The sequence below is a fragment of the Lolium perenne genome, chromosome 6 (genome assembly GCF_019359855.2).
Source record: "Lolium perenne isolate Kyuss_39 chromosome 6, Kyuss_2.0, whole genome shotgun sequence".
In the NCBI taxonomy this organism is placed as follows: domain Eukaryota; kingdom Viridiplantae; phylum Streptophyta; class Magnoliopsida; order Poales; family Poaceae; genus Lolium; species Lolium perenne.
In genome coordinates this window covers 162,195,254-162,339,432 of record NC_067249.2, presented here as the reverse complement: position 1 = coordinate 162,339,432, position 144,179 = coordinate 162,195,254, and the positions used below count along the sequence as shown (strand labels likewise).

The 144,179-nt window shown below is 45.0% G+C and overlaps 4 protein-coding genes, 2 long non-coding RNA genes and 2 pseudogenes across 19 annotated transcripts; 3 read left to right on the top strand and 5 right to left on the bottom strand.

Annotated features, from left to right (window-relative positions):
- Positions 1-17,553: 17,553 nt before the first annotated feature.
- LOC139832547 (uncharacterized) lies at positions 17,554-18,576 on the bottom strand. The gene has a single exon (XM_071822330.1). It carries the CDS (start codon positions 18,574-18,576, stop codon positions 17,554-17,556), a length of 1,023 nt encoding a protein of 340 aa, XP_071678431.1.
- A 25,293-nt stretch (positions 18,577-43,869) lies between these two features.
- LOC127307032 (adenosine kinase 2) lies at positions 43,870-48,528 on the top strand. Its single transcript, XM_051337726.2, has 13 exons — positions 43,870-44,045; positions 44,548-44,601; positions 44,696-44,742; positions 44,843-44,874; positions 44,962-45,063; positions 45,160-45,227; positions 45,736-45,812; positions 46,303-46,400; positions 46,470-46,540; positions 46,762-46,828; positions 46,907-47,029; positions 47,572-47,632; positions 48,195-48,528. The coding sequence occupies exons 1-13, from the start codon at positions 43,963-43,965 to the stop codon at positions 48,335-48,337; spliced, it is 1,026 nt and encodes a 341-aa protein (XP_051193686.1). The 5' UTR covers positions 43,870-43,962; the 3' UTR covers positions 48,338-48,528.
- A 3,149-nt stretch (positions 48,529-51,677) lies between these two features.
- LOC127307033 (multiple organellar RNA editing factor 2, chloroplastic) lies at positions 51,678-55,006 on the top strand. The gene is made up of 4 exons (XM_051337727.2): positions 51,678-52,171; positions 52,299-52,396; positions 52,485-52,550; positions 54,550-55,006. The coding sequence occupies exons 1-4, from the start codon at positions 51,771-51,773 to the stop codon at positions 54,693-54,695; spliced, it is 711 nt and encodes a 236-aa protein (XP_051193687.1). The 5' UTR covers positions 51,678-51,770; the 3' UTR covers positions 54,696-55,006.
- Positions 55,007-62,189: 7,183 nt separating this feature from the next.
- Positions 62,190-63,765, bottom strand: LOC127310256 (protein ENHANCED DISEASE RESISTANCE 2-like; annotated as a pseudogene).
- A 1,172-nt stretch (positions 63,766-64,937) lies between these two features.
- Positions 64,938-69,691, bottom strand: LOC127307034 (putative disease resistance protein At3g14460; annotated as a pseudogene).
- A 21,415-nt stretch (positions 69,692-91,106) lies between these two features.
- Positions 91,107-93,598, bottom strand: LOC127307035 (small nuclear ribonucleoprotein SmD3b). Its single transcript, XM_051337728.2, has 4 exons — positions 93,304-93,598; positions 93,105-93,224; positions 92,927-92,983; positions 91,107-91,370 (listed from the first exon to the last, which is right to left on the bottom strand). The coding sequence occupies exons 1-4, from the start codon at positions 93,460-93,462 to the stop codon at positions 91,299-91,301; spliced, it is 408 nt and encodes a 135-aa protein (XP_051193688.1). The 5' UTR covers positions 93,463-93,598; the 3' UTR covers positions 91,107-91,298.
- A 3,413-nt stretch (positions 93,599-97,011) lies between these two features.
- LOC127307037 (uncharacterized) lies at positions 97,012-107,149 on the top strand. Its single transcript, XR_007855095.2, has 6 exons — positions 97,012-97,444; positions 97,517-97,701; positions 97,921-98,025; positions 106,504-106,634; positions 106,737-106,855; positions 106,953-107,149. It is a non-coding gene; the product is annotated as an uncharacterized lncRNA (long non-coding RNA).
- Positions 101,568-106,263, bottom strand: LOC127307036 (uncharacterized). 14 transcript variants are annotated; one of them, XR_011747412.1, is made up of 9 exons: positions 105,868-106,263; positions 105,694-105,778; positions 104,908-105,005; positions 104,567-104,755; positions 104,010-104,101; positions 103,865-103,931; positions 103,406-103,558; positions 102,639-103,331; positions 101,568-101,944 (listed from the first exon to the last, which is right to left on the bottom strand). It is a non-coding gene; the product is annotated as an uncharacterized lncRNA (long non-coding RNA). The 14 variants fall into 14 exon arrangements; XR_007855090.2 differs by having other exon boundaries at positions 103,406-103,535; XR_011747404.1 differs by having other exon boundaries at positions 102,639-102,902; positions 103,222-103,331; positions 103,406-104,101.
- Positions 107,150-144,179: the final 37,030 nt, after the last annotated feature.

The window sequence follows — 144,179 nt, the reverse complement described above, 5'->3', positions numbered from 1 at the left end:
AGTACTGGATGGCATAAAACCACTTCCAACAGGCACCAAATGTTCAGGCAACAAGACATCTGAGGACGAGGAATATGAAAATTTCTTCCTTGAAAGCTTTTTCGCCCTCTCAATCTTTTTTATTTCTTCCCAAGCTGAAGGTTCATCCAACGGGTCACATGGAACCCTATAACTTGTTTGGTCTGCTTCACTTGCCACCTTTGAGCTACTTTCCTCCAGCACAGACATCTTTTTTTTCTTCGCAGACGAGTCATGCTAGAAGCCAAGGGTCTGAGAAGAATTTCTCTTCGAGGAAGGGAGTGGAAGAGAATCTTCAGGACCAGTAACTGGATTATTAGAAGTGGAAACCTTAGCATGCTCATCAGCAAAAGCAGTGGGATTGATTGGAGGTTCTGCACCTGTGGTGCAATAAGATTGAGTTTCGACTCCCAGTTTCTTGCCAGTTTCTTTAACTTCAACTGTTGGATCGTTAGAATTACCAGATGAGCCATCTTTGCATTCTACTCCATCAGCAGTAACACAAGCCAAAGAGTCTACCTTGCAGGTTTTCGTAGTAGCACCTGAACAACACGCAGTTGAGCCACTGCCTTTGCTAGTGGAATCAGGAAAAGCAACCTCAATCTTACCAAGGACAGCTTCATCAGCTTGTCTAACATTGTCATTCACCTTCATGGGGGTCCCAGATGGCATGTTTAACCTCTCACCAGGTGCGCTCTTATCAGTATCTCCGGCAACTGAGCAGTTACAAGTTTCACAAGCAAGAGGACTATTCAAAAGTCCACAACAGCTGCAAACAACTCCCTTCTGGACAAGCAAGTCCAATGCTCCTTCGGATGGGAGTATTGGTGGAACATCCTCCACGACGCGATCAAGATACGCTTCGACATTCAACAGATACTCCTTATACAATGCATTTGGTGTGTATTTGCAATTAATAGGTATAAGCTGTTGAAGCAACCTAATCTGTTTATAAACATTCTAACTAATCGGCATAATTTGCTCACGCCACATGTTATCGCACATCTCAGCATTAGTAGCAATACCCTGATTCCTGTTCTGGCTTTCTGGCAAGCTGTACGTTTGGTCCTTCAATACGGAGCCTTCTTGATTTGATTCAGACCTAACAACAGATGGGCTATCACCCATTCCGTTCGAGCGGTATATATGGTCAAAATCATTGAGTATACCTAGACAATTGGCCATATTACTGAACCATGGCCTTGAACAAGAACCACCTTGTTTATCTTCAGATGCGCAAAATCTCCGTTCATTATAGTGGCTTGCAAGCTGAAAAACATTAGCAATCTTATTGTTGATGATTGGCTGGATTGCAGAAAATATTTCATTGTACAAGCCCTGCTGAATTTCTTTCAGGTCATCAACAGCCTGTTGCAAAATCAAAAACAAAACCAAAAAAAATTATATAACAAGAAGATAGTAATTGCAGACAGCTGGTTCAAACTATAAAACATTGCACTACAGTGCACATAAATGTCAATTAAAACAAAACATCACAATAAACGTACCAACGGATGCATTGCAGGCTTCACAAAGGAGCAAAGAAACGTCTCAAGACCGGGATGTAGATCTCCAATACAGAAAGCTGAAGACACACTCTGATGAAACAGAGTTCGTCTCACATCCTTCAACTAATTATAACACACACAAAGAAAAATGAAAAACACAGTTTAGAGACAACACATAAACATAAAATTTTAAATCAGGTATTGCTCATCATCATATAAAGAAACACACTAACCGGTATATTGCCATAGGTTCCATCCTCCGCACAAACCAAGTCAAGCTTTTCAAATTGACTAACCGTTTCTGAATCCCACACACTAATTCTTGGAACAACACTAGCAAGCTCTTTGACTTTTATATCAAGATATTCTAAGTAAGTCATCTACAGAGAACAGAAGAAAAAAATTCAGGCACTCAAATAAAATTAATCAATAATATAACAACAGCAGCTGATAAGAAACTAAAGGCGTTACTAACCAAAGGAACTACCAAGCAACCACAAAGGGCACCCTGTAGACCACAATCAACGAATGTTTTCATTGAAACTAAAAGTTTATGAAACACTGCTGAAGACCAATCGTACGAGCGGATTTCCTCAGAAGGACCCTCAAGTGCTGAAAGATAGTCAGGACTGGCACACTCATATGTCGTTGGACAGAGGAATGCACTAACACTGAACATCATCCAATATGTTTTGAACTCATCCTCTTCCAAGTCAGAAGACAACAAATTCATCAGCTCATTTATAGTTGGGGTACTGCCTTTACAACATGACCGATTCCTGACAACATTCCTGAATTCATCACTACACTTGATAGGGATGCGCCGTCCTCCAATAGGTATTCCTAATACTTTATGGACACACAATGCATTGAAAGCAAACTCAAACCCACTTTTGAAGACAAACATCCTCTTTGAAGCATTGTAGTTGCTGACAATCCAGGCAACAAAGGACCTTGGTACCTCTTCAAGACGAAGGTCAAGGAGAGATCCTTGACCTATATCAGCAACATAACCCCTTAGTTTGGGGCTAAGGGACTTGCAAACAGCATTGAATTTTGGAAGGCTAAGTTTTGTACTAAATTCTGATGAACCAACAGGCATAGATCGAGAACTAGAAAACAGAAAACAATAACATATAAACACATGATCATGACATCAAAATAAACCAGAAGCAAGAACAAACAAATAGGAATAACAAACAATCTAAACTAACCAAGATTTCCTCAATCTGTGCTCTTCAATTCTTTCATTAGCTGCAAATACTTTATTCTCCGTCCTTATCCTCTCCTGCTCAAGCTGTTCACGCACCATGAATTCCTGGGTCACCAATTCAGTACCATCAACTGAAAAGGACTGCGTCTCAGACAATTCAGGGGTGACCCCATCTTCACCATCACGAGGAACAGCAACTTCGTCATTCATTGAACAACGCAGGCTAGGAGAAAACAACGAGAACACAAAGAACAAGCCTAAAAATCCACGGGGCACTTTATTGAGAACCCGCCGCCCACACTCAACACTTGAAGGAAAAAATCATACGATAAGTAGGGTTAGGAAGCATTCCAGACGAGAGGTTTCAGAAAACAGATCTGGAGATGTTGGCGCAAGCGTACGGGTAGGGCAAGAGAGAGAAAGAAGATAACTCACGCATCAGTGAATGCCGGATCGTAGCAAGAATTACGGGGACGACACAGAAGAAAAATTGGGAAAGTGAAATAGAATCAGTCCTCCCATCCACAGTCCCACATGTCATCCACGCAAAAAAGGAATCACCAGACAGAAGGAGGACCCACGTGTCATACTGAAACATCAACTCCCATTTAATGACATAAGCTAGCCCACACATACAGGTGAAGAAAATATATCGGAGGTAGATATCTTAACTAATCCTCCACTTTTGGTGGACCCATCAGGATCACGCTTTCCATCCCTTTCTCTCTCTCCAACAGATTCAAAATTCAAATCAAGATCCAGACGAGAGGAACGACGGAGCCACCAAGGAAGACGAAGGAAGACGAACGATCACAAGCTCAAGGTAAACATCTAGATTCCAGATTCGAAGATTTCAAACGTAGTATTCCCTACCCCGATTTTTCTCGTTCGACATCTGGAACCCCATCAACGACTAACATGTACTTCAGTCAATCGCAATTTTCCATCTATTTTTTTCCAATGATTCAAAATTCGAACATGCAGGACGAACAACATCAACGCAAGGGAACAAACAAGGGGTGAGAGAATTAGGCAACGTGCACAGTACATCCGATAGGAATATCCACATAGGTAAATTCACCAGGTTTCTTTTTCATTGGTTCTGGAATCTAAAGAGTCACAAACTAACCACTCAAACAGGTGGCACTAAATAAGTTCAAATACTGGGTACTCATCAAAAGTAGTCGTAAATTCAAACTTGCACATTTGCTTCTGAATACTTTTTCAAAAGTAGCAGTCAAACTTCTCAACCTTCCACGCTTGCTCTTCATAGTTATGGACTTCAACACTTCATACTCGTGCAGAGCTGGAGAAGAAAAAAAAGAGAGACATCAGAGAAGATGGATGAAGCATGGGCACAATAGAACAAGGATGAAGAACAACCAATAATGTGGTTGAACAAGCTGCCACCTGGAGTCAAGATACCACTAACTGCAGAACAGATGGCAAAAGTTGCAAAAATGGTAAAACTTACCGAAATCTACTCTACTTACAAGCACCTCCCCGTTACGCTATAGTGCTAAACTTTGTGGTATCGGGAAGTACTAAATCACCATACTAACAAGTACTAGTAACAATGCATGGTGAAAACAGACTAACGAGTCTAGCAAGTACAGAACTACCAGTCTTGTGCCTATAATGATCAGGAAACACTAACTATTCATATCAAAGAAGTACTAGTAACAATTGCGAGGAAAAACAATTTCCATGATGTCAAACAAAAGCAACAGTATTAGCATGCCTATGTTGTTCAAGAAGTACTAACCCATAGTACTAAGAAGCATTAGAAACAGTTCCAGGCAATAACAGGTTCCTCATGTCAACAGGTACATAACTACTAGTACTGTGCCTATAATATGACTTTATTGTGGTTTATTTTGTAATGTTATCATACATCTTTATTTAAAATGTACACAACATAAACTATTTTTCTTTGTTTTTGACATGCATGTACAAAAAAAATTATATTCATTGTTTTTTTAGGCAAGAATACACACGTGGAGGAATAAAAGGGAGAAAATGCAACAAAATAAACTTAAACAAGCTGAGTCACAGTACAGAGTGCAGTGTGCTCACCTTAAACGATCTCTAATGGAAGTAAAGAAGGAAGAAGCTTCCAGCAACAGCTCAACAATGGAATTGGATAGAGAGACGAAGGAAAAAAAATCTGCTAACCTCTGAGAAAATCAATCAGTATGCGCCCTCCTACGCTTGTCCAAGAGAGCATCCTTCCCTGCTTGCAAGCAGCATCAAATCAAATCAATCGCAAAAGTTCACAACGAAGGTTGGTAAAATTAATTACTAGACATGGCACTGAAAATTCACTATTAGATTTTATTGAATCAATTTAACAAATATAATTAAAATTGATTATTTTCTGAGATAGTAATATTATTGACTGTCAATCTTCTTACAGGATGCCGATGGCAACAATGTGAGACAAAAGCATCACGAAGAATCAGGAAAGCATAATTATGTGTCAGCAACAAGCAGCCAGAGCAGCTCAGCTGCACCAGCGGAAAAATACATGCAAAGAAACTCATCAAGTTATGAGGTAAGTAACAAAGCTTATAGAAGCAAAGTACAAAATCAAAAACACTTTTAGGATAAATCCTGGTAATTATTTATCCATTTCTCAGGGTTTATTCAAAGAAATCGAGGACGATGATATGTCTGACGACAACAACCACACACAGATCAAGCTAGTAGACAAGCACAACGCCTCCCGACAACAATCTCAACAAAACAAAGAAGACATCAAGAAGGCATGTAGATTACAGTTAATCAACAATTCTCGCAATGACCAGAAAAGTATGTGTGATTAAAAAATAGCCTGACAAAATTAAATTTATATCCAATTTACAGGAGGTATACAGCGACCAGGCAAGAATGAAACAACATACATGACCAAGCAGCAGCTATGGTATACCAGACAAACAGAATGACAGGAAAACACACATGCAACCAATACCAGAAAAAATTATCAAGGTACAATTCAAGAATTATATACAAGATAAATGATGATTATGCATTTTGGAGAAACATCAGTAAACCAGGAATCTAACACAAAGTTTACTTGATTTACTAATTTGCAGGAAATGAAGTTTGCTACAGCCAACAACAACTCCAGTGATAGCACAACAAGCAATACAAAGGTAGTAACTACATGTATGTATTATAATTACCAATTACATTTAAAATAATGCATTAAAAAAATTAATTGTATGCCTTTAATTTACAGGAAACATATGAAGCATACACATGTACAGAAACATCGGGAAATAAAATCATCGATCATCAGGTAATTACTTTCGATTTCAAAAACAGTGCACACTTTGTTATATGTGGAAATAAACATTAAAATATCTAAACATCTGGAACACCATCTTACAAATCTGATGCACAATATGAATCTTATGAATTCAGGAATCGAGAGGAATGGGAAGTACCGACGAAGAAACAAGTGCCTCAAAGGAAACAAATCAAAAGGAAGCTTATTCATCATCGCAGAAACACAACACAGGAGAATCAAACTCGCCCTCGGAGGAACAAGCTTCTAAGCAAGAAACAAAAGAAGAACTGAAGGATGATGATCCAGAAATAAATCCAGATCCTCCAACAAAGATGGAAGAGGAAATGGACAAGATGTTCAACACAGATGACTACCCAGCAGTTGAAGACATTATGAGTGCAGCTATACCAAAGGAAGGTGCCCGTTTCAAAACAAGAGACGATGCATTCTATAGATACGCTCTGTATGCAAGAAAGGAAGGATTTGCAGTGAAGAAGTTCAGCAGCAAGAGATCAGGAAAAAACAGAGAAATCTACATGCAAACGTTCGCATGTAACAAGGAAGGATGCACAAACACAGATGCCAAACCATCGTCGCAGAGGAGAACAAATATACTACTGAAGACTGGCTGTAACGCACACATAATTGTAAGAGAATTTGATGGATACTGGTACATCAAGAAGGTTCACTTAGAACACAACCACCCGCTGGAACCATCAGACTATCTAATTAGGTTTGCACACTGTCACAAAAGGATGACTGATCTCGACAGGAGATTAATTCGTCTACTACAGATGGGACGTCTGCCACCAAGGAAGATGATGTTAATCTTTCGGTCGATCAGAGGGAAATTCCGTGGAATACCCTTCGATGCTGTTGATCTAAGCAACATAAAGAGTCAACAACAACAAATAGAGAAGGACCATGACATCCAGAAGTGCCTGGAACGCTTCAAGACACTCCAGAAAACAGTACCTGGCTTCTATCATGCCATGGAAATAGACAGCGAAAAAAGAGTTCGCAGCCTGTTTTGGATGGACGCAATGTGCGTAATGAACTACAAGCTGTTCGGTGACTATATATCTTTTGACACAACTTTCAGCACAAATAAGTATGGCTTACCATTTGTTCCTATAGTTGGGGTGAACAATCACGGCTCCACAGTACTGTTTGCCGTTGCTCTGCTCAAGGATCAAACAACAGATACATTTATATGGGTACTGGAAACATTTGTTCAGGCCATGGGTGGAAAAGAACCAAAGACAATAATAACAGACCAGGACAAAGCAATAAAGAAAGCAATACAAACAGTTGTAAAGTCTACAACCCACATGAACTGCTACTACCACATCGTGACCAAGATGAGTCAGAAAGAGAGCGCCTTCTTTGCAAAAAACTCAGGACTGTCAGAACTGCTAATGTACATTGCAAAGAACGCATTCACACCTGCTGAGTTCTAAATGGGATGGAATAAAGTGATAAAGGATTACAATGCTGGCGGAGAAAAACATCTAAGCAAGTTATTCAGGATAAGACACAAGTGGGTACCAGCGTACTTCATGGATAAATTTTACCCATTCTCATCAAGCACAGGAAGGAGCGAGAGCACAAATAACATGTGGAAATGCTATAGCCAGCACACAGACACAATAACAATGTTCCTTGAGCAATATGAGGTCATACAAGATAAGTGCTTATCTGCCCTGGACAAGAAGAAGCTCACATCAACACTGAAAACAACAAAACTAGTAGCAAGACATCCGTTTGAGAAGCAAGCTCTTGAACAATTCACAAATGACATATTCGAGAAGTTCCAGATCGAGATCACAAACAACACGACATTCAAGGTAGACGGATCACTTGAACTTGGTCACCACCTGCGGCTGAAAAGAATAGTGAAATTCTACAACCACATGGAATTCAAAAGGGAGTAGTTTGACGTCACATTTGACGATGAAAAAATGAACTTCATGTGTTCCTGCAAAAAGATGCAGAGGGATGGTATACATTGCTGCCATGTAATAAAAGCAATGGTTCACATGGAGATCAATGATTTGCCAGAGAGTTTTGTGATCAAAAGATGGAGAAAAGACATAGACATGGAACTCGCAACATTAGGAAATGTCGCAGATGCTTCTTGCGGAGACGAAACACTAAAGTTTGCCGGTGTGATGAGCCATATGGCAGAACTTTGCAACAAAGCGTGCCCAAATGACAAAGCATATAATGTCATGATTCAGTGTATGCGTGATATGGAAACAAAAGTGCTGGCAACAATAAGAGAAGATGAAGGAGCTAAAAAACTACACGATGAAGAAACATGTAGCAACGAAACATTACGTGACCCACCAATGTCCGACAGAAGAGGAACAAAAAGAGGGGACATAATGATGCCAGGTTCAGAAAAAAGACAAAAAGCTAGACAAATAAAATGCGGACACTGCAAAACATCAGGACACAACAAAACAGGATGTGAAACACTGAAAGCACAAATTGCAGCAGAGGCAGCACAGGCAGCAGCACAAGCAGCAGAAGCAGCAGCATCACACCAGAGATATACAAGCAATATAGCACATGATCAATCAAGCAACACACACAGAAATAACGATAGTAACACAACAGAAAGAACAACACAACCAGGAAACACGTACGGTATGTACTACCACAATAGAAGAATAAGATGCAACATGGAATATATAGTATTTGGTACAAGAAACATATTAACAAGGTAAATGTGCCCATGAAGTTACTTTGTTAGTGATGAAAACCTACTGATGCAAATAATCTTCTTTTTCCGACAGGTTAAACATAAATTTAAAATCTATTTATTTTGCAGAGGTCGACAATGAACAAAGGATATCAAAAGGAGAGAAACAAAAGTAGAAATCAATCAAGGAGGAGGCCACAGGAATATTTAGAATATATGATACAGACAATGGAATGGATATGTAATGTTCTTATCTACTTATTTTGTACAATCAAGTTCACTTCATTGACTTCACTGGTGAAGAAAGGTTAACCATTAAAAAACAGTACTTACTTTGAATTCTTCGATCTGTTCGCGTACGAAACTTACCAAATAATCAGGAGAATCATAAGTGAGCATCATTCCGGTGAAGAACTGTCGAAAACTTTCGATGTCAGCCTGAAAAACACGAAACAACACAATGATTAATTATCTTAAACGAAAAATGCACAAAAATTCAGAATGCACAAGCGCCGAACGAAAAAGTTCACAACTACTGAACAAAAAGATGCACAAGTACTAAAAAGAACCATTGACATGTACTATTATACAGTGAACAAGAACTAAAAACCTGCCTTATATACTATTGAATAAAAGTATGAACACAACACATTACCTACCTTGAATACATTTGGGTAAAAATTAGCCTTGAATATCCAAATAAACCTCATTGCATAGATACCACCGTCACGCCTCGCGCTTGTCCTAATGGTCAAAAAGAAAGAAACAACTAAATCCAAACACAGTAAACAATATAAAATCATAGTTCACATTAAGAAAAGATGATTACTCTGAACAAGAAGGGGTGCCGCAAACTTTTATCTTGAACGATGAGATATTTAATCCCTCGACACCATGAAGATGACTGTAAAGTTTCTTGAATGATTTGCACTGAAAGAATAAAAAATAAAAGTTATTGTTGTCATGTGTAAATAATTATTTAATTAGCTAGATTGCAACGAAAACCATACAATTCTTTCAGTAGAAGCCATCTGAGATTCAGTCAACTTCAGTGAGCTAGACACTCTAAATTTCCTGAAATGGATGTCGACAAAGATAACCCACCAATGGCTGTAATCGCAACAAGCAATGTAGACCTGTTTGAAAATAAACAATCCCACGAGAAATAAGAAAGCATCCACAATACTTGTAATAGAAAAAATATAAGCGCCAAACAAAACATGACAAATATGCCTCTTCCCTATCCAAAATATAGTACTTTAGATCATGTTCAGCAAAACTTGCAGCAAGATGAATAGGGTCCACCTCATCCACATAAAGAATATGCTGGAAGAAACAACAAGAAAATGTTTAAAAAACTAAATGCTAAAAACATTTAGTTAAAAAATAAATAAATCTAAAACATATACACATGATGTACCGCCAAAGAGCTTGGAATAAATAAGAAATCAAGACCATCGTCAACGCACTTAAGAAAAACATCCATAACAGAAGGATCCATGAACCCACCACCCTTCATAGCAACGTAGAAACTATGCCAGCTGACAGACTTTCCACCAACTTCAAGTATTTTCTCGTTACTGCAATTGTTAAAAACAACAGGAATAAACATCCGTCTATACAAAAATAGATGAAAAATAGATGGAAAATTGAATTCCAACGGTTACCCTTCAATGTAATTCCTAGGAGCCTGAAGTACATCAGCAAATAACATTCTATGCAAAGCAGTTACAGGAACATCCTCTTCCCCAGTTAGCTCCTTAAGCTCAAGACAATCATCAGAATCGGTGTCTGCATAGGCATCATCCTTCCGTGCCATAGAACTACTTTCAACAACATTTTCAGTTCCAGGCTCCTTTCGCTTGCGAGTACATGGCCACCAACGCTCAAGACAACATTCCTCAATACAATAATCATCAGGTTCAGGATCTTCGTCTATGAAAGGCTCATCAGTACCATCCACGGGTGCATCAGGGCTGGGTGGTCTTGAGACTACCCGGACACCCCTAATGATCTCTGGGCGTGCATCCACTCCAACAACATTTTTAGTTTCAGGCTCCTTTCCCTTGCAAGTACATGGCTGCTTCTTCAACTCAATTGACAAAAGAGAAACCATATCACGCATCTGATCAACAAGACCATGTCCCGTTCTTATCATCGAGGAAGTGAAGAAAGTCTTCCACATTTCTCTTAGCTTACAACGTAACTATAAATAAAAAACACAATTAAGAATGCAATTTACAATAACACAATAATTAAAAATCAAAAGACATAATAAAAAACCTTACATCATTATGCATTTCACCAGAAAACATATCTGAGATGTGACGATCGACTGCTGCACGAAGATGGTCAGGAATATCCGCACGAGAGTGAAAACCTGGATCTGCCATCTTTTACAACCTGAACAAGCACTGGAGAACACTAAAATTAATTCAGGTACGATGTGTGCAGCTTATCACTTTCGAAACTAGAAAAAACAGGACAACAAAAAAAGATTACAAGAGAAACCACACAAACCACCTACGTCGTAGCAATTGCATATCCTCACAACACATCTAAAACGATACGCGCCTCTAGCGCAGGTACATCGACAACCAAACAAACCAAAAGAGACCAACATAATTTACACGCATGCACTGGCAAAGACGTGTAACCGAGCAGCAACTTTGGTGCCGCTAAACTATACAACAAATAGACAAAGGTAAACTAGACAAAAAAAACAACCAGGTAAACACTAGCACAACCGAAAACTCTAGAAAAGAAACAAATTGTACAAGTCTATACTGCACGGCGCCGACCATATACCTTCCAAAACAGACCAATATGAATTTACCAGTGCACAATTACAATACAAGTCGGTGCACAAGTACAAGTACAAGTTATATAGGTGCACAAGTACAAGAGATATAGGTGCACAAGTACAAGAGATATAGGTGCACAAGTACAAGAGATATAGGTGCACAAGTACAGAATAAATTGTCACACGAGTACCAAGGACAAACACGAACAAGTACCATACACAAAGGACAGCAAGTACCCGACAGAAATGGCTGGACACACAGAAGTACAAAACCATCTTATGAACAAGCACTGGACAAACCCTAGAACTAGTTCAGGTACGATGTGTGATAAAACTAGACCAAACAATACAACAGAATACACAGATAGAAACCACAAGAACCACCAGAGTCGTCGCATCTGCATGTCAACACGACACGGGAAACTCAGCGGCTCCTCCAGGGCGGGTAAATCGACAAGAAAAAAAACCAAGAAACCCTAAATAATAACATGCATGTCATCACGAATTGTGGAATTATGCGGCTACTACGACAAAGGGAAACCCTAACTAATGTTCCTCGGAAGGTGTGTAACCAAGAAGCAGCGGAAGAAATCGATGAAAAAAGCACGACTTTACTGAGGGAAAACGCATATGCATCCGCCTTCCGCATATTTTCCATTTGAAAGTGCTACCTCCCTCCCATTAATTCCCCAGAAAACTCACTGCCCGGAAATACAAAGGGAAAAAACTGATTCGATCTAATCGAATCAAAGGGAAAAACCAATATCTTAGAAACCCTAAGCAGCCAGAAAAACGCGACGGCGCTTACCTCTGGAGCAGGAAAAACGTCCGCCGACGATGAGTTGCGAGAGGTTCTCGACAGCAACGGAGGAGAAGGGAAAATAGCAGCGCCGCCGACGAGACGACGAGCCGAAAGAACCAGAACCCACGAACTTCCCAGACGACAGAAGAAGAATAAGGGAAAAAACGGAGATAAAACCACACGCGAAACGGGTCTCCGTAAACCCGATAAGTGCGAAGCGGACCCATTACGAGAAGTGGACGGTTCGCAAAATCACCAGAAAGCAACACGTGTCGAATGCGGAGGCAGTCCACCGGCAAATTCCGCGCTCCACGTTCAACCACGTGTCGCGCGCGGAGAGAGTTTCTTCCCTTCCCAGAGGTCGGTCTTTTTCTAGAATTTTTGTAGAAAATAGTCCGTAGAAGAAAAAAAAGGAATAAAAATAAAAAAGAAAAACCGTGGCCCAGATCCTTTTTTCCTATACATCTCGAAGTTCTGCGTGGACGAGCATGGGCTACCGAACAATTATCCTAACTCCTTGCTTTTTTGCTTTTGTCATGTACTCCCTCCGTTCTCTTTTAATTGACTCAAATTTAGTACAAGTTGTACTAAATCTGAGTCAATTAAAAGCGAACGGGGGAGTATCATCGAATGGCCAAATAAGGCAACTTAAGTTGAGGGGTAATGTATATCGACCTGGTCGGAGGCGCTGCACACCTCCAGGCATGTTGTTGGGCCGGCCCAACATTCCCCCACCTTTTTGTTTTTGTTTTGTTTTTTATGTTCTATTTTAGTTTTTACGTTCTCCAAAATATGATTCTTTTTAGACCGATTTTTTAAAATCTGGAATCTAAAATTTTAGTTTCTCTAAAATCTAAATATTTTCAAAGTTTGAACATTTTTTGAACTTAAACTTTTATTAAGATTGAACTTTTCAGATTTTTTAATTTTTTCGAAATTTGAACATTTTTTAATATAAAATATTTATGCATACAAACAATTTTTAAATCTCAACAATTTTCAAATTTGAACACTTTTACAATTTGAACATATTTTTAGATTTAAACATATTTTAATTTAAATTATTTTCAAATCTAAAAATTTTCGAATTCAACAAAACAGAAAAAAAACAGGAAAAAAGGAAACAGAAAAACAAATAAGAAGGAAAGGAAAAACAGAAAAACGAAAAGGATGAAAAACATAAATGGGCAGGGCCAATATCCGAACAAAGTGTGCTGTGCCTCTGGTCGGTTTATAGGGCAAACCCTATACACCGATCATGTTGGCGCCTACCGCGCGCCGCACACCCCGCGCGCGGTACTGGCTGGCCCAGTTAGGTGTGGGGCTGCTTCCTTTTTCGATTTTTATTTTCTTTTTTGTTTCTTTTTTTCCTGTTTTCTTTTTTCTGTTTTCTGTTTTCATTTTTGTTTTTCTGTTTCCTTTTTTAATTTTATTTTCGGATTGGAAAAATAGAAATATTTTTAAAAAAAATTTAAAAATGTTCAAATATAAAAAACATTCAAATTTTAAAACCGTTCAAATGAAAAATCGTTCAAACATGAAAATTGTTCAAATTTTAAAACCATTCAAATTTAAAAAGCGTTCAAACTTGAAAATCGTTCAAATATGAAAATTGTTCAAATTTAAAAACCGTTCAAATTTAAAAACCGTACAAACGTGGAAACTTTTCAAATTTTGAAAAATATAATTTTTGAAAATATTCAAAATATAAATCATTCAAATTTTAAGACTGTTGAATTTAAAAATGTTCATATTTTGGAAAAGATCTTGAAAAATAATTTCATAAAAAATGTTAGATTTTGAAAAAGAAAAATATTAATAACAGAAAAAAACAGAAAAAAGAGAAGAAGAAAAAAAAGAAAAAAAATCGTATCTTAGCTAATGGGCCGCGGCCCAAACTACCCGACCTGGTCGCTGGGGTGTGCGGCACCCCGCACGCGCCGACCAGGTCGGCGTATAGCAGTTCCCGATTTGTAGGATTGGCCTTTTTTTTGAGGTAACACATAGCTCTTTATTCATTCATAAAGGGAAGTATTGATACAAAGACCATCCAGGGGGCTCTAGCAACCACACCTGACGTCCAACATTGCTCGCCGTAACAGAACGAGCTAGCCTATGCGCTTCAGAGTTTGAAGCTCTATTCTCGTGTCTAAACGACACCCTCTCAAAGAGTGTCGAGGTCTCCTTTATTTCATGGAGCACAGCGATGTATTCTCCTGCAAAAAGCCGTGATAGATTTTGCACCACCGCCAAGCAGTCAGATGCCACCGTGATCCTCCGCAGATTCAGGTCCTGGGCCAGAGCCAGGGCTTCTTGGCACGCCATGGCTTCCAGCACCGATGGATTGGTGATTCCTTCTACGGTCAAGCTCGAGGCCCCCAGGTAGATGCCATCTGCACTCCTACAGACCGCTCCCACCGCCCCTCCAGGCCGTGTCTTTGCTAGGGCGGTATCAACGTTAATCTTGGCGCACCCCTCTACCGGTGGTATCCACTTCGGATGACGCGCTTCAGAAACTGCTGCATTCTTCGGTGTTGATCTGGCTAGAACTGAGAGGTCTTGGAGGTACCTCTGAATGAAAAGGTGAGTGGACAGAGGGCTTTGACACTCGCCTTCGTGGATCAGCTTACGGCGCGCATACCATATAGCCCACAAGGTAACTGCAACTCTAGCAAAATCATCTCGCGAGAGAGTTTCCATCATCACGAAAAGCCATTGCTTTGCAGACGGGTCCTCGTTCATACTAACGTGTTCAGTAATGTCCTCGTTAGACAGAGCCCAAACAGACCTCGCCATGGCGCAATTGATTAGGGAGTGTATCCAGGAATCCTCCTCGCCACAGACCAACCATATGCTTGTAGGCGACATGTGTCGGTGGCAGCGAACATCTGTCGTCGGTACCGACTGCTTTGCTAGGCGCCATAGGAAGACCCGCAGCTTCGACGGAACTTGGGTTTTCCACAGGCGCTGCCAGTTCTTCCCTTCCTGTACTGTGTTGGAGCCACCCGGCCTTCCTTGCAGCCAGTCCTCGCGGCGCTTCTTGGTAAGTACCAGCATACGGTATGCTGATCGTACAGAGAGAAGCCCGTTCTTTTCATAATGCCACGCCCAGAAATCGTCCAGTCTGCGTGTACTTAACGGTATTGAGCGGATCACCTCGGCGTCCATGGGGAGGAAGAGCTCCTCGATCATATTCTCCTTCAACGAAACGTTCGATGCATCAATGAGAGAGGACACCAACATGGGTGGGTCATTTGTCCTACACACCAGGGGACGTAGCGAGAAATCCCTCGGTAGCCAGTTGTGGTTCCAGATATTAGTACTCTGACCAGTCCCAATTCGCTTGATCAGCCCCTGCTTCATCACATCACGCCCCTCGATCAACGCTCGCCAAACATGAGACGACGAGGACCCAAGCTATGCCTCGAGAAATTCCCCATCCGGTAAATAGACCGCTTTTAGAAGCCTTGAGCTCAAGGCATCACGGTTTTGCAGCACCCGCCACGCTTGGCGAGCAAGCATCGCCAGATTGAACAACTCGATATCCCGAAAACCCATACCACCGCTGAACTTTGGCGAACACATCGTCTCCCAGGATACCCAACTGGGTTTCCTTTTCCCATCTTTGCTCCCCCACCAGAATTGTCGGATCATCGAGTTAATAGTCAAGCAAAGACCCCTCGGTAATTTGAAACAGGACATGGAGAAGGTCGGAATCGCCTGAGCCACTGACTTTATTAGCACCTCCTTGCCCCCAGATAGAGATGGCACCCGCAGGGTATGGGTACGGGTAGAGCCATCCCATACCCGTACCCATCACCTTAAATCTTACCCGTCACCCATACCCATACCCGTAAATGGGTACAAGTTTTTCCCATACCCGTCACCCGGCAGGGAAATGGATACCCACGGGTAAAAATACCCACACTTACAACACATCAAATTGATCAAAAAAATAACAGGAGGTGAAGCGATCCTAAATAGTGATCTAATCCTTACTAACCTACAAATGATTCTGAGACCACAAAGCGTGAGATTCAGCCTAGCAATATGAAAGCATGATTAGAGAAAAATTAAGTAGTTTAGAATATTACAAGACCCACTTGTTAAATTTAGATGGATACATGGGTACGTGGGTATGGGTTCTATGATCCCATACCCGTACCCACTCTACCGATGGGTATGATTTTTTCCCATTTACAAACTCATGGGTAATATTTTGTCCCATACCCGTAATCCTATTGGGGTTTTATCCGACGGGTACGCGGGTCATGGGTACCCATTGCCATCCCTACCCCCAGATGCCATGGTCTTCTCCAACCAGCCCTGAACACTCTTCCAAATGCGGTCCTTAAGATACTTGAAGGCCCCATTTGTCGATCTCCCAATATCAGAAGGCATCACAAGGTACTTCTCGTTAAGAGTTTCATTTGGTACAGACATAATATTCTTCACACTAGCTCGACACTCCTGAGGGCACCCCTTGCTGAAGAAAACAGAAGATTTCTCCAAATTGATGCGTTGACCAGAGGCATCACAATATTTAGTCCGCAACTCCATTACTTCTGACGCTCCCTCATTAGTAGCTTTAACGAACAGCAAGCTATCATCCACAAACAGGAGATGGTTCACAGCTGGAGCGCTGGGAGCCACCTTGATCCCTTGGAGATGCGGTGATTGTCGACTTTGTTTCAAGAGGCCGGATAGGCCCTCTGCTGCAAGTAAAAATAGATACGGGGATATAGGGTCGCCTTGGCGGAGCCCCTTGACGGCCGGAACTCCTCCATGGGTGTTCCATTGAACAACACTGAGAAGGATACCGATGAAACCAGGCTCATGATGAGATCCATCCATCCCCGGGAGAAGCCCATGCGTAACATGATTGCCCGTATATAAGACCACTCAACTCGATCATAGGCCTTCCGCATATCAAGCTTCAAAGCACAGTGCTGATGTATCTTGGCTCCATTTCTCTTCATAAAATGAAGACACTCGTATGCAGTAATAATGTTGTCCGTGATCTGTCGTCCGGGTACAAAGGCAGATTGTTCCTCGGAGATAATCTCGGGTAAGAACTCCTTCAGTCTATTGGCAAGGACCTTGGATGCTATCTTGTAGATGACGTTGCAAAGACTGATAGGGCGGAATTGTCCTAGCTCCTCTGGTGTCGCCACTTTCGGAATGAGAATAATAAAGGTTTTGTTGATACATTATGGACTTTCCTCACCTTGCAGAATTCGGAGGACAGCCCTTGTCACCTCTCCTCCACAAACGTCCCAGTGCTTCTGGAAAAACTGGGCAGGGAAGCCATCGGGTCCCGGCGCCTTAAGCGGAAACATCTGGAAAAGCGCTTGTTTAATCTCCTCATCCCCATAAGCGGCGAGGAGCTGCTCATTCATCGCTGCTGTGACAGTTACTGGGACAACATTGAGAACCTCTTCCATTCCCGATGTACCCTCCGATGTATACAAAGATTTGTAGAAATCCTTTGCCATATGGCCAAGTTCAAGCTGGTCTTCCGTGAACGAGCCATCTGTACGTTTCAGGCGCGCAATTTTGTTTCTCTTCTTCCTCTTGCTCGCTCTCAGGTGGAAGAACCTCGTGTTACGGTCTCCCTCTGCTAGCCACTGGATACGCGAGCGTTGGCGCCACATCACTTCCTCCCTATGTTGGAGTTCGACGATCCGTTCGACCACCTTAAGCTCCTGGTAGCTTGGACTAGCCCTATCCGGTGCCAACCGTAGATGAGTCAGTTGCCGACGTAGGTCCCTTAGCTCGCGGCAAACAGAGCCAAACGTATCACGGCCCCAGTCCGACAGCGATTGCGATAACCCTTTCAGCTTCCTTTCCAAACCATGCATAGAGGTGCATGTATCTAGTCGCCATTCCCTGTCCATCAGTGGCTTGAAGTCCTGATGGGTCTCCCACATGGCCTCATATCTGAACAATTTCGCCTGGAGAGGGGGTTCCAGGATAGGCTCAAAACGAAGCAAGATAGCCGAATGGTCTGACGCCACCGCCGTCAAGTGTTGAAGAGCAGCCAGTGGGTAGCGCTCACACCTGCTGGAGGTGGCAAGAGCCCGATCCAAATGCACACGGCAGTAAGATCCTCCTGCTACCTTCTTCTCAAATGTCCAAGGCGTACCAGTGTAGCCAAGGTCCATAAGCTGGCACACATCCACAGTTTCTCTGAAAGCCTGTATCTGGGTGTTGCTTCTTTCGTTGACACCCATATGTTCCTCCCGTAGAAGTACCTCGTTGAAATCTCCTATGCACAACCACGGTAGATGAGACGATGCCTTAATGAATTTAAGCATGTCCCATGTCTTATGCCGTTCTCTCACTTGGGCCTCGCCGTACACATGTAAGACGCCACGGCTCCTCCGACGAGGGAGAGACAATCGCGTCAATATGGTACTAAGAGTAAGGTAAAATTTCAATCTTTATTTCATTGTTCCAAAAGATCGCCAGACCGCCACTACGGCCCGTACTACTTAAAGCAAAAGAATTGTCATAACCCAATGTGTTTGCTAGACTTTCCACCCTAGACTTCTGAAGCTGCATCTCCACAACACAGAGCATGGATGGGGCAAATTCTCGCACAAAATCGCGAAGCTCGCGAACTGTCGCAGCGTTGCCAAGTCCGCGACAGTTCCAAAGATAAGTACTCATTGGTCCCGACGGTGCTCCGTTGCGGAGCCCGCCGATCCTGTGGTTTGCTTGTCCTTCTTTGCTGTAGCATGCTTCTTGGGTTGTTTCTGTTCCCTCGCCGATGGAGGTGGCGGTGGAGTGCCCGCCCTTGTCTCGTACCCCGTCTTCCCATCCTCAGCCTCAAAAGGCAGATGTCTCTGTGCCCCCTTATTCTCAGCTGGCTCGATCACTCCGTCGCTCTTCCATTCCAACATCAACGGCGCGCCTGGAGGAGCTTGCTTAACCGGACTCACCTCTGTCAGTTTTGCCTCCGTTGAGTTCCTCTTACGAGTATCCTGGATCAGTGGTATTTCGCCTTGTCCACGTTGATACGTCTCCGACATATCGATAATTTCTTATGTTCCATGCCACATTATTGATGTTATCTACATGTTTTATGCACACTTTATGTCATATTCGTGCATTTTCTGGAACTAACCTATTAACAAGATGCCGAAGTGCCGATTCTTTGTTTTCTGCTGTTTTTGGTTTCAGAAATCCTAGTAAGGAAATATTCTCGGAATTGGACGAAATCAACGCCCAGGGGCCTATTTTTCCACGAAGCTTCCAGAAGTCCGAAGACGAAACGAAGTGGGGCCACAGGGAGCCCAAACCCTAGGGCGGCGCGGCCCCCCCTGGCCGCGCCGGCCTATGGTGTGGGGCCCCTGTGCCCCCTCCTGACTTGCCCTTCCGCCTACTTAAAGCCTCCGTGACGAAACCCCCAGTACCGAGAGCCACGATACGGAAAACCTCCAGAGACGCCGCCAACGCCGATCCCATCTCGGGGGATCCAGGAGATCGCCTCCGGCACCCTGCCGGAGAGGGGAATCATCTCCCGGAGGACTCTACGCCGCCATGGTCGCCTCCGGTGTGATGTGTGAGTAGTCTACCCCTGGACTATGGGTCCATAGCAGTAGCTAGATGGTTGTCTTCTCCCCATTGTGCTATCATTGTCGGATCTTGTGAGCTGCCTAACATGATCAAGATCATCTATCTGTAATTCTATATGTTGCGTTTGTTGGGATCCGATGAATAGAGAATACTTGTTATGTTGATTATCAAAGTTATATCTATGTGTTGTTTATGATCTTGCATGCTCTCCGTTATTAGTAGATGCTCTGGACAAGTTGATGATAGTAACTACAAGATGGAGTATTTATGCTCGTTAGTGGGTTCATGTCTCCGTGAATGCGGAGGAGTGACAAGAACCACTAAGATTACGGATGTCTTTGTTGCCACTAGGGATAAAACATTGGTGCTATGTTCAAGGATGTAGTCACTAGTTACATTACGCGCAATACTTAATGCAATTGTCTGTTGTTAGCAACTTAATACCGGAGGGGGTTCGGATGATAACTTTGAAGGTGGACTTTTTAGGCATAGATGCATCTTTGGATGGCGGTCTATGTACTTTGTCGTAATGCCCAATTAAATCTCACTATACTCATCATGATATGTATGTGCATGGTCATGCCCTCTTTATTTGTCAATTGCCCAACTGTAATTTGTTCACCCAACATGCTGTTTGTCTTATGGGAGAGACACCTCTAGTGAACTGTGGACCCCGGTCCAATTCTCTTTACTGAAATACAATCTCTTGCAATCTTGTTCTCATTTTTTACGCAAACAATCATCTTCCACACAATACGGTTAATCCTTTGTTACAGCAAGCCGGTGAGATTGATAACCTCACTGTTTCGTTGGGGCAAAGTACTTTGGTTGTGTTGTGCAGGTTCCACGTTGGCGCCGGAATCCCTGGTGTTGCGCCGCACTACATCCCACCGCCATCAACCTTCAACGTGCTTCTTGGCTCCTCCTGGTTCGATAAACCTTGGTTTCTTTACGAGGAAAACTTGCTGCTGTGCGCATCATACCTTCCTCTTGGGGTTCCCAACGAACGTGTGAGTTACACGCCATCAAGCTCTTTTTCTGGCGCCGTTGCCGGGGAGATCAAAACACGCTGCAAGGGGAGTCTCCACTTCTCAATCTCTTTACTTTGTTTTTGTCTTGCTTAGTTTTATTTACTACTTTGTTTGCTGCACTAAATCAAAATACAAAAAAATTAGTTGCTAGTTTTACTTTATTTGCTATCTTGTTTGCTATATCAAAAACACAAAAAAATTAGTTACTTGCATTTACTTTACTTATTTCATCATGTTTCCTTTTAATTTTACCACGAAAGATATACCGGTAGGACGTGGGTCTATAGTTGGGAGAAATAATATAGAAGAATTTTTTAATCATGTTAGTACCATTGAAAATTTTGAAGATAGACACTTGGTAGACCTTGCGCCTACTTATGAAATTGCTGCTGCGCATTTAGTTCGCCTGTTGGAAACTAAATTTGTTAATCTTAATCCTATAATCCAACACATGTTTCTCACACTTGGTGATATGGAAGAAGGGGAAAAGAAAGATTTTGTTTTAGAAACCCTTCTTAGAGAATTTGGTGGTCTAGCAAGAGAAGCTAGAAAGGTCTTTGCTAAATTTAATATGCTTGGTTCTCATACTAATTTTGTTAGTCTCCTTGAAAAGATGGATATGGATAGAATAAAGTACACTAATAATATTGATGATGGAGGGGAGATCAAGGCACCAATACCATGTAAACTCTTAGCTATGAATGATGCACTAGAAAATAACTATGCTTGGCTTGTTCCTGAAAATTTGTTTGATGAGAGTAGCACGCCTAAGACTAATGAAAAAGGAGATGCTAAAACTTATGTATCTAATATACTATGCCTGGTTGAGGAAACTCCACACCCCGCTGAGAATGCACCACTCTCCGATAATACTTGATACACACTTTCTGCGCCTAGCTGAAAGGCGTTAAAGAAAAGCGCTTATGGGAGACAACCCATGTTTTTACCTACAGTACTTTGTTTTTATTTTGTGTCTTGGAAGTTGTTTACTACTGTAGCAACCTCTCCTTATCTTAGTTTAGTGTTTTATTGTGCCAAGTAAAGCCGTTGATAGAAAAGTAAGTACTAGATTTGGATTACTGCGCAGTTCCAGATTTCTTTGCTGTCACGAATCTGGGTCTACCTCCCTGTAGGTAGCTCAGAAAATTAAGCCAATTTACGAGCATGATCCTCAGATATGTACGCAACTTTCATTCAATTTGAGAATTTTCATTTGAGCAAGTCTGGTGCCATTTTAAAATTCGTCAATACGAACTGTTCTGTTTTGACAGATTCTGCCTTTTATTTCGCATTGCCTCTTTTGCTATGTTGGATGAATTTCTTTGATCCACTAATGTCCAGTAGCATTATGCAATGTCCAGAAGTGTTAAGAATGATTGTGTCACCTCTGAATATGTTAATTTTTATTGTGCACTAACCCTCTAATGAGTTGTTTCGAGTTTGGTGTGGAGGAAGTTTTCAAGGATCAAGAGAGGAGTATGATGCAACATGATCAAGGAGAGTGAAAGCTCTAAGCTTGGGGATGCCCCGGTGGTTCACCCCTGCATATTCTAAGAAGACTCAAGCGTCTAAGCTTGGGGATGCCCAAGGCATCCCCTTCTTCATCGACAACATTATCAGGTTCCTCCCCTGAAACTATATTTTTATTCCATCACATCTTATGTGCTTTTCTTGGAGCGTCGGTTTGTTTTTGTTTTTTTTTGTTTTGTTTGAATAAAATGGATCCTAGCATTCACTTTATGGGAGAGAGACACGCTCCGCTGTAGCATATGGACAAGTATGTCCTTGGTTTCTACTCATAGTATTCATGGCGAAGTTTCTCCTTCGTTAAATTGTTATATGGTTGGAATTGGAAAATGATACATGTAGTAATTGCTATAAATGTCTTGGGTAATGTGATACTTAGCAATTGTTGTGCTCATGATTAAGCTCTTGCATCATATGCTTTGCACCTATTAATGAAGAAATACATAGAGCATGCTAAAATTTGATTTGCATATTTGGTTTCTCTAAGGTCTAGATAATTTCTAGTATTGAGTTTGAACAACAAGGAAGACGGTGTAGAGTCTTATAATGTTTTCAATATGTCTTTTATGTGAGTTTTGCTGCACCGGTTCATCCTTGTGTTTGTTTCAAATAAGCCTTGCTAGCCTAAACCTTGTATCGAGAGGGAATACTTCTCATGCATCCAAAATACTTGAGCCAACCACTATGCCATTTGTGTCCACTATACCTACCTACTACATGGTATTTTCCGCCATTCTAAAGTAAATTGCTTGAGTGCTACCTTTAAAATTCCATCATTCACCTTTGCAATATATAGCTCATGGGACAAATAGCTTAAAAACTATTGTGGTATTGAATATGTAATTATGCACTTTATCTCTTATTAAGTTGCTTGTTGTGCGATAACCATGTTCACTGGGGACGCCATCAACTATTCATTGTTGAATTTCATGTGAGTTGCTATGCATGTCCGTCTTGTCTGAAGTAAGAGAGATCTACCACCTTATGGTTAAGCAAGCATATTGTTAGAGAAGAGCATTGGGCCGCTAACTAAAGCCATGATCCATGGTGGAAGTTTCAGTTTTGGACATATATCCTCAATCTCAAATGAGAAAATTATTAATTGTTGTTACATGCTTATGCATAAAAGAGGAGTCCATTATCTGTTGTCTATGTTGTCCCGGTATGGATGTCTAAGTTGAGAATAATCAATAGCGAGAAATCCAAATGCGAGCTTTCTCCTTAGACCTTTGTACAGGCGGCATAGAGGTACCCCTTTGTGACACTTGGTCAAAACATGTGCATTGTGATGATCCGGTAGTCCAAGCTAATTAGGACAAGGTGCGGGCACTATTAGTACACTATGCATGAGGCTTGCAACTTGTAAGATATAATTTACATGATACATATGCTTTATTACTACCGTTGACAAAATTGTTTCATGTTTTCAAAATCAAAGCTCTAGCACAAATATAGCAATCGATGCTTTTCCTCTATGGAGGACCATTCTTTTACTTTCAATGTTGAGTCAGTTCACCTATTTCTCTCCACCTCAAGAAGCAAACACTTGTGTGAACTGTGCATTGATTCCTACATACTTGCTTATTGCACTTATTATATTACTCTATGTTGACAATATCCATGAGATATACATGTTACAAGTTGAAAGCAACCGCTGAAACTTAATCTTCTTTTGTGTTGCTTCAATGCCTTTACTTTGAATTATTGCTTTATGAGTTAACTCTTATGCAAGACTTATTGACGCTTGTCTTGAAGTGCTACTCATGAAAAGTCTTTGCTTTATGATTCACTTGTTTACTCATGTCATATACATTGTTTTGATCGCTGCATTCACTACATATGCTTTACAAATAGTATGATCAAGATTATGATGGCATGTCACTCCGAAATTATACGTGTTTATCGTTTTACCTGCTCGGGACGAGCGAGAACTAAGCTTGGGGATGCTGATACGTCTCAGACGTATCGATAATTTCTTATGTTCCATGCCACATTATTGATGTTATCTACATGTTTTATGCACACTTTATGTCATATTCGTGCATTTTACGGAACTAACCTATTAACAAGATGCCGAAGTGCCGATTCTTTGTTTCTGCTGTTTTTGGTTTCAGAAATCCTAGTAAGGAAATATTCTCGGAATTGGACGAAATCAACGCCCAGGGGCCTATTTTTCCACGAAGCTTCCAGAAGTCCGAAGACGAAACGAAGTGGGGCCACAGGGAGCCCAAACCCTAGGGCGGCGCGGCCCCCCCTGGCCGCGCCGGCCTATGGTGTGGGGCCCCTGTGCCCCCTCCTGACTTGCCCTTCCGCCTACTTAAAGCCTCCGTGACGAAACCCCCAGTACCGAGAGCCACGATACGGAAAACCTTCCCGGAGACGCCGCCAATGCCGATCCCATCTCGGGGGATCCAGGAGATCGCCTCCGGCACCCTGCCGGAGAGGGGAATCATCTCCCGGAGGACTCTACGCCGCCATGGTCGCCTCCGGTGTGATGTGTGAGTAGTCTACCCCTGGACTATGGGTCCATAGCAGTAGCTAGATGGTTGTCTTCTCCCCATTGTGCTATCATTGTCGGATCTTGTGAGCTGCCTAACATGATCAAGATTATCTATCTGTAATTCTATATGTTGCGTTTGTTGGGATCCGATGAATAGAGAATACTTGTTATGTTGATTATCAAAGTTATATCTATGTGTTGTTTATGATCTTGCATGCTCTCCGTTATTAGTAGATGCTCTGGCCAAGTTGATGCTAGTAACTCCAAGAGGGAGTATTTATGCTCGATAGTGGGTTCATGTCTCCGTGAATCTGGAGGAGTGACAAGAACCACTAAGATTACGGATGTGCTGTTGCCACTAGGGATAAAACATTGGTGCTATGTTCAAGGATGTAGTCACTAGTTACATTACGCGCAATACTTAATGCAATTGTCTGTTGTTAGCAACTTAATACTGGAGGGGGTTCGGATGATAACCTGAAGGTGGACTTTTTAGGCATAGATGCATGCTGGATGGCGGTCTATGTACTTTGTCGTAATGCCCAATTAAATCTCACTATACTCATCATGATATGTATGTGCATGGTCATGCCCTCTTTATTTGTCAATTGCCCAACTGTAATTTGTTCACCCAACATGCTGTTTGTCTTATGGGAGAGACACCTCTAGTGAACTGTGGACCCCGGTCCAATTCTCTTTCTTGAAATACAATCTCGCAATCTTTGTTCTACTGTTTTCTGCAAACAATCATCTTCCACACAATACGGTTAATCCTTTGTTACAGCAAGCCGGTGAGATTGACAACCTCACTGTTTCGTTGGGGCAAAGTACTTTGGTAGTGTTGTGCAGGTTCCACGTTGGCGCCGGAATCCCTGGTGTTGCGCCGCACTACATCCCGCCGCCATCAACCTTCAACGTAAATCTTGGCTCCTCCTGGTTCGATAAACCTTGGTTTCTTTCTGAGGGAAAACTTGCTGCTGTGCGCATCATACCTTCCTCTTGGGGTTCCCAACGAACGTGTGAGTTACACGCCATCACACGTCCAGTGCCGCGGCCACCACGGGTCCCATCACGGCCCCCGCCATGACTATGCATGCCAGCTCCACGGCCCGCCCCTGGGGGAGGAGCATTATCCCGCCCCTGGGTCCTTGCTTGATCACCTGCACTCTGGAGCTGCGCACGGTTCCAAGCTGTATCGGCGAGCAGCCATTTGCCAAAAACCCTCCTGAACACTAGTATGCTCTCCTGTCCCACATTCCTCCTTGACGTGACCCAGATGGCCACAAATAGCACAGAAGCGGGGGATTTTCTCGTATTTCACCCGCATCACCACTACCTCCGCCCCTTCTGGCTTGATTGTTACGAAGCGGGTGAGCTCCCGACGAACGTCCAACCATACACGGGCGCGTACAAAACACTCCACCACTCATGTCCACGGAGATAACCTCGCCAATATTGGCAGCCAATTCCTCCATAATCTGTCTCTTGCGAAACAGCTCCGGGATGTCATGGATTTGAACCCAGGCTTGGATTCTATTCAGAGGCACCGACGAGGCCTTACAGCACCCATCGTATTTCTCAATCAGTAGGCCATGATATCGGAAAATCCAAGGCCCCTACTCCGTGATCTGCTGCCAATCGCCCAGGCAACGGGCTTGCACTAAGAACATGTTATCCTCCTCAAGATCGCGGAAAGTCACTTCCTGCGCAGGAGCCCACGCAAATTCCATCGTCTTCTTCAACGAAGCCGCACTGAAGTTTTTGGACGACAGAAGGCGCATCACCGCCATCCACTTCGTGCCTTCCTTGAGGGCTTCCACCTCCTCCTTTGCAACAGAGATCCCACCAATGTCTACTCGAAACAACTTCAGACTTCACAGCAGTTCTTCTAGCGAGGCAGATGCCCCCAGCCCCCCAGTTGCACCACTACCCTCACCCGATTCCCGAGTCGCCGCCATGTTCCAGATCGCTCCAACCCTAGATCGGGAAACACCAAGGCCGGGTAGTTGGACCAGCCAACCCATTGATCAGCCCGAGCGATCCACCGAACGGAAGAGGGAGAGGAGATCGGAGCACGCGGGAGAGATGTCTTCTCGCCGGAGATCACCGTGAGAGTAGGAAACCCTAGGATTGGCCATTTAAGTTGGTCGACAGTCTTTCAGGATCAGTTTGATCAATCGCGGGCCAAAAGTTATAAGGGCATCTCCAACCGGCCGACCCAAACGGGCGCGCTGGGCTGTCCGTTTTAGGCCGTTTGCATGGCCGCCCGGATACGCGGACAGCGCCCCGCGTCCGCGTGTCCGTTTGGGTCGCACGCGGCGCCCAACGCGGCGACCCAAAGAGACGCCACGTGGTTCGTCTTCGTTGCGCGGCGTTGTGCCATGGCAGGCCTCGACGGGACAGCCATGGTGGGCGGTGGAACGTGATACGCGTACAACACGCGTCCGTTGGGAACCCCAAGAGGAAGGTGTGATGCGTACAGCGGCAAGTTTTCCCTCAGTAAGAAACCAAGGTTTATCGAACCAGTAGGAGCCAAGAAGCACGTTGAAGGTTGATGGCGACGAGATGTAGTGCGGCGCAACACCAGGGATTCCGGCGCTGATGGCGTGTAACTCACACGTTCGTTGGGAACCCCAAGAGGAAGGTATGATGCGCACAGCAGCAAGTTTTCCCTCAGAAAGAAACCAAGGTTTATCGAACCAGGAGGAGCCAAGAAGCACGTTGAAGGTTGATGGCGGCGGGATGTAGTGCGGCGCAACACCAGGGATTCCGGCGCCAACGTGGAACCTGCACAACACAACCAAAGTACTTTGCCCCAACGAAACAGTGAGGTTGTCAATCTCACCGGCTTGCTGTAACAAAGGATTAACCGTATTGTGTGGAAGATGATTGTTTGCAGAAAACAGTAGAACAAGTATTGCAGTAGATTGTATTTCAGTAAAGAGAATTGGACCGGGGTCCACAGTTCACTAGAGGTGTCTCTCCCATAAGACGAACATCATGTTGGGTGAACAAATTACAGTTGGGCAATTGACAAATAAAGAGAGCATGACCATGCACATACATATCATGATGAGTATAGTGAGATTTAATTGGGCAATACGACAAAGTACATAGACCGCCATCCAACTGCATCTATGCCTAAAAAGTCCACCTTCAGGTTATCATCCGACCCCCCTCCAGTATTAAGTTGCAAAGCAACAGACAATTGCATTAAGTATGGTGCGTAATGTAATCAACAACTACATCCTTAGACATAGCATCAATGTTTTATCCCTAGTGGCAACAACACAACACAACCTTAGAACTTTCTGTCACTGTCCCAGGTGTCAATGCAGACATGAACCCACTATCGAGCATAAGTACTCCCTCTTGGAGTTACAAGCATCTACTTGGCCAGAGCATCTACTAGTAACGGAAAGCATGCAAGATCATAAACAACACGTAGATATAACTTTGATAATCAACATAACAAGTATTCTCTATTCATCGGATCCCAACAAATGCAACATATAGAATTACAGATAGATGATCTTGATCATGTTAGGCAGCTCACAAGATCCGACAATGATAGCACAATGGGGAGAAGACAACCATCTAGCTACTGCTATGGACCCATAGTCCAGGGGTAGACTACTCACACATCACACCGGAGGCGACCATGGCGGCGTAGAGTCCTCCGGGAGATGATTCCCCTCTCCCGGCAGGTGCCGGAGGCGATCTCCTGGATCCCCCGAGATGGGATCGGCGTTGGCGGCGTCTCTGGAAGGTTTTCCGTATCGTGGCTCTCGGTACTGGGGGTTTCGTCACGGAGGCTTTAAGTAGGCGGAAGGGTAGGTCAAGAGGCGGCGCGAGGTGCCCAGACCATAGGGCCGCGCGGCCAGGGCAGGGGCCGCGCCGCCCTATGCTCTGGCTGCCTCGTGGCCCCTCTTCGATTCGTCTTCGGACTTCTGGAAGCTTCGTGGAAAAATAGGCCCCTGGGCTTTGATTTCGTCCAATTCCGAGAATATTTCCTTACTAGGATTTCTGAAACCAAAAACAGCAGAAAACAACAACTGGCACTTCGGCATCTTGTTAATAGGTTAGTTTCAGAAAATGCACGAATATGACATAAAGTGTGCATAAAACATGTAGATAACATCAATAATGTGGCATGGAACATAAGAAATTATCAATACGTCGGAGACGTATCAGCATCCCCAAGCTTAGTTCTGCTCGTCCCGAGCAGGTAAAACGATAACACAGATAATTTACGGAGTGACATGCCATCATAACCTTGATCATACTATTTGTAAAGCATATGTAGTGAATGCAGCGATCAAAACAATGTATATGACATGAGTAAACAAGTGAATCATAAAGCAAAGACTTTTCATGAGTAGCACTTCAAGACAAGCATTAATAAGTCTTGCATAAGAGTTAACTCATAAAGCAATAATTCAAAGTAAAAGCATTGAAGCAACACAAAAGAAGATTAAGTTTCAGCGGTTGCTTTCAACTTGTAACATGTATATCTCATGGATATTGTCAACATAGAGTAATATAATAAGTGCAATAAGCAAGTATGTAGGAATCAATGCATAGTTCACACAAGTGTTTGCTTCTTGAGGTGGAGAGAAATAGGTGAACTGACTCAACATTGAAAGTAAAAGAATGGTCCTCCATAGAGGAAAAGCATCGATTGCTATATTTGTGCTAGAGCTTTGATTTTGAAAACATGAAACAATTTTGTCAACGGTAGTAATAAAGCATATGCATCATGTAAATTATATCTTATAAGTTGCAAGCCTCATGCATAGTGTACTAATAGTGCCCGCACCTTGTCCTAATTAGCTTGGACTACCGGATCATCACAATGCACATGTTTTGACCAAGTGTCACAAAGGGGTACCTCTATGCCGCCTGTACAAAGGTCTAAGGAGAAAGCTCGCATTTGGATTTCTCGCTATTGATTATTCTTCAACTTAGACATCCATACCGGGACAACATAGACAACAGATAATAGACTCCTCTTTTATGCATAAGCATGTAACAACAATTAATAATTTTCTCATTTGAGATTGAGGATATATGTCCAAAACTGAAACTTCCACCATGGATCATGGCTTTAGTTAGCGGCCCAATGTTCTTCTCTAACATATGCATGCTTAACCATAAGGTGGCAGATCTCTCTTACTTCAGACAAGACGGACATGCATAGCAACTCACATGAAATTCAACAATGAATAGTTGATGGCGTCCCCAGTGAGCATGGTTATCGCACAACAAGCAACTTAATAAGAGATAAAGTGCATAATTACATATTCAATACCACAATAGTTTTTAAGCTATTTGTCCCATGAGCTATATATTGCAAAGGTGAATGATGGAATTTTAAAGGTAGCACTCAAGCAATTTACTTTGGAATGGCGGAAAATACCATGTAGTAGGTAGGTATGGTGGACACAAATGGCATAGTGGTTGGCTCAAGTATTTTGGACGCATGAGAAGTATTCCCTCTCGATACAAGGTTTAGGCTAGCAAGGCTTATTTGAAACAAACACAAGGATGAACCGGTGCAGCAAAACTCACATAAAAGACATATTGAAAACATTATAAGACTCCACACCGTCTTCCTTGTTGTTCAAACTCAATACTAGAAATTATCTAGACCTTAGAGAAACCAAATATGCAAACCAAATTTTAGCATGCTCTATGTATTTCTTCATTAATGAGTGCAAAGCATATGATGCAAGAGCTTAATCATGAGCACAACAATTGCCAAGTATCACATTACCCAAGACATTTATAGCAATTACTACATGTATCATTTTCAAATTCCAACCATATAACAATTTAACGAAGGAGAAACTTCGCCATGAATACTATGAGTAGAAACTAAGGACATACTTGTCCATATGCTACAGCGGAGCGTGTCTCTCTCCCATAAAGTGAATGCTAGGATCCATTTTATTCAAACAAAACAAAAACAAAAACAAACCGACGCTCCAAGCAAAGCACATAAGATGTGATGGAATAAAAATATAGTTTCAGGGGAGGAACCTGATAATGTTGTCGATGAAGAAGGGGATGCCTTGGGCATCCCCAAGCTTAGACGCTTGAGTCTTCTTAATATATGCAGGGGTGAACCACCGGGGCATCCCCAAGCTTAGAGCTTTCACTCTTCTTGATCATGTTGCATCATACTCCTCTCTTGATCCTTGAAAACTTCCTCCACACCAAACTCGAAACAACTCATTAGAGGGTTAGTGCACAATATAAATTGACATATTCAGAGGTGACACAATCATTCTTAACACTTCTGGACATTGCATAATGCTACTGGACATTAGTGGATCAAAGAAATTCATCCAACATAGCAAAAGAGGCAATGCGAAATAAAAGGCAGAATCTGTCAAAACAGAACAGTTCGTATTGACGAATTTTAAAATGGCACCATACTTGCTCAAATGAAAATGCTCAAATTGAATGAAAGTTGCGTACATATCGGAGGATCATGCACGTAAATTGGCTTAATTTTCTGAGCTACCTACAGGGAGGTAGACCCAGATTCGTGACAGCAAAGAAATCTGGAACTGCGCAGTAATCCAAATCTAGTACTTACTTTTCTATCAACGGCTTAACTTGGCACAACAAAACACAAAACTAAGATAAGGAGAGGTTGCTACAGTAGTAAACAACTTCCAAGACACAAAATAAAAACAAAGTACTGTAGGTAAAAACATGGGTTGTCTCCCATAAACGCTTTTCTTTAACGCCTTTCAGCTAGGCGCAGAAAGTGTGTATCAAGTATTATCGGAGGGTGGTGTATCATTATTATGAGCTCCCCCATCCGCAGTGGTACTAAGGGTTTTGTTAATTTTAGGCCTATAATAATACTTTTTTGGTTTAGGCACTTTAGAGACATACATAAACTTTTGCTCCTTACCCACATAAGCTTTCTCCTTATATTTAAGAGATGAAAATGTTGAACCCAAGGTTCCCATAGCTTTTTCAAGTTCATCAATCCTATTGATTTGATCATCATGGACAACACAAGTTCCTAGGACACTAATTCTTTCATCAATTCCTACTAAGGATTTATCAAGTTCATCAGTTTTATCAAGTAACACTTCCAATTTAGCTTCAATACTTGGAAAATTTTTCTCTATGGTTTCCAATTTTTTCATAACATTTTCAAGAGAGATTTCAGTTTTAACTTTATCAACAGGGGGTATTCCAAATAGACTCTCAATAATGCAGCTAGCTTCTAATGCAGGGGTACTTAAGAAGTTACCTCCTGCGAGACAATCAAGAACATGCCTATTCCAGCTAGAGATACCAACATAAAAATTCCTGAGTAAAATAGTGGTGGAGTGTTTCTTAGTGCACCTATTATGGGCATTACTAATTCTATACCAAGCATCTCTTAAACATTCTCCCCCTTGTTGCTTAAACGTACAAACTTCAACTTCAGGATTACTCATTTTAGCAGTAGTAAATAAAGCAAAATAGATAAAGTAAATGCAAGTAAACTAATTTTTTTTGTGTTTTTGATATAGCAAACAAGATAGCAAGTAAAGTAAAACTAGCAACTAATTTTTTGTATTTTGATTTAGTGCAGCAAACAAAATAGTAAATAAAACTAAGCAAGACAAAAACAAAGTAAAGAGATTGAGAAGTGGAGACTCCCCTTGCAGCGTGTCTTCATCTCCCCGGCAACGGCGCCAGAAAATATGCTTGATGGCGTGTAACTCACACGTTCGTTGGGAACCCCAAGAGGAAGGTATGATGCGCACAGCAGCAAGTTTTCCCTCAGAAAGAAACCAAGGTTTATCGAACCAGGAGGAGCCAAGAAACACGTTGAAGGTTGATGGCGGCGGGATGTAGTGCGGCGCAACACCAGGGATTCCGGCGCCAACGTGGAACCTGCACAACACAACCAAAGAACTTTCCCCCAACGACACAGTGAGCATGTCAAGCTCACCGGCTAGCTGTAACAAAGGATTAACCGTATTGTGTGGAAGATGATTGTTTGCAGAAAACAGTAGAACAAGTATTGCAGTAGATTGTATTTCAGTAAAGAGAATTGGACCGGGGTCCATAGTTCACTAGAGGTGTCTCTCCCATAAGACGAACATCATGTTGGGTGAACAAATTACAGTTGGGCAATTGACAAATAAAGAGAGCATGACCATGCACATACATATCATGATGAGTATAGTGAGATTTAATTGGGCATTACGACAAAGTACATAGACCGCCATCCAACTGCATCTATGCCTAAAAAGTCCACCTTCAGGTTATCATCCGAACCCCCTCCAGTATTAAGTTGCAAAGCAACAGACAATTGCATTAAGTATGGTGCGTAATGTAATCAACAACTACATCCTTAGACATAGCATCAATGTTTTATCCCTAGTGGCAACAGCACAACACAACCTTAGAACTTTCTGTCACTGTCCCAGGTGTCAATGCAGGCATGAACCCACTATCGAGCATAAGTACTCCCTCTTGGAGTTACAAGCATCTACTTGGCCAGAGCATCTACTAGTAACGGAAAGTATGCAAGATCATAAACAACACGTAGATATAACTTTGATAATCAACATAACAAGTATTCTCTATTCATCGGATCCCAACAAACGCAACATATAGAATTACAGATAGATGATCTTGATCATGTTAGGCAGCTCACAAGATCCGACAATGATAGCACAATGGGGAGAAGACAACCATCTAGCTACTGCTATGGACCCATAGTCCAGGGGTAGACTACCCACACATCACACCGGAGGCGACCATGGCGGCGTAGAGTCCTCCGGGAGATGATTCCCCTCTCCGGCAGGGTGCCGGAGGCGATCTCCTGGATCCCCCGAGATGGGATCGGCGTTGGCGGCGTCTCTGGAAGGTTTTCCGTATCGTGGCTCTCGGTACTGGGGGTTTCGTCACGGAGGCTTTAAGTAGGCGGAAGGGTAGGTCAAGAGGCGGCGCGAGGTGCCCAGACCATAGGGCCGCGCGGCCAGGGCAGGGGCCGCGCCGCCCTATGCTCTGGCTGCCTCGTGGCCCCTCTTCGTTTCGTCTTCGGACTTCTGGAAGCTTCGTGGAAAAATAGGCCCCTGGGCTTTGATTTCGTCCAATTCCGAGAATATTTCCTTACTAGGATTTCTGAAACCAAAAACAGCAGAAAACAAAGAATCGGCACTTCGGCATCTTGTTAATAGGTTAGTTTCAGAAAATGCACGAATATGACATAAAGTGTGCATAAAACATGTAGATAACATCAATAATGTGGCATGGAACATAAGAAATTATCGATACGTCGGAGACGTATCAGGCGCCAACGTGGAACCTGCACAACACAACCAAAGTACTTTGCCCCAACGAAACATTGAGGTTGTCAATCTCACCGACTTGCTGTAACAAAGGATTAGATGTATAGTGTGGATGATGATTGTTTGCAGAAAACAGTAGAACAAGTATTGCAGTAGATTGTATTCGATTAAAAGAATGGACCGGGGTCCACAGTTCACTAGAGGTGTCTCTCCCATAATATAAATAGCATGTTGGGTGAACAAATTACAGTTGGGCAATTGACAAATAGAGAGGGCATGACAATGCACATACATGATATGATGAGTATTGTGAGATTTAATTGGGCATTACGACAAAGTACATAGACCGCTATCCAGCATGCATCTATGCCTACAAAGTCCACCTTCAGGTTATCATCCGAACCCCTTCCAGTATTAAGTTGCAAACAACAGACAATTGCATTAAGTATGGTGCGTAATGTAATCAATAACTACATCCTCGGACATAGCATCGATGTTTTATCCCTAGTGGCAATAGCACATCCACAACCTTAGAACTTTCTGTCACTGTCCCAGATTCAATGGAGGCATGAACCCACTATCGAGCATAAATACTCCCTCTTGGAGTTAAGAGTAAAAACTTGGCCAGAGCCTCTACTAATAACGGAGAGCATGCAAGATCATAAACAACACATAGGTAATAGATTGATAATCAACATAGCATAGTATTCCATATTCATCGGATCCCAACAAACACAACATGTAGCATTACAGATAGATGATCTTGATCATGTTAGGCAGCTCACAAGATCCGACAATGAAGCACAATTAGGAGAAGACGACCATCTAGCTACTGCTATGGACCCATAGTCCAGGGGTGAACTACTCACTCATCACTCCGGAGGCGACCATGGCGGTGAAGAGTCCTCTGGGAGATGATTCCCCTCTCCGGCAGGGTACCGGAGGCGATCTCCTGAATCCCCCAAGATGGGATTGGCGGCGGCGGCATCTCTGGAAGGTTTTCCGTATCGTGGCTCTCGGTACTGGGGGTTTCACGACGAAGGCTATAAGTAGGCGGAGGAGATAGGTCAGGGGGCCACACGAGGGCCCCACACGCTAGGCCGGCGCGGCCAGGGCTTGGGCCGCGCCGCTCTGCTGTGTGGCCACCTCGTGGCCCCACTTCGTATCATCTTCGGTCTTCTGGAAGCTTCGTGTGAAAATAGGCCCCTGGGCGTTGATTTCGTCCAATTCTGAGAATATTTCCTTACTCGGATTTCTGAAACCAAAAACAACAGAAAACAACAACTGGCTCTTCGGCATCTCGTTAATAGGTTAGTGCCGGAAAATGCATAAATATGACATAAAGTATGCATAAAACATGTAGATATCATCAATAATGTGGCATGGAACATAAGAAATTATCGATACGTCAGAGACGTATCAGCATCCCCAAGCTTAGTTTCTGCTCATCCCGAGCAGGTAAACGATAACAAAGATAATTTCTGGAGTGACATACCATCATAACCTTGATCATACTATTGTAAGCATATGTAATGAATGCAGCGATCAAAACAATGGTAATGCAATGAATAAACAATTGAATCATATAGCAAAGACTTTTCATGAATAGTACTTCAAGACAAGCATCAATAAGTCTTGCATAAGAGTTAACTCATAAAGCAATAATTCAAAGTAAAGGTATTGAAGTAACTCAAAGGAAGATTAAGTTTCAGCGGTTGCTTTCAACTTGTAACATGTATATCTCATGGATAGTTGTCAATGTAAAGTAATATAACAAGTGCAATATGCAAGTATGTAGGAATCAATGCACAGTTCACACAAGTGTTTGCTTCTTGAGGTGGAGAGAAATAGGTGAACTGACTCAACATAAAAGTAAAAGAAAGGGCCCTTCGCAGAGGGAAGCATTGATTGCTATATTTGTGCTAGAGCTTTGGTTTTGAAAACAAGAAACAATTTTGTCAACGGTAGTAATAAAGCATATGTGTTACGTAAATTATATCTTACAAGTTGCAAGCCTCATGCATAGTATACTAATAGTGTCCGCACCTTGTCCTAATTAGCTCGGATTACCTGGATTATCATCGCAATACATATGTTTTAACCAAGTGTCACAAAGGAGTACCTCTATGCCGCCTGTACAAAGGTCTAAGGAGAAAGCTCGCATTGGATTTCTCGCTATTGATTATTCTCAACTTAGACATCCATACCGGGACAACATAGACAACAGATAATGGACTCCTCTTTTATGCATAAGCATTCAACAATTATTAATTTTCTCATATGAGATTGAGGATATTTGTCCAAAACTGAAACTTCCACCATGGATCATGGCTTTAGTTAGCGGCCCAATGTTCTTCTCTAACATTATGCATGCTCTAACCATTCTAGTGGTAAATCTCCCTTACTTCAGACAAGACGGACATGCATAGCAACTCACATGATATTCAACAAAGAGTAGTTGATGGCGTCCCCAGGAACATGGTTATCGCACAACAAGCAAATTAATAAGAGATAAAGTGCATAAGTACATATTCAATACCACAATAGTTTTTAAGCTATTTGTCCCATGAGCTATATATTGCAAAGGTAAAGGATTAGAAATTTAAAGGTAGCACTCAAGCAATTTACTTTGGAATGGCGGAGAAATACCATGTAGTAGGTAGGTATGGTGGACACAAATGGCATAGTGGTTGGCTCAAGGATTTTGGATGCATGAGAAGTAATCCCTCTCGATACAAGGCTTAGGCTAGCAAGGCTATTTGAAACAAACACAAGGATGAACCGGTGCAGCAAAACTCACATAAAAGACATATTGTAAACATTATAAGACTCTACACCGTCTTCCTTGTTGTTCAAACTCTTTACTAGAAAATATCTAGACCTTAGAGAGACCAATTATGCAAACCAAATTTTAGCAAGCTCTATGTATTTCTTCATTAATAGGTGCAAAGTATATGATGCAAGAGCTTAAACATGCAACAATTGCCAAGTATCACATTATTCAAGACATTTTACCAATTACTACATGTATCATTTTCCGTTTCCAACCATATAACCATTTAACGAAGAAGAAACTTTCGCCATGAATTATGAGTAAAGCCTAAGGACATATTTGTCCATATGAAACAGCGGAGCGTGTCTCTCTCCCACACAAAGAATGCTAGGATCCATTTTATTCAAACAAAACAAAAACAAAAACAAACAGACGCTCCAAGCAAAGTGCATAAGATGTGACGGAATAAAAATATAGTTTCACTAGAGGAACCTGATAATGTTGTCGATGAAGAAGGGGATGCCTTGGGCATCCCCAAGCTTAGACGCTTGAGTCTTCTTGAAATATCCAGTGGTGAACCACCGGGGTATCCCCAAGCTTAGAGCTTTCACTCTCCTTGATCATATTGTATCATCTCCCTCTCTTGATCCTTGAAAACTTCCTCCACACCAAACTCAAAACAACTCATTAGAGGGTTAGTGCATAATTAAAATTTACATGTTCAGAGGTGACATAATCATTCTTAACACTTCTGGACATTGCACAAAGCTACTGAAAGTTAATGGAATCGAAAAATCCATCAAGCATAGCAAAACAGGCAATGCGAAATAAAAGGCAGAATCTGTCAAAATAGAACAATTCGTAAAGACGAATTTTATTGAGGCACCATACTTGCTCAAATGAAAATACTCAAATTGAATGAAAGTTGCGTACATATCTGAGGATCACTCACGTAAATTGGCATAATTTTCTGAGTTACCTACAGAGAATTAGGCCCAGATTCGTGACAGCAAAGAAATCTGTTTCCGCGCAGTAATCCAAATCTAGTATGAACCTTACTATCAACGACTTTACTTGGCATAACAATGCACAAAACTAAGATAAGGAGAGGTTGCTACAGTAGTAACAACTTCCAAGACTCAAATATAAAATAAAAGTGCTGTAGTAAAAACATGGGTTGTCTCCCATAAGCGCTTTTCTTTAACGCCTTTCAGCTAGGCGCAGAAAGTGTATATCAAGTATTATCAAGAGACGAAGCATCAACATCATAATTTGTTCTAATAATAGAATCAAAAGGTAACTTAATTCTCTTTCTAGGGAAGTGTTCCATACCTTTCTTGAGAGGAAATTGATATTTAATATTACCTTCCTTCATATCAATGATACCACCAACAGTTCGAAGAAAAGATCTTCCCAATATAATGGGACAAGATGCATTGCATTCAATATCCAAGACAACAAAATCAACGGGGACAAGGTTATTGTTAACGGTAATGCGAACATTACCAACTCTCCCCAAAGGTTTCTTTGTAGAATTATCAGCAAGATTAACATCCAAATAACAATTTTTCAATGGTGGCAAGTCAAGCATGTTAAAGATTTTCTTAGGCATAACGGAAATACTTGCACCAAGATCACATAAAACATTACAATCAAAGTCATTGACCTTCATCTTAATGATGGGCTCCCAACCATCCTCTAGCTTCCTAGGAATAGAAGTTTCGCGATTTAGTTTCTCTTCTCTAGCTTTTATGAGAGCATTTGTAATATGTTTCGTGAAAGCCAAATTTATAGCACTAGCATTAGGACTCTTAGCAAGTTTTTGTAAGAACTTTATAATTTCAGAGATGTGGAAATCATCAAAATCCAAACCATTATAATCTAAAGCAATGAGATCATTATCCCCAATGTTGGAAAAAAATTCAGCAGCTTTATCACAGGCAATTTCAGCAGTTTTAGCAGCTTCAGGCAGTTTTTCGCGCTTTGCATTAGAAGTGGAAACATTGCTAACACCAATTATTTTACCATTAATAGTAGGAGGTGCAGCAACATGTGAAGCATTAGCATTACTAGTGGTGGTAATAGTCCAAACTTTAGCTATATTATCTTCTTTAGCATTTTCTTCTTTCTCCCACCTAGCACGCAATTCGACCATCAATCTTATATTCTCATTAATTCTAACTTGTATGGCATTTGCTGTAGTAACAATTTTATTATTATGATTTTCATTAGGTATAACTTTCGATTTCAAAAGATCAACATCAGCAGCAAGACTATTGACTTTAGAAGCAAGTATATCAATTTTCCCAAGCTTTTCTTCAACAGATTTGTTAAAAATAGTTTGTGTACTAATAAATTCTTTAAGCATAGCTTCAAGTCCAGGGGGTGTGTTCCTATTATTGTTGTAAGATTTCCCATAGGAATTACCATAGCCGTTGCCATTATTATAAGGATATGGCCTATAGTTGTTACTAGAATTGTTCCGGTAAGCATTGTTGTTGAAATTATTATTTTTAATGTAGTTTACATCAACATGTTCTTCTTGAGCAACCAATGAAGCTAACGGAACATTATTAGGATCAATATTTGTCCTATCATTCACAAGCATAGACACAATCTTATCACTCAAGGAAGAGATTTCTTCGACAGAATTTACCTTCTTACCTTGTGGAGCTCTTTCCGTGTGCCATTCAGAGTAATTAATCATCATATTATCAAGAAGCTTTGTTTCTTCGCCAAGAGTGATGGACATAAAGGTACCTCCAGCAGCTGAATCTAATAGGTTACGCGAAGAAAAATTCAGTCCTGCATAAAAGGTTTGGATGATCATCCAAGTAGTCGGTCCATGGGTTGGGCAATTTTTAACCAAAGATTTCATTCTTTCCCATGCTTGTGCAACATGCTCATTATCCAATTGTTTAAAATTCATTATGCTACTCCTCAAAGATATAATTTTAGCAGGGGGATAATATCTACCAATAAAAGCATCCTTGCATTTAGTCCATGAATCAATACTATTCTTAGGCAGAGATAGCAACCAATCTTTAGCTCTTCCTCTTAATGAGAAAGGAAACAATTTTAATTTTATAATGTCACCATCTATATCTTTATACTTTTGCATTTCACATAATTCAACAAAATTATTGAGATGGGCAGCAGTATCATCAGAACTAACACCAGAAAATTGCTCTCGCATAACAAGATTTAGTAAGGCAGGTTTAATTTCAAAGAATTCCGCTGTAGTAGCAGGTGGAGCAATAGGTGTGCATAAGAAATCATTATTATTTGTGGTTGTGAAGTCACACAACTTAGTATTTTCAGGAGTACCCATTTTAGCAATAGTAAATAAAGCAAACCAGATAAAGTAAATGCAAGTAACTAATTTTTTGTGTTTTTGATATAGCAAACAAGATAGCAAGTAAAGTAAAACTAGCAACTAATTTTTTGTATTTTGTTTTAGTGCAGCAAACAAAGTAGTAAATAAAAGTAAAGCAAGACAAAAACAAAGTAAAGAGATTGGATGTGGAGACTCCCCTTGCAGCGTGTTTTGATCTCCCCGGCAACGGCGCCAGAAAAAGAGCTTGATACGCGTACAACACGCGTCCGTTGGGAACCCCAAGAGGAAGGTGTGATGCGTACAACGGCAAGTTTTCCCTCAGTAAGAAACCAAGGTTTATCGAACCAGTAGGAGCCAAGAAGCACGTTGAAGGTTGATGGCGACGAGATGTAGTGCGGCGCAACACCGAGGATGCAGCGCCAACGTGGAACCTGCACAACACAACCAAAGTACTTTGCCCCAACGAAGCAAAGTGAGGTTGTCAATCTCACCGGCTTGCTGTAACAAAGGATTAGATGTATAGTGTGGATGATGATTGTTTGCGAGAAAACAGTAGAACAAGTATTGCGATGGGTGTATTCGATTAAAAGAATGGACCGGGGTCCACAGTTCACTAGAGGTGTCTCTCCCATAAGATAAATAGCATGTTGGGTGAACAAATTACAGTTGGGCAATTGACAAATAGAGAGGGCATGGCAATGCACATACATGATATGATGAGTATTGTGAGATTTAATTGGGCATTACGACAAAGTACATAGACCGCTATCCAGCATGCATCTATGCCTAAAAAGTCCACCTTCAGGTTATCATCCGAACCCCTTCCAGTATTAAGTTGCAAACAACAGACAATTGCATTAAGTATGGTGCATAATGTAATCAATAACTACATCCTCGAACATAGCATCGATGTTTTATCCCTAGTGGCAACAAAGACATCCACAACCTTAGAACTTTCTGTCACTTGTCCTGCATTTAATGGAGAATGAACCCACTATCGAGCATATATACGCAGTCTTGGTGTAAAGAGTAAAAACTTGGCCAGAGCCTCTACTAATAACGGAGAGCATGCAAGATCATAAACAACACATAGGTAATAGATTGATAATCAACATAGCATAGTATTCCATATTCATCGGATCCCAACAAACACAACATGTAGCATTACAGATAGATGATCTTGATCATGTTAGGCAGCTCACAAGATCCGACAATGAAGCACAATTAGGAGAAGACGACCATCTAGCTACTGCTATGGACCCATAGTCCAGGGGTGAACTACTCACTCATCACTCCGGAGGCGACCATGGCGGTGAAGAGTCCTCCGGGAGATGATTCCCCTCTCGGCAGGGTGCGGAGGCGATCTCCTGAATCCTGAGATGGGATTGGCGGCGGCGGCGTCTCGGAAGGTTTTCCGTATCGTGGCTCTCGGTACTGGGGGTTTCGCGACGAAGGCTATAAGTAGGCGGAGGAGATAGGTCAGGGGGCCACACGAGGGCCCCACACGCTAGGCCGGCGCGGCCAGGGCTTGGGCCGCGCCGCCCTGCTGTGTGGCCACATCGTGGCCCCACTTCGTATCATCTTCGGTCTTCTGGAAGCTTCGTGTGAAAATAGGCCCCTGGGCGTTGATTTCGTCCAATTCCGAGAATATTTCCTTACTAGGATTTCTGAAACCAAAAACAATGAAACAAAGAATCGGCTCTTCGGCATCTCGTTAATAGGTTAGTGCCGGAAAATGCATAAATATGACATAAAGTATGCATAAAACATGTAGATATCATCAATAATGTGGCATGGAACATAAGAAATTATCGATACGTCAGAGACGTATCAGAACGCGCGGGAAAGATCCCGCGCGCACCAAGGTTCCCGCGCACGCGAAAACGCCATTGGCGCGCGCTCGCGCCCAAGTTTCCCGCCAGACCGCCAACTATAAAAGACGGCGGCGGTCTCACACAGACCGCATCACCGTTCTCTCCCCCTCCACCTTCTCCGGCGCCATGCCGCGCACCCTGCAGGCCACATGGGCCAAGCTCTCCCTCGCCGCCCGGGCCAGGTTCCCGCGGACGGAGGAGGAGGAGCGCGCGGACTCGCGGTGGGTCGCCGACGACGAGGCGCTCCGCGTCGCGGCGGAGGCGGCGGCGACGAAGGAAGGGGATGCGGAGATGGTGGAGGCGGCCGCGGACGGATGGCACGAGACCGCGGACGGGCGGTACGAGGCCGCGGAGGAGAGGCGGCCGCCGCGGAGGAGTCCGTCGACGAGGAGGACCTCGCGGCGGCGAACATCAACGCCGCCATTGAGGAACGTCTCGCCGACCTCACGCGCGTGACGAAGGAGCACGAGGCCACCTACGGGCGGCCGCCGCCGGTGGCGACCTCCTCGAGCGGAAGAACCGGTGCTCGCTATGCGAGCAGCCGTCACCTCATCCGGATGCCCTCGCTCGAGCGGCGCGCCGGAGGCTGCTGCGTCGGCGGAGCGCGGCCCGGCAAGCGCATGCGCCGGCGCACAGGGAACCACGAAGCCTGTGCCGGCCGTCGCGTCCGCTCGGAGGCGCGCACCGCCGTGGAACGCGCGGCCCTGCAGGAGCTGGAGCTATGCGGGAAGCGGATGGTGCCGCAGCAGGAGGCGGAGCGCGAGCGCGCCCGAGGCGCGCGAACGGAAAGGAGGAGGATGAAAGCCTCCGCCGCCGCTGCAGCCGCCGCCGCCGCACCACCCAGCTCGTAAGCTGGAGTGGAATCCTCACGCGTACAGGCCGCCCGCGTCGAGTGAAATCGACGGCCCCGACGGCGAGCCGGCGAGGAGCCGCCGGCCCCGTACGTAGTAGGATAGAAGTAGTAGTTTAAAAAAATTTGTAATGGGTTCTTTTAAATGAAAACAAATGTTTATGTCTATGACACGCGGGCCAGGGGCGGACAAGGGGCGGACGCGAGCGACCAGCCTTTCGCGTCCGCGGCCACGCAAACCCGGCCAAAATTTAGGGATGGGTCCGCGCGCTGGGCCGGGTTTTTATCCGTCTGGACCCATCCGAACGCGCGGGCGCGGGATGAGTCGGGCCGTTGGAGATGCCCTAAGCGGGCTAGATATCACAGCCCAACAAACCGGGGTGGGCAATATCTAAGCACTCCCAAAAAGAAATAAAAACCTAACGGCCTTAATTTAAGCCCAGGGGACCTCCCTGCGGCGCACCACTAATGATCACCGACCAATTTCCTCGGGGTTGGTGGGCGAAAAGGACCCCAAAATTTCTCCACCGACCCGTAGAGCTCGGCAGCCCACCGTTCGATTTCGCCGCATGCGGAGACGGCCCCACATGTCAGCTAGCGTATGTAGAAACAGCGCCGGTAGCATTAGCACGTGGTGGGTAGGATTAGCCTGCAATGCAACGCCCACCAACCACGCCGGACCCACGGTCACTGACAGGCGGGCCCCGCGAGGTTTGGTCGAGCCCGACTAAAACCTCCTCCTCACCTCACGAACTCGCCATTCGCCAGCACAGGCCTCAGATCTCGCGCTCGCCTTGCCCCCCGCGCGCCGTCGTCGAGAGCAGCTGAGAGAATGGCGGCCAACGGCGTGCTCCTCGGGATGGGCAACCCCCTCCTCGACATCTCCGCCGTCGTCGACGAGGACTTCCTCACCAAGTACGCGGCCCGATCTCACTCGCCCTCCCCAGCTCTCAGCGTTCCGATCTGTGGCTGTTTGATTTCTTAGTTTCGTGTTAGTCTTTGGATCCGTACGGTTTACTAGTTTTGTTAGGTTCGATGGACATGTCGTGTCCGCTCATCAGATCCGAGACCACAAAGGGCTCCGCCAACTGCTGCACATGCAGCGCAGGACCAAAAGCTCGAAAAATATAATGGCACCGATCCAAAATTATCAAACATTAGATCAATCACTTTATTGTATCTCGTCGATCCGCGGCCATGTCTCTGTAGACTTCCCTATTGTTCCACTCTTTTGCTGAATTTGTAGCATAGATCTCCCAATTAGGGGGGCTTGTGTAAGCTGGTGCGATTGACGCTGGGATGGTGGATCGTAAAACCACATAATGCTTGGATTTAATGCTAAGCTGCTGCTCGAGTATTGTGTAGCTTGTGTTCTCATCATGAGTGTGCTGACATGTTTTTCTCTCCTATATTTTAGGTATGACGTCAAGCTGAACAATGCCATTCTCGCTGAGGAGAAGCACCTGCCCATGTAAGCATTTCATACCGGCCCTGGATATTCCAAAAAAAAATTATTGTGTACAATTGAACTAGTTTCTTACTCCTTCATAATGCGATTCTTGCAGGTACGACGAGTTGTCCAGCAAGGGCAATGTTGAATATATTGCTGGAGGTAATGCTTTCTAAACACCGAATGTGCTAGTATTTCTTTTTCTCATCCTGTTGAATAATTTTCTGACTGTTTCTGTCTGAAAATGCTTTTGATGTTCCAGGAGCCACCCAGAACTCTATCAGGGTTGCCCAAGTAAGCTCAGAACCCATGAAAACCATGACCAGCCAAAATATTTTGCCGCACCTGTTTGTTTACTCTATTTAAACCATGTCCTTGCAGTGGATGCTTCAAACCCCTGGTGCAACTAGTTACATGGGCTGCATTGGAAAGGACAAGTATGGTGAGGAGATGAAGAAGAATGCGCAGGCTGCAGGAGTTACCGTTAGTTCTTTCATCCTGCATTTTTTATCACAGTAAATGTTCTGCTTTGTTCGTTAACTCACTAATGTGGCCTTGGTCTTGTTACCTATCTTCCAGGCTCATTACTACGAGGATGAGACTGCTCCTACAGGCACATGTGCTGTCTGTGTTGTTGGTGGCGAAAGGTCTGCAACCTTTGATCATATTTGTAATGTTTAGTTGGTTACTATGTTTGATTAAAACCACATCAGTATGCTGCGATCCTGAGTGATGATAGATTATATCCATCCACATTCTCTATAATTGTTAATAATTATCTGTGCATCTCACTTTAATTAGGAAGAAATGTTTAACACTTGTGGAATATGTATGCTTCTTGCTGAATTATCCTGTGATGCATGTCATTAGTTCAATGAAGTTAAGTTCCTCTAGACATCTTGTCAGTTTTTGGGCCACCAGTGATGTGTTATAATAAGCGAAATGAACAGAGTTATTTATTTTGAGTAAAACACTTACTGACAAAAAGAAAAGAAATGCCATATAATTATTGAAACTAAGTCAGGCTTAAACACACATTCCTTTGTGTCTATTATTTCTTAGTTATGTGCAAGCATGTATCCTATCCTTCTACAGCATTTTGATCCTAAGCACCTATCTAAGAATATCTGATTTTTTTTTTCTGTCTGTGGCCAGGTCATTGATTGCAAACTTATCTGCAGCGAACTGCTACAAATCTGAGCATCTAAAGAAACCGGAGAACTGGGCACTAGGTATTATATTTGTTTTGAGCTCTTGTAAACCCTTAGCTAGGATTATGTTCATCATTGTTTTATCGGGGTTTGCTTGTGTACTGTATACATACTCTGAAGCTCAAATTCTAAAGATGTTCGTTATGCTATGTATATTGAGCAACTTTAGGGTGTGTGTTCAGATGATGCTTAGAAATAGGTATGTCAAGCATGATCCAAATGAAGACCTGATTCAAACAGGCCTGGTTACAGCTGTATCACTAATTCAGAACAACACCAGTGCTTTCATGTTTGGGTTTACCTTAGCAACGCTAATCTTCTGTCATTGATAGTGAAGAAGACCTTTTCCAACTATCACCATATAGTTTTTTTTTTGTTTCTGAAATGAATGACTAATAGAGATAGCAAGTTGGAAATTGTAGTTTAATGGTACATGACGTTTGCTTAGCTATATTATCTTAGTTTATTTGATAACTTATTTCCTAACAATTGTCACATTTGTTACTCACAGTTGAGAAGGCAAAATACATCTACATTGCTGGCTTTTTCCTCACTGTGTCCCCTGATTCTATTCAGCTTGTCGCTGAGCATGCTGCTGCAAACAACAAGGTAAAGTCTAGAGCAAAAGTTCTCCCTGTGAAGTGGTAGCTAGTGTTTAATTGGCTGTGCTGTTTCCAGGTTTTCTTGATGAACCTCTCTGCTCCCTTTATCTGTGAGTTTTTCCGTGATGCCCAAGAGAAGGTTCTTCCGTAAGTATTACCTGCTCTTCCGTGATGCTTGATGTTTTGGACATTAGTTGAGATAAATGTATAGCAGCTTAACTCAAAATGCATCACCAGTGTCCACTCATGTCAAGATATTTTCCAACTTTTACGAAATTCTAATCCTTCAGTCTATTAAAGTTTGGGGTAGTTCATGGAGATTTTGTGTCCTTTGTTTAACACATGTTTTGTGTGTATTACCTTTTTAGGTATGTGGACTACATCTTCGGAAATGAAACTGAAGCAAGGATCTTCTCTAAAGTCCGTGGGTGGGAGGTAATTTCTCATTCTTCGCACAATATTTTCATATGGTTATTATTGTTTTGTTGACAAATTACATGTGTAAATTTGTAGACTGAGAATGTTGAGGAGATCGCTTTGAAGATCTCACAACTGCCTCTGGCTGAGGGAAAACAAAAGAGGATTGCTGTGATTACTCAAGGTGCTGACCCAGTAGTTGTGGCTGAGGATGGGAAGGTACATGTTATCTTCAGTATTATGCATGAACAGTTGGATTATAGGCAAACCTTTTTAATCATACATATTAGTCATGGAAACCTGCTGGTACACAACTTCTTGTTTGAAAGTATATATGCTTGTTTTGTCCCATTTTGTCCAATCATAAGCTGGTAGGACTCATAGGAAGGACGGCTAATTCTTTCTTTTGAGCAGACTAGTTGTTTCCCTAACAATATGTTTACTTATTCAAACATGTCACATCAGTAAGCAAGTCTGCTTTGTAAGCAGGTAAAGCAATCTGTTTCCGTAACAATTTGTTTGCTCACTCAAACACGTCGTATCAGTAAGCAAATCTGCTTTGTAAGCAGAATGGTAAAGCAATCTGTTTTAGTAACAGTTTGTTTGCTTATGCAAATGTCGCCTCGGTAATTGTAATTGAACGATTAATGAACACTTGGAGCTTCATACAGAATTTAGTTCATTCAATTTATGTGAAGATATTATGCTGAACATATTTTTTTTCGAGAGTAATGCTGAACATATTTATTATCCACGAATAGGTGAAAACATTCCCTGTGATCCTATTGCCCAAGGAGAAGCTTGTTGACACCAATGGAGCAGGTATGCTTTTCTGCTGTGTTATTTGTTGATATTGTTGTCCACTCTGTCAACCGTCAGTGTTAAAAGGACCCTGCTTAAACACTAGATATCTGTTCTATGATAGCTGTTGTTATCTACTGGCACGCGCCTACCAACCATTTTCTTCTTTCATTTTCATGCTATCTGAAATATCGAAAAGGCCAATGCAAATCTATCTTTTGGTAAACAATGTTGTGCATTAGCAAAACAATGTTGACATAAGCTAATAAAGTATGAATTCCTACAATAGCAAAAAATAGTATATCTGGACCACTTGTAACGGCACTGATTGATCATCAAATATATAATAGAGCTGTTTCAGTTGCACAAGATATGCTACTAGTTAAGTCACAACTCATAAGCAGTAGAGTTACATATAACAAATACAACTCTTTGTTATACAACTCTACTGAAACATATTCATTTCTTGGTTATATTGATTAAAATTGCCACACAAACAGCAGCATGATTTGGAATTTGGACAGTGGGATTCAGTTAAGATTTGTTTGCTGTCCCTGACTAGCTACCCTCCATTTCTTATTAGGTGATGCCTTTGTTGGAGGCTTCCTATCTCAGTTGGTTCAAGGGAAGAGCATTGAGGACAGCGTGAAGGGTGGTTGCTACGGAGCAAATGTTATCATCCAGCGTTCTGGCTGCACTTACCCTGAGAAGCCTGACTTCAACTAGAACAAATCCAGCGGCGTTACGGAAAGCAACACTTAACCACTTAATGGTTCGGCCTGTTTTCCCTGTATTGTGTTGAGGCTTTCCATCTGATCCGGCCTATATTTTTTGGCTGTGATATCTGTTACATTCCTATGTATGGTACTTTTATCATTTTTATAAGGCATGATTGCCATTATATGGTGTGTTTGTCATATCCGTCTGCCAAAGCGTGGCCAATTTAGCTGAAAATATATGGTCGAGTCCAGTCAATTTTTATTGTCGTGTTTGCTTTGGCAAAGTACTTCAAAGCATGCATGGCTAATGTGGCTGAACATAGAGTGTATTGTGGATGAAGAAAAGAGTCAGGTAAGTGGTCGAGGCAAACGATGATCTAAAAGGTAGTGCACTGAGAAACATTGCCGAACGAGTTTAAGGTCCGATCGCATTGAAAGTGATTCATTTTGTCAAATATTTGACCTTCATGAAACTGTGGCATATCAAGCTTGTGGGATGTAGCGCCTCTGGTAAAGTAGGAGGATGAACAAAGTATTGCAGCTGCTTTTTTAGTTTGGCATGATGTTAGAAACGCCCAGTTTGTGGCAAACCGTGCCTCGTTGCACAGGGAAGAGCATGTATCTAGAAGGAGCAAGCGAATGGTCAAGCGAATGGTTGGTTTCAGCCTAAGGCTAGTTACAGTAGGGAGTAACTTACACTAGTACCATATATCATGTATGACATCAAATATAAGTTACTACCTCTATAGTGGGTAGTAACTTATATATGGTGTCATGCATCATTTACTATGTTGTAGACGAACTTTGGAAAGAAAGCCTACTGGTTGGTTTGGTTGTCCCCCGGCGGTGCCTAGGCGGACCTCGGTTCAATCTTGCTGATCGGTTCAATCTTGCTGATTCTACCTAGACATGGCTCAAAACAAAGGGTAAGGCCAAGTGTTCTTATGTCTTGGGATGTGGATGTTATGGTAACATAGCTAGTTACCACCTTACTCTCTTTCTCCATTCATTGTCGACAAGTATTTTTATTGTTAAAAACCTTATAATTTCGATATAGTCATAGCGACCAAATAACGGCAATTTCTCTCACCCTAATAAGTAGTTTGAACCTAAGATCCACATTGTTGAGCCAATTGACGAATATATTTCGTGGTATGTGTAAGATAAAACATATTTGTATGGTTGACCATATAAATCTAGCAAATTTACACTGGAAGAATAAATGCTTTGTAGTCTCATCATGGTGATGCAAGCAACATGTTTTACTTCCCCGCCAATTGCATTTTACAATTTTATCTTCGATGCCCCCTCAACAAATATATATACCAGGCAAACACCTTCGTTTTAAGTTTGCTTTCATCTTCCATCGTTTCTTATTATAATCAAGTGATACATGGGGTTGGATTAAAGATTTGTACATAGAACCCCCGGAACTTACCACTCTCAGTAAGATGCCACATAAATTCATCGAGTCTCTGCATCAACTGGACAAAATCCAGACGTTGCAACAAAGCATTGCAATATTCTTGTCTATAACCAATAAGATTTCTTCTAAATGGCACATTTGATGGAGAAGATTCCATCACCCTCTTCTTCTAAATGATAGAATCCAGATATTTTCTTGTTGGAGACTTCGATGTAGCAACCCTCACTTGCCTTTCCCGACATGCTCCAGAAAATTCTTAGGGCATCTCCAGCGGCGCGACGCATTTTAGCGTCCGCGCGCGTCCGTTTGCGTCGGCCGAAATGGTCAAAATCGACCGCGCGTCCGTTTGCGTCGGGGGTGGCTCGGCACGACGCATTTTTTGGCCGAATCATTTTTTTAAACATGAAACATAATTTACATAGTTAAAACATGAAAAAAACCCTAACGCCTACTGCTGCCCCTCGTCGCTGTCGAGCACGATGAGCTCCGGTATCGCCCACGGCCAGTTGCCATCCGGGGGAGCGTACGCCGGGCGCGCCGGCGGTGCTGGAGGTGGAGGCGCCCAGGACTGCGGTTGTGGCGGCGGCGGAGGCGCCCAAGGATACGGCTGTGGCGGTGGTGGAGGAGGCGCCCAGGACTGCGGCTGTGGAGGAGGAGCCCAGCGGTTGTACGACGGCGGTTGTGGCGCCGCCGAGTCCTGGAGCGCCAGTCGAAGGGCTTCATCCTCCGACAGGCCCGGCGGCATGACACCGGTGGCGTAGCGGGGCAGCGGCGGCTGCACAGGCGCACCGTTCTCGGAGACGAGGACGTCGAGCTTCTCCATCTCGTCGTCCGTCATGTTCTCCGGGAACTCGAAATTGCGGCTCTCCGCCACGGCCTGCTGCCATTCGTGGAAGATGGCCGCGACGTAGTCGTCGCTGTCGTCCTTCACCTCCTCGTTATGGTGCGCGAGCGCCTCGATGTAGTCATCCTCGTCGTCGTAGGCGGCGTAGGCGTCATCATCGTGGTCGTCGTCGTCGTTGTACTGCGCGCGTCGGCGTCTGCTGACGACGCCTCGGCGCCGCCTGTCTTCGTGGACGAGTCGACGGTGCAGCCCCGAAGGAAAATCCATGTCGCCCATGAAGCCTGCCCTTCTTCTCTTATCCGTCTCGGTCGATATATACGTACGCCAACTGTCGTAGTCGATGGCGTACGCCGGATCGGCGTGGAGGTCCGGCGGCAGGTACCGCCTCCTTCGTCGGATCTTCGCGGTCCGGTCAGGCTCGCGCGCAGGGACTGGAGGGATGGGCACCCGGCGGCAGCTAAGCCGTTAGCCGCCAGGCAGTTGCACGCCGGACCAGGCCTCGCACGGCAACCATTTGCCATGCATTAGCCTCCCCAGCGTGACGGGGAGCGGCACCCTCTTGCTGCCGCTGCCGGAGGTCTCGAAGTCGTTCTTCTTCCCCATGGCGCTGCGGCGGTGGTGGTGCGAGTGGAGGTGTGGGCGAAGGAGGAACGCGGCCGGTGGTCTTTTAAGGGTGGCCGCGCGCGGGATACGATGCCATTGAAGGCGGCGCAGAAGCCCAGCCGCTGCCCACCAGTGCGCGCGTAGAACAGGCAGCCGCACCATTGATGGCGAAGGCTGCGGCGCAGACGCGAAACCGCTGACCGCCGAAGCGATGCCCTCGAAGACTCGCTGCCAGACGGGCCCGGTGAAGACGCGAGCGGACATTTTGCGCGTCCGCGAATTTGGGCCAGGTTTGCGTCTCTGTGCACTGTCCGGTCAGTTTTGCGTCACGGTCCTGGAGAGGGTGCCAGACACGGTCAAAGCGGACGCAGCTGGAGATGCCCTTAGATCTGGTCTTCTAGATCGGACGAGTAGCTACGTCATAATCTGCATGGGCTTTAATGGGCTGTAAGAAAGCCCAAAGAGATCTTAAACCCATCTCTAAACCCCCACCAGGTCTGGTCTTCATCTCGATCCCCATTTCCGCCTTCCAGAACCTTCCAGGCCTCCCTCCCCGCTAGGGTTCCGATGGCCGCCGCCATGGCCCGCAAGCTGCTCTCCCCTTCCAACTCCGCCTCCCGCCTCCTCCTCTCCCGCCACCTCTCCTCCCCCACTCCCTCCACCCTCCGCCGCGCCCCGGCGGCGGCGGCGGCGATGTACCTGCTGCGCCCGGCGGCCGCCGCCTCCTCTTCCCTCCTCCTCCGCCTACGCCTCGCTGGCGCCAGGGGCATGGCGCGGCGGCCCGGCGGCGACGGGTACTCCCCCGCGCGCTCCGGCGGCGACCGGGCGCCCACGGAGATGGCGCCGCTCTTCCCCGGCTGCGACTACGAGCACTGGCTCATCGTCATGGACAAGCCCGGCGGGGACGGCGCATCCAAGCAGCAGATGATCGAATGCTACGTGCACACCCTCGCCAAGGTCCTCGGAAGGTACCCGCCCCTCCCCCTCTCCTCGCCGATTGCACCCATGATCCGATCCGGTCGAGCATGCATCGCTCTGCGCTTATATGTATGCCGGGGTTGTTCTGATATTCTTCTCTCTTTGGATGTGTCCCAGCGAGGAAGAGGCCAAGAAGAAGATCTACAACGTTTCGTGCGAGCGCTACTTCGGGTTTGGGTGCGAGATCGACGAAGAGACGTCCAACAAGCTCGAAGGTTTAAGCCAGAGCTTAACATGGTTCTCCTTCCGCTAGTGGAATTCCAGTGTGTCTAAATACATCTGGTCGATTATGTTGTGCTGCAGGGATTCCTGGTGTTCTCTTCGTGCTCCCTGATTCGTATGTTGACCCTGAGCACAAGGACTACGGAGGTAATTCTGGCTGTATTACATTTAATAATCTCGAGTCATCTTCTGGTGGCTTTCTTTGCTTGGTTGTTTAAACATGACATGTTAATTGAAAAAATCTTCCTGTTGGTTTGATGCGTTGTCAATGGAAGGAGTTAGTTTGTTTCCTTTCCTCTGAGATTACGACTTCCTACATAGATTACCATTTTAGACCAGTTAGAGATTTTAGACTTGCAGTACATCTATCTTGCTGTTGCTGTTTAAATGCTACTGTTGTAGTGGGGCTATTCAGCCTATTGGCATTATCTTTAATTTGTTAGCTAATGAACTCCTTGCTGAGGTTTTCTTGTGGTCATACACGTGGGTCAAGTAGTTATAGTTATCACGAAACAGGCTCCCTCTTTAATTACAACTTTTGGTGCTCTAATCTGTCAGTGAGCGATGACTGTGTTCTGAGCATTTGTATGACACAGTATTAATTAATGAACAGTATAAAGTGGTTTCAGCATTGTGTATAGTATGATATTGATTGGTTTCTACCTTTTGTGTTATGTCTCATCTTGCTTGTAGTTCCAGAACTCTGCATGGTTTCACTGTTTTGCTAATGGAATCGGGGAGAGACTCCCTCTTAGTCTTAAAAAATATTTATAAGTTTCTTCAGCTGTTGACCTTTGTTCTCTAGTCAATCTGGCTGAATCAATGAAGTCTAATGAGTGATTCTGGCATTGGTTGCTAATGGAATAATGGTTTTGGAACTTATCATGAAACATAATCCATCTTTAGTTATCATGAAACACACTGTACAATGAGTTATATTGTGGTCGTATACGTGGGTCAAGAAATTATCATGAAACAGACTCCCTCTTTAATTACAACTCTTGGTGCTCTAATCTGTCTTGGTGAGCCATGAAAGTGTTATGAACATGTGTATGACCACAAGTTACGACCGCTGGTGCTCTTTTCCATCTCGGGTGAGGAATGAAGCTTAACACACAGTATCAAGTGATATGTGTGTTGTCTATAATGCAGTAATGCACAATATAAAAAGTGGTTTGGGCATTGTTTACAATCCGATATTTGTAAGTATTGTCAACTGTTGGCATTTGTTCTGTAGTCAGGCTGGTTGAATCAATGAATTCTAATGAGCGGTTCTTGCTTTGGTTGCTAATGGTTTACTAGCAAGTCTTTTTATATTTTGTACCAATGAAATGGCGTAAAACATTATTTACGATGATGAGAGTGATATCTCTAGTGTTACGTAGGGTGCGTTTGGTTTTGAGCCAAAGCTGGCCAGACCAAATATTTGGCAAGCCCATGACCCATGGCTGCCGCTTGGTTTGCTTCCGATATTTTGGCTAGCCCCAGTTCAGATGCCGCGATCCAGTACAATTTTAGCCAAATCATGGGCGATGTGCGGGCGGCTGATTCCCTCGCCAAAAAATTGGCTGCGCCGGCAAGTTGGAAGGGCGCGTTGGGGCGTCAACCAAACGTACCCGTATTCTGTATGGTGCCTTTACCATATCAAATGGAAGTTGGCATTTAAGTCGTATATACACTATTTCTGTTTGAGCTAGTAATGGAAAACCTTAACTAGATTTTCTCGTCTAAGGTGATTTTGTTCAAGGTGCATTTCTATCCTTCGCACCACACCACTATCTTTGATAGGACAACACCATGTCCCACTATTTTTTGCCATGTAATTAGTGTTGTCCAACAGCCATCTGCTGAAGCTAGTGTTTTCACTCTGTCTTGGTTTGCATGCAACTGTACTGTTAATTAGTTCACATACCAGTCAGTTGTTCTAGACATTGTCATATCGATGTAGCTCAAGTTGGCATCCACTATGGTCAGCGACTCAAAAAGCATGCTGTCTTAACATGATACGGGTGCCTTGCTCTATGTGCTTGTGAATGTTTCGGACAAATGTTTGCCTATAGTGATATACCCTTTCGAGTATTAATTGATGGAAGCGTTGGAGCAGAGAAACTGACTCTATTCCTGATGTTTTTGTCGTCATGTGCAGCCGAGCTGTTTGTGAACGGGGAGATTGTGCAGAGATCTCCGGAGAGGCAGAGGCGGGTGGAGCCTGTGCCGCAGAGGGCGTCGGACAGGCCGAGGTACAACGACAGGACCCGCTACGCGCGGCGGAGGGAGAACCAGCAGCGATGATGATGTCTAGCCGCAACTACGAGGCTCGTCCGAGCTCCTCCTCCGCAGGCGCTTGCTGGTTTTCTTCTCCTAATCCTGATGAAAATGTAGTCTACGCTTGTGCTGCTAGTCTGTTTCATAAACACTGCTATGTGCTTCTGGACCGTCAGTTCGGTAGTTTTCCCCTCAGCTTGTTATGGTTTGGATGGATGATTTTTAGCAAGATTTGTGATGTATAGTTACGGTTTGAACTCTGAAGCGCCAAACTGGCATGTAGTTCCTTCATTCCTGGTGTGATATGACACCTCCCAAGAAGCTGTCGGCTGCGCCCACTTTGGCTCCTGTGTCACGTACTACCTCGGGTCGCAATTAATTGACGCGCCTAACCACCTAAGGACATGCATGCCTGGCCTCCCTCCGCGTCGATTAAATCCGACTGGAGGGAGTAGTTCTTTTCTGTCATGCCATTTCCCTTTACTGCAACTAAAGAGAGGATATGTGTGTTACAGATTAACAATGATGCTATATGTTTCGCTTTCAAAGAGCACTGGCTGGACTTACCTTCCTTTTCCCATATATCTAGTGGAGATGCATGCTCAAACACTATGATGTGGTATACTAGCGGTTCATAAAACACCTTAATATCTAGCCAGGATATCCTCCATTGCTGGAGGTATTGCCTGAACTTTCATTGTGAGTTCAGCAATCTTCCCTGCAACTTGATCTGTTGATCTGTTGTTGTTGACAGGTGAACTCAATCCAGCCCCCACTTCTTGAGTCAGTTCATGCCCACGATGCTATCAGTCTCCCAACGGCAGAACTCTTATATCATGTAAGAAGGTGTGATCGTGAAGCCACCATGTCATATGACTGATCGTGGAATCTCCACTAGCTACCTTCACTTTCAAAGGAGAAATATAGGAGTTATCTTGCAGTGTAACTTGTCCACAAAACTGTGGGAGCCGGCAGAGTCCAACATAAGTAGCAATGTAGCATTACTTTGTCACCTACAAAGGCCCTAAACTGCATTGTCTTAGGGTTGTGGATCATGCCAATGCATTCAGTGATACGTAACTGGCAGAAGATTCTTCACCTCCCTGAGCGACCAAAGTGTCCAGCACCTCATCAGACAAGATCCCAGCTGCCTCCATGGCTTCTACATCAGATAACATCCGTCTACACTTACTCATTGTCTCTCCTTTGCCTTCCATAGTTTCCCTTTCTCAAACTGCTGCTGATAGGGTGGTCATCTAGAGATCTCTCCTCTTGGAAAGCTTGACCTTGACTTCTTCCCATAAAGTTTAGAGTGCCACTGTTTACCTTCTTCTCTAGCACACCTTCCTGTACTGCAGTAAGTGTTGCTGCCTCAGCAACACCGTGAGGTAACTGCACCTCAACAATAGCTCTCAACTCGGTCCCTATGAATTGTTGCACAAGAACTGTTCCTCCAACAAATTGTTGAAAAAATGTATTGCAAGTTTTATCCCAAATTCTCACATTGGTTCCATCGAATTTTGTGAAGTTTGTTTTGGACATCGAATTGAACCCGCCAAACGGTGGAGGGCAGAGGAGGCGGCAAGTCCGACGGCGCATCTGAGCGGGGAGGTGCGGCGGCCAGGGGCGGAGCTGGGGAGAAACTTTCCCTGGTGCACTTTCAGGCTTGTAACCTTTGCTAGTTGCAAATTTTCCTCCATGATGCACTTTTCTTCCCTAACATGATGCACTTGCCTTGTTAAACTCACCAATAGTACTAAAATTTTCTTTTCTACCCTGATGCATGTGCATCAGGGTCTACCTATACAGATCCGCCCCTGGCGGCGGTGGGTGAGCTTGGCGCAGCGGAGGAGGCAGCAAGGCGACGGGATGTGGGGCGCTGGTGGTTGGGCGGCGGCGGCGCGGGTCTGATCTGGGCCTAGAGGGCCTGACCGTTCTGCTTCGGACGATGCAGCGCCGCCGGGTTCCTGGTCGGGGATCGCAACCTGCTGCCGAGTCTTCTTCTCTGCAGTCGCCATGGGATTGGCGGCGACGGCTTAGCGAGGCATACCTCCTTCGTTGTCGGGCGGAGGAGGGCGGCGTGGGGGCATGTTCGTCCGCGTCGAAGAAGAAAGGTGGCGGTTCTAGGATTCTTATCGGACCAAGTTTGAAGATCTGTCAGATGCTTGTTCCAACCAGTCTGGGTGGATTGTCGTGTTCCGGAAGGCCCTGCCGGCGAAATTCATTGTGCGAATAATGCCTGAAGATTGCTGGATTGGGTGGTTTCGGTCGTGCGCACCCATGTTTTTTATCTGGCCGTTTGGTTTCAGAGGGGCCGCTTCGAAGCTCTGCTGGCTATTAATATCATGGAGCTCATTTTCTTTCCATGGTGTTAGCGGAGAAGGTCATCAAGCCGAAATCGGTAGAATAGTTATGATGGTCGGATCTTGGTGCTGAGGTGGAATTGGCTTGGCGATTCATGACTTGTAACAGCGACTGGTATGTGGGGGTGACTGCACAAGAGAAGTTTAGAGTCTTATCTTTCAGGGTGAAAAAGGTCTGGCCTTAATTGGTTGTGCTTGGTAATGTTCTTGTTGAATGCATTGTTTTGAGAGAGAAGACTTTCTTCAGGGTGAAAACCTAAGATCTATGATCGGACGACGGTAATGTCTGTGCACTGTTTTCTTCTTGGAGGCGTCGCTTATAGAGAAGCTGTGCTTCTGGTGTTGTCTTGGTGATGTCAGTATTGCTATTTCAAGTTATGGATCTTTGTAGCGGGACCTTTCTTTTCTGTAATTATTTTTCTCTTTTTTGGCTGTGTGCATCCTTTATGTCATTAGGGCATGATGTTGTTGTAGAGGCTGTAATTGGTATCTCCGCGATATTAATATATGCTCTTTATCGAAAAATTGTGCCCACTCTCCTCTCCTCCTTGTTCTGAATTTGAACCGGCGTCTCTCCAAAAGAGGGGATGCCCATGTTTGTACAATCATGGGTCCATATCCACAAAATACGGTATCATAACAGTTGAGAATGAACATTACATTGTTAATTAAGCTCACAAAACAAACAAAATGGTATATTTGCTTTGAGAAACAACATATGCAGAAGTACCAATAGTAACCTGATGAATGTGCCATACTCATTTGAATATCAACCATGGATATATAGTAATATATGCTGTGGAATACAGTGAAGTGAAGTGTATTCATCCATCGGGACTTTGGGACCGAGCAATCTACAGGTAATTGCTTTGCAAAACCCAACATTGATGTGGAAAAACTGTAGTGTAACAAAAAAAAAAACAAATCAATACCGTCTCAAATATATACTGTGTAGTACAGTAGGCCGTATTCATCAATCTGTATTGTGCGAGCATGTAATCTACATCCAATTGCTTCCAGATATCAACAACTGAAGTGCAAAATTGAAATGTAAAAATTAATACTTGTCTCAAGTTCCGAACTCAAGCCAAGGCTGCAAGTTGGTGCAGTGCTTGAGCTGACTAACGGAAGAGGGTAAAGAGAAGAATCAAATAATCTGTGCGCGAGAAAAAGAAAAATCAGTTGGTTTTCTCGGACGTGTCGTCCTCTGAGGAAGTGTTATTGTTCTTGTCGTCATTGCTGCTATCTTTACCATCGCTGTTATTGTCGAGGTCAGAAACTATTGCTGCCGCCGGTTCGACGTGGTGGGCCAGCCGAGCTGCTCCGATCACCTGCTCTGGAAGCTCGTCGTACGTGTTCGCCTGCACGTACAAAGTATGATCGGACTATATTTTCTGTTTTTCAGTGGACTTAGGGTTCAGCATTAGCATTTGGGTCCCCTTACCTGTATTAGGAAAGCCATTTCAACTACTAATGTTGTGACAACACCAAACACCAGGCCCAAAACTCCATGTCAACATGCACCTGCAGAAAAAACCCGATAAAGACGCATTACATGCTAAAAATTGGAAATAATAACTTTCATGAGTACTCATTGTTCCGGAGGTCATCCTATTGCTATTAACATGAGACTAGCAAAAGTGCCCGTGCGTTGCATCGGGATAAATAAATAGTAAACACTTATGTAAACCATCTGTGTTGATACTTATCCGTCATGCGGTGAGCAGTTCCCTAGTAACAATACGGATGCACACAACCAAAAAATGAAAAAGTATTACAAGAAATAAAAGTCATGCTATATCCCTTGTAGCAGCAAACCAAACACGCCAAAACAAGCAGCAAAAATCCATCTTCTAGTCATCATCCATGTTGACACTTCTCTTCTTAGTCACCATCATCGATGTTGATCAGGTTTTTTTTCTATTGATAACAAACATAATTTATTCTAAAAAGATTATAGGCGAGACCTCATTTCACCAACTTGTAAAACCGTAGACGTTTAATGATGGTGGTCATCACCCTTTAATTTTATTTAGGTATAAATCTAACGAATTTACAGCTAGATTTGATTTTTATTGGCTGGCAATGAAGAATATCGTTACCACCTCCATCCTGAAAAGGATGTCGCAAATTTACGACACTAAGCAGTCCCAAATATCCAACCGGCCACCAAAGTCCAAGGCCTTTTGAACTCCAAAATTATTGTATTAAACTATATTTTTTTGCTAAAATTATTCTCTCATTTTACCCAAATGAAAACTCTATTTTCTGCTTATTTTTCTTATATAAAAATTGCAAATGATTTTAAACAAACAAAAAAAATAACAGAAAAATGTTTTTTTAAGAGAAGACTCCCAACCGGCCAGGTCGACCCAGCCGGCCAAACCTAGCCCATCCCAGAGAAACCCTAGCAACCCCAACCGGTGCACCTGGACTTTTTGCATTCCCACCCCCCGCCGCCGGGCCGTTTCCAGAAACATCTACCTCTTTATTTTCGCGTTTAAGTCCTCCCACCTCTCCACTATCTTCCCACCACACGCATCTTCTCTCCGAGCCCGCGTCCCTGCCTCGAGCCATAGATCCAACAACATCGCACGCCTCGCCTCGCTTCCCTGCTCCGCGCGCCTCTGCTCCTGGAGCTAACTCTACGCGCTCTTCCTCGAGCTGGCGCTCCACGCGACCACATCTTCTTCGTTCCCGGCGTCCGCTCGCCGCTGCCTCAGCCTCGTTTTTCCACCTGGATGCGAGACAGAGCTGGAGGTCGGTGCCCGCTCAACGTCGCGAGTTGGACCAACACAGCCTCGCGCCGACACGCCGCATCATCCTTCCAGATCCCTGCCTCGCCGCGAGTGGAAGACAGCCCCTCGCCATCGCGCCTCCCCCTCCAGATCCCTGCCTGGACTCTCTTCCTTCCTCGCCACCTCCGGGCGCTGCGAGGTGAATCCGGCGCTGCGATCGATTCCCATCGTTCCTCTCTTCTTCCTGCCGGCGCCACGAAGCTCCTCTTCACCTCGGTGATCGGCCGGGTCAATCTCTGAGCTTTTTCCCATGTTTTCCCATCCTCTGCCTTCTTTATGCTATTCCCTTTCCATCTCTCGCGCATACTTCGCCCCCTTTTTCTGCCGGTACGGCCACCCAACACTTATTTTTTTTGGGAGATTCTCTAATCAGATCTTAGTAACGAGGCTTGTTATTTTCAACGAATTTGACGTATATAAACCAGCAGTAAGCTTTATAATAAAGCGAGGTGGGATTATTTAGCAGAAATATCCATGCGTGCGTTAGCTGGAACGGGGGGCTTTTGGTTCTGGCCCATATGGCTCACGAACGCAGCTAGGTGGCCCAGATCCTAGCGTGACGGGCGAACAGCCGAACAGAGAGAGACCAAACCTCGTAAGATCAAGAAAAATATGATCGAACCGGTACGGTGGCAACATGTAGTATTATGCGATTTGGTGGGAGGGCAAAACGGTCCCAAAAAAAGCGTTGACGAAACTTTTTGGCAGAAACCTTAGCTCCTTTATTATTAGGTATAGACTAGCAAAAGTGCCCGTGCGTTGCATCGGGATAAATAAATAGTAAACACTTATGTAAACCATCTGTGTTGATACTTATCCGTCATGCGGTGAGCAGTTCCCTAGTAACAATACGGATGCACACAACCAAAAAATGAAAAAGTATTACAAGAAATAAAAGTCATGCTATATCCCTTGTAGCAGCAAACCAAACACGCCAAAACAAGCAGCAAAAATCCATCTTCTAGTCATCATCCATGTTGACACTTCTCTTCTTAGTCACCATCATCCATGTTGATCAGGTTTTTTTCTATTGATAACAAACATAATTTATTCTAAAAAGATTATAGGCGAGACCTCATTTCACCAACTTGTAAAACCGTAGACGTTTAATGATGGTGGTCATCACCCTTTAATTTTATTTAGGTATAAATCTAACGAATTTACAGCTAGAATTGATTTTTATTGGCTGGCAATGAAGAATATCGTTACCACCCCCATCCTGAAAAGGATGTCGCAAATTTACGACACTAAGCAGTCCCAAATATCCAACCGGCCACCAAAGTCCAAGGCCTTTTGAACTCCAAAATTATTGTATTAAACTATATTTTGTTGCTAAAATTATTCTCTCATTTTACCCAAATGAAAACTCTATTTTCTGCTTATTTTTCTTATATAAAAATTGCAAATGATTTTAAACAAACAAAAAAAATAACAGAAAAATGTTTTTTTAAGAGAAGACTCCCAACCGGCCAGGTCGACCCAGCCGGCCAAACCTAGCCCATCCCAGAGAAACCCTAGCAACCCCAACCGGTGCACCTGGACTTTTTGCATTCCCACCCCCCGCCACCGGGCCGTTTCCAGAAACATCTACCTCTTTATTTTCGCGTTTAAGTCCTCCCACCTCTCCACTATCTTCCCACCACACGCATCTTCTCTCCGAGCCCGCGTCCCTGCCTCGAGCCATAGATCCAACAACATCGCACGCCTCGCCTCGCTTCCCTGCTCCGCGCGCCTCTGCTCCTGGAGCTAACTCTACGCGCTCTTCCTCGAGCTGGCGCTCCACGCGACCACATCTTCTTCGTTCCCGGCGTCCGCTCGCCGCTGCCTCAGCCTCGTTTTCCCACCTGGACGCGAGACAGAGCTGGAGGTCGGTGCCCGCTCAACGTCGCGAGTTGGACCAACACAGCCTCGCGCCGACACGCCGCATCATCCTTCCAGATCCCTGCCTCGCCGCGAGTGGAAGACAGCCCCTCGCCATCGCGCCTCCCCCTCCAGATCCCTGCCTGGACTCTCTTCCTTCCTCGCCACCTCCGGGCGCTGCGAGGTGAATCCGGCGCTGCGATCGATTCCCATCGTTCCTCTCTTCTTCCTGCCGGCGCCACGAAGCTCCTCTTCACCTCGGTGATCGGCCGGGTCAATCTCTGAGCTTTTTCCCATGTTTTCCCATCCTCTGCCTTCTTTATGATGTTCCCTTTCCATCTCTCGCGCATACTTCGCCCCCTTTTTCTGCCGGTACGGCCACCCAACACTTATTTTTTTTGGGAGATTCTCTAATCAGATCTTAGTAACGAGGCTTGTTATTTTCAGCGAATTTGACGTATATAAACCAGCAGTAAGCTTTATAATAAAGCGAGGTGGGACTATTTAGCAGAAATATCCATGCGTGCGTTAGCTGGAACGGGGGGCTTTTGGTTCTGGCCCATATGGCTCACGAACGCAGCTAGGTGGCCCAGATCCTAGCGTGACGGGCGAACAGCTGAACAGAGAGAGACCAAACCTCGTAAGATCAAGAAAAATATGATCGAACCGGTACGGTGCCAACATGTAGTATTATGCGATTTGGTGGGAGGGCAAAACGGTCCCAAAAAAAACGTTGACGAAACTTTTTGGCAGAAACCTTAGCTTCTTTATTATTAGGTATAGATTGAGAAAAAAACACATGACTTACTTCCAAGTACCCGGGACCACGCACGTAACTACAATCGCCGGCCTTCCCCAATATACAAGAGGGCCTTCCGACACTCTGCCGCACTATCCAAAAGCCCTGAAGACATTTTTTCTCAATTGTTGAGGCAAAGGGGAGTTGAAGAGTACAACATAATAGTCGCAGATGTTTGTGAAAACAGACCTTTGGAACTCCCGGCATAAGCTTCAGTCTGCTATTGCGGAATTCATCGTCTCCATCGAAGAAGCGTTGGAGCAACGATCCCTTTTCCAAGGTATTTGTGACGAAGTACATCACTAGGCTGTAACGAATTGATACATGAATCTGCGATAGGATATTAACTTGACCAAAAATGTATGCTTTTGGGACAGTCGGACAGAGGTCTTCCCTGGCATGAAAATAAAATTACCAAGAAATCTTTTAAGAATAACTCACCTGTATGTTGGCAACAAACGTGTGCATCCCTTTCTCGGCAGCAACCTACAGAGCCGGTAACATGAGCAATGGAAGTATGAACAAGGCCCCAATTTTATTCTCTTACACTTCAGACAGAAACAACGTTTTCTTCTCATACTCATATTCACAAAGTTAACGAGATATTTTGATAGAAAAATAAAATGAAAAATATAAGCGCTAAGAAATGATCTGGTAAATTATCATGTTTACCTGAGCAACGCAACCTTTCTGCCTGCCAACATTATCCATGCGCTTGGTGTCCTTAAACCAGTCAATCGCCACAAGGCCCATGAGATAACTTGGTGCATGTATCTGTCACTTAAATGTGAGTGTGCCGTAGTTCTTTATCTAACATGCTCCATAAATAAACTACTAAGCATAAGCTGGAAGATTTAGACCTTTGATTTATCAGGCTACTCATAGTGGGAGTAACTTCACTAGTAACTAAGTGTCCAACTCAGCAAATTTGCTTATGTGGCAGTGAGTTAATAAGGAGAGAGAAGGATGGAGTAACATAGCTAGTTACTGTAACATCTCACTTCCCAAGATACAATGAGTCTATAAGTTAATTAATGAAGATATCTATGATACTACTTTGATGTTAGTAACCACTATGAAGATAGTAACATAGAGTAGTAACATGTGCATGTTACTACTCTATGTTACTTCCCACTATGACTAGTCTCAGTAGGGAAGTTCTTGCTACGGACTTTGAAGAGTGTGCTGTCGGGTACTGTCTAGCAGCTTCGGCTTTTCTCATCCGGGTTGGAAGTTTGATAAACACGGGGCTGCAGATTGCACGCCTCCGATCGCATCCTTCTCATTTATATATGGGTACATGCACATGTATACAAGGAAAGAAAACAATCAGCTATACAACCGACTATGGTCAGGATACGAATAAGAATCCTTGGCGTGTACTCCAGGCTGAATAACGTCCGGTTTAGCTGGACTCTGGCTTGGATGATCGTTGTTCTCCAACACGCCCCCGCAGTCTGAGCGTACTAAGGAACCGACAAGGCGGTGGGCAATCCTTTTGTGAAAATATCCGCAAACTGTGATGTAGAAGGAACGTGGAGAACACGAACATCTCCGAGCGCCACCTTCTCTCTAACAAAATGTACGTCAAGCTCAATATGCTTTGTCCGTCGATGTTGTACTGGATTTGCAGAGAGGTAAACAGCGCTCACATTATCGCAGTAAACAATGGTGGCACTACTGATTGGACGATGTAGTTTTTGAAGAAGCTGGCGCACCCAGCAGGATTCCGCCACTGCTGTAGCCACGGCACGGTACTCAGTCTCTGCGCTAGACCGAGAAACGGTCGTTTGTCGCCGAGCAGACCATGAAATAAGGTTATCACCGAGAAACATGCAAAACCCCGAGGTAGAGCGTCTGGTATCCGGGCATCCAGCCCAATCAGCATCCGAGTAGGCAATAAGAGAATGTGAAAAAGATGAATGAATAAAAAGGCCATGATCAAGAGTACCACGAAGATAGCGCAAGATACGTTTGATAAGAAGAAGATGAGGCTCTCGAGGATCATGCATATGTAGGCAAACTTGTTGAACTGCATATGCAATATCTGGACTTGTTAAAGTGGCATATTGTAAGGCACCAGCGAGACTACGATAGAAAGTTGGATCGGTAACACGAGAACCATCAAAGCCAGAAAGTTTGGCTTTGGTATCAACCGGAGTTGGGACAGGATGACAATTGCGCATGCCAGCACGGGAAAGAATGTCGAGTATGTACTGACGTTGAGATAGATGCAAACCAGTAGAAGTACGAGATACAGAGATGCCCAAGAAGTGATGAAGGGGGCCAAGATCCTTCATGGCAAATTCGGTACTGAGAGATCGAACAATGGTAGATAAAAGGGAGGAAGATGATGCTGTTAGAATAATGTCATCTACGTAAATAAGAAGATATGCAGTAGAGTTACACGACAAGCCAGAGTCCAGCTAAACCGGATGTAAATAATGCATAGCATAAGGTATTCATCATCCCAATTATTACAAAATATAGTAAATAAACAAGTCCAGTGGCCATCACTCCATGATATTACAAGTCATCGGAATGATAAACAAGACAACTTTTAACGTGCTGAAGTTTTTGCCAGTTTGGATAATCTACCTGATTGCATGACTCGGTGAAGCCTCTCTCACAATCGACCATTGTGAAGATTTCAAGGGAACGGGGAAGTTCTGGAAGCGATTTAAGATTTAGGCATATCTCAATTATTAAGCTCTTGAGCCACTTGAGGTCCTTCACATTGTCTGGGAAGTACTCCCAGCAGCTCCTCCAAATTGTTAACTCGCGAAGATGAATGAAACAATCAAATAGTTCAGGAGCAGGTCCCAACTGATAACATTTGCCGAGAAGAAGTGTATTTAGGTACCCCGGGCTGCCGTTCTGCACACCCACCATCCAACTTGGGTACCCCAGTCCCCGGTACCCATAGATTTCCAGACTTTTAAGACCCCTGGGTGGGCGAAGACCCTCAAGTACCTCTGCTTCAACTTCTGGTGGAGTTGTACCATCATACCGGTGGTTCCATATCAGTTTCAATTCTGTCAGTCGTGTCTTAGCTGCTAGATTATCTTCATCTGCTTCATTCTTGCTTTTAACATTGCCAACATCTGCAATCGCCAGATGGCCCCGAAGCTTGTTCAGATCCCTTAGCTGTTTTATCTCATATCCACATCCAATACTTACTCTGAAACGTTCTAATGTCTTGAGTGATGTTAGCCTGCCAATGTTGGGAAATGTCGTTCCACGAGAGTCCATGCTAATATGCCTCAAATTGGAGAGCTTGCCCACATCTATATCAGGAGGGAATTCCAATACATCGTAACCTTCAAATTTTAAATTCTGAAGATGGTTAAGTTTGGTTAATGTTCTTTGTAAAATTAGCTTGGATGCGGAGGGCAACACTAAAGCAAGATGGCGCAGATGCCTTAAGTGACCGACAGTTGGCGGGATTTCAAACACTATACTTCCCCTGATTTTATCAAATGTGTATTTTACGGCCAGTACCCGCAATTTCCGCAGCTTCTCGAACACTTTCTGCAACAATAATTGATTAGCTGATTCATGAATAATGAGAGTGCGCAAGTTTTTCAGTTCAAAAATCTCCTCAGTAGCCATTGCTCCAATCTCAACAAAAAGATGGCGAACATCGCAAGGAATTTGTGTTCTCTGGCCATTCTCGATTCTGAAGCAATCATTCCCTGCCACCTTCTCTGCCAAATCATACATAAGATCATGTACTACATAGTACGACTTGCCTATGTTGTTTTCTGATTCTACTGGTTGCATGAATAAAGTTGCCACCAACTCGTCAAAGTAACAATGACCAACAACTTCCAGGTCCTCCTCCGGATTAGCAGTCTCTATGAACCCCTCTGACGCCCACAACCCTCTGACGCCCACAATTTGACCAAGTCATCACGGTCTAAACTTTGTCTTCTGGGAAAAATACTGCAGTAAGAAAAGCATCGCCTGACCTGCTCATCAAGTTGTTGGTAACTCCACCAAACAGCCCCTGTCATCTCATTCAGAAGGTCCCGATCTAGAGTCATTCTCCAAAAGTTAACATTGTTCTGTTTTTCCCGTAGCTGTCCTCCCACCATACGAGCTGTCAGAGGTGATCCTTTCAGCTTCTGTGCAATTTCAGCCCCAATGATTCTGAGTTCTATTTCATCTGGATCATCTAAATTTGCACCTTCAAGGGCATAATACATTAACAGTTCCAAGAATACTTGATCATCCAAGTCACGTATTGGAAAAATATTAAGTGCCACACCAGGACCTAGTTCTGAAAATGCATCTTTATTGCGACTTGTCGCTAGGATCTTGCTTCCTCTCTTTCCAACCTTCAATGGAGAAAGTATCTTTGGTAACTGTTGCTGACCGACATCCTTATTGCACCACATAGCATCTAGTACCAAGAGGAATCGTTTGTCTTTTATTTTCTTCTCCAATTCTTTTTCCAATACATCAAGGTTCTTATTAACTGAAGTTGACTCATACATCTCTTTGAAAATGTCACCTACAGTATAGTTCTGAGAAACATGAATCCAGATAACAAGGTCAAAATAGTTTTCATATTCCTCATATTTGCAAACATATTGTGCGAGGGTTGTCTTCCCAGACCCTGAAATGCCGTAAATGCCAATTACAGAGATACATTTTTTGTTACTTGAGCTTGAATTGACATCTTCTGTATCACGAAGAATTCCTATTATCCGGTCACGATCCTCATCTCGCCCAGTTACCATTTCTACTGAAGCTGAAGTAGTGCACGTGTGTATATTTTTGGCGGTCTGCTATGTCTCAGTCAACTGAGATTTTCTTAAGTCTAAGTCACTTACAAAAAAGTGTTTGAGTTGCACTTTTCTGTTAAAAAAGTGCAATTGCACTTAAATGTGCAACTGAACCGAGTTGCACTTTTCTGATTTTTGGTAGTAAACAGTTTCGTACTTGCTTGACGGCTCTGCCAATGCAATAATACCCTGTGCTTTAACTATGAGTTCTTCTATCCTGGCAATACTATCTTTCAAGCGGACATTTAAAGTTCCTGTGAGAGTCAAACTCGGCTCAATACAAATATCCTGCAAAAGCAAACAACATTCCAATATTTAAACAGGATGTCTAATAGCAAGAGCATTCTGATTGGTGGATACATGATGTCACGATGGGGGTTAAACTACAAGATCTGGTTCACTGCAAATATCTTTGAAAAAAATCTACTACAATACGGTTATTTTATTATGGAGAACTTTGGTGTAAGTTGCGACATGTTGGTTCGTAACAAACATGTGGTATGCAAAGTAGAATTTACTCCAAACATAATACTCCCTCTGATCCATAATAAGTGTTGGGGCTTTAATTCAAATTTATGAACTAAAGACCCGACACTTACTATGGATTAGAGGGAGTAATAATTTATTTACTGAGTAGAACTAGTTTGTACTTGTCATATAGAGAGTCACTTTAGTGTGAGGACAAAATAAGCAACCAAGTATGTGCAAGCAACACATTTTTGCAATCAAATGTTAACATGTGACAAACACTACATTAAAGGTTTCAAACATGGGTAACTCTTGTATGAGTTCTCCAAATTGTAACATGGGGGACCCTTTGTCGTACTTACAAGTAGAGATACATTCAGCACCTAACCGTAAAAAAATTATTGAGCACCAACCTTTTTTTACATACATGACACAAAACTGATCTGTTTGCCATTAAATTTTACAATTTAGAAATTTCATGTCTAGGAATTTTGTTTACATTTCAAAAAATATAAATTACCACGTTTGAGTTACTTTAGGAAAATGCAATATTCATATTAAAAAAACCCCAAATAGGCCATTAAAAAGATGAATTTGTACTAAAATCCTAGGACTAGGAAAATGAAACCGCGCAGGGATGAGTAAGTATGCACTTATATATATAAAAATTGAGCATATGAAGGAGAAAAAAAAACCTGATTTGAGGGACTAGCTTCAACATCCAAAGTAATCTTGAGCTTCTTCCTCTTCTTTTTTTGACTTAGAGTTGTTCTGCTCGTCCAGCTTCTTTTGGTGAAGAATGTACTCCAATTCATCAAGTATGTCTTCCATGTCATAAAAGCAGATTTGAGACCCCTCACCATCTCCTCAAAAAGTTTACTGTGGTTAATGGCCTCTGCTGCTTCTAGAGTAAGTGTCAGCCGAGGGAGAATATCCGTCAACAGGTGGTGAAGCGTCTCTGCTTTGTTGTATTTGCAGTAGGACAAGACTTCGTCCAGAAGCTTGGAGATGATAGGCGACATGATCCAGCCTACGACATTGAAGCTTTTAATTAACGATCTTGGGAGCTTGCTGTGGGAGAACTTTGGCCAATAATTGGCTCGGGAACTTCTGAACCTGTGGAACAAAGTTGGTTGGATTAAGCAAATGAAGAAGTTGGTCATACTTGCTAAGGAAGACGTTGGTCAAATTAAGCAAAGGAAGCTACTTGGCATGTAGAATATCACATGAATAATTAGGGAAAAAAATCAGGTTTCTCTGGATGAATACATTATCTCAAACAATTACTTGTGCTTATTTGCATAGTTGAGCATCCCAATGGTGGATAACTGGAACCTAACAAAAATACATAACAGGAACCAATTGAGAGAGATGCTTGAACTAACGAATTGGTTTATTTTAGAACAAGCTGAACTGGTGATGAACATGCATAATATACTACAATATGGCATCTACAAGGTGCAGTTGGCTGCCGTCGTAGTAGAAAATAGTAATACCTACCCATGTTCCAACAAGTTGCTCTGTCCTGATACAAATATGTGAATACATACTGCTTCTGTTTAATTAATTAACAGGCAATCTGGAAAAGATGAAGAGCTTGCGGAGGTCGGCGTGCTCCGCTTGGCCAGCTGGTAGGAGAAGGGTGAGAGGATGTGGCTCGATTCCCACGGACGAGATATCTCTGAAGAAGGATCCCCTCACCCTGATCGAGGTACATGACATGGACCGCGCCTGCGGAGAAGACGGCGGCGAGGCTGCAAACCTGCTGTGGCGCTATTTGCCTAGAAGCCAAAAACCTCAAAACTAGCACGTGTGCCTTGGGCCTCAATAATTTTTTTTTTCGAAACACACTACAATCAAAGGCGCTCATACATACGCGCACACACTCACCCCCTATGAACGCACGCACACCCTACCTCTTATGAGCACCTCCAAGATACTGCATCGAAGAACTGAGCCGGCGGGTTTTAAGATTGATGAAGTCACCACAGGCGCCTCGCTGTCGATGGAAACGTCGCCTCCCACTGAAAAATATTCCGCCTTTATGAGACACCAAAGTGTCAAATCTGGAATTGGTGCCACTGCCCTACTAACCATCCAACCACGAAAAAACTCTGGATGGATAACGGTTCGCTTGTACGGACGAGCTCTGGCGTCCACGATGGCGATTTTCAAATTCCAGATCTGGCCGGCGAGGTGAGGCGGCCGCCGCCGGATGGCGCGGCGTGCGGGACGGCGTCGGCCCCGGGGCGGCTCACGGCGAAGGGCTGGGGCAGGTTCTGGGCGAAGGGCGGCCCTCTTGCGGCGGCGGAGCTGCTCGCGGGGGCGCAGTCTGACTCCGAGTCGGAGGAGGAGCCTTCTTCCGGCGACTCATCTCCTCGTCGTCCCTCCGGCCGGGCGACCTTGGGTGGTTTCCTGGAGTGGGCGCTCGACGGTGTGGACGGTGTTGGCCGGCGAGGTCAACGGCGGCGGGCGACCTTTGCGCCTGGGGGACGGCCTTCACGATTTGGGGATCGTGAGCTCCTCCCTCGGCTCCGGGGAGCCGCGCGCGGAGACGAAGGGCGGTGGCGCGGCGCCTCCTCCCGGACCAGGAGGTCCTCTCCAGGCGCTGAGGTCGTGCGGCCTTCGACGCCGAACGGTGGGGAGTCGGGCGCGGCGAGGCGGGGGTCGCCGGAGCCAGAGGCGTCGAGGCTGCCTGGCGCGGCGCTGGGCTCGCGGGCCCTGGGCACGGGTGCTGGTGGATCTGGGCCGTGCTGCGAGCTTGGGCCGGAGGAGCTACACCAGCCATTTCTCTTGCTGGGCCCTCCACTGGGCGGTGAGAACCGTGGTGATGTGGCTTCCCCATCTGTTGGGCCACGGGAGGCCTTGATAGACCGGGCCCAAGCCCAGCTTCGGCGCTGGCTGTGGATGCCTAAAGGGTGCAAGGACCCTGTTCTAGGGTTCCCTGCGAGACCAAACGAGCGAGTGCGGCGCGGCATCCCTCTTCCCTTTCGCACGCTTCTCCGAATCCCAGATCCGTCCCCTCTTACACGATCCTTTGCGGAGGTGGTGGCGATGGCGGGCGGGAGCGGTGGAGGAGGCGGTGGAAGCGGAGGCTACGGCGGTGCGGGCGGTGATGGCCGGAAGCGGCGATTTGACGAGCAAGGCGGCAGGGACTTCCGCTCCGACAACCAGGGGCGCGGCTCCGGGTCGAACGGAGGGAGGTTCGGCAACAACAACAACTCGGGCGGCTCCTATGATGGGTTCGCTGGGGGCCGTTCGGACGGCGGCGGGCGCTCCGATGGTGGAGGGCGCGCGGACGGTGGCGGGCGCTCCGACTTCTACGGGGGGCGCGACGATGGTGGCGGGCGCCTCGACTACGAAGGCTACGGCAGGGGCCGGCAGGGTCAAGGGGGTGGCCGCTACCAAGACGGCAACGGGCAGGAGGGCCCCTACTATAACAACTCCGGTCGTCGGGAGGGCGGCCGGCAGGGTGAGGACAGGCGGGGCCAGCAACAAGAGGGTCAGCGTGGCCGCGAGCAGCAAGGGCCTGCACGCGGAGGTGGTGCCCAGCCGGGCAAGCTGAAGGGTGTGGCGCAGGGAGCGCCTCCCCAGCCGAAGGCCAAGGGAAAGGCCAAGGCTCCCGGCGGGTCTGCGTCCGGCTCGGTGGGCGGCGAGTGCTTCCGCTGCGGGCAGGAGGGCCACTTCCAGGCGGACTGTGTCAACGACCCGGTCTGCATACTCTGCAGCAAGACCGGTCACGTCTCGGCGGGATGCCCCACGCGTGGCCTGCCGCTGCTGCTGCAGACCTACGGTCACGCCATCACGGGCGGTGGCTTCTTCAACATCGAGGTGGAGCCGATTCTAGCTCCGGAGGAGGACAAGCAGTTCGAGGCGGTGATCCATTTCACCTCGGCCCCCCTCACGGCGCTGCAGCTTTCGGACGAGCTCAAGAGCTTCCTAGACGACCTGTGGGACTGGCAGGTGACGAGGGTGTCGGACACGGAGTATTGCGTCCGATTTCCGTCGAGGGAGACGCTCAGGATGAGTACCAGGCGCGGCAAGATCTATTTGCCACTGAGCAAGTGCGATGTGGACATCCGAGAGGCGTTTGTGAGCCCTCGACCGGGTCCGTCCTTCCCATCTGTGGGTGCAGATCACCGGCCTGCCTGGGAGCCTCATGGTCAAGGATAGGCTCATGGCGGCGATGACGATGGTTGGGCGTCTGATGGAGGTGGACGAGCTGTCCATCAAGAAGTGGAAGATGGAGCCGGTGAGGATGCGATTCCAGTGCAGGTATCCGGAGAGGGTAAAGGGGACGGTGCAGCTATGTGTCAACGGAGAGCCTTTTACCGTGGGGATCCATGCGAAGCTGGGGGCACCGGGTGCGGGAGGCTCGGGTGGCCCTCCTCGTCCGCTAGCACCGAGAGACGATGATGACGGGGACGATCAGGAGTCGGAGGAGAGGAGCACCGATGGCGAGGCCTGGAACCGGCACCGCAGGCGCGGGAGCGACAAAGAGAAGGCCAAGGGCTCCGACAAGATTGGTGGCGGCCCGGGTTCGACGCAGCTGGCTGGGATTGGGGGCTCGAGGAGCACTCCGCAGTTGGGTAAGGTGGCGGATCAGTACGGATCCAACATCAAGATCTTCCCGAGGTTGGCTGGTTTGGGCCGCTTTGCCATTCTCGCGGAGGGGGATGACGTGGTCGCCCAGGGGAAGGAGGGCGGAGGGCCGCCCCCGACCCCTAATGCCACGGTGGTGGAGGAGGTTTCGCTTGCCTCCGGAGAGACGATGTCGCAGATCACGGAGGTGGTCGGATCTGGGCTGAGGAGCAGCCCCACGGTCGAGCCGGCGAGCCCGACCTGGACCTCGTCGGAGATGGTGGTCGACGCGCCGGCCGCCTCGGTGGTGGCGTCTGGAGTGACGGCAGGGCAGGGGCCTGGACCTACGCTTGACCTCCACGGCGAGGTGACGGCGGCGGTCTCGCTGGTGCAGGGCAAGAGGACTAAGGTGGTGCCGGTGGCAAGGAAGGGACCGGCGAAGGCGACCAAGAAGACAGCGGTGCCGGCGACGCCGGTGCGGAAGAGCGCGAGGACGACGGGTACAGCGGCGACTTCCATGCTGAAGAAGGCGCAGAACTTGGCGGCGACGAAGAACCTGGAGCTTCCGCCGGTGACAGGTACGGACGCCGACTTCTCCCTTCTCCCTTCCCTCTCCGATTCGCTTCTTTCGTTTGTTCTGCTGGACAGCGCCATTGTCTTTGCCCCGGGCAAGGGCTCACCTCAGGAGGCCCTTCAGCTGATTAGGGCGAAGGAGTTGGCCCAGGCTTCTCTTGCTGCGCTTGCGACACGCAAGGCACAGGAGACGGTGGATCGGTTGGCTAGGGAAGCCACGGACCAGGGCGCGGCATCCAGGGAGGATGCGGATCCAGGTGGTGGTACGGGTACCACACCGAAGGCCTCAGACGCGACGGGGCAGGTGTCGTCGGACGAGAATGTGACTATTGGCGACCTTCGGGCACGCGCACGGGTGCGCCGTCCCCGGGTTATGATGCGCAAGGGGCGTGGGGTGACGATGGCGGCTCAAAAATGAGAGCCCTCATCTATAACATTAGGGGGTTTGGGGAGCCGGGGAGGCGTGGACAGCTCAAATCCTACCTTAGGCAACACCGGGTTGACATTGTGGCTCTTCAGGAGACGATTAAGGCGGATTTCTCGGCGGCCGAGCTACGCAGCCTGGAGGTGGGGGCCAGTTCGGGTGGAGCTGGGTCCCCGCACAGGGGCACTCCGGGGGCATGCTCTTGGGCTTTCGGGATGATTGCTTCGAGGTCGGGCAATGGCAGAAGGGGAACTTCTTCATTAGTGCCTCGATCTACCAGCGTAGTAACAAGCTCAAGTGGTGCTTCTTCTTGGTCTATGGGCCGGCTGACCATCGTCGCTCTGATGAGTTCTTGGGGGAACTCACTCAGGCCGTTGCGGCGGCCCCCTACCCGGTGGTGGTGGGGGGTGACTTCAACTTGATCCGCGCTGCTTCTGACAAGAGCAACGCTGATGTCTCTTGGTCCAGGATTAGACGGTTCAATGAGGCCATAGCTACGATGGCGCTCCGCGAGGTGGAATGGGCAGGGGCTCGGTACACCTGGACGAACAAACGCCTCCGCCCAACTCAGTGTGTACTAGATCGGGTTCTAGTCTCGCCGATTTGGGAGGCGGCGTTTCCGCTGTGCTCTCTCACAACGATCACAAGGGTGGGGTCTGACCACTCCCCTCTTCTGTTGAGCAGCGGCGAAGATGCACCGATCTGCCAGTCGAGGTTCTTCTTCCAGACTTGGTGGCTAGGGGTGCCGGGGTTTGGGGACTTTATGAGGGAGAAAATCCGCGGTTTCATTTTTTACCACGGTCCGCACCGATGCTTGGTAGAGACGTGGCAATATGTCTCGCGGAACTCGAGGCAATTCCTCAAAGGGTGGGGCGCCAATTTGGGTAAGGAGAAGAGGGACTTCCGTACCAACCTTTTGCGCCAGGTGGAAGAGCTGGATCGGGTGGCTGATGCCAACGGTTTGGATGAGGAGGGGTGGGGCCTCCGTTACTTCCTTGAAGACCAACTCGTGGCACTGGACCGGCTGGACGAGGAATACTGGCGCCAACGGAGTAGAACTCAGTGGACTCTGAAGGGTGACTCGTGCACCGCTTATTTCCGCGCGATCGCGAATGGCCGCAAGCGCAAATGTTCTATTCCCCGGCTCATCACCGACGTGGGCGAGGTGGAGGAGCCGCGAGCCCTCATGGAACACATCTACCAGTTTTACCAGGGCTTGATGGGGGCCAAAGGGGAAGAGAGGGTCTTTGCCCTTGGCACCGATCTTTGGGGAGAAGATCAGAAGATTTCGGACGAGGAAAATTGGGGCGTTGAAGTCGCTTTCACCGCTCTGGAGCTCGACGAGGTCCTGGCTAGTATGAAACCTGACTCTGCGCCGGGGCCGGACGGGCTTCCGGTCCTGTTCTTCAAGCGATTCTGGGGAATCCTGAGAGAACCTATCCTGCAGATGCTGAATGACTTTGCCCTAGGGAGGGTCGACATTGCCCGGCTGAACTTTGGGATTATTTCTCTCATCCCCAAGGTCATAGGGGCGGAGCGGATCACACAGTTTAGGCCGATCGCGCTCATTAATGTCATCTTCAAATTTGTGGCTAAAGCGTACGCGATTAGGTTAGCACCGCTAGCGCATAGGACAGTGGACCGGAGCCAATCTGCCTTCATCAAAGGGAGATGTCTGCACGAGGGTGCTCTGGCCCTCCACGAGATTGCACACGAACTCCGAGTGGGAAAGCAAGAGGGCTTGCTTCTGAAGCTGGATTTTGAGAAGGCCTATGACAGGGTCAGCTGGGACTTCTTACAGGAGATTCTCTTACGAAAGGGATTCTCGGCACGGGTTGTGTTGTGGGTATACTTTATGGGTATATCAACGGCATGGCCTAGATCCGGCAAGCCCGGGTGGCCCATAGTTGGTGGTGAGGCATGTGGCCCATCGGGCGGCCCAGTTGCTGTAGATCATGAAGGATGAAGTCCAGCCCAGGAACGAGGAGCCGGATCCTAACCGACCTACGAAGGAGGCCGGATCCGTGGAGGCCCATAAAGTGTCCGGATCCAGCATGTACTTGGAGGAAGGCGGATCCTTGACGTGCACGGCAAGACATTGTACCGTAGTTAGGCAACTTGTATTCCGGCTAGGACTCTCCATGTAAACCCTAGATCCGTGCGCCTATATAAGCCGGATCCCGGGAGCCCTAGAGGCACAACCACAACTCATTGTAACAACGCGCAAGCGCCCAGATAATTCCAGACAAGCAGCAGTAGGCCCCCGTCGTGCGGGTGTTCCGAAGGCTGGGTAACTCGCGTACCACCGTCCCGAGAGCACTCCGCCCTATGGCCCCTACTTCTTCTCCCCCTCGTGAGGATCCCTCCTCCGAGGTACCGTCGATTAGGCAACGACGGTTGGCGCCCACCGTGGGGCTGTGGCGTACGGAGGCCGGAACCGGGAGGGTTCCGCCATGGGAAGCTACGACGACACCATCGCTGTGGGGCGCGTCCTCTACGCCGGAAATCTGCCGATCGTCCCTCCGGATGAGTGTTGGATTCCGGCTAGGACAAACCCCGTCAAGCTCTCCATCGTCCCAATTGGCGGCATACACATCTTCATCGGGGAAACCGTCGATTCCGACGGAAACCCACTGGTAAGTAACGCAGACGCGACCGCCGCAGAGCTGGACGCTGTCGCGAAGATCCGATCTGAGATGCAGGAGCTTCCCAAGGAAGATTCCGCCTCGGATCTGGAATTTTCAAAGCCCACCCAATCCCCCCCTGAGCAGGAAACAACGGTGGAAGACCAATGCAGATCCGCCTGGGTCTCCCAGGTGTTAGAAAAGCAGAGGTGCCACTTCATACACTTCTTGGCCCATACCGCCGGAACCGCCCCTCAAGAAGACGGAGCTGGTCCTGAGCAGGTAGAGGCACCGGAAAACGACGCGGATCCGGATCAGGCTGAACCTGTCGGAGAAAGCGAAACTCCGGCTGAAGAGTCGATTTTGGGCAACCTGAGCCCAATTTCCGGAGATACCCCCTCCATGGATACTGACGAGTTTAACCGCAAGCTAGGGGAGTACGGTTTCGGCGATCAGCCTGAAGTCGACTCCGCCCAGCCTAAGCAGGTTCTCGCAACCATAGCAGCGCTGGGACAAACTGGATCTGAAGAGCCAACCAGCCAATCCGACCCTCAGCCATCCCGCCAAGGATCTCCAATGTCACGGGAGCGACCCCGCAGGGATTCTTCCTCGGAGGAACTCCTGTCAGCTGAAGAGATGGTGGCACGAGCAGTTCTTAACAAACCTATAACCCCGGGCGACGCCGCAGATCCGGAGGCTCTAGAGGCCACCAGAAAGGAAATGCTGGCCACAGCCAAGAAGCTCGCTGATGCCGCAGCCGCATTAAGGGAAGAAAGGGAAGAAGCTGCAGGTCTGGCGGACCAATTCGACAGACAGGATCGCGAAATTGCTGCCACACTCGAGCAAGTCAAGAGCATGGCGAAAGAGTGGGAAGTAAAGATGACCTATGCGCAGGCGGAGGCCGATCGAATTGTTAGAGAAGCAATTCCGCCTCGCAGAATCAACTTCGCCACGCCCGCAAAGCAGCAGCCGCTGGAAACCCCAAAGGACAACATGCTAAAAGCTGCGGAGCTGTTGAAGAAGAAGGACGAGGAAGTTGACATCAACTACGTCCGCAAACTTGTCGCTTCAAAGAATGCAGCAAAGCAAGGCGGATACTTCGCGCAGGTTGGAATCCAATCCGGATAACTGTGTATCCACCACGCAGAAGGACGCTCGCGCCGATCGGCATCCCGATGATGAATCACACACCGGATCCTCGGAGCGCAGAAGAAGAATCAGGGAACACCCAAATCCGATCCCCGTTCCGTCAAAGACGCCATCGTCAGATCCAAGAAAGGGAAAGGATGCAATGTACTCTGGACGAGACAAATATCGCAACCCCTCTCCTCCGCCTAACGGTTACCCGCGACCCCCTCGCCGCCGTAGTCCAGCCGGAAACACCAGGCCCCCAGGGCATGGTGGAATTGTTATCCGCGACAACGTGCTGCCAAGAAACAGAAACAGGGAGCGCTCGCCGGAACCACGCCGGAACCAGAACAATGTTCGTGAGCCCGAGCCCAGGAGGAGTCGGAATGAGGAGCGCGATCCAGAGCCTCGCCGGAGCCGCGACCCAGAGCCTCGCCGGAGCCGCGACCCGGAGCCTCGCCGGAGCCGGAACGACCAGGGCAGCCAGCGCCACGGCGAAGGCAGCCACAGGAGCCGGAGCCAGCACCGGGAAGGCCGAGGAGAATCAGATGGCGGAAGCAAGAAATCAGACCGACCACCTCGCAGGTCTCCCTCACCACCACCTAGCGGTGGCGGCGGAGGTGGAGGCGGAGGCGATGGCCGGAGATCTCGCTCTCGCTCACAATCTCCTCGCCACGGCCCGCGCGACGCGCGGGATCGCCTTAACGAATACAGAATCGACTACATTGGTCCGAAGTGCTTTGGCAGGATGATTCGAGAGGAACCAAAGCCAAGGATGAACCTCAAGCTACCCGGAAACCTGAAGCATTATGATGGCACCGAAAGGCCGGATACCTGGATTGAGGATTACTATAATGCAGTAACCTTTGCCAGAGGAACCCCTAACATCGCCTGCCGCATGCTCCAGTTGTACCTTGTAGGTCCAGCCCGGATACGCTCGGTGACCTCGAGAAGAACTCCATCTTTTGCTGGTTCGACCTGAAGACCGCTTTCGAGAAACACTTCAGAGGCACCTACAAAAGACCTGCCACGGCAAGCGACCTGCAAGCCTGCATCCAGAAGAAGGGAGAAACCTCAAGAAACTACCTCACACGATGGTTGGCATGCAGAAACGAGTGCGAAAACGTCGACCACACCACCGCCATGTACGCTTTCATTGGTGGACTGCAGAGGGGAGGATTGCTGAGGCATACGCTCACTCGTTTGGCTAACTCAACCAAGCTGACTTTGGATGAAATGATCTCCATTGCCAGTGATCATACTGCCGCCGATGATGACGCGGGCGGTGATCTCGCAGCTACAGCAATCCCCCTGCATCAACAAAAGAAGAACCGTGATAACGGCAACAGCAGCAGCTATAAGCGCAAGAACCCTGATGACCAGAAGAGTGGCGGATCCGAGATGGTCGCCATGGCGTTTCAACGCGGAGGTTCAGGAGGCGGAAGAGGACGCGGACGTGGAGGCGGAGCCGACAGGGGTCAGCAGCATACCACTGAGGTCACAGCTGGCGGATCCCGCGCCCCGCAAACCTACGAGGAGTACAGAGACATGCCCTGCCTGGCCCACCTGGATCCGGTTACAGGGAAGTCCACTCACACCAACCGCAACTGCAAGTGGGTCAATGATCTAAAGAACGACCCGGAGGCAGGATACAAGCGAGCCCGGAAGCACCGCCCACGCGGCAAGGGAGGCAAGGGCAAGAACAAAGACAAAGAGGAAGATAGTTCCGAGGCAATGGATGAGAATGATAACTCGCCGGATCCCAAGGCTGGATCCGCAGGTAAATCCAACCCATTCGATAAAAAGAGCGTGGGGGCTTACCACACTTTCCTCGGGACCCCAACAGTACGCGCTTCCAAGTCAGCTACCCGGATCCTGAACGCCATAGTTCCGGCTGTGCCGCAGTACGTCAGGTGGTCGGAAATCCCATGCACATTTGATAGGAAGGATCACCCCGCAATTGTGCCAAAAGAATGCTACGCCTTGGTTGTAAGTCCCCGCATAGATGGGTATGACTTCTCCAAGTGCCTCATGGATGGCGGAGCCAGCCTGAACATCATGTACCTGGAGACTCTAGAGCGGATGAACCTCACCAAGGAACAGCTCAAACACAGCAACACTGAGTTTCATGGCGTGGTTCCGGGTAAGAAGGCGAATTCCCTCGGCAGCATCACACTTCCCGTGGCTTTCGGCGATGTTCATAATTTCCGCGAAGAGAAGATCACGTTTGAAGTTGTGCCCTTCAAGAGCTCCTACCACGTCATCTTCGGCAGGCCCACCTACCACAAGTTCCACGCAAGAGCGTGCTACATCTACAACAAGCTCAAGATTCCGGGTCCTAAAGGTATGATTACCGTATCCGGAGACTACAAAAAGGCTCATGAGTGCGAGTTAGGCGAAGCCGCCTTCGCAGAGTACGTGATATCTGGAGAAGAGCTGAAAGGCTACAGAGCCGCGGTGGATCCGACTGAGATGCAGACCACCAAGAAGCAGATCTCCGAGCAAAAGACCTCCTTCAAGGCCGCGATAGAAACCAAGAAGCACGACCTCATCAAAGGCGACCCTTCAAAGCAGGTTTCAGTCGGAGCCAACATGGACCCCAAATAGGAAGACGCGCTCGTCGAGTTCCTCCGCGCTAACATGGATATCTTCGCATGGCAACCTTCTGACATGTCCGGAGTACCTAGGGAACTCGCCGAGCACTACCTCAACATAAATCCGGGGGCTAAACCGGTGAAGCAAGCTATGCGACGCTTTGGAGATAAGAAGCGCCGTGCCATAGGAATGGAACTAGCAAAGTTACTAGAAGCAGGTTTTGTAATAGAAGTTATCCACACCGATTGGGTCGCAAATCCCGTCCTTGTACCCAAAAAGAACACTGAAATACTAAGAATGTGCATCGATTACTCCGGCTTGAACAAGCATTGCCCGAAGGATCCGTTCCCCTTGCCGCGCATTGACCAAGTCATTGATTCGACGGCGGGGGCGGAACTTCTGTGTTTTCTTGATGCGTATTCCGGGTATCATCAGATCCGGATGAAGGAATCCGACCAAAAGGCGACTTCATTCATTACCCCGTTTGGTACTTACTGCTATGTTACTATGCCTTTTGGTTTGAAAAATGCAGGTGCCACCTACCAACGTACGATGCAGCGGTGCCTGAAGGACCAAATTGGCCGGAACGTGCACGCTTACGTCGACGACATCGCGGTCATGACCCGGAAAGGATCCGACTTGATCAGCGACCTCACAGAAACCTTCGACAACCTCCGTAGGTACAAGATGATGTTGAATCCGCTAAAGTGCGTCTTTGGCGTGCCAGCCGGAAAACTCCTTGGCTTCATAGTCTCTCACAGAGGCATTGAGGTTAACCCGGAAAAAATCAAGGCAATCCTGTGCATCAAACGGCCAACTTGTCTCAAAGATGTGCAACGACTAACTGGTTGCGTCGCAGCAATCAGTAGGTTTGTTAGCCGTCTTGGCGAGAAGGCGCTACCTTTGTACAAGCTGCTGAAGAAAACAGACAAATTCGTCTGGGACGACGCTGCCGACGCAGCTCTTTGGGGGTTGAAGGAAATACTCACCTCCCCACCTATCTTGGCAGCTCCAGCAGAGTCAGAGCCAATGCTCCTTTATCTGGCAGCTACCAACAAAGTGATCAGCCTCGTCATCGTGGTGGAGCGAAAGGAAGAAGGTCATGAATATGACGTCCAAAGGCCAGTCTACTACATTAGCGAGGTACTGACGGATTCAAAGCAAAGATACCCTCACTTTCAGAAGCTAGCTTATGGAGTGTTCCTAGGCAGCCGGAAGCTGAGACACTACTTCCAAGAGCACCCAGTAACAGTTGTGAGCAATGCTCCGCTGTCAACAATTCTCAACAACGCTGACGCAACATGACGTACGGCTAAATGGGGCATCGAATTATCCGCCTTCGACATCGCTTACAAGCCTAGGACCGCGGTTAAATCCCAAGTCTTGGCAGATTTCGTCGCAGATTGGACAGAAGCTCCGGATGCAAGTCTGGAGCCGGAACCAGAAACATGGGTCATGCACTTCGATGGATCCAAGCAGCATCAAGGCTCAGGAGCCGGAGTCACCCTGAAGTCCCCTACCGGAGAAGAAGCTGCAAGACGTTCTGCAGATCCACTTGAAGCTACAAACAACATGGCGGAATACGAGGCTCTACTACACGGTCTGCGCATCGCTAAGGAAATTGGGATCAAGCACATCATATGCTGTGGAGATTCCGACCTGGTGGCACAACAAGTAGCCGGAACCTGGAACGCCAGAAACTCCGTCATGGCGGCCTACAGAGACGAAGTTGATGAGATCACCAAGTGCTTTCTCGGATACGAAGTCAAGTACGTCAGGAGAGACGATAACACAGCGGCAGACATGCTATCCAAGCTCGGATCCGGCAGGAAGCAAATTCCGCCTGGCATTTTCCTGGAGCATCTCCGGATACCCTCGGTTAAGGGCGCTAACCCGGAAAACCCAGAGGTGGCAGTATCTCCGGCTAGGGAAGTGATGGCTATCATTCCGGCTTGGACACAGCCTTTCCTGGACTACCTCATCGATCAGAAGCTGCCAGAGGACGAGGTCCTCGCGCGACAGATCGTCAGACGAGCAAGATCCTACACAGTTGTTGATGGACAGCTCTACAAACGAAGTACAACAGGGGTATTTCTCAAATGCATCTCCAATCAAGATGGCATTGAAATCCTCAGAGAGATCCACGCAGGGGATTGCGGGCATCATGCCGCCCCCAGGTCACTCGTTGCAAAAGCTTTTCGGTTAGATTTTTACTGGCTCACAGCTAAAGAAGATGCTGACAAAATAGTCAAGACCTGCCGAGGTTGTCAGTACTATGCTACTCAACCAAACGCTCCAGCTCAAGAGCTGAAGACCATACCTATCACCTGGCCATTCGCGGTCTGGGGGCTCGATATGGTTGGTAAGTTAAAAAGATCATCTCCTGGCGGTTTTGAATACCTTCTGGTCGCTGTTGACAAATTCAGCAAGTGGATCGAGGCAAAGCCAGTGAGGAAAGCTGATGGTGCTACGGCACTAAAATTTGTCTGCAGCCTCATGATGAGATTCGGCATCCCACACAGCATAATCACAGATAATGGCACAAACTTTGCTCAAGGAGAATTGAGGGATTATTGTGAGACAGTAGGGATTCGATTGGACCTTGCATCTGTGGCTCACCCACAATCCAACGGTCAGGTTGAAAGGGCTAACGGCCTAATATTATCAGGAATTAAACCGCGCCTTGAAGGACCGCTGCGACGAGCAGCTGGAGCTTGGGCTGATGAGTTGGAAGCTGTTTTGTGGAGTTTATGAACTACCCCTAACAGATCAACAGGGTTTACCCCATTTTTCCTGGTATACGGATCCGAAGCCGTGCTTCCCTCCGACATCATCCACGATTCACCGCGAGTTTCCGCCTACAATGAAGAAACAGCTGATGAGGCCAGACAGCTATCTGTGGACCTGATCGAGGAAGCTCGGAACTTAGCTGACCAGCGCTCCGCCATCTATCAGCAGAAGCTCCGACGTTATCACAGTCGTCGAGTTCGGAATCGCTCCTTCATGGCAGGAGACCTGGTCCTCCGCCTTCGACAGGTGAAAGACCATAAGCTGCAATCTCCGTGGGAAGGACCCTTCGTCGTTAGCAAAGTGCTTCATAACGGGTCGTACTACCTTGTTGATTTCCGTGAGCTGAGGGATAGACCTGCTAATTGGCACCGGAAACGCAAGCGTGAGGATTCGGATGACATCTACGATGAGACAGATCGCCCTTGGAACATCGCACAGCTACGTCCTTTCTACACTTAGCATATTTTTTCCGAGTTACAAACTCTGTAATAGTTATATGATCAATGAAATAAAGCTTATGGTTCACTCTTTGAGTCTTTTACCTCCTTTACTTGTTCATTTTAGATCGTGTATGTTTTTTCCGACTAAAACCGCAGAGCTGGATGTTTCCGCCTAGGCGTGTATGAAAGTTGTGATTTTCAAAATCGTCCTTTAGGACGTAAGCTTAAGTTTTCTGGTGGAAATTTTTTTTTCGTTGCGAACTCATGGATTCCTGGTAGCGACTTCCGGCACCTAGGCTGGGGGCTTGTTTCCGCGGTTATGGACGGACGCCATTGGGCTTCGTCGCCGCAGGCGAGCATTTCCGGCCAAAGGTTTTCCGGCTCGTGGAAGGTCAAATGAGTAAGCCGGAAAATTAACAAACCAGCACTTGCTTTTAACAAACGAAACATGCAAATAATTCTAACGGATAGCAGGATAAGTTCTCCGCCCACGCATAATTGTTTCGTCCCTAGATACTTAAGAATTTAAAGTTATATTACAAACCCTCGCTGGGGCCAAAAATGATGCATTGTTTCTCCCGCAGGAATAAAAGTCTTTCACTCCCCCTTAGCCGGAGAAGTCTTGCCCTCTGGATCTTTTCCTTTGGCGTCTTCGGCCGGAGATGACACGTCTTCATCACTTTCTTCTTCTTCTTCAGAAGCTGCAGTGCTGGTCTTGGGTTCCTCTTGGGGAGCGTCCTTGGAGCTGGTCCAGGTAAATTGGGTTCCGGATTCTGCAGGTCGCGCCTCCGCGTCGCGCTCCTTTTGAAGTTCAGCTTCCAAGGGCTCGTCCGCAGGAAGAACGACCTTGTCGTAGAATTCCTCATGCCGGATCCTGCGCGCGATACGGGTGTCGTAGCCGCTCACTGCATCCAGGAGCGCGTTAACATCCGCATCCGGAGGAACGCCCGTGGTTACCCGCTCAAGATCAAGCTCCGGGTTATGTGCTAAGCACATAGCTAAGGTCATTGCAGCTGCGCCTCGGGCTGATGATGCTTGTAGATCCGTCACCAGCTCCGGAAGAACGTTCACTTTTCCAACAAGTTTGCGAACGTTGCAAGTGCGACTCCTCTTGATGGATAAGTTGTAGCATATCTTGCGGGAGGCGGAGATGAGATCTTTGCAATCATCGCCTGCAAGTTGAAGAAGGTCGTCTCGTGGGAACAAATTCCGACGCTTTTCCGGATACCCAAGCGGCTCTGCATAAGATAATCAGGATATAAGCATGCAATTTGAGCACAAAGAAAAATGTCGGAGCAAACATCCAGACAAAGGTTTCAGCATAGTACCCGAGATGTTCTCGATGAGCAAGTCCCAGTGATGTTCCGCGGTCTCCATATATTTCCGGAGTCCATTGAGCTCTTTCTGCTGCCTCTTGATGGTCTCGCTATCAGCATTTCTCTTCAATATAAGTTCGCCCTTTTCCCTGATGTGCTCGGAGTTTTTCTCCGCCAGCTGTTTCTCGGCCTGCTCCTTCTTCAGTTCCGCCTCCTTTAGTTTCGTTTCCAATTCTTGGTACGAGGAGCGCAGGTTCTCAAGTTCCGACGAGGCTGTCGCAAGGGAAGAGGATGCGCCTATAATAACATAAGTTAAAAGTAAGTTCAAAGTCGGAATATGACTAATGAAAAAAAAAAGATGGAAACCAACCTTGGGCGTCCGCTAGTTGTTTGGTCAGTTCCGCATTCTCATCCTTCAGAGTCCGGATATTTTCCGCCTGATTCAGAGTAACGCGGTGCTGAAGGGCAATGTTCTTGTGCAGCTCATAATGCAGCGCCTGCTGTTCCTGTAAGACATAGACAGAGCAGGAGTAAAAATTTCGCCTGTAACAGTGGTTTCCTCCAAAGCGTTATTGCCGGAACCTTTCTGCCATAATGCTTGGGGGCTACTGATCCAATTTAAAAACTTTCCCGGAAATAATCTTTCTCTAAGCATCTAAGCGCTAACTATTTTTTGAGTTTCCGCCTACATGCTTGGGGTCTACTGGGGAGTACCTTTTGCTTGCAGATAAGCTTGTCGAAGAACTGGCCGACATTCTTCTTGAAGTCCTGGATTTCCGATGTCGCGGAGTCAGGCTTTCCCCAGGCGTTGTTCAACATGGCGTTGAGCAAGTCTTGCTCAAGCTCCCATTTCTCCGCCTCGGATAACTTGTTGAAAAACTTGGTAGCATATGCCTTGTGGGTGGAAGTGGTGTCAGCCGGATCTCCAAAGTTCTTCGGAAAAATGACGATGTCGCCAGCGCCGTCTCCGGCCTTCTCAGAAGAAGTGACTTCAGCCTCTCCTGGGCCTTGTTCTTCCGCGTCTTCTTGGGCAGGGCCTTTGGCCTTAGGATCTTCTCCGCCCACCTTCTCGCTGCTAACCGGAATTATTTCCGGTGGAGTGTTGGCGGCAGGAGGGGGAGATGGATCAGCTTGAGGGGGAGACGGCCGAGGAGTAGGGTGGGAGGTACTTGGCGGAACTGGAGTAGTAGGACCAACTGCCGGAGACTTTTTCATATACTTAGTGATAGGCTCTTGGCCGATGGTCCGCGTCGCAGTGGTACTCGGATTCCTGCAAACAAGTGAAAGGGATCGAATAAGAAATAAGTTCGCCAAGATAGAGTTGCACCATATTCGGAAACTTACGGGGCGCCGGGGATGATGGGGCGCGAGCGTTTGCCAACTGTTGAAAGCATCTTCAGGCGTGCACGTTCCGCTTTCCTCGAGTCTAGCGGAGGTGGCTTTACGGTCTTGGGCTTCTTGGCGGAGGCCTCGCCGCTAGCTCCGGCTTCTGAGCCGGAAGCTATGGCGCGGGGACGCTTCGAAGGTCGAGGGGCCGCCTTGCGGGGTGCTTGTTCCTCTTCCTCCTCTTCGTCTTCCGGAACCTCCTCCGCCGCGTCGCCGCTGACAGGGACACGAATAATGGTGCGGAAGTTTTCCTCCGCCAAAGTGTTGAGCTGGAAAGAATATGAATAAAAGTCAGAGTTAACATCCAAAAACTTATGAAGTTTGAAACAACGAAAAGAACAGAGCTTACCGGAGGACACTGGTCGTTTGTGTAGATATCCTTGATCAGTTCCGGGACCTGTTGGCCCCTAGGAATCTTCACCAACGTCTTGAACCTTCTCTTGAGGGAGTCGGCCGGAAGATCGTGGCGGGTGACTCGGAGGAGATCGTCCGCCCCAGTATAAGCGCACATCAGGCGTGCGTTGTGGCGCAGGGGCTGGATTCTCCGGGAAAACCAGCTGAGGGTAAGCTGGGCTCCGGTCAGTCCGTCATGGACTAGCCAGGAGATTCTCCGCGCTGCCTTCTCCAAGATAGGGGTTTGGGCAAGCGAAGGAACGAAGCTCCAGCTTGCAAGCTCTTCCGGAGGCTCGTTGATGAACTTGGGCAGGCCATCGTGTACGTCCGGAACTGAGGCGTTCTTCTCATAGAACCATCCGACGTTCCAGTACCGGACGGATTCGTGCGAGTCGTGAGGAGGATACATGCGGCTAGGGCGGAGCATGAACGTCATACTCCCACAGTTCACCATTGCTTTGTCCTTGGTTTCCTTCTTCACCCGGAAAAAGAACTGCCATAACTTGACATCTGGTCGGATCCCAAGGTGCCCTTCGCAAAGAGTTACGAAGTTGGATAGGAGGAGATATGAGTTTGGGCAGATGTTGTGGGGCTGGAGCCCGTATGTGTTGAGGACGGAGAGAAAAAACTCCGAGCAAGGGAGTGATAGTCCGCGTTCCACCCAAGCTTTAGTCATGACGATTTCTCCGGCTTCGGGCTTGGGGACGTCGGAATCACGTGTGAAGCTCCAGTGAGTGGAGATCATGCCCTCGTTCTGGAGCTCTCTAAGCTCCACATCAGTAGTTGCGCAGGGCCACCACTGACCCCGCTCTCCTTCGCGGATCCGGGCCTTGGACGCCCTCTTGTTTTCCGCCTCCTGTACTTTGGCTGCCATCCTAGCTTGTCCCTCGAGTTCTTCTTGAAGCTCTTTGAGGGAGGGGATCCGGCCTGGAGCGGTGCTGGAAGATGCGGAAAACGGTTGAGCTAGTCTAATGTCGGAAACATATGGTGGCAGGAATGATATGGGATCCGGACATATTGGTTCTAATGGATTGGGATCCGGGCTACTCGGAGAGCTACCAGTACAGTGTGATGAATCAAGTGGCATGCTTCCGGCTGCACCCATACAAATTGTTTGAGTACCCGGATCTACACTACGTTTGTCTTCTACAAGGCCGGCGCACGTACCGTTAATGGCGCGGTGGCTCGACGGAGTTCCGGTGAAGACGAGGTCGCCGGACTTGAAGGAAACCACCCCGCGTGACCACGAATCGGCGGTGGGAAGGATTTCCCGTTCAACCGAAGGGATCTTGGCGTGAGGGGAGGCTTGGACTGGCGGCGCGCGGAGTTCACCGTGGCGAAGTTCGCCGGAGTTCAAGATCCGTCGGGCGGTGCGGCGCGAGGAGGAAGATGAAGTGGTGAGGAGAGGTGAAAGAATGAGGAATTACCGTGTCGCGGGGTATTTATAGGCCGCACGCGGAGATTCGGGATTCGGATCCGACGGTGGAAACGGAACGGTCACGCCGTTGGATGGACGACACGTGTTTTAGGTCAAGTGCGGTAAAACGACGTGGAGGTAACTTAACCATGCACTCCCGAAAATTTCGGCTAAAGATTTGCATCTGCGAAAATTTAGCGCGGGAAATAAGGAGGTTGTGCGCGGGAAAGGCGGAATCTCCGTTGCAGTATCTCGTTTGAAGACGAAGGATTTCCGAATGAATGAAGGCGGAATCAAGTAAGAAGTTTTGAAGCTCTTCAAGATTCTCTTCGTTTCCGAGCTGAATGAAGTCGGAGGAATGATGAATCTCGGAGAACTTCGGGGGCTACTGTTGTGGGTATACTTTATGGGTATATCAACGGCATGGCCTAGATCCGGCAAGCCCGGGTGGCCCATAGTTGGTGGTGAGGCATGTGGCCCATCGGGCGGCCCAGTTGCTGTAGATCATGAAGGATGAAGTCCAGCCCAGGAACGAGGAGCCGGATCCTAACCGACCTACGAAGGAGGCCGGATCCGTGGAGGCCCATAAAGTGTCCGGATCCAGCATGTACTTGGAGGAAGGCGGATCCTTGACATGCACGGCAAGACATTGTACCGTAGTTAGGCAACTTGTATTCCGGCTAGGACTCTCCATGTAAACCCTAGATCCGTGCGCCTATATAAGCCGGATCCCGGGAGCCCTAGAGGCACAACCACAACTCATTGTAACAACGCGCAAGCGCCCAGATAATTCCAGACAAGCAGCAGTAGGCCCTGTCGTCGTGCAGGTGTTCCGAAGCTGGGTAACTCGCGTACCACCGTCCCGAGAGCACTCCGCCCTATGGCCCCTACTTCTTCTCCCCCTCGTGAGGATCCCTCCTCCGAGGTACCGTCGATTAGGCAACGACAGGTTGTGCACCGCCTTATGCAGTTGGTCAAAGGGGGCCAAACGGCGATAAACGTGAACGGGGAAATTGGACCGTATTTTCGGAATGCGAGGGGCGTTCTTCAAGGGGACCCACTTTCCCCGATCCTGTTCGACTTCATTGTAGATGGGCTGGCAGCCATCCTGGCTAAGGCTAACCTGGCGGGACACATCGAGGGTGTGATCCCGCATCTCATCCCTGGGGGGGTGACTCATCTACAATACGCCGATGATACTATGGTTCTGATCAGGCCAACAGGTGCAGGGATTGCGAACCTTAAGGCTATCCTGTTGTGTTTTGAGAACATGTCAGGGTTGAAGATCAACTTTGATAAGAGTGAAGTGGTGGTGACCGGGGTCCCGCTGGAACTTCAACACCAGGTGGCTCACATGCTTAACTGCAAGCGGGGGGAATTCCCCATTAAATATTTGGGCCTACCTATTAGTGATAAGACGCTAAGGGTAGCGGACTGGAACTTCCTGCCAGATAAAATTGGGCACAGGGTTGACCCATGGCAGGGGTTATTTTTGGCTTCGGCAGGTAGGTTGGATGACCAACTCGTGCCTGTCCAGCCTCCCGCAGTTTGCCATGAGCCTTTACATGCTCTTTGACAACACCCATAAGGCCATGGACCAACTGAGGGCTCGCTTCTTTTGGGAAGGAGTGGGCAACAAACGCAAGTACCACATGGTAGACTGGGACACGGTGTGTAAACCTAAAGCGTTTGGTGGATTGGGAATCCTCAATACCAAACTCATGAACATCGCTTTGATGCTCAAGTGGATTTGGAAAATCTATCAGGACGCGGATGGTCTATGGGCGGACATTATCCGTGCAAAGTATTTGAGGGGGAGGGACCTCTTCGACAACACGGTTCCTACCACAGGTTCCCAGTTCTGGAAGTCCATTCGGAAGATTAAATGGTACTTTAAACTGGGAGCCAAACACGTGGTGCGCAATGGGAGGCGCACCAGGTTCTGGCTAGACTGGTGGGCTGGGAGGGGTCCTTTTATGGCTAGGTTCCCGCACCTGTTTAGCTGTTGCTCAGACCCGTTCATCTCGGTGTTTGACGCCAAACCACCGGATGGGCACCCTGGGGAGTGGGGCATTGAGTTTCGGCGACAATTTGGGATGGTTGAGACGGTTGAATGGGACGACCTTCGGCGGGAGGCCATGGGTTGGCAACCGGACCTTGAGGAGGACAGGGTGTCTTGGTCCCTGGACTCTTCCGGGACTTACACCACCAGGTCGGTCTATCTTGCACTGACGCAGGGAGCGACGGTCACTTGTTTTAGAGAGGCCTGGCGCACCAGGGTTCCCCCTAAGATCCGTGTGTTTCTTTGGCAACTAACCCGTGGTCGGCTACCCTCAGCTGACCAGGTTGCCAAGCGCCACGGACCTTCGGACGGGAGGTGCGCTCTTTGCCAAGAGATTGAAGACTGCAATCACATCTTCTTCTCTTGTCCCATCGCAAAGCTTATGTGGGCTGGGGTTAGGGAACTCCTCCACTGCGACTGGAACCCCACGGGGCCGGGGGAGTTCATTGCAATCGCTCAGGGCCTGTACGGCCCCCTTCGTAGGCTAGTTTGGTTCACGTTTTCAGCCATGTGTTGGACTCTGTGGAACACACGCAACAAACTACTCTTTGAAGGAAAGTTGATCGGGAACCCAGCTGATGTTTTTTATCACATGCTCATTCATATGCAGTCCTGGAGGGTTCTGGTCAGACAGAAGGACCGAGCGATGCTGGACGCGGCAGTGGACGACGTCAGGAGACTCTACGCGCGACTACGGGCTGAGTAGCGGAGGACCCGTGCGGCGACTCGACCAAGGACTTGCTTCAGCTTCTACCTAGTTTGGTTGAGTCATCCGTGTTGTTTCGATCTGCTTAGTTCTCGGTGTAGAGTATGTCTGGTGGACCTGGGGGTCGAACTTCGGACGCCTTGGGCGTGTTATGGGTGTGTGATCTGTATAACTTTGTATTCCATGTACCGTTGCCAGGAGGGCTTTATTTATAAAGCCGGGCCATGAGGCCTTCTGTTTAAAAACCATCCAACCACAGGTTGAGCCTCAATAACTTGGCCTGGTTGCTTGCACCACGGCATTGAACCTTTTTTTTCTCATCAGAAAACCACAACATACTAAAGAGAAGAACCACCACAACTTTGAAATTCCTGCAAATCAAATGTACACCGACACCTTTTTTTTTAGGTAAAATGTACACTCACAACAATATATTACTGTAACTTATTTCAAAAATTCACCCACTCCGGCGTCAGCGTCCCCAAGGTTCCTCACTGCCATCCATTCTGATCAGAGCTGGCCATCAATGCCTCCCATCTCAACCAGTTTCAACAGATCCGTCAAGCTTTACTCTGATTTATACCAGCAGCTAGTTGGCACAATCATGCGGTCTTATACATCCACAAAAGAGACCTCATTCCAACAACAGCCTCGGCCTACCAAAGAAATCTACTCTGCACAGACAAACTCAACTGGAGCTACAAATGATCTCACAAGCATGGCCTCCAGGATCCACAAGATTTTCTGCACGGCTGTGATCCAAAGGTAACAAACTCATAGGAAAAACCTTCCGACCTATCAGCATCAAATGGGATAGTGCAACGGTACAGCCATTGGTGAGCCAGGCTATGGCGATGGCTGAACTGTACAGCACCATCGGAGCCATACACACAAGCTATAATAGCAGCATGCAATTCACAATAACTAGGCAGACACAGGGGAGATATGATCCATTCCAACGACAGTCTCAACCTACAGAGTCTCATATGCATATAACTAACAACAGTACAACATCATGTTAAAATACACCAGAGGGGAAAACAGATTGCACGCACACAGCAAACTAAGCTGGCACAGGAGTTTTTGGATAGCAAAGACAGCGAGCTCCTGGACAGATCTATCTCCTCACGGGTGGCGCACCGCCCCGTCCTCCTCCAACGGGAGGACCACCTCCACGACCACCAGCAGCCTGCATCAAATGGTAGGGAAAAGGGTTAGAAACTTCAACCTGAATCACTGGTGAATCAATTATTAGATTGTGTTACCAAAAAAATCTTACTAACTACTTGAAAGCTAAAAGAAGCATTGCTACTGTTATTTTTCAGTTGTTTGATAGCCAACTGCGTCAACCCGTGTGTGTTTCAAGTTCCAACTAGTTAAACCGTAATTACATTTTTGATAGCATAGTGTGTCATGTAGCATCCTATAATGCTTTTGAGAGAAGATTTCAAGTTAGGTAGTTCAAAATTTGGATAAACTGTTAGAATCACATTGTAGTTTCCAGAGATAAATGATATCAGGTTCCCTAGGTACCTTGGATAAAATGTTGTAGGCAAAAACAAAAATAGAGGGTAATTCTGAACATATGCTCGCAGTTTTGGCTCATCACACTATTAATCAGCAGCTACACAAGGATAACAGGGTACTGGCATGCACCTAGTCACCCAGACAACAACAATAATGCAACTAGCTAGGGGAAGGTCTAACAATTAACTGCAGATGAAAGATAGAAGCCTCTATAAAATAATGCTGACTGCAATATTCAATATACATAGCAGGAAGAGATTCTTATCAACCAATGTAAAAGAGTTGCAAGCAACTCTCATTTAGCCAAGAGCTGCCTAAGAGGGGGTACCATTAACAGTACAAACGCAAACTCCTAGCTAGATTATGCACTAGCTAGCTAGGTAATGATTATATTTAAGATAATACTGGCCAGTGTACTTCCAGACTCGCAGGCTAATGGAATGAACTCCTTAATTGAGATAGTAATCACATGGTTGTTAGCATAGCCATTAACAACAAAAATGTATCTTACATCTGACCTGCTCTTCTGAGAAAGGCACTGGTTCTTTTAACAAAGTAACTAAAGATGAAACAACTCTTAACAAGGCAGTGGTTCTTTTAACAAAGTCACTAAACATGAAACAATTCTGAAAAGGCAATGGTTCTTTTAAGAAAGTCACTACTAAACGTGAATCAACTCTGAACAATGCACTAGATTTTGGCGAAATTAGACAGAGGAGTGTTCAACATTAACAACAAGCAATCAAACGTAGAAACTTGTTTCCCTCGACAGTTACCGGACCGCACCCACCAATGTCTAAGAGAGGCTACATTCTTATGTACAGCCCAAAGGAGATACTCTCCACAGATATGAAAGCGGTGGGCGTGCCTAGTTATTTCTGACGATGCAGATTATTGCAAAGATGTTCTTGCATGTAGGAACATTTTTCTCTGTGCCATGGGCGCTCCTCTTTTGAATATAGAAACGATAGTTTTCACTATTCAGAAGCATGGTTGACAACCTATCACTCCTAAATGCAGATGTTTTTTTTTTTACAATAGAACCAACTATCACCAGCTCCATATATATAGATAGATAGCAACCCAAGACTGTTTGTTCCAGATATAAATCTGTACTAACCAAGAGATGTTACAATAGCACTCTCTATCTCAATAAATAAACCAAGTTTAATGGGGCGAAACTGAAAGTAATCACTGAGGAAGCAAGCATTGGCTTACCCGAGCACGCATGGCGACGGCGCGCCCACGGCCAACACCGATGGCCGACCCCTTGCCCTGCACAAGGCGAGGAAATACAAGCAGTTAGCAAGTAGCAACCTATAGACATGTAGCTGAAGCAAATACGAAATACTAAGTAAGGGGAAATAAAGGATATGGCTGGGTGCAGTTTGTTTACCCTTATCCTGGCCTCAAGGCGCTTGAACATGGGGGCGTTCTTGAGCATGTCGGGTATGATCATGAACCTGACCCTGCTCCCCCTGATGAAGACGTGCTCCAGCTGCGACACCTTGCCGTCCTGCAAGAAGAGCCGCATCTGAATCATGAGTCGAGGAAAAGCGGAGCCGGCCGATCCGGGCGAGGGGAGAAAGGTGTACCTTGGCGGTGAAGGTGATGTTCTCGATCTGGCAGTTCCAGTTGTCCTCGCACTCGATCATGGAGCCCCGGTAGACCTCGCCGGTCTTGAGCTCCACGGTCACCACGTGCCCCGCCGCCTCGTGCAGCAGCTTCACCGGGATTCCCAGGCTGCGGCTCATCTTGCCTCGCGTGCGGAGAGAGAAACCCTAGCTTTTTTGAGTTTGGGGAGAAGCCGCCGGCCGCGGAGGGGAGAAGAGGAGGCGGAGGCGGAGGCGGAGGCGGCGGCGAGCAGTGGGGAGGGTTTCTTCGGTCCGGTTTGGAACAGGCTACAACACAACACTACATAATAAGCCGGGCGGGTCCAACGCAGCCAAAAACTACATGCTTCGAGCCCATCTATCGCGCTTTCCGGCCCGAACTAGATTTTCCCACCACCACCCCTACAGAAAAAAACTGTGTCTGCTGAAAGAAAATCTGCATTGTGGTTGTGATATCTTCTCTTTCTTAATAGATGGCCCTATTTTACTAGTAAGCCCATCTGTTTCATACAGTCTAGTATCGTCTATAAACTTGATCTTTCTTCGGGGTGGCTACTTTCCTTAGCATAGCCATTTCGGTACATTCAATGTACTCTACGGATAGAGGAATACATAAAGTGGAACATAATAAAATGAGAAATTGAAAGATTTCGTTGAAATTGTTCGTTTGGAAATTTCCCGAAAAGCTAATTATAGGTTCTTCTCTCCATCGGAACAATAAGGCCGTTATGCTTATTACTAAACTTGTTGAAGAGATGAAATAGAACCAAGGTCTATCTTTTTGATCAGAGGTTGAATCGATCATCAGAAGAAGAATTAGGCCAAAAATTAGGATACATTCTGGGAAAATGAAACTTCCATTGAAGAGAAGCAAGAAGACTTTGAAAGAACAAAGAAGTTTGGATCCGCAAAAGTATGCTTAGGCAGTTCCTTCGCTGAGCACAACAGAATGAAGAGGAATTTGTTTCATTTCAAATACTTCTTCTTATTGAAAAGAGGGAAGGAGAAAAACCGAAATCTTCCTACTCGAACAATAAGTCCTTTTGTTTACAAGTCTTCTTTATATAGTAATTCGACCTATTGCTCCGGATCCCCGTTTACTAGGAAGATAAGAATCAAAAGGATCGAACTACCTACTCATTATTCGGAGGTGAATCATAGAACACTAAAAGCTGTGGTATCTTGACTTGGTTCTGCTTCCCCTCTTTTTTTAAGAATACCGAGTCGGGTTCTTCTCCTGCCAGTATCGAATAGAACATGCTGAACAAGATCTTCTTCATGGAAACCTGCTCGATTTAGATCGGGAAAATCGTACAGATTTTATGAAACCATGTGCGATGGCTCGAATCCATAGTCAATCCTATTTTCGGTAGGAATGGTTGACAATTGAATCCAATTTTTCCCATTATTTGACTATCCATAATAGTGCGGAAAGAAAGCCCGGGTCTTCTAGACTCTACCAAGAGTCTGGACGAATTTGTTGCTCCATCCAAATGTGTAAAAGATCATAGTCGCACTTAAAAGCCGAGTACTCTACCATTGAGTTAGCAACCCAGATAAAAAAAGATCTTAGATACGATCGAAATCCAAAAATCAATGGAATTACACCGCCCGCTTCTGTCAAAACATTGAATTAGCAAGACATCAAAAGAAAGAATTTATCGACCATGAAAAACACTCAAATGCCAAAATGAACAGGTCCGGTTAAATTCCATTAAGGTTAAAAAAAGAACGACCCCAACCAACCACGATGGCAAAACGCTCCTTTTTTTAGCTATTTTTATTTTAATAAAAAAAATCTTGTATGAAAATACATGCAAGAGGAACACCCTTATCATTTGAGCGAAGTGTAGGCAGAAAAATATAAATATGCAGTAAGGTCTATTGAACAAATAGAATTTGTAGATACCTACAAATTCTATTTGTTCAATAGACCTTTGTCAATGGAAATACAATGGTAAGAAAACAAATTAGATAGAAAAAGTAAATAAAATAGGGGCTTATATTGGATTGGCACGACATAAATCCAAATAGGACTAAGAAGGAGGTAAATTATGTCTAAATAATTAGAGAACGAGGAATACTAGTGATCTTCTTCTACTTTATTTATTCATTTAGTTCTTCAATAAACTCAAAGTTCTTTCTTTTTCTTTAAAGAATTCTGCCTTCCTTAAAATATCATAAACAGTTCTTGTCGGTTGAGCACCCTTTTCAAGGAAATAGAGAATCGAGAAAAGAGGAAGTATTCATCCACGTTTTCTTACGAAAAACCCTTTTATTTTGAATATAATTCTACTTACTTTTTTTCCAATCTAAAAAAAAAAGATTCCTGCTTTTTTTGCTCCAGTTTCTTCAATAGATTCTATCTTAAAACATACATTGTTAACACAATAAAACTTTCTGTTTCTTTCTATTGAGATTAAAAAGGAGAAAAAGTGGATTTATAGTCACAGGCTTAAAAATTCAGAACAAATTGGAACCATTAACTAGAATTCTATCTTTTTTTAATTGCAGTAGTGAACGACTCTTAAACTTACATAGGTATTATCTCCCCCGTCCTTTTCTTTTAATGGCATAATAAAATTATTATGGCTTTATGCCTAATCCGTGTATATCAGTATCCTTGGTTTCATACTCCGGGGTGTAGTAAGTCAATTTATAATCTTTAACACCAGCTTGAAATCCAACACTTGCTTTAGTTTCTGTTTGTGGTGACATAAGTCCCTCCCTACAACTCTTGAATTAAGAATTACCACTTAGCAGGTTTCCATACCAAGGCTCAATACAATCAAGTCCGTAGCGTCTACCGATTTCGCCATATCCCCATTTTCCTCTTCTTTGAGACAAAGATTCCTTGTGTAATTTCATCCATCTCTTAGTTTTTTTTTTGAATCATTGAATTCATCACTCGGCGTAGTCTAGCAGTTCGACTCTATTTGAGAGACACCGCTTGCTTATTGCAATTCAGAATTGAATTGATTGTATCGTTGATGTATTTGCAATTCAATCCGAATCAATATATCCAAAAGTTTTTCTCTCCCCGACCCCCTTTATGACTTTTTAGAGTATTTAAAATCATACTATAACGCTTGATATTAATTTTTTTTTCTAATCAGAATTAGCAATTTTATTTGCTATGACTCTATGTTCTCCTTAGTTAAGAGATGAAATAGGGAAAGACAGAAGATAGAACTTAAAAGGATAATTGAAGTGACTCGTCTTCGAATCCACTTTGGTTGAAGTTCGAAAAAGGAATAAAAATAAAGTAAATTCAAGGAAGAGCTTTCTTTTTTTTAAGGGTCCCCAGGGTGGAGGTCGTGGAATGCTTTTCTTCTCCTCTTATTCCATATGGAATACAACCCAGTTAAAATAAGACAGTTAAAATAAGAAGGAATAGGGGAATATTTGACCCTTCACTCCAAAAAGATGGTCCTATTGAAAAAGAAATAATCCAAAATAGAAATAAGTTTTTTTTTTCAAATTCAATTGCGAGCCACATCACCTCATAAACAATCTTCACCTTTTCCTCATTGTTCTGTGCCGTACATAACGTTTTTTATGCCAAGCCGACACGGCACGAGCGGAACGACAACAGCTTGGTCCGGAGGACCGAACGAGGCCAGACCCACGCACGTCGAGAAGATGGGCCGACCGAACGCACCGGCCCATCACCCGTTCGACCACCACGATTCCACGACTCTGTTCGTCTTCCTCGCCAGGTCGCCCCATAGATCTCTCCCCCACCACGACTCCGCTCGGTTCCTCTTCGTCCATGGCCACCGCTTGCAAAGGGAACGGGTATGCTCTGCCAATCCCCGCATTCAACGCAATAAATCCGTCCTTGAAGATAATAGAAACTGCTCGGAGAATTTGTGATCTTGGTGTTCGTATGCTTTATTTCCTGCGCCGCCACGACCTACGTCCTCCCGCAAGTCCCGAGCACAATAACGCCCGTGGCGACCTAAGAGCTCCCAACATTCATCGAGCATTATTGCCATGCTAATGCGCAAGAAACTACTCGGAACTGGTGATTCGCCGTCTCCATGTTTAAAAACAAGAGCTCTGTTGCCATGTTCATCCAGCACGTCTGCCCCTCTCCATCTTGCCACTGCCCTCCAGTCTGGTATTGTCTTCTCCCGATTTTACTTCTACCTTTCTTTTTTACACCCACCACTGATGTTTGTCGTTCTGTCAGGTTCTATTCCGGCTTCGGGAGCTGATCGGCATTCTCTCTCCCCTTGATTTGATTGGATTTTCTTTGGATCTGCATACTCCTCACACAAATCAGCCCCGTTTTGATTGGATCCAGCGTCCTGTTCGATCAAGAAAGGAGGAATAGGTTCTCATCCGGATATTGGACAACACTAGCTGCTTCCGTTGGTACACAAGTTCTTACTCTTAGTTTCAATTTACATTGGATAAGCACATGTATCTTCTTTTTTCTTACTCTATTTCGTCGCATGTATTTCCCCAAAGAATCTCCCCTGAAATTTATTTATTACATTAGAATTTAATTAGTTTCCCTAGAATATCCTCTGAACTTTATTTGTTACGCTGGAATTTGTTCCCCTGAAATCTTCTATCAAATGAATTTGGCAGGTCGGCTAGATATATAAAGAACACAACATGCTTCCTTTTACATCAATTATTGCGTGTGTGCTTTGCAAAGATGGACAACCCCTGAAAATTCTTTGAGGCCTCCTGGTATGCATTCAGTCCCACACTCCCCTGAAATTTATTTATTATATTGGAATTCGATTGGTTCCCCTAGATTATTATCTGAAATTTATTTGTTACATACATTGGAATTTGCTCCCCTGAAATCTTCCGTCAAATGATTTTGTAAAACAGGTCAGCTAGATATTAAAAAACACCACATGCTTCCTTCTACATCATTCGCACGCGGTGTGTGCTTTACAAAGATGGATAACCCCGAAAATTCTGCGAGGCATCTGCTTCCTTCTACATCAGTCCCCCGTGATGTGAGCTTCACAAAGATGGACAACCCCTGAAAATTCTGCTTGAGGCATCCTGGTATGCATTCAGTCCCATGCGGTGGCTCCCACACCGATATCACCTGCCGGAACCGCATTTTTTTTTGCCGCCCGGGCCTTCGTCAAACGATGTTCTGCAGGTTATATCTCTCTCTTTCTCTCTCTCTGTACCCGTTTGCTGATGGAGTTGAGTTTATACTCAACCTAATTTCTGAGGCCATACGTGATGTATGGATTCTCAGCCTTTTGGGCTAATACAGTTAAACAATGCTGACAGTTTTCTTATAGCATTCCACTCATGTTCAATCTTGGAAAAAAATAATACTTATTCCAGGCAGAAAGAGCTGATTAGTGTTTGCTTGGCTCGGGTCTAATTAGGCATAAAGAAACAGGACATGACTAACAGTAATGCATTTCCATGTGCTTGGAAGTGCAACCTCTGTTTCTATTGTTCACTAGATTTATATGTGCGCCTTGGCGCACGACCCCGTTAATCTTGAGCTAATTAAACGATTATATCCAAAAAGTAATATATATTTTAGGTTTTACCAAATGGATGGTCGCAGCATCAAGACCCAAGTTTGATATGCGATTTAGAGGTGTGCATCCCGTGGCTCTCGCCTGTGTTTATATTTTGTATAATAACACTATTAAAAAACTGGGGTGGACCTTGGCGTGTTGTAGAAAGAACAAAGGAAACTTCTTAAACAGGGGTGATAACACATGGTGTGTCATAAGATATAAAATAGCCGAGTCAAATAGCCTATAAGCAACCCTACCGGTACTTAAGGAGTGCACAACGAATTTTAGGGAGATGATCTTGATTCTAAGTTTAGGAATAACTCATCCTCATTCTCAATCGGCTCAAGACAACAACTCCGAGCCACAGGGTCAATGAGGAAATAGAAGATGTAGGGCAAGATGTTCAATCTTTTTTTCTAAATCATGCTTGGTGCACAAAAGAACATTGAAAATAGAAGTCCTCAATACAAACAATCAAAGAAAATATATAAATCCAGCAGCAACATAACAGAGCAAAACCAGGGGCGGTTTAGGCCACAGGCCTTCCACTTTGGGACAAACCATCCAAAAAATGTAAATAGTAGGAAAACAAGTGAAACTCAGCAAAATTTCCACATAACTCGAGAGCAGCCACTGTTAGAACTATAATCGATCTAGAGGTATAATAAATACAATAAAAGATAAATAGTAGGAGAATATAGCAAGCACAAAAGCACCATAAATCAATTTTTAATGGAAGTATAACATTTCAGGATACATACTGAATATCGCAGTTGATCCTAAATAACTAAATAAAGTTAACCTAAACCATCAATCTAAGAAAGCTTTAATACTTGTAGCATGGTTGCAAAGCTTTTCAAATGATGGTGTTTCCTTCAGCCTGCATGATACAGAAGATAAACAAAATCCTGAACGTTTGAGACAATCATTTCCATCTCAGGCAAGACCTGGCCTCCTTTCAGCCTCCCATCCTTGTCTGGACTGTCATTGGGTAGTTCTCGTTGATAGTTCCTCCACATAGCTAGCAAAACTGCGTCTCTACATGCAAGAGTTTCAGCTACAACATGCCTTGTGATACCTGAATACTGCATGCAGCTTGCCACCAGATAATTACCCCTTGACACTGTACCAGATCCGGTAGGACATCCAAATTGATATTAAACCATAGACAGTTTAGGCCGCCTTCGGAAACGAATTGGAACTCAGCTGGTACTGCAATTCACCATGTGTGTAGCTTCCAAATAGACTGCATAGTAGAAACTACAATTGATCCTTCATTTCTGGGCATAATCTTATGATCAAGGACATCAGCAGCGGAAGTTCTCATATGTAGTGGTGGTATATCCCAAAGAACTCTCGTGCTGCATTTCAAAAGAGTTCAGTCTGCCCACACTGAAGCAGTTACACCATTGTCATAAATTCTTTGTTGTTTCTTTCAAGCTAACAATATTTTTTCCAAAGATCTTGCAGGCTACAATATTTAGCATCATGTTCACTGCTTCTTAATTTGCTGCTTCTCTACTGGGTAGTGCTGTGTCCGAGTTCGAAAGGCTTGGATCACTGGATCATGTTGTTTCCTCGACTGGTATTCTTCATGCTGATTAAACCATGAAAATATACACACCAATAGCATAGTTGATGATAACACAGATTTCCAGAAATTACAAACACGAAAATCTACAGGAGGCAGTGTTTAGTTACAGATAACAAATGAACATGTGCTTTCACATCAAAAAAATAGCCAAATCATTAATGATTGAATGTTATCAAGAGAAAACCAAATGCATCCAATGGAAATACATACATTCCTTGCAGAAAAATGGATATAAAAGGATTTACGACATGTGAGAACTTGACTACATTAAAAAACCGAGTAAATAACGAAGTACAAAGAACCTGAGTGTGTTGGCTCGGTCACCTCATTGACACAAAAAATTACACAATCAAATGGTAGAAAGCTTGCTCATCGTATTGTCTTTCAGCTAACTGAAGTGAAATGGTACTGAAAAAACAAACAAAAAAACAGGTACACCTATTTTATTCCAGCGGATATATGACTTCATTTCACATTATTCCTGTAGCAAATCAGACCTTTTACTGAGGCAAGAGGTTTCATTCAAGGAACTTACTTAATCTGAACCACATACTCCAATTTTCGTAGACATATCTGTGGATATTCACACGTTGGTAAAGTCCATTTTTACAAAGGAGGGTGGCAAATCAGGGTTACAATATAATCAAAGAAATGGCAGTTGGCCTAACTTAATAAGATGCAGATGTAAATTAGTTTCAGTTACAAAGATGTACAAACCTAAATCAACCAGCTACTCAAGCTACACAGCAACAGTTCTAAGATTAAAGATACACACTGTACTTTTCAGAGATCAGCATGCATCTTTGTTAGAATCAGCAAATACACGTATATGCTGGACAGTAGTGTTCCAGAGAAAATAGATAAATTCTTACTGAATTATGCTTATGCAGCTAGCTCTCTATACAACCTTTATTGAAAATATAGAAGGGTCTATAAATCGACGAATAACACCATTATGAACCAACTTCATCGATGTCATTGCCAGGATATAAAATAGGAAATCATAAGAACATCACTTATGCTTCCTAAAAATACAAAAAGCGTTTAGCAGCAGAAGGGTGACATTAATTATCTACTACCAACTACTTTGCCATCTAAAAAATGAGCTGGTATGAGTTTCGCAAGGGACAAAGAGCAACCAACAATCTGCACTAGTAAACTAAATATATGAACAGAACACATAGTTTACTCAGATCTTCCATGAGTAGAAATATATCTATTTAATGAACACTACTATGGTAACAGAGAAGGGAAGCAATAATCTGTCAGGACCCTGGAAACACTACTACATTCAGTTGACAAGAGAACCAAGGGTCCGGATAGTGTCCAGAAGGATCAATGGCTTCCAGTCTTCTTTGGTACATACAACTTGGAAACATCAAAATCAGTTTTGATGAACCAAGTGGGTTTCTCATCTCATCAAGAAAGAAATCAGCAATCAGTATTGATTGTATAGAGAACACAGTAGCAATCCTTATGTGCTTGTTTCCGCAGCATTCCAAGGGTAGCAAGTCTGCATTAGCAAATATGTTATCCATCAGTAGGAACCTTATCTACTATAAATGGTTAGATAAAGGAGAACTAAGTTGTGTAAACTGTAGAGTATAAAGTTCAACATCAAACAACAGAACTGTTACAGTGGTCCGTGTTGTTCTCTGTTGCCCAGGCTTAGTCATGCAAGTAAAACAGTAACAATATGCTCTCTTCTGCTCAACGGAATGGAATATACTTTGCTATCCTTTTTTTCTTCAACTAAAGCAAAGTTACCAATGCAGCAATAACGCAATAACTTGTATGTAGATAACTCAAAATGTACATATGTGAAAAAGGAAAACAGAGTAAAGTTTATAGCCGCATTGCAATGACAAAATGTTTATGTAAAAGCAATTGGAATGCCGAGCATGGTCACATAAGGTGTGTAAAAATAGCTTTTCTATATATATATTGATAGGAAGAAAGCCATAATATACTTGGCGTAGTGAATAAAAAAATACGTCCTTACAATGATTTGTGGTCCTTTATATCTCTGGTAAACCCCAACAATATATATGTTTTATTAATAGGGTGAAATATTTGCAAGGATGGATATTTCTATGATAACCCATTTACAACTAAGAGAAATATATCCATCTAATTTTCTTCTAGGTACACTGCAAGCCTTTCAAAGAATGTTAATTTACATGAATTCAAGACTTTTGGTCAGGTACCTTAACAGAGGGAATAGAAGGTTGAGACTGCTATATGAAGAGCTTATACTCTACAGGGGCATCAGCCTCTTGTACTTGAAGAATCAAACGAAGAAGTAGAAGATGAATGAACCAATCACCCCGGTAATTATGAGGACCCACTGGAATGCATTTTGGATGATGAACACAGCACTCTTGAAGTTCACCCGGAATACTCCTGCGACGACAAATGTTTTGGTTCGATCACAGGAGCTCGAAATGGATCAGCTAATTCTGAAAGTTGTCCTGGGAACAGGAAATTTAAGACAAATCAATTAGTACAGAACAGCTGACAGTATGTGAAATGCATAAATCCTACTGTGTGCTCATAACTTGAATGAGATGAGCAAGGGGTATCCATTTCATCGAGTGTGGGTGTCCTACGGAACTGCCGTTCATGTTCATGTTACATGCTCAATCAGGTTTTCCTTGGAAAAACCAAGGACCCAGATCTCGCTATAGCCGACAACGGATCAATTCATTAAGGGCACACCTAGGCAGGGAAGATTTCTAGTCTTAACTCGCCAATGTTTTCACAACATATGATAAACTTATATAATTTTACCTGTGAATGGAACCTAAAGTAAGATGTACAGTACTTCTTTCTTATTTAGTTGCATCATCTTTGATGGAATATCTAAAAGCCTCCTAGTGAACACATCCACCTCTCTTGTCCTGAAAAAGAATCAAGGGCTCTCAGATTATTTAGATCGAAGAACCATATAAGCTTTTCATTATGAGAAAATTACCTTGCCAAAGTTTGTAGCGAGAATTCTCCATGCAGGCTGATTGATTCTCACAGAACAATTTCCTATTTTTCTGTAGTTGTCCTAGGCTTTGATAGTGTCAAGTTTGTCCATGTCGAAGAACTACACCACACTACATCAAGCCAGAAATTCAATCTGACCAGAACCTAACTTAAGTGCACCACACTACACACTGTCCTAGCAAACCATCAAAGGCAACCATGTAGGCATAAACAAAAGAACCTGGTATGAAACAAATCTGTGTAGAACAATTGGTAGCCAACTAACTTCTAGATCAAATAATTAATTAGCAGGCACCACAAACTCACGTTTAAATATATCAAGATGGACTGCTAGTAAAAATATTCCGCCACTACCACATAAATTCACACATCAAAACAAAATGTTTCTATGTCAGTGTTTCATTCAGCAATACATATAAGCACATAAGTAAGAAATTACCTTGCCAAATATAGAAACTATTTTGGGAAAATACTAACTATGAGGTCAAAGAAATTGTGTGTCCGATCTGCACATAAACACAAATTTTATAAACTGTAAAAAGAACATGAATGTTGCTGTGATGCAAAGAGAAGAGAACAGATACCGTTCAGCTATTGGACAAAGCTGATCATGTACAAGCTTTGCTTCAATCTTGTCGTATTTTATAGGCAAGTAACCAAGTCATGCTGGAATAACCTGAGAACAATACACAGATTCAGTTTAGACCCTCGTCACTATATAAACCACTTCATATCCATGATACCTAATTAAAGGAATCTTCTATCTCTAAACAGCAACCCTCAAAAAAACAATAAGTTAACCAACATACATATACGGATACCCAGATTTACATCACATCCATACAACAACCCCTGCATAAATCCACTTTTTGAAGCCAAATAATTTGCTAAATTCGTACATCTAGGGACCAGAATTAATACATCCATAAATCTTATTAATCGTAACATGAAAATCCATAGCAGATTAACCCCATCATGCAAACCCATTAAGGCAGGCATCACTAAAAATTGCTAAAACATTCTAGAAAATAGCAGGACAATCAAGCAAGGGCTAAAGAGAACAATCTGCAAGTAAGGGTGCAAACGACGACGGCTATGCATGAACTGGAAGTTGAGGCGTGCCAGTCCCTCACGGCTGTACCACTAATTTTAGCAACGATAGTTGTGCCTCCCTGCTCGTCCAATGGCTGTGACAATGCTCCAGTTGCATCATGTCGTGAATGAGTTGCAGTAAGAAGAACAACAACAATGAGCTGAGAGAGAGAGAGAGAGAGAGAGATGAGATTAACGCGAGGATGATGACCGAGCATAGGATATGCTTCTCTTATACCTACAAAAAATTGGAGACAATCAATCATAATAATATAAAATAAGTATTTGCAAAAAACAATAAGTACGAAAGGTAACGAAAAACAACTGAAACACATATGCAAGTATGATGGAGTCAACTATAGTTTAATCAAATTACTACACGAAAATTACCTAGTAAATAAATACAGTTGTAACGAATATTGCTTGCCAAACCAGATCTATTGGAGCATTCCAATATGTCGCAAACGCATCACCAACCTTGATAGACACTGCAATTTCCAACAGCTGATTTAGAAAAACCAATCGAGTGAAGATATCCGTATCAAATATCAGGGAAAAAACGATAGTGCACTTTTAAGCCACTATATGCCAGTTTGTAGGCACAATCTACATCCTCCTAAAATACGATATGACAAAACCTAAACATGGGCCATATATCTTGATATTCGTGTGACATGATGTGAACCAGTAAATAGATATGCAGTGCAGCTGCTCTACGAAGAATTCATTTCTTTCGTACTCAAGTCACACTTTTTTGTCACGTCCATGCTACAAATGAACTTTAAAGTTGGAGAACATCAATGTTGGCATGATATCTCTTCCAGTCTGATCACAGCTATCAAATAAATGTGAAAGCTTTGAAAGAGATACATGAACGTCTACTATCAGGCTTTTGAGGCAAAGCTCGTCGGTAAAATTCTCCAGCTGTTTAAAATACAAACTGTACCACAAACTAAATCAATCAGTCTAATCCATATATAGACTGCACAGGAATGTCACACATCAGAGCTACATTCAGAAAGAAATTACTCAGCAGATAACGGAGCATAAATAAAAAAATTAATTCCCCCCATAGCCTGCTTGGATTTTCATCGAACACCTCACAGGCATTGATTAAAAATAATATGCACAAGCAAAAGATGCATGGAGTGAGCAGTGGAAGAGAGGAGTGAGTACTTGCAAGAGAGGGAAGAAGACATCAACCATCTTTTCATTGTAAGATCAATCACCAGAGAGAACTCAGACCAAAAAAATCGGAGATCTGTATGAATCATCACAGAAATCAAACACCTTGTATCTTAGCAATGGAGGTAGCAGTGAGATTTGAAGGGGAAACAGAGGAGGACGTGCCTTGAGGTGGATTCCCGGGCTGTGCTCGTGTAGGGCCCCGAGGACGTGCGAGGGAGGAGGCGGCAGCTGACCTTGCCTGTCTCACGCCTGTCGAGGACGGCCTTAAGGACCCCACACCGGAGGATGATGGAGAGGGCCTTCTCGGAGGCGATCTTCCGCTCCCCACTCCAGCTCCTCCACTTCAGCCTCCGCCTCCTCCTCTTCCCAAGGCTGCATAGGCCCATGGTGAGCTGTTGCTGCCATGTGCACAAGTAAGAGGGGAAGGGATGGGGAGGAGCTCTGCCAGGCTGCGGCGGCGCAGGCACTGCCAAGGCGCCGGGACGCGATTGCTGAGGAGCCTGACTGGGGGAGGAGCGAAGCGAAGCGACGGGAGGAGGCGAAGCAGCCGCGCGGGGAGTAGGGAAAAGCGGCTAGGGTTTCCACCGTGAGCTGCTCCGTTTTATATGACGCGGTAAAAAAATGAACGGCCAAGATTCGTCGCGAGGAAGATCCGATGGCTCAGAAGTTCAAATCGCTGTGAAGCCCCCGTGGGGGGGCATCATATATACCCCTGGATGTTCAGGCTTGAATAGAGAAACAAGGTCAGTCAAATACCATAGATGAGTGTCCCGGCCTAATTGTTTGAGCTAACTGCAGGAATTGTCTTCCAGTAGTAAGGTAATGTACACAATGACCCAAAGTCGGAAACATCTTCAATTCTAGAATGGAAGTTTGATCTTTATTCCGGAAATAGTGTATCAATGTGATGCCTCCTAGAAGTTACTAAGGTATGTACTAGCTTTGTTTGATACTATACATTAAAGCCTTTATTTTATTTTCAAGAAAGAAGCTCCTTTATTTGGGTCAGATTTGTTTAAATGACAAAGCAGATATTCGTGATTCGTGATTCATGTATGCATATGTTCAATGATACCACTCTGACGGTGAGTAATCATGGACATTGAAAGCACACTAGGATCTGTTCATCAGTTTGAATACATCAAACATGGTAAAAAAAACATGTCAAGGCAATGTACTCATCAAGTCTATGAAATTGCCGAAATGATGTTATTTTTAACAAGCATGAAACTTCTCATTTTTTATAGGTTATTTGTATGGCTACCCACTGGATTCACGAGTGATTCTTTCTGGAGACGGTCGCACGGGATATCTACAACCTGATTGGGTGGTGGCTTCAATGATAAATAGACGGCACTTTTTATTTTTTGGCTGTTTTTATATACACTTTTTGTGATCCATAAGATGTAAAATTTGAATATCTGAAATTTGGCATTAAATAAGGTTGTGTGCATCGATTGATGCAGAGGCCGATATATGTTTCCAATTTCAAAAAAAAAATCACTCATCAAGTAGCAAGATCATGTAATAACTAATAAACCTATAATCAATTTTCAAATCATCAATCACGAAGGTAGCAATGTCACATGCATGATTTACTTTTTGACAAAGCTCAGTGATTCATCACTCACTAAAACACATCCCGCCGCAATGCGCGGGGTATCATCTAGTTTATTACTAAGTACTTTGCCTTTCCTAAATAGAACTGAAAAGAGAGCACATTTTGCGAATGAGAAGGAAATGTATTCATCATCAAACTGAGCACAATCTGCCAAGTTAGCATCTTATTACTTGAAAAATTCTCCATTTGTACTCAACCAATATAACCAGAGGCGGCAAGGCCTCGATCACAATGTCAGTCAATTTTTTGGTGAACTATCACAGTTCGTTTGCGGGGTATCTTCTGGGAGCAACGAAATGCGGCTTTCTGTTTCTTCTTGGGTGGCTAACGTCGATGCTTGTTAGGACGCAGCTTCAAAGCAGGGAGGACTCGGGATCATCATCCGAGACCATCACGGTCAGGTTATCCTCTCTGAATGGAATCTTATTCCCTTTTGTGCAAGCGCGAAAGAGGCGGAGATCCTGGCTTGTCTTGAAGGACTTCGGCACCTGATACATCTTCCTCGGTGGCCAGCGATCCTGGAGTCGGATTGTCTACCAGCGGTGCAGGCTATTTCGTCGGAAGCAATTTCCAAGTTGGCCTCTAATCAAAGAAGCAAGAGAATTACCAAACATCTTTTGAGTCATCGGCGTCTCAAAGGTGGAATACGTGAGCAACGAGGCGGCACGTGTTTTGGCGCAAATAGCAAAATCTGGTGTTAATGGTATCTTATGTGATTCAATACCTGACTGTGTTCGGGATCTGGTCACTATTGATTGTAATAACCTTGTGCCAAATTAGTAAAGCTCACGTTCCTATCCAAAAAAAACCAGAGGCAGAGTAGGGATTTCTCCCGTCTAATCGGGGGCTCGAATCTAGTTAAACTAGATGATACCCCGCGCGTTGCAGCGGGAACTTTAGTTACTAATATACAATTTGAAAATATACCGATGCCAAAAGAGGAAAATAAGCTAATCGCGGGAGGGAAGAAATACATTATTGAGTCAATAATAGGATGTAGAGTGCTTTGTCTTTGTGAACACAAAATCATATAGCCCTTTTTTGTAGTATATAGACAAAAAATACCGTATACCTAAAAGAATAAACATAATAAATAAACTTAGGAAGTTTTAATAAATTGGAGGTTAAGAATATTTGCACGAAGTACATCATTGAGATGAAAGCAGCACTCGACCCATTCCCAATACATACATAGTGCAGACATGGCCAAATGTAAGAATATCATAGACTCGATTGATCGATGCACAACAACCAAAATGCAAGATTAATTGATGTGTACTATAGCTACTAACTTAACTGTGGCCACTGTTGTTCTCAACTTCAAGCTTAAATCTGAACCATGTAAGAAATGTCTAAAGTTGCTGACATTGTTTTTTTTGAGATAAGTTATTCAATGCCTATTTTTTTGAGAATTTTTGAGAAATGTCTAAAGTTGCTGATATTGTGACCGAGATTCTATGACGAAGGCGATTCATGAGCAAGTTAAATTAAGTGCTACTCAACCGCTCCCTTGTTGCTGATTTTGAGAATTCTAAGACGGCATCCCAGCTGAGCTCCATAAGAAACTTTCTGAGCAAATAAGATTCAGCGCTTTGAGGCATAAAACCTGAACCAAGCAGTATCCTCTGATTGGTTTCCTTCAACAGAGTTTTTCTTGCGATTAATACAGACGCTGTACATATAAGAAATATTACTGATCGGAATATGAGCTGTAATGATGTTTTGTCCTCTCTAAAATCCAACCTGACTGAAACTAATATTGATCCTGGACAAACACAGCGTGAAACTAAAAGTAAAATCACAATACATATCACGTGTTTTAATTTGTAATAAGCATTGAGATATGAAGGGCAGGAAAAGATGCATACTTGAGACTTGGCATAAACAACTCACAAAAATAGAAATTGATCCTTAATAGCCATTGGGATTTTACTACTCTAATTTTTTTTATCCGACATGAGATGGATCTGCAAGTAGGGAATCCCTAATTCGTATAAGCATAAATTCAAAATAAAATGAAAGCACTTCAACAAAAATGAAAGCACAGACAGAAAGTAATCCTAAAGGTAAAATCAAAACTAAGTAAAGGGCGGATCATAAACTACAGTAGTACATAGAACTTCTTGCCGACAGAGTATCACAAAAGATGCATGCTTTTATTAGAATCTTCATGACACGTCTCTCCTTTGAATGTTCTTGCTAGATGGGAAGCTGCATGTCAAAGAATATGAATCAACAAAACCACAGAAAGCCTGACCGTGTGTAGAAATCGTCTACCACCATGACACAATCAAGCATTGGTGATTCCTGAAAATGGAGCACCAAATAGGAGTATGAATTATGGGATTCTAGAGAAAGTACAGAATACTGAGATAGCTTGTGGGTACCGAGATAGGTGATCTGAGCAACAGCGCACAATTGTGCTAGGTATTTAAATCCAAACATGACTACGTTTCTTTCACCCATTACTTCTTCATTTACATGGCAATAAAATGGACGACTGTTGAGATTTTTCTTCAGTTTCAGATTCTAGGCGGTGCGGTGGTTGAACCATGGAAGAAAAGCGGGAGGGATTAATAGTGTAGTGGAGAGGAGGCGAAGGGCGATGGACGTGAAGATGCAGCGGCCGGAGCATTAATCAGGTGCGATCACATTATTATGACAGAAAAGAAACTGGAGCATTTGCCTACGGCTTGGATACCCATTGGTTTGTCAAACATTTTAGGGTGACATGGCTTCATAGAATTGCAAGAAAATGTTGTAGTGGGGGCTTACTATTTAGAGATAAAAGATATTGTGTTTATCCCTTGCATGTTAGCATGAGCCACTTTATATTACATACTAATAGACCTAGTCTCACGAACTTCCGAGGCAGATTGCAAAAGTAATAGCTTCAATTACTTCGCAAGTGCTTCCTAGCGCTATCTGTTGTGCATGCAACAACTAGTACTTAGTAGCTAGGTAAAACAGTACGCGAGTCGGAGTAGACAAGCGAAAGGGAGTGAATAAACATGGACGCCACATGCGAATGGGTCCAATCAGGTCAAGAAGAGAAAATAAATATGTCATTGTGGCATCCAACATCCATCAAGGCATTTCCTCTTTCCTTACAACTCCACAATAAATAAAGGGAATGAAGGGGCAAGCAAAGCAAGGTTCATGGATTGTGCTAACATCAAGTAACCAATTCTAGGACTCAGTGAGAGCGAGTGCACACATATGCACTTGATCCAACTCTCAAGCGACATCAATGCCTCGAATGTGGTCGTTGCTGCTAGCGCTTGTCGAATGAGGCGTCCTAGAGGAGTGAAGGGTTATTTTACCCATAAATGTTATTTTAGTTTATGATGACATCAGAGCTAAAGTGTGGACTAATGGTGACTACATAGGTTTTAGTTCACATATGTTGTTGGAACATGGTTTGAGACCCCCCCGCCCCATTCGCTATACAAGAAGAGTGTTGGAATTTTGCTCTTATTTCTCTTGAGTCGTTAAGAAAAACCACATTATTAAAAGGGGTGATCTTGTTAAGCTTGATGGGATGTTTCCCTAGCCATATACACACATCCTACCACAGTATATTTCCATCACACGAAGTCAGAGAGAATAGTTCTTGAAGAAAATTGGGGTTTGGATTGCGATACGTCCATTTTGCATCACTATTTTATATCATAATTTACTGTTATTCATTGATATATTTCATATTTAGAGATGATACTTATGTTATTTCACCTATTTTGCATGTTTCATGATTATTGGAGAATTACTCACCGGAGTCAGAATTCTGCTGGAAAAAACACCGTCAGAATACAATATTTCTGAAGATCAACAATTGACGGAAAATATACTGAAGCTCCTATTTTTCCAGATGACGGATCCAGCCAAAAGGGGAGGCCGAGGAGGGCTGCCATGGGCCCTCCCCATAGGCCGGCGCGGCCACCAGGGCTGGCGCTCCTCCACGTGGGGAGGGGGCCCACGACCCCCTCGGCCATCGCCCTTTCGCGTACTTCATCTCCCAGAAACCCTAAGGTGCGAGAGAACATCGAGGATAGTCGTAGCCGCCTCCTCGGGGCGGAAAACACCAGAGAGAAAAGAGCTCTCCGGCAGGCCGAAATCTGTCGGGGAAATTCCCTCCCGGAGGGGGGAAATCGTCGCCATCGTCACCGTCATCGAGCTGGACTTCATTGGGATCATCATCATCATCTCCACCACCGACACCGTCATCTCCACCGCTGCACCTCGTCTCCGCTGTAACATCTAGGGTTTAATCTTGATTATTTCATAGGGGAAACTCTCCCGGTGTTGATTACTCCTTGTTATTGATGCTATTGAGTGAAACTATTGAATCAAGGTTTATGTTCGGATTGTTATCCATCATCATATCACCTCTGATCATGTTCCATATGATATCTTGTGAGTAGTTCGTTTAGTTCTTGAGGATATGGGTGAAGTCTAAATGTTAGTAGTGAACTATGTTGAGTAATATTTAATGGTTTGATATTTAAGTTGTGGTGTTATTCTTCTAGTGGTGTCATGTGAACGTCGACTACATGATACTTCACATTTATGGGCCTAGGGGAATGCATCTTGTATTCGTTTGCTAATTCTGGGGTTGCCGGAGTGACAAAGAACCTCGAACCCCGTTGGTATATCGATGCATGAGGGATAGCAGGATCTCAGAGTTTAAGGCTGTGGTTAGATTTATCTTAATTACTTTCTTGTATTTGCGGATGCTTGCAAGAGGTTTAATCACAAGTATGTATTAGTCCTAGGAAGGGCGGTGCATTAGCATAGGTTCACTCACACAACATTTATCAAAACAATGAAGATTAATCAACTATATGAAGCGAAAGCACTAGACTAAATTCCCGTGTGTCCTCAAGAACGTTTGGTCATCATAAGTAAACAAACCGGCTTATCCTTTGTGCTAAAAAGGATTGGGCCACTTACTGCACTTATTATTCTCGCATTTTACTTACTTGTATTTTATTTATCTGCTATATCAAAACCTCCTGAAAACTTGTCTGTGAGCATTTACAGTGAATCCTTCATCGAAACTGCTTGTCAGCACCTTCTGCTCCTCGTTGGGTTTGACACTCTTATTTATCGAAAGTACTACGATACACCTCCTATACTTGTGGGTCATCAAGACTATTTTTCTGGCGCCGTTGCCGGGAAGTGAAGCGCTATTGGTAAGTGGAATTGGTAAGGAAAACTTTTACTGTACGTGCTGTTTTTATTTCTACCTGCTGCTATAATTCATTATGGAGAGATCTTCTCTTGAATTCCTATTTGGAAAATCTACTACTACTGCAAAGGTAGTGGATGAGGCGCCAAGTGAGAAAGAGATTCCATATAAAATACCTATGAAAATTATTGAACGTGTTGTGGATAACCGCTATGAAGGGGATGGAACTGTCCATCCTGGAGATCATTTACTGTTTTTACATGAATTATGCGGGTTATTCAAGTGTGCAAGTATTTCTATGGATGAAGTTAGGAAGAAACTATTCTCTATGTCGTTGTCTGGTAAAGTGGTGCATTGGTATAAATTGCTGAAGAATGGGAATTCTCTTGATTGGAAGGATATTGTGCCTCTATTTTATTCTAAATTCTATCCTCCAAGTGAAATTCGCAAAGACCGAAATCGCATATATAATTTCTGGCCTCATGATGGAGAGAGTATTTCCCAATCATGGGGGAGATTGAAGTCTTTAATGCTCAAAAGCCCCATTCATGAGCTTCATGGTAATATCGTCATTGATAACTTCTATGCAAGACTTCTTTTCAAGATAAACCTTGTTGGATACTCCTTGCTCTAGATCATTCACACGCAACAAAGAAGAGTTTAAATGGGACCTTCTTGATCGGATTCAGGAGAATACTGAAGGATGGGAGAACGACAAAGGTAGAGAGTCGGGTATAAATTATGATTATGAATGCATTGAAACTTTTATGGATACTGATAAATTTCGAAATATGAGTGCTACTTATGGTCTTGACTCTCAAATTGTTGCAAATTTTTATAAAGCTTTTGCCTCTCATTTTGAATTGCCTAGGAAGAGTTTTAATAAGTATCATGAACCTTACAAAGATAAAACGGATTCACCTATAGGTAAATGTATTGAAGTTAAAACTGTTGATCAAATTCTTCCTGAAGCTTATATTGAAAAATTCCTTTTCCTGCTAAAATAAAGGAGTATTCTGTTATAACTAGTGTGGTTAACAAAAGTGCAAAGAAACCTATAGAACCTGAGGAACAAATAAATGTTGAACCTGCTGTTGCAATAGTTAAAGACCTTGTGACTAAAAATGTAGAAGATGGTCACATTATTTTCTGTGAAGATGCTTCTAATATTGTTTCACATCCTAGTAAGTCTAGGAAAGCCAGTGTTCCCTATGCTCTCTGTTAGAATTGGTGATCATTGTTATTATGGTTTATGCGATATTGGTGCAAGTACTAGTGCCATTCCTTATGAGCTTTACAGGGAAATCATGCATGAAATTGGTTCTTGTGAACTTGAAGATATTGATGTGGTTATTCGGCTAGCTAATAGAGAAACTATCTCTCCTATTGGTATTGTTCGAGATGTGGAAGTTCTATGTGGTAAGATTAAATATCATGCTGACTTTTTGGTACTTGGTTCTGCCGCTAGTAAGACTTGTCCTATCATTTTTGGTAGACCTTTTCTAAATACTTGTGGAGCTATTATAGATTGCAAGAAGGAGAAAATTGTGACTAAATTTGCTGGTGAATCTTATGAGTTTAATTTCTCTAAATTTGCCAAAGTTCCTTATGAAGCTGAATTTCCTAATGATGATTTTCGAATTGAACAGCTTGCATCTATTGCTCTTGCTCCTAATAATCCTTTGCAGCAACATTTGGAGGATCATGAGAGTGAAGTCTTTAGGGAAGAAAGGAATGAGCTTGATGAAATTTTTCTTCGTCAACCCATTCTTAAACATGACTTACCGGTTGAAGATCTAGGTACAACACCACCACCAAAGGAAGATCTTGTTTTTGATTTGTAAGTATGCTTATATTGATGATAAGAAAACATATCATGTTATTATTAGTGCTAAGCTTTCAGATTTTGAGGAAGAAAGATTATTGGAAATATTGAAGAAACACCGAGGAGCTATTGGCTACACTCTTGATGACTTGAAGGGGATTTCTCCCTCTATTTGCCAACATGCCATCAACATGGAAGATGATGCAAAGCCTGTTGTTGAACATCATCGTCATCTAATTCCTAAGATGAAGGATGTGGTAAGGAATGAGGTATTAAAACTTCTTGAAGCTGGTATTATATATCCTATTGTTGATAGTAGATGGGTTAGTCCTGTGCATTGTGTTCCTAAGAAAGGAGGAATAACTGTTGTACCTAATGATAATGATGAGCTCATCCCTCAAAGATTAGTTGTAGGGTATAGAATGTGCATTGATTTTCGAAAGGTTAATAAAGTTACTAAGAAAGATCATTACCCTTTACCTTTTATTGATCAAATGCTAGAAAGATTGTCTAAAAATACTCATTTCTGCTTTCTTGATGGTTATTCTGGGTTTTCACAAATTGCTGTTAGAGCTAAAGATCAAGAGAAAACCACTTTCACTTGTCCCTATGGAACTTATGCTTATAGGCGTATGCCTTTTGGTTTATGTAATGCTCCTGCTACTTTTCAAACATATATGTCTGCTATTTTTCATGGCTTTTGTGAAAAGATTGTAGAGGTATTCATGGATGATTTTTCTGTCTATGGGAATTCTTTTGATAATTGTTTGCGAAACCTTGATAAAGTTATGCAGAGATGTGAAGAAACTAACCTTGTTCTTAATTGGGAGAAATGCCACTTTATGGTTAATGAAGGAATTGTATTGGGACATAAAATTTCTGAGAGAGGTATTGAAGTTGATAGAGCTAAAGTTGAAGCAATTGAGAAGATGCCCTATCCTAGGGATGTTAAAGGTATTCGTAGTATTCTTGGTCATGCTGGTTTTATAGGAGATTTATTAAAGATTTATCTAAAATTTCAAAGCCTCTTACTAATGTTCTTCAAAAAGATGTACCTTTTGTTTTTTATGATGATTGTAAGGAAGCTTTTGAAACTCTAAAGAAAGCCTTAACAACTGCTCTTGTAGTTCAACCTCCTGATTGGAATTTACCTTTTGAAATTATGTGTGATGCTAGTGATTTTGCTGTAGGTGCTGTTCTTGGACAGCGAGTAGATAAAAAATTGAATGTTATTCATTATGCTAGTAAAACTCTTGATGATGCTCAAAGAAATTATGCTACAACTGAAAAAGAATTATTAGCTGTAGTTTTTGCTTGTGACAACAGTTTAGACCTTATATTGTTGATTCAAAAGTCACAATTCATACTGATCATGCTGCAATTAGGTACCTTATGGAAAATAAAGATGCTAAGCCAAGGCTTATTAGATGGGTGCTTCTTTTGCAAGAATTTGAGTTACATATTGTAGATAGGAAATGTGCTGATAATCCTGTTGCTGATAATTTGTCTAGATTGGAAAATATTGTTTATGATCCTGTTCCTTAATGATAGTTTTCCAAATGAACAATTGGCTGCAATAAAGGTCAGCTGTGGCACCCCCGGGATCAAGGTTAGACAAATACCAGATCTTCGTCTGACATAAGCCTAACCTAGAGCTCGAGAGACTACAGTGAGAGAATCGGTAACACAACAGTGACTCTACGACTCCAAGAAGTAATACAAGCTCATAACTGAGCGAAGAACCAAAGTATTACAAGCAGAGGTCACTGACCTGGCAAACATCAATCAACGGAAGCGAAGTTATGCTATTAGACATAGCAAGATAGCAAAAGGCCTAAGAGGCCAGGAGCATAACGGCGACGTCCCAGCCCATAGATTCTAGGCTGCCACCTGGGAACCCCAAGCTACTCGTCGATGTCGACCTAGAAACCACCATCTGTTGGAGCAACTTCTTCTGAAGCAAAAGCATGCAAAGCTGAGTACAGGGACTCAGCAAGACTTAGTACAACCTTTTAGCAAAGCGGGTATGCGGGCTTTCTGTGGAGCTTATTTTGCGTAAAGCCAATTTTCCTTTGTAAGACAAGAGAGAGGAGAAGCTCGACTACTCAGAAACCTTTAAAAGGGGATAAGAGATCGATATCTCTATCTCTATTGATCATCATATTGTATCCACCAATCTTCATCATCTCGAAACACTATCCTCGGATCACCCCCTCAACACCCGGAGAAGGTATCCATAACACACATTGCTTGCCAAGTTTTACGATTAGGTTAAAGTTCTCTATGATCTCCACGTCCGTTCCCAAGTCGTCCGTAACCGTGGACACGGCTTTTCGAAAAGATTCATAACCCTGCAGGGGTGCACAACTTTACCCACACGTACCAACCGACTCTTAATGCCAGAATCATTAGCTCTCTTCCTTGGAAAGCCGGCAGAGGGTGGTTGACCACGACCTTTACCTTGCTGTCGCCGAGACCATGAGTCACGCGCTAAGGATTATTCCGCCGTAACGGGTCAAGTCCCGAAGTCGGTCCTTAACGATGTGAGCCGAGGTGGGTTTCCCCAGAGGCCGCAACCCCCAGCCACCACGACCACGCTTACCTGCATGTTATGTACCTTTACCCCCAAAGCAGAATGCAATGCATATGTCCAGATAACGCGCAAACTATGTGACTCATGGAATCTACTAGGCAAGTTAGTGAGTCGAGAGGGTACCATAATAGGGCCTCGTGTGGTTGTATGCTCGGTCTTGGTTCAAGAGGCGAGAACTCGGTTCCTAGGGTCGGCAGAAACGAAACAACCCACCACATCCCAATGTGGCCTCTCGTCTGAGCCTTTAATCATGTTTAACAACATCTCTATACTTACCACGTCAACCTGTCATGCTAGATTCATTTCATTGTATGGATCCAGTCCGAAGACCGGAGTAGTAGCGTAACAAACTAAGCATGGCTAAGCATAAATAGATAAAGGCTCTAGCGACGCACACATGCCAAACCTAGTTATGCTAGGAGCAGTGGATCAGGTATTTGAGGATACAAAGGTGGAGCATGCAATAGATAGGATAACTCTACCTATCGATAAAAGCAAGTTGAATCGCATGCAATATGAAGGAACTAGAGTAAAAGCATTTGTAAAACTTAGATGAACCAGGCTAGGGCTTGCCTTTGTCCCTGTCAAAGAAATATGGAATCTTCGAAGATCTTGTGATTGACTTGTTCATCGGAGGACAGGAATGGATCATCACTTTGGTTGATCTTCGTCGTCTCAGACTCGTGCTCTATCGATCGCGAAGAAGCAAATACTATAAAGAGAGAAATAACAATCAACACATGGCATCGATGCAATGCGCATACAAGTATGAATGATATGTCATATTAATGGAATTAAATAAACCCTAGGTGCATCGTCAATTTAAAGGGGTTCCGGCATCGGACACCGCCATATGAGAGGGGTTAATTAGGGTTTCACTACTTATGCAGTTTTAATTGTTGCAAAGATGCATGAATTACCTCTAAACTTGTAGAGAATGTTTTTCTGAACATTTTGATATATTATACATCTTTTTTCTGAATTAATATGAAAAAGATATGAATTAAACAGATTTCTGAAATTGATAAATAACAAAAACAGAAAAAGAAAAGGCTTTACTGCGTCATGCTGACGTCAGCACGACCTTGAGCTCTCAGGTCGAGCAGCGATCGGCGGATTGAGGCCGAATTAGGGCGCGCGCTTGGGGGCAAACGACGCAGCTCGACGCGGCCGACCTAATGGTGGCGGCGCCGCCCGCTAACTGTCACCGAAGCGACGCCGGCGGCGAGCTCGCGCGGCAGAGCTCATGGGCTCTCGACGCGGGGACAAAACAGAGGGAAAGAGAGGGCGCGGAGGGGCGCGTTAGCACCGTGAGCTCACCACGAGCACAGCGAGCTTGGCGGCGAGGCCGGGGATGGCCGGAATCGGCGAGGACAACGGTGACCAGCGAGCTCGGGCTCCGCCCGATTGAGGCGATTGGGAGCTCCCCGGCGTGTGCTGGTTAGCGGAGGAGGAAGAGGGCGTCAAGGCGGAGCTCCTGGCGGTGGCGGCCGAGCGTGGGGAGGCGCAGAACGGCGGCGACGGTGGTTGGCCGGGGTTAGGGTTTGGCCGGCGAGCGCGCAGAGAGGAGAGGAAGGAGGCGCGCGAGGGGGAAAGGAGATAGGGACGAGGGGGAGGCGTGCAGGAGGCTCTCCAGGACGTCGTCCTCATCCGCGGGGCGAGCAAGAGGTGGCCGTGCAGGGCGCTCGGGCGCGGCCACGCAGGTGCCTGCGTGTGAGGAAGAAGAGGACAAGGCAAAATTTGCCCATAACCCCTTGGGTTTTTGGAGATTGCTGGGAAGAGTTAAAACAGGGCTAAGATGAATGGATTTTGGCATTTTGCAACCTTTAGAAATCCAAAATAACATACAAAATTGTAGGGAACATATTTAGTGGCCCTCATAATGTATTTGAGGTTCCACATATTTTTGTTTTGAAAGTTTCAAACATTTGAACACATTTCAAATAGAGGTAGAACTTTGGGATGTTAGGGTTTCCACTTCATTTAAAATGCAAATTTTTCCTAATGCATTTTATGTGATGCTCATGATGCACAAACAACTCCTAATTAGGGTTTAGCAAAACAGGGATGTTACAACTCTATCCCCCTTACAAGAATCTCGTCCCCGAGATTCCTAAGGTAAGAAAGAGAAGGTAACAAGGACTACTCCGGTCTTCAACGAGCTTGTTGATACCACGGCGATCTTCTTTGTTGAAGGAGTTGATCCACGACACCATGGATGAAGTTGACCACAACACCATGAAGAACTCTTCATTTTGTTTTCTTCACTCTAAAGAAAAGAGGGAATGACACTAGACAGTGGATCTTCACAAAGATCGAGTATCTCATGGTCAACTCATGGAAGGAGTGCTTAGAAACAAATCTTGAGCTGACAACATGAAACATGTCAAGGTAACGGAGGAGACGAAAGAAGTTTCAATTTTTGGTAGACAATTGCTGCACGCTTGACAAGAACACGAAGGACAAGGTAGCGAGGAGTTGAACTGCCTTTGATACCATGAAGAGGCACTCTTTAGAGAGGGTGACTTGTAGAAGAATAGAAGATTACCAACCAGAGCTACTTTGAATTTAAGAATCATGGTCATTCTTTGATCAAGGATACATGAAACTATAATTGTCTACTCAAAAGGCTGGGGATGATAGATGGCTGACGAATTCACACAACGTGTGAATTGATTGGAACTTCAGGTACAAAAACATGAAAGGGAGGAGCACTAGTTAGTGGAGTGACAAGGATCAGCGGGGAGTGAAATTTCTTCGAACGAAGTTGTTGTCACCGGAGAAATGATTTCGAGGGATTGACCAAGAGACATTTAGCAACTCTGCTTCTAATGTTCTCATTGACGTTCTAGACACCAATTTTTGGCTATTGAGGAGCCTTCGGTAGGTCATCGAGTCAAGGTCATACTTCGGAATTGAAAAGACACCATAAAGGAAACTCCTAGAATAAGTCGCACAAGATCCTTATGGAGAGTGGTTATTCTTGTTGTTTCAAGAGATTATGGCCTTAGATCTTCCGGCTAATTGTGTTAACCACATCACCAATCTTGCCGAAATTACAAATAGACCTATGCCATGAATCCTTGAGGAACACCAGCCATCATTGCCGCTTGAGATTCAGCTTAGGTTAGGTGTAAATGTAGGATAACGTTGCATAGAAAACAAAAATTTTCCTACCGCGAACACGCAATCCAAGCCAAGATGCAATCTAGAAGACGGTAGCAACGAGGGGATTATCGAGTCTCACCCTTGAAGAGATTCCAAAGCCTACAAGATGAGGCTCTTGTTGCTGCGGTAGACGTTCACTTGCCGCTTGCAAAAGCGCGTAGAAGATCTTGATCACGGCGCCATGAACGGGCAGCACCTTGATACGTCTCCGACGTATCGATAATTTCTTATGTTCCATGCCACATTATTGATGATATCTACATGTTTTATGCATACTTTATGTCATATTTATGCGTTTTCCGGAACTAACCTATTGACGAGATGCCGAAGGGCCAGTTCCTGTTTCCTGCTGTTTTTGGTTTCAGAAATCCTAGTAAGGAAATATTCTCGGAATCGGACGAAATCAACGCCCAGCATCTTAGAATCCCCGGGAGCTTCCAGAACACCCGAGAGTCGCCAGAGTGGACCCACAGGGGGCCCACACATGGGACTGGCGCGACCCAGGCCCTGGCCGCGCCGCCCTATTGTGTCACCGCCTCTTCAGCCTTCTGACGCCGCCTCTTCGCCTATAAGAAGCCCCTCGACCTAAAACCTCGACACGGAAAAGCCACGGTACGAGAAACCTTCCAGAGCCGCCGCCACCGCGAAGCCAAGATCTGGGGGACAGGAGTCTCTGTTCCGGCACGCCGCCGGGACGGGGAAGTGCCCCCGGAAGGCTTCTCCATCGACACCACCGCCATCTTCATCAACGCTGCTGTCTCCCATGAGGAGGGAGTAGTTCTCCATCGAGGCTAAGGGCTGTACCGGTAGCTATGTGGTTAATCTCTCTCCTATGTACTTCAGTACAATGATCTCATGAGCTGCCTTACATGATTGAGATTCATATGAGTTTTGTATCACTACTATTCTATGTGCTACTCTAGTGATGTTATTAAAGTAGTCTATTCCTCCTGCACGGTGTAATGGTGACAGTGTGTGCATCGTGTAGTACTTGGCGTAGGTTATGATTGTAATCTCTTGTAGATTATGAAGTTAACTATTGCTATGATGGTATTGATGTGATCTATGCCTCCTTTCGTAGCGTGAAGGTGAAAGTGTGCATGCTATGTTAGTACTTGGTTTGGTTATGTTGATATGTCATGCACTCTAAGGTTATTTAAATATGAATATCGAATATTGTGGAGCTTGTTAACTCCGGCATTGAGGGTTCGTGTAATCCTACACAGTTAGTGGTGTTCATCATCCAACAAGAGAGTGTAGAGTCTAGCATCTGTTTATTTATTCTGTTATGTGATCAATGTTGAGAGTGTCCACTAGTGAAAGTATAATCCCTAGGCCTTGTTCCTAAATACTGCTATTACTGCTTGTTTACTGTTTTACTGCATCTCTACTGCCCGCAATATTACCACCATCAACCACACGCCAGCAAGCACTTTTCTGGCGCCGTTACTACTGCTCATACTTATTTATACCACCTGTATTTCACTATCTCTTCGCCGAACTAGTGCACCTATTAGGTGTGTTGGGGACACAAGAGACTTCTTGCTTTGTGGTTGCAGGGTTGCATGAGAGGGATATCTTTGACCTCTTCCTCCCTGAGTTCGATAAACCTTGGGTGATCCACTTAAGGGAAACTTCTTCTTGTTCTACAAACCTCTGCTCTTGGAGGCCCAACACTGTCTACAAGAATAGAAGCACCCGTAGACATCAAGCACTTTTCTGGCGCCGTTGCCGGGGAGGAAAGGTAAAAGGCACTCATACTCCGGTTCCAGGTAACAGTAGTTTTCTGGTGCCATTGTGTGTGTGCTCGAAGCTATTTCCTTTAGATCCTGCAATTGCATCTTTTTGTTTCTTGTTTACACTAGTAAGGCATAATGGACAACAATGAGCTTCTTATTCTATTTCCTGATTTAAGACATGGATGGTTTGATCCGAAAATTAAAAAACCCATGGAACATATTAGTATGAACACTTTGAACACCATTGTTGCTAATGATATGGAAAATTCTAAGCTTGGGGAAGTTGGTTTTGATGAGCATGATCTTTTTAGTCCCCCAAGCATTGAGGAGAAAATTTACTTTGATGATACTTTACCTCCTATTTATGATGATTATAATGATAGTAGTCTTTTGGTGCCGCCTACTATGGAGGATAAATTTGATTATGATTACAATATGCCTCCTATATTTGATGATGAGAATAATAATGATAGCTACTTCGTTGAATTTGCTCCCACTACAACTAATAAAATTGATTATGCTTATGTGGAGAGTAATAATTTTATGCATGAGCCTCATGATAAGAATGTTGCATTTGATAGTTATATTGTTGAGTTTTCTCATGTTGCTACTGAAAGTTATTATGAGAGAGGAAAATATGGTTGTAGAAATTTTCATGTTACTAAAACACCTCTCTTTTTGCTGAAAGTCTTGAAGCTGCACTTGTTTTATCTTTCTATACTTGTTGCATTATGCTTCTTGAACTTATTTATTTACAAGATTCCTTTTCATAGGAAGCATGTTAGACTTAAATGTGTTTTGAATTTGCCTCTTGATGCTCTCTTTTTGCTTCAAATACTATTTCTTGGGAGTGCATCATTGAAATTATTGAGCCCATCTTAATGGCTATAAAGAAAGAACTTCTTGGGAGATAACCCATGTGTTTATTTTACTACAGCAATTTTGTTTTATATTTGTGTCTTGGAAGTTGTTACTACTGTAGCAACCTCTCCTTATCTTTATTTTATTGCATTGTTGTGCCAAGTGAAGTCTTTGATAGTAAGGTTCATACTAGATTTGGATTACTGCGCAGAAACAGATTTCTTGCTGTCACGAATCTGGGCCTAATTCTCTGTAGGTAACTCAGAAAATTATGCCAATTTACGTGAGTGATCCTCAGATATGTACGCAACTTTCATTCAATTTGAGAATTTTCATTTGAGCAAGTCTGTTGCCTCTTTAAAATTCGTCTTTACAGACTGTTCTGTTTTGACAGATTCTGCCTTTTATTTCGCATTACCTCTTTTGCTGTGTTGAATGGATTTCTTTGTTCCATTAACTTTCAGAAGCTTTGGGCAATGTCCAGAAGTGTTAAGAATGATTGTGTAACCTCTGAACATGTGAATTTTTGATTATGCACTAACCCTCTAATGAGTTTGTTTCGAGTTTGGTGTGGAGGAAGTTTTCAAGGGTCAAGAGAGGAGGATGATACAATGTGATCAAGAAGAGTGAAAGCTCTAAGCTTGGGGATGCCCCGGTGGTTCACCCCTGCATATTTCAAGAAGACTCAAGCGTCTAAGCTTGGGGATGCCCAAGGCATCCCCTTCTTCATCGACAAATTATCAGGTTCCTTCTCTTGAAACTATATTTTTATTCGGTCACATCTTATGTACTTTACTTGGAGCGTCCATTTGCTTTTGTTTTTGTTTTTGTTTGAATAAATGCTTGTGTGGGAGAGAGACACGCTCCGCTGGTTCATATGAACACATGTGTTCTTAGCTTTTAATTTTCATGGCGAAGGTTGAAACTGCTTCGTTAATTGTTATATGGTTGGAAACGGAAAATGATACATGTAATAATTGCTATAATGTCTTGGATAATGTGATACTTGGCAATTGTTGTGCTCATGTTTAAGCTCTTGCATCATATACTTTGCACCTATTAATGAAGAAATACATAGAGCTTGCTAAAATTTGGTTTGCATAATTGGTCTCTCTAAGGTCTAGATAATTTCTAGTATTGAATTTGAACAACAAGGAAGATAGTGTGGAGTCTTATAATGTTTACAATATGTATTTTATGTGAGTTTTGCTGCACCGGTTCATCCTTGTGTTTGTTTCAAATAAACCTTGCTAGCCTAAAACCTTGTATCGAGAGGGAATACTTCTCATGCATCCAAAATCCTTGAGCCAACCACTATGCCATTTGTGTCCACCATACCTACCTACTACATGGTATTTCTCCGCCATTCCAAAGTAAATTGCTTGAGTGCTACCTTTAAATTTCTATCCTCTACCTTTGCAATATATAGCTCATGGGACAAATAGCCTAAAAACTATTGTGGTATTGAATATGTACTTATGCACTTTATCTCTTATTAAGTTGCTTGTTGTGCGATAACCATGTTCCTGGGGACGCCATCAACTACTCTTTGTTGAATATCATGTGAGTTGCTATGCATGTCCGTCTTGTCTGAAGTAAGGGAGATTTACCGCTAGAATGGTTAGAGCATGCATAATGTTAGAGAAGAACATTGGGCCGCTAACTAAAGCCATGATCCATGGTGGAAGTTTCAGTTTTGTACAAATATCCTCAATCTCATATGAGAAAATTAATAATTGTTGAATGCTTATGCATAAAAGGGGAGTCCATTATCTGTTGTCTATGTTGTCCCGGTATGGATGTCTAAGTTGAGAATAATCAATAGCGAGAAATCCAATGCGAGCTTTCTCCTTAGACCTTTGTACAGGCGGCATAGAGGTACCCCTTTGTGACACTTGGTTAAAACATATGCATTGCAATGATAATCCAGGTAATCCGAGCTAATTAGGACAATGTGCGGGCACTATTAGTATACTATGCATGAGGCTTGCAACTTGTAAGATATAATTTACATAACACATATGCTTTATTACTACCGTTGACAAAATTGTTTCTTGTTTTCAAAACCAAAGCTCTAGCACAAATATAGCAATCAATGCTTCCTTCTGCGAATTTCCATTCTTTTACTTTTATGTTGAGTCAGTTCACCTATTTCTCTCTATCTCAAGAAGCAAACACTTGTGTGGACTGGGCATTGATTCCTACATACTTGCATATTGCACTTGTTATATTACTTTGCATTGACAACTATCTATGAGATATATATGTTATGAGTTGAAAGCAACCGCTGAAACTTAATCTTCCTTTGTGTTGCTTCAATACCTTTACTTTGAATTATTGCTTTATGAGTTAACTCTTATGCAAGACTTATTGATGCTTGTCTTGAAAGTACTATTCATGAAAAGTCTTTGCTATATGATTCAATTGTTTACTCATGTCATTTACCATTGTTTGGATCGCTGCATTCATTACATGTGCTTACAATAGTATGATCAAGATTATGATGGCATGTCACTCCAGAAATTATCTTTGTTATCGTTTACCTGCTCGAGACAAGCAGAAACTAAGCTTGGGGATGCTGATACGTCTCCGACGTATCGATAATTTCTTATGTTCCATGCCACATTATTGATGATATCTACATGTTTTATGCATACTTTATGTCATATTTATGCGTTTTCCGGAACTAACCTATTGACGAGATGCCGAAGGGCCAGTTCCTGTTTCCTGTTGTTTTTGGTTTCAGAAATCCTAGTAAGGAAATATTCTCGGAATCGGACGAAATCAACGCCCAGCATCTTAGAATCCCCGGGAGCTTCCAGAACACCCGAGAGTCGCCAGAGTGGACCCACAGGGGGCCCACACATGGGGCTGGTGCGGCCCAGGCCCTGGCCGCGCCGCCCTATTGTGTCACCGCCTCTTCAGCCTTCTGACGCCGCCTCTTCGCCTATAAGAAGCCCCTCGACCTAAAACCTCGACACGGAAAAGCCACGGTACGAGAAACCTTCCAGAGCCGCCGCCACCGCGAAGCCAAGATCTGGGGGACAGGAGTCTCTGTTCCGGCACGCCGCCGGGATGGGGAAGTGCCCCCGGAAGGCTTCTCCATCGACACCACCGCCATCTTCATCAACGCTGCTGTCTCCCATGAGGAGGGAGTAGTTCTCCATCGAGGCTAAGGGCTGTACCGGTAGCTATGTGGTTAATCTCTCTCCTATGTACTTCAGTACAATGATCTCATGAGCTGCCTTACATGATTGAGATTCATATGAGTTTTGTATCACTACTATTCTATGTGCTACTCTAGTGATGTTATTAAAGTAGTCTATTCCTCCTGCACGGTGTAATGGTGACAGTGTGTGCATCGTGTAGTACTTGGCGTAGGTTATGATTGTAATCTCTTGTAGATTATGAAGTTAACTATTGCTATGATGGTATTGATGTGATCTATGCCTCCTTTCGTAGCGTGAAGGTGACAGTGTGCATGCTATGTTAGTACTTGGTTTGGTTATGTTGATATGTCATGCACTCTAAGGTTATTTAAATATGAACATCGAATATTGTGGAGCTTGTTAACTCCGGCATTGAGGGTTCGTGTAATCCTACACAGTTAGTGGTGTTCATCATCCAACAAGAGAGTGTAGAGTCTAGCATCTGTTTATTTATTCTGTTATGTGATCAATGTTGAGAGTGTCCACTAGTGAAAGTATAATCCCTAGGCCTTGTTCCTAAATACTGCTATTACTGCTTGTTTACTGTTTTACTGCATCTCTACTGCCCGCAATATTACCACCATCAACCACACGCCAGCAAGCACTTTTCTGGCGCCGTTACTACTGCTCATACTTATTTATACCACCTGTATTTCACTATCTCTTCGCCGAACTAGTGCACCTATTAGGTGTGTTGGGGACACAAGAGACTTCTTGCTTTGTGGTTGCAGGGTTGCATGAGAGGGATATCTTTGACCTCTTCCTCCCTGAGTTTGATAAACCTTGGGTGATCCACTTAAGGGAAACTTGCTGCTGTTCTACAAACCTCTGCTCTTGGAGGCCCAACACTGTCTACAAGAATAGAAGCACCCGTAGACATCACACCTCCGTACTCGGTCACACGTTTGGTTGTTGATGAAGACGACGTCCACCTCCCGTTCCAGCGGGCAGCGGAAGTAGTAGCTCCTCTTGAATCCGACAACACGACGGCGTGGTGTCGGTGGCGGTGGAGAACTCCGGCGGAGCTTCGCTAAGCGTGCGGGAGCTATGGAGGAGAGAGAGGGGCGGCTAGGGTTTGGGAGGGGGTGGCCGACCACTATAGGGGTGCGGCCAGGCTGTGGTCTTTTGGGGTGGCCGGCCCCCTCCCCTTGGCCCCTCATTATATAGGTGGAAGCCCCAAGTGTTGGACTACAAGTCTCCGAATAAGACCCGAACCCAAAACCTTCCATGTGATAGGGAAACCTACCCAAGGTGGGAATCCCACTTGGGGTGGGATTCCCCCCTTCCATGTGGGGGGGTGGCCGGCCCCCATAGGGGGAGTCCACTTGGGTCTCCTCCCCCTCTAGGGTTGGCCGGCCATGGAGGTGGAGTCCCTCCGGGACTCCGCCTTCCTTGGTGGTTTCTTTCTAGAACCTTCTAGAACCTTCCATAGAACCTTCCGGATCATTTTAAATCTCATAAAATGACTTCCTATATATGAATCTTATTCTCCGGACCATTCCGGAACTCCTCGTGATGTCCGGGATCTCATCCGGGACTCCGAACAAATATTCGAACTCCATTCCATATTCAAGTTCTACCATTTCAACATCCAACTTTAAGTGTGTCACCCTACGGTTCGCGAACTATGCGGACATGGTTGAGTACTCACTCCGACCAATAACCAATAGCGGGATCTGGAGATCCATAATGGCTCCCACATATTCAACGATGACTTTAGTGATCGAATGAACCATTCACATACGATACCAATTCCCTTTGTCACGCGATATTTTACTTGTCCGAGGTTTGATCATCGGTATCACTCTATACCTTGTTCAACCTCGTCTCCTGACAAGTACTCTTTACTCGTACCGTGGTATGTGGTCTCTTATGAACTTATTCATATGCTTGCAAGACATTAGACGACATTCCACCGAGAGGGCCCAGAGTATATCTATCCGTCATCGGGATGGACAAATCCCACTGTTGATCCATATGCCTCAACTCATACTTTCCGGATACTTAATCCCACCTTTATAACCACCCATTTACGTAGTGGCGTTTGGTGTAATCAAAGTACCTTTCCGGTATAAGTGATTTACATGATCTCATGGTCATAAGGACTAGGTAACTATGTATCGAAAGCTTATAGCAAATAACTTAATGACGTGATCTTATGCTACGCTTAATTGGGTGTGTCCATTACATCATTCATATAATGATATAACCTTGTTATTAATAGCATCCAATGTTCATGATTATGAAACTAATCATCCATTAATCAACAAGCTAGTTAAGAGGCATACTAGGGACTCTTTGTTGTTTACATATCACACATGTACTAATGTTTCGGTTAATACAATTATAGCATGACATATAAACATTTATCATAAACATAAAGATATATAATAACCACTTTTATTATTGCCTCTTGGGCATATCTCCTTGATCTCCCACTTGCACTAGAGTCAATAATCTAGATTACATTGTAATATACCTAACACCCATGGTATTCTGGTGTTGGTCATGCTTTGCCCTAGGGAGAGCTTTAGTCAACGGATCTGCTACATTCGGATCGGTGTACTTTGCAAATCTTTACTTCTCCATCTTCGATGTACTCGCGAATCGAGTGGTAACGCAGCTTGATATGCTTCACCTCTTGTGTGACCTTGGATCTTGTGCATTGGCGATGGCACCCATGTTATCGAGTAAATGATTAATGGGTCCAATGCACTAGGAACCACACCGAGCTCTACAATGAACCTCTTCATCCATACCGCTTCGATGAAGCCTCCGAAGCCGCTATGTACTCGATTACGTTTGAAGACTTCACCACCGTGCAATCGCTTCGAGCTTGCCCAGCTTACTGCAGCACCATTCAATATAAACACGTACCTAGACTGTGACTTAGAGTCATCAGGATCAGTGTTCCAACTTGCATCGGTGTAACCGTTTACAACGAGCTCTTGGTCACCTCCATAACAAAGAAACATATCCTTAGTTCTTTTCAAGTACTTCAGGATATTCTTGACCGCTGTCCGATGTTCCATTCCCGGATCACTTTGATATCTGCTAGTCAAACTAACAACATGTGCTATATCCGGTCTAGTACATAGCATGGCATACATGATAGATCCCATCGCCGAGGCATAGGGGATATTACTCATCCTTTCTCTTTCTTCTGCCGTAGCCGGTCCTTGAGTCTTACTCAAGACCTTGCCTGGTAACATAGGTAAGAACCCTTTCTTACTTTCGTCCATTCTAAACTTCTTTAGAATCTTGTCCAGATATGTACTATGTGATAGCCCTATTAGGCGTCTTGATCTATCTCTATAAATCTTGATGCCTAATATATACGATGCTTCACCAAGGTCTTTCATTGAAAAACTATTATTCAAATAACCTTTAACACTACTTAATAGTTCTATATCATTCCCGATCAATAATATGTCATCTACATATAATATCAGGAATGCTACAGAGCTCCCACTCACTTTCTTGTAAATACAGGCCTCTCCATGACACTGTATAAACCCGAAGTCTTTGATCACCTTATCAAAGCGCCGGTTCCAACTTCTTGATGCTTGCTTCAGTCCATAGATTGAACGCTGAAGTTTGCATACTTTGTCAGCATTTTTAGGATCGACAAAACCTTTGGGTTGTACCATATACAACTCTTCCTCAATGTCTCCATTAAGGAACGCCGTTTTGACATCCATCTGCCAAATCTCATAATCGAAAAATGCAGCTATTGCTAACAAAATCCTCACAGATTTTAGCTTCGCTACAGGTGAGAAAGTCTCATCGTAGTCAACTCCTTGAATTTGTCGGAAACCCTTTGCGACAAGTCGAGCTTTATAGACAGTAATATTACCATCAGCATCTGTTTTTCTCTTGAAGATCCATTTATTCTCGACAGCCTTTCGGCTATCAGGTAAGTCTACCAAAGTCCATACTTTTTTATCATACATGGATCCCATTTCGGATTTCATGGCTTCTTGCCATTTGTTGGAATCTGGGCTCATCATCGCTTCTTCATACATCGCAGGGTCCTCATCATTGTTATCCACAATCATGACATTTAGACAAGGATCATACCAATCAGGAGTGGTACGTTCCCTTGTCGATCTGCGAGGTTCAGTAGTTTCCTCGTTCGAAGTTTCATGATCATTATCATTAGCTTCCTCTGTTGCCGGTGTAGGCGGTACAGTACAACTTCCGTCTTTGCGCTACTCTGATCAACGAGTATAGATTCATCAATCTCATCGAGTTCTACTTTTCTTCCAGTCACTTCTTTAGTGAGAAATTCTTTCTCAAGAAAGGTTCCGTTCTTAGCAACAAAGATTTTGCCTTTGGATCTGTGATAGAAAGTGTACCCTATAGTTTCCTTAGGGTATCCTATGAAGACGCATTTCTACGCTTAGGGTTCTAGCTTGTCCGGTTGTAACTTCTTTACATAGGCTTCGCAACCCCAAATTTTAAGGAACGACAGCTTAGGTTTCTTATTAAACCATAATTCATACGGTGTCATTTCTACGGATTTTGATGGTGCTCTATTTAAAGTGAATGCGGCTGTCTCTAATGCATAACTCCAAAATGATAACGACAAATCAGTAAGAGACATCATAGAACGAACCATATCTAAGAGAGTTCGATTACGACGTTCGGACACACCGTTTCATTGTGGTGTTCCCGGCGGTGTCAATTGTGAAAGTATTCCGCATTTCTTTAAATGCATGCCAAACTCATAACTCAGATATTCACCTCCACGATCAGATCGTAGAAATTTAATCTTCTTGTTACGTTGATTTTCTACTTTACTTTGGAATTCCTTAAACTTCTCGAAAGTTTCGGATTTATGTTTCATGAAATAGATATACCCATATCTACTCAGATCATCTGTGAAGGTGTTATCACCAGAATTTGACCGAGTCAGAGGTGGGCCGCGATCAAGATGGATACATGGAAGAATTACGTGAATCGGCCTGTTATGCTGAGTTTGGGCTAGTTTGCCCTTGTATCTGTAATATATTCGGATATGTGTCGATTAGTTAGAGTTTTGCCCGTGCACGGTTAGGTGCACGTCTAAAGTTAGAAAGTCCCTTGGACTATAAATATGTATCTAGGGTTTATGGAATAAACGACAACACACGTTCAACCAAATAAATCAATCTCGGCGCATCGCCAACTCCTTCGTCTCGAGGGTTTCTACCGGTAAGCGACATGCTGCCTAGATCGCATCTTGCGATCTAGGCAGCACAAGCTCCACGTTGTTCATGCGTTGCTCAGTATGCGAAGCCTTGTTGATGGCGAGCAACGTAGTTATCATAGATGTGTTAGGGTTAGCATAGTTCTTCGCGTAACATGCTATCGTAGTGCAACCCTTGCATGTCTAGCCGCCCTCACACCTATCTTAGGTGTGGGGGCGGCACCCCGCTTGATCATTATTTAGTAGATCTGATCCGTTACGATTGCTCCTTGTTCTACAAGGATTAGTTTAATATCTGCAATAGTTAGGCCTTACAAAGGGGGGGAGGATCCAGCGGCACGTAGGGTGTCGTTCGCTAGTCCTAAACAGGATGTTCCGGGGATCAACTTCGTGTTGGTTTTTAGGCCTTGTTTAGGATCGGCTTACGATCACCGTGCGTGGCCGCGAGGCCCAACCTGGAGTAGGATGATCCGATTATGCGGTGAAAACCCTAAATCGTCGTAGATCTCATTAGCTTTATCTTGATCAAGCAGGACCACCATATATTCGTGCACCCCGTACGAATCATGGGTGGATCGGCTCCTTGAGCCGATTCACAGGATAACCTGAGAGCCGATCGAGGCTCGTATTTAATGTTTACGTGTATGCCATGCAGGAAACTAAGCGAGGCATCTCCATCACCTTCACGACTGGTATAGGTCAGGTGGCACGCCCTTGCACTCAGCATCGGACGTGTGACCAGAAGGCTTTGCGGGCCGTCGCTCGGAGGGACCTCAGCCAGCCGCAGCTCTAGGTTGTTCCCGGCTCTACCGTGTTGATCGTCGCTGCCCGCCGGTGGGTTTTGACAGTCAACACATTCTGGCACGCCCGGTGGGACCCCCGGAGATCTATGTAGGGATATTACAAAACCTTCATGGAGCGCTTCGATCCAGCGAATCGGCCAAGTTTATTCTCACCACACGGTCTGCTTGGGTTCAACGGTGATCTAACGAACAGCGGCCACGTCGGCTACACGAATCCCAACGGAGCCGACGTACGAGCACAGTGCCCTGGCATAATACAGAGCCGATATCTGCAGTCACCTGACAGATTCGGCTCGGGGGAGGCATATGATCAGCAGACAGACGCATGGCCAGTAAGAAATGTTAGGAGCCGATGGAAAATCGGCCAGTAAAAAAAAAATTAGCAAGTACAAATGTAGCAAGTGCAGAAAGACCCAGTCCAGCGAAACATCATCTTTCTCTGAAGGCCCTACTGAAGAAACACGCCGAGGGCGAGAACGGCGTCGACACGAATGCGATCCGCCTCAGCGATCTCAGCCTTGTCATCCTCGTCCTTACCCGTCACCAGCTGATTGCTCAGGGTACGGATTTCAGCCAGATCGGTCTTCAGATCGGCTGTGAGGCCTTTTGCTTCGTCTTGAGAACGGGCAACAAGGGCTTCCTTGTCCTGGATGAGCTGTTTGGTCACCCTTACCCTCTCTTCAAGATTCTCCAGCTCCTTGCGCAGGGTCTCGAGTTCGGCGCGGGTGGCAGAAGTGTCCGTCTTGGCGTCCAGAGCAGCCTTCTTCTCATTGAGCCGTCGACACTTTTCGGCAATATCGGCTCTCAGCGGAAGTTGGGAGTGGCGAAGAGTAATCCTTTGGCGAGCCGATTGCACCCTTGACTTAAAGACCGGCAGGGTAACAGCGGGCCAGAGCTTCACTTGCAGGGTCATAGGGAGATGAGGCTGGATATCCTCGAGGATGCCTTTGGCTTCCTCGGAATTTTCAATCAGAGTCTCAGTTGAGGCAGAAAGCAAGTCTTTGAGACGCTGGAGTGGACCACGGACCGTACTAGGGTTCGGCTCTCCACTTGCCTTGGAAGAAGTTGGTTCGATGGATTCTGGGTCGAACGTAAGCAAGCTCGAGAGATCACAACCCTGATAGGGCAAACAAGGTGAGTTTAGCAGGCAATGGGGGAATTGATGGAGCCAAGGAGGAGGGACATACCTCTCCCAAGGAAGGAGGAACAGCCGACGCAGTAACGATCGGCTTTTCTGTGGACTGAGATGGGTCAGCCACTTGGGCAGACGCGATCGCCGAGGTGGCTAGGTCCAGGGTGGCGGACGGCATCGGTATCTCTTCAACGTCTCCGCTAGAAGTTTCTTCGGCCTGCAAGAGGAAGTGATTAGCCGATCCACCCATGACGACGGGAAAGCATGAAGTATGACCGGGGAGATAATTACGTTTGAGACCTCCTGGCTTGGTGAAGAGGCTCGCGGGTTCTTGCGAGCCCTTTTGACGCAGCGGCGCTTCGTGCGTGACCCCGATCTGGTCGGGGCCTGAGAAGTAGGAGGTTCAGTGATCGACCTTTTCTTAGAAGCCGGCGCTGGTGAAGCCGTCTGGCTCTGGGTGGTGGACCTCTCAGAATTGCCCGAGCTCGAGTTCCCCTGACTGGAGTCTTCGGCCCTGCTAGAGGTTTCTTCGGTGGAAGTCTGTAGAAAAGGAATACGAGCGCATTGTAAAAATTTCTTGAAGGCAGATAAATATGGACAGGGTCTGAGCCAACTTACACGTAGGCTTTCTTGGGCAGGAGCCTTACGCTTCAGGGTTTTCCTGGCAGCCACCTTCCTCACTGCCGTCCTCGCCTGAATCGAGGCTCGGGGGGCAACTGGCCCCGAAGATGCTTTACTCTTGGGAGCCGATTTCGGTGAAATCGGCTGGCTCCGCATTATGACTTTCTTCAGGGGTGGCGAACTCTGGCAGAAGAGAACCACTGGTGCCGGAGGAAGGAATACGAAAGGGGAACCGTCGGCTTGTGTGGGAGCCGGACCATCTTGTTGCTGCCAGGAGAAAGAGTCAGGTCACAGACGATCATCATGGTGCGGGTACAAGAAATGCTTAAGTGATGGTACCTGGTCTGCAGGGATGTCATATTCGGCGTCAAGCTCTCTCAAGGCGGTCCTAGAGCCCTCCCGAAGACGTGGGTCTTCCACATCGACCACCAAGTTTCAAAACCATCGGTAGTGAAGGAGAAACGGAGGTTGTGGGGAATTGGGATGGCCAAAGCGTCAAAGAAGGTATAACACCTTTGGGCAAGAAGGATGTCGTGCAGTCAGCTCTACTTGCCGTCGGGTGGTGTAAGAAGAAGTGTGGAGGCACTGTCCGAGACCAAGCCGTCGAGCTGCTACTATCGGTTGATAACACTCATAACCGGGCTTGATGATCCGGTTCGAGGTGCTCATGCCAACAGGAGGAAGCAAGGACGGATCATGAGGGAGTACAAATGCTGTGTCTTTGGCGTCATCGGCAAAGTCATCCAATCGGAAAGAGACTGGGTTTTCAAAATTTGCCGATTCGGTATAAGGGTGGAACAGGGGTTGTCCAAACCTTGGAAGAAAATCTTAAACCACCCCGTCGCTTCTTTGGGGATCAGCCTGCTGCCGGGAGACCATACAGGGCTTGGCCGTAGCTGGTGCATCGAATTTCCTTTCCATTTACATCCGGAAAGGTGCAGGTGGTCAGCGATGGGAAGTCTGGGATTTGGTTTTGGAAGTATAGTTGGGCCCACAACTGAATGAACCACCAGGGGCCGCCAGCTTTTAATCGTCTTTCGAGAGAACAGTTTGACAGACATCAGTTGAAGGGATCGGTAAATCTCTCCAAGAAATAGTTTGCCTAGGCCGAGTTGGGTGCCTTTAGCAAGTTCATAGGCCAGGGAGAGGTAATTCTTGGTGGGAGCAAGTGATGGGCCGCAGAATATGAAGTGCTCCAGCCCGAAATTCAGGAAGGCTGTGTGCTCCCTCTCTGTCACGGGGCCTTTGGTTTTCATATAACGATTGAGATAGGCGCCCCAGCTGGTACACTCTTTTTTAGAGGAGAGAGTGAAAGGAACTTTTGGCAGTTTGAATGCAGAAGGGCTGGGGGATGCAATGTCTAGCCCTGTGATCATGGCCACATCCAGCAGGGTCGGTGTCATAGGGCCATGACCAAACATGAAGCGATTCGGTGCATCGAGACTGAAGTAGCCGATGGTTTTCAGGATGTTCTCATTCTTCTCAAGAGGAGATAATGATAATGATAGGGCATCGGCTATCCCTATGGTTTCCCAAGTGGCATAGTGGGATTTTGATACTCTATTGTACCATGCCACCCAACCCTCAGGAGGATTAGGCCAGGCTCGCAGGCAGTCGGCCCAGGAAGTTAGATCTAGGTTCTGGCTCACAAAGGGGATTCTGTTAGCTTCGCACGAAATTAACAGGGCAGGACTCTCAGAAGAACGAGGACCGAGGCACATCGAATTTGCGAGAGAAGGATGTGGCAGAAGAATGTCTGAAACCTAAATTAGTAGCGGAGCGAGACATTAATTCAGGTGTTTGCCATTAATCCCATGTCAAGACGAACGGCGAGAGGAGGTTGAGGATTACCTTCAGTCCGGAAGCCGTGGTATCGGTATTGGATGATTCCGCCATGGGATGTGTTGAGGGAGCCGGGGGCAGTGTGGTCGAGATCTGTGTAGGTGGTTGTGGGTTGGAACTGCTCAGGCGGCGATTTGGGGATCTGAGTTTGCCTTTTCAGATGGAGGTCGCAGGTTACCGTTTGGAGGGGCGGCTAGGTCTACGCTACTCGTGTTTTTATGATGAAGACCGATGCGATGCCATCGGCTCTTTTTGGAGATTGTGTGACTTTGACTATCGGCAAAACAATTAACTGAAAAATGCTTCTTCATTAACAAAGGAGGGTTTTTTACAATAAAGAGCCGATTGCTCAAAGGGGAACAAAAGAAGAGCCGATTGCTCGCATACTACTGATGCTATGTCACTAATCCTCGCTGCCCTCGTCGTCAGCATCGTAGCTGTCACCGGCGCTGCTTCCGGAGAACTCCTCGTCACTGCTGCTCCAGCCCTCGACCTCTGCGTCGTCATCGTCATCTTCACTATCTGCCCAAAAACGGAGGCGCTTCGCCGACGGGTATCCAGTGGAGGAGGAGGGGTCATCCTCCTCCTTTTCTTCCTCCGTATCTTCGTCTTCCTCTTCCTTATCATAGGAAGTGGGATTCCTCCAGGAGGAGAGGTCATCCTCGTTTTCGCTCTCCAGTTCCCCTTCAACGAGGAGGTGGAGGTCGCCCTCCTCATCGGTCAGGGGCATGTCGCCGTCCGACATGAGATCGAAGTCCCACTCGAGCTCCGACATTGGCTCGCTTGGGGAAGGAGATTGGAAAGAAAGGCCGGAGGAGACGGAGGAAGAAGAAGACATTGCTACAGGGAAAGAGGGTTTTTTAGTGCCGATAGCAAGAACAGAGGAAGGGGATCGGCACAGTTTAATAAGGAGAAGCCTAATGGGGGATTTAAAGCCATTGCGGTTTCCAAGGAAATGGTGCTAAAGTTATCAAGTTTTGAAAGAAGTTGAGGAGACAAGACACCATGGTAAAGGATACTACAGCGGTTCTGCCATGACATGACCCGACGAAAGAAAGCGTAATGATTTTGGAAATGTTATTTCCAAAACCAGGGGGGCATGTGTTATCACCAGAATTTGACCGAGTCAGAGGTGGGCCGCGATCAAGATGGATACATGGAAGAATTACGTGAATCGGCCTGTTATGCTGAGTTTGGGCTAGTTTGCCCTTGTATCTGTAATATATTCGGATATGTGTCGATTAGTTAGAGTTTTGCCCGTGCACGGTTAGGTGCACGTCTAAAGTTAGAAAGTCCCTTGGACTATAAATATGTATCTAGGGTTTATGGAATAAACGACAACACACGTTCAACCAAATAAATCAATCTCGGCGCATCGCCAACTCCTTCGTCTCGAGGGTTTCTACCGGTAAGCGACATGCTGCCTAGATCGCATCTTGCGATCTAGGCAGCACAAGCTCCACGTTGTTCATGCGTTGCTCGTACTGAAGCCTTGTTGATGGCGAGCAACGTAGTTATCATAGATGTGTTAGGGTTAGCATAGTTCTTCGCGTAACATGCTATCGTAGTGCAACCCTTGCATGTCTAGCCGCCCTCACACCTATCTTAGGTGTGGGGGCGGCACCCCGCTTGATCATTATTTAGTAGATCTGATCTGTTACGATTGCTCCTTGTTCTACAAGGATTAGTTTAATATCTGCAATAGTTAGGCCTTACAAAGGGGGGGGGGGATCCAGCGGCACGTAGGGTGTCGTTCGCTAGTCCTAAACAGGATGTTCCGGGGATCAACTTCGTGTTGGTTTTTAGGCCATGTTTAGGATCGGCTTACGATCACCGTGCGTGGCCGCGAGGCCCAACCTGGAGTAGGATGATCCGATTATGCGGTGAAAACCCTAAATCGTCGTAGATCTCATTAGCTTTATCTTGATCAAGCAGGACCACCATATATTCGTGCACCCCGTACGAATCATGGGTGGATCGGCTCCTTGAGCCGATTCACAGGATAACCTGAGAGCCGATCGAGGCTCGTATTTAATGTTTACGTGTATGCCATGCAGGAAACTAAGCGAGGCATCTCCATCACCTTCCTGACCAGGTATAGGTCAGGTGGCACGCCCTTGCACTCAGCATCGGACGTGTGACCAGAAGGCTTTGCGGGCCGTCGCTCGGAGGGACCTCAGCCAGCCGCAGCTCTAGGTTGTTCCCGGCTCTACCGTGTTGATCGTCGCTGCCCGCCGGTGGGTTTTGACAGTCAACAGAAGGTTAGAACATAACGATAACCACCGCGCGATGCTACACTCATTGGTCCGCATACATCGGCATGTATGATTTCCAATAAGTCAGTAGCTCGCTCCATCATACCAGAAAATGGAGTCTTAGTCATTTTTCCCATTAGACATGCTTCGCATCTATCAAGTGACTCAAAGTCAAGTGATTCAAGTAATCCATCGGTATGGAGTTTCTTCATGCGTTTCACTCCAATATGACCAAGACGACAGTGCCACATATAAGTAGAATTATCATTCAATTTAATTCATTTAGCATCAATGTTATGTATATGCGTATCACTACTATCGAGATCTAACAGAAATAAGCCATTCTTTTCAGGTGCTCGACCATAAAAGATATTATTCATAAAAATAGAACAACCATTATTCTCAGACTTGAATGAATAACCGTCTTGCATTAAACAAGATCCAGATATAATGTTCATGCTCAACGCGGGTACAAACTAACAATTATTTAGGCTTAAAACTAATCCCGAAGGTAGATGTAGAGGAAGTGTGCCGACAACGATCACATCGACTTTGGATCCGTTTCCAACGCGCATCATCACTTCATCTTTCAGTAGTCTTCGTTTATTCTTTAGTTCCTGTTTCGAGTTACAAATATGAGCAACCGAACGGTATCAAATACCAGTGTACTAGAATGAGAACCAAGTGAGATAAACATCTATAACATGTATATCAGATATACCTTCTTTCTTCTTCTTGACAAGGCCGCTCTTGAGATCAGCCAGATACTTGGAGCAATTACGCTTCCAGTGTCCCTTCTCCTTGCGAATAGCACTTCGGCATCAGGCTTAGGGCCGTTCTTAGGTTTCATAGGAGGCGTGGCAGCTTTCTTGCCACCCTTCTTGAATTTTCCCTTTGACTTGCCCTGTTTCTTGAAACTGGTGGTCTTGTTGACCATCAACACTTGGTGCTCTTTCTTGATCTCAATCTCAGCAGCTTTTAGCATGCCAAAGAGTTCAGGTAACTCCTTGTTCATGTTCTGCATATTGTAGTTCATCACAAAGTTCTTGTAACTTGGTGGCAGTGATTGAAGGACACGATTAATCCCCAGTCTGTTAGGAATCACTATTCCCAAGTCACTGAGTTTCTTCGCATGCCCGGTCATGGCGAGCATGTGCTCACTAACGGAGCTGCCTTCTTCCATCATACAGCTGAAGAAATGTTTCGATGCTTCTTAGCATTCCACGGCTGCATGAGTTTCAAAAATAGCTTTCAGCTCTTTCATCAACTCATGAGGATCGTGGTGCTCAAAACGTTTTTGAAGATCGGATTCCAGACTACACAGGATGGCACACTGAACTTGAGAGTACCGAGTTTTCCGAGTCTCGTAAACAACTTTTACTTCATCGGTTTCAGTTTCAGCAGGAGGGTCACCTAGCGGTGCATCAAGCACATATTGCAGATTTCCGCCAGAGAGGAAGATCCTCACATGACGGAACCAGTCGGTGAAGTTGCTACCGTTGCTCTTAAGTTTTTCTTTCTCTAGGAACTGGTTAAAATTGATTGGGGACGCCATCTCTACAACATATATTTGAAAAGTTTAGACTAAGTTTATGACAAATTGAGTTCAAATTTTAATTCAACATAATTAAAAATCTAGGTGAACTCCCACTCAAAACAATATCCCTCGCATTGTCTTAGTGATCACACGAACCAAATCCACCGCACCTAAGTCCGATCATCACGAGACAAGGTGTGATATCAATGGCGAACACTCAAAGTGTTCATCATATCAACCATATGATTCATGCTCTACCTTTCGGTATCACGTGTTCCGAGACCATGTCTGTACATGCTAGGCTCGTCAAGGCCACCTTAGTATCCGCATGTGCAAAACTGTCTTGCACCCGTTGTATGTACTTGTTGATTCTAACACACCCGATCATCACGAGATGCTTCGAAACGACAAGTCATGGTAACGGTGCTACTAAGGATGAACACTTTATTATCTTGAGATTTTAGTGAGGGATCATCTTATAATGCTACCGTCGCGATCTAAGCAAAATAAGATGCATAAAAAGGATTAATATCACATGCAGTTCATATGTGATATGATATGGCCCTTTTGGCTTTGCGCCTTTGATCTTCATCTCCAAAGCACGGACATGATCTCCATCATCTTCGGGCATGATCTCCATCATCGTCGGCGTAGCGTCAAGGTCAATGGCGCCGTCTTCATGATTGTCCTCCATGTAGCAACTATTACAACTACTTTGAAATACTACTCAACATGAAATTTAAAGACAACCATAAGGCTCCTGCCGGTTGCCACAATACAATAATGATCATCTCATACATATTCATCATCACATTATGGCCATATCACATCACCAAACCCTGCAAAAACAAGTTAGACGTCTCTAATTTGGTTTGCATATTTTACGTGGTTTAGGGTTTTCGAGAAAGATCTAATCTACCTACGAACATGAACCACAACGTTGATACTAATGTTTTCAATAGAAGAGTAAATTGAATCTTCACTATAGTAGGAGAGACAGACACCCGCAAAGCCTCTTATGCAATACAAGTGCATGTCGAACGAGGAACAAGTCTCATGAACGCGGTCATGTAAAGTTAGTCCGAGCCGCTTCATCCTACTATGCCACAAAGATGCAAAGTACTCAAACTAAAGATAACAAGAGCATCAACGCCCACAAAACCATTGAGTTCTACTCGTGCAACCATCTATGCATATACACGGCTCTGATACCACTGTAGGATAACGTTGCATAGAAAACAAAAAAATTCCTACCGCGAACACGCAATCCAAGCCAAGATGCAATCTAGAAGACGGTAGCAACGAGGGGTTTATCGAGTCTCACCCTTGAAGAGATTCCAAAGCCTACAAGAGGAGGCTCTTGTTGCTGCGGTTGACGTTCACTTGCCGCTTGCAAAAGCGCGTAGAAGATCTTGATCACGATCCCTCCGGCGCCACGAACGGGCAGCACCTCCGTACTCGGTCACACGTTCGGTTGTTGATGAAGACGACGTCCACCTCCCGTTCCAGCGGGCAGCAGAAGTAGTAGCTCCTCTTGAATTCGACAACACGACGGCGTGGTGTCAGTGGTGGTGGAGAATTCCGGCGGAGCTTCGCTAAAGCACGCGGGAGCTATGGAGGAGAGGGGGGCGGCTAGGGTTTGGGAGGGGGTGGCCGGCCACTCAAGGGGGGCGGCCAGCTTGTGGTCTTTTGGGTGGCCGGCCCCCTCCCCTTGTCCCTCATTATATAGGTGGAAGCCCCAAGGGTTGGACTACAAGTCTCCGAATAAGACCCGAACCCAAAACCTTCCATATGATAGGGAAACCTACCCAAGCTAGGACTCCCACTAGAGGTGGGAGTTCCACCTTCCATGGAGGGGGTGGCCGGCCCCCCTTGGGGGAGTCCACTTGGGAGTCCACTCCGGACTTTTCTAGAACCTTCTAGAACCTTCCATAGAACCTTCCGCATCATTTTAATTCACATAAAATGACATCCTATATATGAATCTTATTCTCCGGACCATTCCAGAACTCCTCGTGATGTCCGGGATCTCATCCGGGACTCCGAACAAATATTCGAACTCCATTCCATATTCAAGTTCTACCATTTCAACATCCAACTTTAAGTGTGTCACCCTACGGTTCGTGAACTATGCGGACATGGTTGAGTACTCACTCCGACCAATAACCAATAGCGGGATCTGGAGATCCATAATGGCTCCCACATATTCAACGATGACTTTAGTGATCGAATGAACCATTTCACATACGATACCAATTCCCTTTGTCACGCGATATTTTACTTGTCCGAGGTTTGATCTTCGGTATCACTCTATACCTTGTTCAACCTCGTCTCCTGACAAGTACTCTTTACTCGTACCGTGGTATGTGGTCTCTTATGAACTTATTCATATGCTTGCAAGACATTAGACGACATTCCACCGAGAGGGCCCAGAGTATATCTATCCGTCATCGGGATGGACAAATCCCACTGTTGATCCATATGCCTCAACTCATACTTTCCGGATACTTAATCCCACCTTTATAACCACCCATTTACGCAGTGGCGCTTGGTGTAATCAAAGTACCTTTCCGGTATAAGTGATTTACATGATCTCATGGTCATAAGGACTAGGTAACTATGTATCGAAAGCTTATAGCAAATAACTTAATGACGAGATCTTATGCTATGCTTAATTGGGTGTGTCCATTACATCATTCATACAATGACATAACCTTGTTATTAATAACATCCAATGTTCATGATTATGAAACTAATCATCTATTAATCAACAAGCTAGTTAAAGAGGCATACTAGGGACTTCTTGTTGTCTACATATCACACATGTACTAATGTTTCGGTTAATACAATTATAGCATGATATATAAACATTTATCATAAACATAAAGATATAAATAATAACCAATTTATTATTGCCTCTAGGGCATATCTCCTTCATGGCGCGCCCCCCCTCCAGGCCGCGCCGCCCTATGGTCTGGGGGCCCTGGGCCTCCTCTCCGGCTCCCCTTCGGTGTCCTGGTCCGTCTCGGTGAAATATGATATTTGGCCTTTGTTTCGTCGAATTCCGAGAATATTGCACGAACAGCCTTTCTGGAACCAAAAACAACAGAGAACAGGAACTGGCACTCCGGCATCTTGTTAATAGGTTAGTTCCAGAAAATGCATAATAATGACATAAAGTGTGTATAAAACATGTGAGTATTGTCATAAAACTAGCATGGAACATAAGAAATTATAGATACGTTTGAGACGTATCAGTGGTGAATTATTCCCATCATCAAACTTCCAAGGAAGAGGCTCTCCATCAACAAACGACGTCTTGGTCTCAGGAATCCTGAAACTGGCAGCATAGCTTATGTGTTTAAACCTGTTTTCATACTCACAGTTTTGATTCTGAACAGCATAAAGTTGCGCTTGGAGTTTGTTGGTAGTGTTGTGAAGCGAGAGGATATCGTCCCACAGCTTTGTAGTCTCCTTCTCGTGTTCATCAATAAGTTCGGACACAATCTTGTGGAAGATGTCCACTTCATGTTCAGCCATCTTCTTGTAGGTGAAGACCTCTTGTTCTAGCTTCTCCATCATGTCCTCCAAGCTTCCCTCTCCTTTAGGGCCCCAGAAATCTTCTATCTGCAACTCTCCATCTACGAGCAGCAATTCCTTGGGATGCATCTTCAACTCGTTCATATACGGGTTGACGACGTTCTCAAAGAAGCTGTCCTTCGGAGTTCCCAACGAAGACATGGTGGCTCTAGATCTGAAAACAATATCTGGCAGAAAACAGCTCGAAACAAAACACGACGAGAAGACGATATACGGACCTCGGGGGATCCGGGGGATTATATAACAAAAAAATTCACGACAAAAGGAAAGTACCAGATCGAACTCGAGTGGGAGAGGGACTCCGAGGAGCTGTCCCCATATGGCGGCGCGGCCTGGGTGGGGCCCACGCCACCACGTGGAGACGCGCCCTCGTGCGTCTCCTCCGCTCCGATTCGATCTCGTAATTTTTCATATTTTCTAAAAATAGCAAAAACATTGTTCGGAAAGTTAAACGCAGACTTTTTAATACCAAAACTGTTACCTATTCGAAGTCGAACTCTGCAGAACTATCAATTTGATTTTTGATGGAAGTTTCCAGAGTCACCACTCGAATAACATCAACATCTTCATTATAAGAATCTCCAGAAATATAATGTTTGAGTCTTTGTCCATTCACCACTTGTGTGGCATCACCTTTCAGCGAAGCAATTTTTATTGCCCCTGAACGATACACCTCTTCAATGACATATGGTCCTTCCCATTTTGAGGGTAATTTCCCTGCAAAAAATCTGAGACGAGACCGATACAATAGGACTTTATCTCCAACATTAAATTCTCTTTTAATAATTCTTCTATCATGCCATTTCTTAACTATCTCCTTAAAAAGTTTAGCATTTTCATAAGCTTCACTTCTCCACTCATCTAGAGAGCTTAATTGTAGCAACCTTTTCTTACTGGCAAGTTTAGAATCTTTATTAAGTTCTCTTACAGCCCAATAAGCTTTGTGCTCTAGATCTAAAGGTAAATGACAAGCTTTTCCATAAACCATTTTATAAGGAGACATACCCATAGGATTTTTATAAGCAGTTCTATAAGCCCACAACGCTTCCTTCAACTTACTAGCCCAATTTTTCCTAGATTTATTGACAGTCTTTTGCAAGATAGATTTAATTTCTCTATTTGATAATTCTACTTGCCCACTATGGGGATGATAAGTTGAAGCAATTCTATGATTAATACCATATTTAGCAAGATTTTTTCTAAAACCACCATGAATAAAATGAGAACCTCCATCAGTCATAAGATATCTAGGTACTCCAAACCTAGGAAAAATAACATCTAAAAGCATT

Excerpts from the sequence above, each read along its gene's own strand:
- LOC139832547 (XM_071822330.1), bottom strand. The coding sequence starts at position 18,576 with ATGGGTGTCAACGAAAGAAGCAACACCCAGATACAGGCTTTCAGAGAA.
- LOC127307032 (XM_051337726.2), top strand. The coding sequence starts at position 43,963 with ATGGCGGCCAACGGCGTGCTCCTCGGGATGGGCAACCCCCTCCTCGAC. Across the intron at positions 44,875-44,961 it reads ACTCTATCAGGGTTGCCCAA|TGGATGCTTCAAACCCCTGG; the intron begins GTAAGCTCAGAA and ends ATGTCCTTGCAG. Across the intron at positions 46,401-46,469 it reads ATGCTGCTGCAAACAACAAG|GTTTTCTTGATGAACCTCTC; the intron begins GTAAAGTCTAGA and ends TGCTGTTTCCAG.
- LOC127307033 (XM_051337727.2), top strand. The coding sequence starts at position 51,771 with ATGGCCGCCGCCATGGCCCGCAAGCTGCTCTCCCCTTCCAACTCCGCC. Across the intron at positions 52,172-52,298 it reads CTCGCCAAGGTCCTCGGAAG|CGAGGAAGAGGCCAAGAAGA; the intron begins GTACCCGCCCCT and ends GATGTGTCCCAG. Across the intron at positions 52,397-52,484 it reads GACGTCCAACAAGCTCGAAG|GGATTCCTGGTGTTCTCTTC; the intron begins GTTTAAGCCAGA and ends GTTGTGCTGCAG.
- LOC127307035 (XM_051337728.2), bottom strand. The coding sequence starts at position 93,462 with ATGAGCCGCAGCCTGGGAATCCCGGTGAAGCTGCTGCACGAGGCGGCG. Across the intron at positions 92,984-93,104 it reads GCCTTGAGGCCAGGATAAGG|GGCAAGGGGTCGGCCATCGG; the intron begins GTAAACAAACTG and ends CGCCTTGTGCAG. Across the intron at positions 91,371-92,926 it reads CCGTCGCCATGCGTGCTCGG|GCTGCTGGTGGTCGTGGAGG; the intron begins GTAAGCCAATGC and ends CATTTGATGCAG.